This window comes from Phascolarctos cinereus, unplaced genomic scaffold, assembly GCF_003287225.1.
Source record: "Phascolarctos cinereus isolate Bilbo 61053 unplaced genomic scaffold, phaCin_HiC Scaffold_9;HRSCAF=440, whole genome shotgun sequence".
Classification (NCBI taxonomy): Eukaryota; Metazoa; Chordata; class Mammalia; order Diprotodontia; family Phascolarctidae; genus Phascolarctos; species Phascolarctos cinereus.
Window position 1 is genome coordinate 225,557,599 of NW_027556402.1, and position 121,896 is coordinate 225,679,494.

At 39.0% G+C, this 121,896-nt stretch overlaps 1 protein-coding gene across 1 annotated transcript; it reads right to left on the reverse strand.

Moving 5' to 3' along the window:
* Nucleotides 1-25,158: 25,158 nt before the first annotated feature.
* Nucleotides 25,159-121,693, reverse strand: KIF18A (kinesin family member 18A). The gene is made up of 18 exons (XM_020977974.2): nucleotides 121,603-121,693; nucleotides 109,511-109,589; nucleotides 106,651-107,021; nucleotides 104,054-104,211; nucleotides 101,518-101,622; nucleotides 100,734-100,844; nucleotides 95,595-95,792; nucleotides 94,280-94,456; nucleotides 90,833-90,907; nucleotides 90,509-90,621; nucleotides 81,541-81,703; nucleotides 75,018-75,182; nucleotides 69,344-69,465; nucleotides 67,221-67,456; nucleotides 34,794-35,253; nucleotides 33,386-33,493; nucleotides 29,511-29,620; nucleotides 25,159-25,806 (listed from the first exon to the last, which is right to left on the reverse strand). Exons 3-18 carry the CDS (start codon nucleotides 106,973-106,975, stop codon nucleotides 25,655-25,657), a joined length of 2,778 nt encoding a protein of 925 aa, XP_020833633.1. The 5' UTR covers nucleotides 106,976-107,021; nucleotides 109,511-109,589; nucleotides 121,603-121,693; the 3' UTR covers nucleotides 25,159-25,654.
* Between the last annotated feature and the right edge of the window lie 203 nt (nucleotides 121,694-121,896).

A 121,896-nucleotide genomic window follows, 5' to 3' on the forward strand; every position in this document is an offset into this window, starting at 1 on the left:
TTAGATTACCCATTGGTTTGACTAGATGGTTTTGAAGGCCCCTTCTTGGTGTATTTATACATTCATGTGAAAGTGCTTTCCAGGGTATTTACTCCAGTACTTCAAAAAAATCCCTGCCTTCATCCATGTGGCCAGTCCCAATATTCTAGTCAGATCACAGACTTCACATCTTAGTAAACAGTAATCATGTGTTAGTGTGGACTGAAAGAAAAAAAAAGCTCACCAATACTTTGGTGATGAACTCCACTTAGGTAGGTTGAACTATGGAAAACAAATGAAATCTATCAAATAAGCAAGGTCTGTGACCAAGTCTCTAATAAGATCTTCCTACTTCAAATCACTTCAATTCAATTTAACACATTTATTAAGTGCCCACTATATACTGTGGGAGGTGCTGGGTTACAAAGACAAAAAAACCCCCAACAACAACAGTATTTGTCCTGAAGATGCTCACATACAATTGGGGAATACAACATGTAAAGAGATGAGTAAATACAAGATAAATCAAATAGGGAGAGGGCACCAACATCAAAGAGTAATAAGGAAAGGCTGGGTAGGAATTGGTACCTTAGTTGAGCCTTGAAAGGAGCAATAGTTTCTAAGAGGAGGAAGAAAGGAGGAAAAGCATTCCAAATTTGGAGACCAATCTTTACAAAAACACAGAGGTGAGAGATGAAACACTGAATCTGGGGTAAAGTTAGCAGGCTGGTTTGGCTGGATTCTATAATCCACTCTATGAAGGGGAGGAATATATGCTAAGTTAGGGAATATAGGTTGGAGTCAGATTGTGAAGGGGAAAGGTGAGACCAAAGGTAGGAATGGAATGGGAAAGCAGGGTGGAGTGTAGAGACCAGAGGTCATGGTGATGCAGAAGGACAGATGGAAAGATCCAGGAGGAACTTCAGAGAACATGATTTTTGAGATAGAATAGTTATGGATAGAAGTGACTGATTGTGGAAGAGGTGCTTGCTAGTTAACGCTTAAGATGAACAAATGAGAAAACATTTATTATGCACTTACTGTGTGCAAAGCGCTATGCTACACTGGGGGTACAAATAGGAAAGTTTAAGACAGTCCCTGCTGTGAAGGAGCTCACATTCTAATAAGAAGTTTCAACTTCAAGTCAGATGGAAAGGGCCAGAAGGCAGCTGCAAAGTAGCTGGGAATGTATCATCTTTAATGCTATTTCTATTGATAAAATCACATCGGTTTCTAATGTTGAAACTTTTGACGGTGACTTTGATGGTGAGAACTTTCTTATCTGGGTTTTCAGTAGTTGTGGCTTTTAAGGAGGTGGCCATAAAGGCAGTTGCTAAGTCCCATCTCCACAAGGGTTGCTTCCCTGGGTGGTGGGAGCAGGGGCTAGGCTGGACACAGCGCTGGTGGTCTGAAGGGTGTGGCTGTTCTCAGGGCTCTTGGGCTAACACAACTATCAGTGGCACTTGGGCAGCAGTAGGTATTGGTGGGGGTATGTGCCCCTTGTCCAGGGATTGCTGTCCCTCATGGTAGCTTCGAGGGCCAAGCTAGAACCTGTGTCTACCTGTGTCACCTGGGATGGGGGTGGGGTTGGTGGGATGGGAAGAAGCTGCTGTTTTGAGGACTCAGGATCCTGGGGTAGATCCACCGGGGTCTAAAGTAAGTTCATCACCTCTTCATCCATAGTTGGATATCATGCCTCATCCCCAATCCTCTGGAATCATGGCTGGTCATTGCATTGATCAGTTTTTATGTTTTTCAAAGTCATTTGTCTTCACAAAGTTGTTCTTTCTCTATAGCTTTTTTCACCTTGGTATAAGAGGAGACAGTGCATTTCTTGTGACTGTTGCCCATGCCTGGGATGATCTTCCTCTTCACTTCTGTCCTTTAGAATCCTGACCAACTCCTGTTCAACTCAAGTACACCATCTGCATTGGGACCTTCTTGATCTCTCTGCTACCAGTGCCCCACAAAATTAAGTTGGATTTGTTTTGCAAACATTTTTTTATTTATTGATGTGTATGCAAGCTGTCCCTTCCACAATTTTCTTTCCTTCCTTCCTTCCTTCCTTCCTTCCTTCCTTCCTTCCTTCCTTCCTTCCTTCCTTCCTTCCTTCCTTTCTTCCTTCCTTCCTTCTTTCCTTCTTTCCTTTTCTTCCTTCTTTCCTTCCTTCCTTCCTTCCTTCCTTCCTTCCTTCCTTCCTTCCTTCCTTCCTTCCTTCCTTCCTTCCTTCCTTCCTTCCTTCCTTCCTTCCTTCCTTCTTTTGCCTGATATAACTGAAAGTGAGACTCTTAAGGATGAAAAGTAGTTGATGTTTATAGAGGTCTTTAAGGTTTACAAAGTCCTTTTATGGACACGATCTCATTGGATACTCAGAATACTTGTCAATTAGATGTTGGGGCTCAGAGAAGTGACTTACCCATTGTCAGCATCCTGGGGAGCAAGTGAGCAGGGGAGGGATAAGAAAGAGTTAAGGATGACTCCTGAGTTGTGGTGACCTCAACAGAAATAGGGAGGGTGGGGGAGGTTTACATTCCATCTTGGAAATGTTCAGGTGAGATGTCTATGAAGAGAAATAGCCAACAGAGAGCTGGTAACACCAGACTAGAATTGAAGAGAGATTAAGACTAGATACAGAATAATTACGGGAGTCATCTTCCTAGAAGTAATTATGGGAATTCATTAGATCCCCAAAAGATAAAAGAAAAGAGTAAAAAAGAGCCTTGGGGAACACCCATAATTAGGGGGTAAAAAAGGAAAGGAGGAATGAAGAAATGATGAGAGGGAGGAAGTAAGGAAAGAAGGAAGGGAGGGAGGGAGGAAGGAAGGAAGGGAGGAAGGAAGGATGAAAGGAAGGAAGGAAGAAAAGAAGAGAAGGAAGGAAAGAAAGAAGGGTGGAAGTAAGGGAGAGAGAGAGGAAGGAAAGAAGGAAGGAAGGGAGGGAGGAAGGAAGGAAGGAAGGAAGGGTGGAAGTAAGGGAGTGAGGGAGGAAGAAAGGGAGGAAGGAAGGAAGGATGGAAGGAAGGAAGAGAGGGAGGAAAGAAAGGAGGAAGGGAGGGAGGGAGGGCAAAAGTAAGGAAAGGAAGGAGGGAGGGAGGGAGGAAGGAAGAGAAGAAAGAAGGATGAAAGGGAAGGAAATAAGCATTGAGTGCCCAGTGTGTGCCAAGTGCTGTTCTAAGGGCTTTGAGAAACATTATCTCATTTGATGTTCACGACTTGGGAGGTAATTATTATTATTATCCCCATTTTACAGTTGAGGGAACTGAGGCAAATAGGGGTTGTGACTTGCCCAAGGTCACACAGCTAGGTAAATGACTAAGATCAGATTTGAACTCAGATCTTCTTGAGTTCAGGTCCAATGCATTCATTACATCATCAAAAAATCCCCTGGCTACCCTTGGGACAGGATGCAGAGACCAGTGCTTGAGCAGGACGTGGTGGATAACTTTTGGCTGACACAAGAACTTTATACTCCACATTAGTTCCTCATCCCACCCAGTCCCTGGGAAAGTGTCTCAAGCTAATTACAGAGACTCAAGTGACCCACACCAGCCCAGCCTGCAGGTATTGCATGCTCTGGGTGCGTTTGCCCTATGAGGTGCCAGGCAAATCCAGAGAGTAGTAGCCAGTGAGGTGACTCAAACACACCTGCGGAATACAGCTAACTTTGGGCTCTAGGCTAGAGAAGCAGATGTCAAGCGATCCTCGGTGGACTCTACCACAAGTATTGCTCAGACAGTAAAGGAGTGTGGAAGGGGAGATGAGAGGAAGGGAGTCATACCACTAGAAGTTCTCTGACTCTAGGTCTGCTCCAAGCCTGGAGCCACCTTCCCCTTTAAGAAGAAGAGGGGAGCCCTGGGGAGGAGCAGGTAAAGGGTGAGGCAAGGAAGACGGTAATCCAGTGAAGTAAGCAGAGAACACTTCCCAGACCTGAAGAACAGGGAAAACTAGATGGGTTCTGTTCCCCTTACAGCAGCCAGACTCACTTCCCATGGCTGTGTTCCACTCGTCCTCTCTATCCCCAACCCCCAGGAGAAGGTTGGTAGACAAAGGTTGAAACGTAGGTAGAGTATGGGATGGGGAACAGAATGACATGAATCTAGAAAGATAGGTTGGAGTTAAATTGTTGAACAGCTTTAGACTGTAAGCTCCTTGAAGGCAGGAACTGTCTTTCTTTTGTTAATTGTAGCCCCAGCATGGAGCACAGTGCCTGGCATCTCATACGCACTAGATAAATGTTCATTGGATTAGAGAGCCTCGAATGCCAAAATATTTATTTGATAGGCATTGAGGAGCTATGGAAGACTCTTGAGCAGAAGACTGATGTGACCAGGGCAGTGCATTAGGAAGATGATGTGGGCAGCTAGGAGAAGGAAAAACTGGGGAAGGCAGAGATCAAGGCCAGGAAGTTCATTATAATACTCTAGGGTAGAGGTGATGAGAGCCTCAATTAAAAGTGAAGGTAGTAGAGTGGGAAAGGAAAAGCCAGCTGGAGCTGGCAGATTGAGCCTGGTCCTCTCATTTGGTAGATGAGGTAAGTGAGGCCTGAGCAGGTTAAGTGATCTGCCCAGAGTCCCACAGATGCCAGGGTTAAGAGGGAGAGCACTCTGAGGTTCTCAGGCTGGGCGACTGGGAGGAGGATGGAGTCGTCAGGCTGAGTCAGTCAGCAAGCATTGATAAGCCCTTCCTGTGGCCTGTTCAAACTTCTTTACATGGCATGCAGGGCCTTCCTCAATAGGACACCAATTCAACTCATTAAATTTGTGTCTTATTACTTTGCTCTCTGCCCCCCGGAAGGTACCCGCTCCCTCTGAGTGTTGGCTCACTGTTCTCTGCCTGTAACGTCCTCCTTTGTCTTCCCACGAACTCTGACCCATCCTTTAAAGCTTAACCCAAATGCCGCCTCCCTGATCTGCCCCACCTCTGCTTGAACCACACACAGCACTTTATCTTACATCTGTCAAATATACTTATGTAATATTGTGTTACAGTTATCTGTGCTACACTCATCCCTCTGCTGGATTGTAAGCTCCATGAGGGCTAAAGCATGGGGAAGCAAGGTGATATAGTAGATAGAGAGCTGGGCCTGGAGTCAGGAAGACTTGAGTCCAAAATCCAGCCTCAGACATGTACTATCTGTGTGACCCTGGGTAAGTCACTTAATTTCTGTTGGCGTCAGTTTCCTTATTTGTAAATTAGAGATAGCACCAACTTCCCAGGGTTATTGTGAGGGTCAAATGAGATAATAATTGTAAAGTGCTTAGCACAGTAACTGCCATGTTGTAAGTGCTATTTGTTAAGTTTATTATTATAATTATCAGCACCAGCATCATTATTATTATCTCTCTCCTGGCACATAGCACAGTGTTATACACATAGTAGATCCTTTACAAATGTTTGTTGAATGAAGTTAAGGATTTGTGAAGGAAAATGAGTTCCATTTTTAACATGCTGAATTTGAGTTACTTTGCCTCACTGGACCTTAGTTTCCACATTTGCAAAATGGTCTGGGGGGGGTTGGGAAGAATTAGACTAGATGATATAAGTTCTTTGAGGACAAAGACTTTTATTTTTGGTCTATGCATCTCCAATATTTGGCATAGTGCCTAGCACACAGTAGGTGTTTAATAAATGCAGAATTGAGTTCTAGCTCAGTTCCAAGTGGAAACACTTGGGAAAAATTAATACATATATATGTGTATATGTATATGTATATGTATATGTATATGTATATGTATATGTATATGTATATGTATATGTATATGTATATATATGTATATGTATATGTATATGTATATCTATATCTATATCTATATCTATATCTATATCTATATCTTAGGATCAATCAGTAAACATTTGTTAAGAACCTACTATATGCTACCACTAGAATCTAAAGCCAAAAAAGTGGAATGGTCTCTACTCTTAAGGAGGCTATATCCAATTGGAGGAGAAAACAAATGCATACAAAAGTCTAGGTAGAAAACAGGGACACAGAATAATCATAAAGTGAGTAGGGAGGGAGGACTATCACCTGGAGGGGATCACGGAGGGTTTCATGTACAAAAGGTGATGACTGCGAAGGAAGTGAAGGCCAGGTGAGGAGGGAGGGAGGGCATTGCAGGCATCAATGTGTTGGTAACTGTCTAACAATGGGGCCTCTTAAAAAATGTACCCACAACACGCTTTTAAGCTGCATCTGCATTATTTACATTTCCTCTGTCACTTTCTTAAGTCTAGGCAATTAACAAAACAGTAAATGAAGCCCTGACTTGTGGAGGTTGCTGAGCTCCAAAGCATAAACGTTCATACTGAAATTTTGACAGTTGAGCTGCTTCCAGGACATTCCTCATTCTAGGCATGGAAGACAGCCACTGTAAAGTCCCAGAGGTGGGTGGTGGAGTGTGGGAATTGAGAGAAGGCTGGTTTGGTAGGACCTGAGAGTGTGGGGAGAGGAGGAATCCGCCCCCCCCCCCCCATTGGGCTTCATTGAGCAATGACTCCTATAATCATTTAGCAAAATTCTTGTCTCAGTTTCTCAGTTGTCCATCGCTCAAGGGCTTGAGTCTGTAGACAGTATCTTCTACATAAGGCTCCCCCGCCCCACAGCAGCTCCCACAGTGCTGAGCTATGAGCAGATGCTTAATAAATAATTGCTGACTTGATTTCTCCTGGGGAAGAGGGCAACACCTATTGGAACAGATATAACTGCATTGTCTGCCAAGTCATGCCAACCTCAGCACAGCCTTGGCTCTTGATAACTATGGAAATGAGGCTTCACAGATTGGCCCTGGGTTCAACTTCCATTAATCATTAAAGACAGGCTTAAAAACAATTACTGGGCTTTTGTTTTTGTTTCTAATGGGTAATGCCCACCCAGATGCCTAACAGAGAATCAAAGAAAACTCCCCTACCCATTTTTTTTTTCTATTGACAGCTGAACACAACATTTCATAGGGCAGCATGTTCTGGTGAGCAGAGAGCACGTGGCTTGGTATAGAGTCAGGTTTGTGTCCTAGTCTCAGCTCCACCCAACCCACAATCTCCTTTCTGTCTCAGAATTGCCATCTGCGAAATGACAGGATGGATACCCGCCTTTACCTCAGGATATATTGTTTACCTGTCAAGGGTTTTTATTTTAATTTTTTTTTTACGAGGGGCATTTTGAACATTTGATACATCCTTCCCAAATGATTTTTTTTTAATCTGGAAAACACAAAGACTTTTAGAAATATGTAGGTGTGGCTCGATTAATATTTTTTAAACCTCAGTCGAGGCAGGCTTGGTGTGGAGAAAAGAGCTCAGGACCAGAAATCAGGAGACTGCCTGCTCCCCACGGCTGCTATACTCTCCCTTCTTATTTTTTACTTCTTAGCATCCCTTATTTCCTTCAAGACTCAGCTATATAACACCCTTCTAATTTATCCTGTATATATCTTGTTTGGACATAGTTATTTGCCCATTAGGCTGTGAGAGGAGCAAAGACCGTTCTTTGTGTTTATTTGTTTTTTGCCTGTTTTTGTATCCTCAGTGCTTAGCACAGTGGCTCACATATAGTAAGTGCTTAATAAATGCTTCTTTATTTGATTCGACTTCTCGCTTTTTCTAGTTCCTACCCTCCTCCCATCCCAAATGATAATGCCTTCCCCTCCAAGATGACCTTATATCTGCTTTAGATGTGTGTTGTAAATACTGGTACATAACACCCCTTCGGGCCACTCCACCAGCCTATCCTAGAAACACACAGTATGGGTCCACATAAGGTGGCTGGCTACTTCTACCTTCAGGGTTCTATTAGATAACACCAAAAGACTGGGTTTCAAACACTGTAACTTCTGAGCCCTCCTAATCAGCCAGACTTGATCAGCTTTTCAGCAAAGGGTGTTTACCAAAGTGACTTACAAAAATGGTTGGTACCAATCATTTCAATGCTAAAGTCTGTGGGTGTACTCCTGCATAAATACATACAGAGTCCAGGGGAAGAACAGACTTAGATGTAGAGTCCTAGGTGGTGAGGTGTACCCTAGGGGCAGAACACCCATGTGGCCAAAGGGTAAAATCCCAAGTCTTGGTTACTGGAAGTCCTTTTTCTTTTTGTGTTGTTCTTAGAAAAATGTTTCTTTACATAGAGTGGAAATCTGCCTCTCTAACTTCTACCTTTTGTTTCTTGTTCCACCATCTCAGGTCAGGCATAAAATGTCTAATACAGGGGTGGGGAACCTTCGCCCTCGAAGCCACATGTGGCCTTCTAGGTCCTTGGGTGTGCCTTTTGACTGAGTCCATGTTTTCCAAAACAAATCCTTCTATTAAGGGGATTTCTTCCATCAAGTTTGCATTCAGTCAAAGGGCCACACTTGAGGACCGACAGGCCCACACGTGGCCTCGAGGGCATGGGTTCTCCACTCCTGGTCTAATACTTCTTCCATATGACACATTGTTGGAGACAACTATCTCATCTCCTTGATGTTCTCCTTTCTTGGAGAACATTCTGAGTTCCTTTAGTGGCTGATTGTCCATTTATAACATTGTTTCTGTGGAATTAGCTGCCCCACCCATGGCCATTTTGCCTAAGGCTGGGTTTTCATGAAACCACATAATGACCTTAGGTAGATTATCTGTGTATGAAGGACATGGTTTTTACCTCTAGTTAGCCCACATTACTTTTCTCCTTCTGCAGATTGTCTGAAGACAAGACTGAGGGGAGGGAATGTAGTGAGATGGGGAAAGGAAGGGAGGAAACTGATATAGCAGCAAATGTTATAAGGGAATCTTTTATTGTAATGGCATATGTCATAATGAGAGCTGTCTATAGGAGCAGAATTAGACTCATTCTGTGATCCCACATAGCAGAACCAGGAGCAGTAGATGGAAACTAGAAGAGGGCAAAGACATGAAGGAAAATCTTTCTGATAACTAAAGTTGTCCGGTTGGGGAAGGGACTGCTTTAAGCAGTAAGTTTCCCTATCAACGCTTCTGTTTGAAAGGTCCAGGCACCATGAAAGGCGATAAAAAGGACACAGGAAAAAGGAGAAGGATGGTGTCCAAGACATTTTGGCTCTATAAGATTTGCTGACTTCACAAGAGTATGGAATTGGAAGACATGAGACCTTGGCTCTGCCTCTGACCAGTTGCATGGTCTTAGGCAAATCTCTTCTACTTTCTAGGGCTCAGTTTCCTCATCTGAAAAATAAGGACATTGTATGGTCTCTAAGGTTTCTTCCAGTTCTAACAGTCCATGACTGACCAAATGACTAAAATTTCAAGCAGAAATCAAATGACCATCAGTTAGGAATGGGGTAGAAGGAATTCCTGAATTGGAAGGTAGCTGGAATAAATACTAGGTTGTCTCTAAAGTAATTTTGACACTAAGGTTCTGGAATCTGGGATATGAAGGTAGATTTTGAATAAGGATTGAACTCTAAAGGATTTACCGAGTTACATCCTTCTGTAAGCTAACTGCCCAATAGCTTTTTGCTTCATTGAGGTTTTGTAGCACCTTGAGTAGCAGGTTGAAGCAGAAAGAACACTAGCCTGTTGTATACCAGGTGAACATTATTAGTCCTCTTTGAGAATGAAGGATCACCACCAACGACGACGACGACGACGACAATGACTGTGCTTGGTGCTAGGGGCACAAAGTTCAAAATGAAACAGTCCCTGCCTTCAAGGAGCTTTTATTCTAACAGGGGAGACAATATCCATCGGGCTAGAGAGAGGAACTGGGCTTGTGATTTCATTACTATAGGGAACTATAGATGCCACTGTTAAGAGGGAGAGAACACTGAGGTTCTCAGGCATATATACATGTAGAAATATATCTATAATATATATAGAAATATATATACACACACATATATATGGATGCAAGTGTGTACCTTCTCTTCAATTTATAGTCATTCCCTGGAACACTGAGAGACTAAATGACTTGCCCAGGGACATATAGTCACTATGTGTCGGAGGAAGGACTTGAAGCCAGGACTTACTGGTTGTGGGACCAGTTCTGTATCTGCTACAATACCATGCTACCTTACACTTGCTTTGAGTGTTGGAATCAAATCAATACTACCATAGTCTCGGGAAAGGGGTTGACTTCCCAGATAGTGATCCCTCTCCCTTGGCAGCCATACCCATGTTTATGTTACTATTTCCATTAGAATGTAATCCCCTTAAGGGCAGGAATTGTCTTCCTTTTGAATCTGTATTCCCAGCACTTACTATGGTACTTGGCAGGAGTTTACAAAATGCATTTTATTCATTCATTCATTCGGCCTGGTTTGAATTCCCAACCTTTAGCTTCCTACTTATATGACCTGGGGCAACTCATTTAAATTACTCTGTGTCCAGGTTCTGTTCCATCAACATCTGTATCAGTGAATTGCATGAAGACATAAATTGCATGCTTATTAATTTGTGAAGGTTCTGAAACTGGGAGGTATAGCTACGACATTCAGGATTCCCAAAGATCTCTGCAGGTTTGGAATGATAGGCTGGGTGAGAAGGTGGAATTTAATAGGAATGGATATAAAGTCCTTTTCGTTCTTCATGTCTGACTCTTTGTGATCCCATTTGGGGTTTTCTTAGCAAGGATACTGGAATGATTTGCCATTTCCTTCTCCAGCTCATTTGACAGATGAGGAAACTGAAGCAAACAGGGTTAAGTGACTTACCCCAGAATCACACAACTGGTAAGTGTCTGAGGCTGGATCTGAACTCAGGTCCTCCTGACTTTAGGGCTGGCACTCAATACCCTGTGCCATCTGGTTATCCTGTGTTTGGATTTTAAAAAATGGATTGCAAAAGTTCAGGGCAAGGGAGGGACGGCTTGGCATGGAGGCACATGCCTAGAATCCCAGCTACTGAGGGTTGAGGCTGATGGATCTCCTGAGCTCAGGAGTTCTGAGCTACAATGGGCTATTGACATTTATGTTTGGGATCTATATACTAAGCCCCCAGGAGAGAGAGCTATGATGGCCACCTTTAAATGTCTGAAGATTTATCATATTGAAAAGGGACTGGACTCATTCTCTTTGGTCCGGAAGACAGATCTAAAAGCAGTGGGTGAAAATTATACACACACATACTGTTTTCAGCTCAAGAGAAGGGGGAAAAATAACTTTCTGGCAGTGCCATTCTAGTGGAGGATGAGAGGCCTCAGAGAGAAGTGACTTCCCCGTCTCTGGGGGTCTTCAAGTAGAGGATGGATGACCAAATGTTGGACATGTTGGGGTTCCTAGGGTAAGTACTGGGCTCTGAGGATCCTTCCAACTCTGAGGTTGTATCATTCTGTGAATAAAGATAGTGGATTACATTATGAACCTCATACTATAAATAAATCTATCCAAACGTTGAACTTACATGGAACGGATAAATGAGGGACACCCTGAAATAAAAGTGCTTGTTTGTATGACAGAGTAGACTAATGTGTGCTGCTACCAATTAAATCATGAACAACTGACTATCATTCTAGGTCATTATTGCATTATCTTGACATTATTGGAAACTGCAAAGTATAAAGTTCTACATTTTTTAATTAAACAAATTGAATGATTAGAAAACAATTCAGCATTTAAGGCAAAGATGAGAGCCTTGCCAAGAACAGCTTAGCCATATATCCTTCTGCCCACTCATGGAGAAAAAAAAAGGCATGTACCTCTCCAGTTCTATGACTCACTCATTACCTGTGAGATAGAGAACGTATGACCCAGACCACTCTAGGGGTGTCAGAGCATATTTTCCAAAGCTAATTGCTAGAAATAAGTCAACCTCCTTATTGTCAGCAATAATAAAAAAGAAATACATTGCAGTCTTGCCATTTGGAGAGCCTCTGAAATTCATTCTCCTGAGTTATGTTTCCTTGGCCGTACCTGGGCAATGCTACCCAACAACAGGACCTTGCTTCTGATATTTCAGTGATAGGGGTCATCTCTCATGTCCAATCAGTTGCCAATTCTAACCCCCATAACATTTCTCAAACTGCTCCCCGTCTCTTCATTTACTCAATTGCCTCGTTAATTCAAGCCCTCATTACCTCTTACCTGGACCACTATAATAGCCTCTTAATTGGTCTCCCTCTTCCATTCTCTCCAATCTATCCTCCATATAGCTAGCAAAATAATCGTCCTAAATGATAGGTCTGCCCACGTCTCTTCTGTGCTCATGAAGCTTCAGCAGCTAGCTCCCAATGGCCTTCAGGATAAACCATAAACTCCTTCATAGGGTATTGAAAGCCTTGTATTGAAAGACAATCTAAAGGCAGTTTAACTTTTCAACAATGCAATATACCTCATGAAGTTTTAGGTGGCATTTGCCAAAGCATAGGGTTTAGAATGAGGGAGGGGATAGTGCCCCAGTACTGTGTGCTAACAGGATCACATGTGGAGATTTGTGCTCAGCTTTGGGGATCACATTTTGAAAGAGACATTGAAAATCTGGAAGACATTCAGAGGAGGGTGAGCAGGAAGGATGATGAAGGGACTCAGCACCATGCCATGAGAGGGTCTGTGGCCAGAAGTAACTTTTTGGTTTGGGAAGTCACAGAGACGGTCTTACAAGAAACAATGGGAGTGTTGATTTAATCACTGTTCCCTGAGAAAAAGGTGAAAGGAAGGAGAGAGAGGGTAGGTCTGAGGTGGCAGGGCAGGTGAGGCAGAAAGATGGTGGGGCTTTAGCACAGTCTCATCTGGGGCTGGTTAGTTAATGGACTTCAAGGCTCAGCTCAGGAGTATCACCTGCTCCTTAAATCCGACCCTGATCCCCACCTCCCAGTTGTTAGTGCTTTCTCTCTTCTCATTTTTCCTTTTGTTATGGACTCCTTGTATCCCCTCTCCACCTTCCCCCAAATGCAAGCTTGAGCCAGTGACTGGATTTGTATCCTCTGTGCCTAGCACAGTGCCCAAGGACTCATCAGAGGCAATTAATACATTTATGTGGAACTGGACTGTTGAATTCCACACTTTCCACATGGCAGAGTAGGACATGCTACACAGAAAAGTAATTTTATTAAGCTGCATGAAGATATGTTGAGTTTCTAAAACCTCATGTAGCTAGGCCACTGAACCACATAAAAACTAAGTGGCTTCATTCAAAAGAACTATCATAGGAACATCCAATTTAGAGCTGGAAGACACCTTAGCAGCTGTCTAGTTTGCTCTCCCTCATTTTACATAATTACAATAATAATAATAGTTAGCATTTACATAGCACTTAAAAGCTTACAAATGCTTTATAATTATATTTTATCCTCACAATAACCCTGGGAGGTAGGTGCTATTATTAAATCCCTCATTTTTAAAGATGAAGAAACGAAGGCAGACAGGTTAAATGACTTGCCTAGGAAAGCCTCTGAGTCTGGATCTGAACTCAGGACTTCCTGACCTCAGATCCAGTACTCTAATCCATTGCACCATCTAGAGGTGGAAAGACTTGCCCAAAGTCCCACAGGTAGGATTTGAACTCAGGTTGTCTGAATTTAAATCCAGTGCTCTTTCTCCAGTCTCATTGAGAAGCAAGGTAATCCTGAGGGGCACGTCCATCTGTAGATAGGGGAGTGGGATCTTGTGTAAAGGTGGACAAATGTTAAAAGCCATTTATAATCACTCGAATATTTATCTTGCTTCTCTAAGACAGGGTCAGTTACACCTTTGCCATCTTTCTTTGTCTTCACAATTCACCAAAGCCAAATTCCTCTAAGTCAGTTAAGTACCTCCCCCATGTATTTCAGTGATTGGTTCATGACTCCATTGATTTACAGCTAAAAGGGACCTTAATGATTATTAGATCTAACCCCTCTCATTTTATAGATGGCAAATGAGGCAGAGGTTAAGTGACTGGTACAGAGCTACAGTTACAAATGATCCAGAGCGAGATTGGAATCTAGGTATCTACTATACTAGGTTTATCACAAGCACAGATGATTTCACATTTGCATTACTATTCCTCTTTTAATTATTATTCCTTTTTATGCTGCCATAAGACTGAAAGGTCCATAGAATAATACTAGAGGATTGCCAAGAGCTTACTCATATTATCTCCTTTTATCCTTCCCAAACAACCCTGGGAGGCAGATGTTATTATATATGCCCATTTATATATGAGAAAACTGAGGCTGAGTGATTTGTCCAGGGTCACACACGAATTTGAACTGAGGTTTTCCTGACTCCACAACCCAGAACTCTGGCTATGGAACTATCTAGAAGCCTGAATATACACCAACATATTTTAGGGAAGCAGAGAAAAAAATGGAAACAAAGTGGGTGTCTACCAATTGGGTAATGGTTGACGAATTGTAGTATCTGAATGTAATGGAAGATTATTACTCTGCAAAAAATGACAAGTATGAGGAATTAAGAGATGTCGGGGGAGAACTGCATGAACCGATACATCATGAAGGAGAACAGAACCAGGAGATACACAAGGGATTATATAATACAAATGACAACACAAAAATGCACCTGATCTCAGAAATGTATTGACCAATTCTGGTCCCAGAGGATGCATGATGAAACACATTACCCTTTGGATGGCAGAGCTACAGGAATGTCAGGTATGGTCACTGTGTTGGTTGGTTTTACTCAATGGTTTCTGCGTTATGAAGAAGGGTTGTATCAGGATGGAGGAATGGGAAGGCCATCAGGGAAATGTGATTGTGGTATAACAAGAAAAAAGAAATCACTGACTTTTTTTATCTTCATTTTCATTTTGGTTGGCTCTGGGCGGTCTGTTTTTCTGTATCTGATTAGCCCCTAGACAGAAATCTTCTCCTTGTAGAAACTGGCCCCATTTTAGACACTGGAGAGCCCTGAAACCTACATAAAACCATCAATGCGACTATTACGGTGATTAGGACAATGAAATGTCCAGCTTCCCTGATCTGACTTATTTTTGTTAAGAAATGATTCACATGGTGTACTGCAGCAATCATACTAAATGGGCCATTCTGTCACTTGATCTCTAAGGGTCTCAGTTTTCCTATCTGTAAAATGAGGCAGTTGGACTAGATGACCTCTGAGGCCTCTTCTAAATACGATTTTATGAGCTTAAGACAGGAACTATCTATGTTTAGTAATAGCATGCCATCAATGATTTTTTCACATCTCTTTTTAATGATGCTTCCTCTTAATTGAAAAATATTCAAAATCCAAGCCACCTGCATGGCTGAGTCATATATTATGTTGTGCAATATTATGTTACATGCCATCTGGTATGATGTAACACGAGAGGGCACAGAGTTCTGTGATTCCACTTCAACATGGGCTCCAGGTATAGGTCATCCCAAGATGTTATCATTCCAGGTTACCTCAGGAAAGGCAGCTCAGCAGTGACCGTTAGTATTGCCACCTCAAATGTAAACATTTATAAAAGTATACATTAGATTGAATGTGCTTTTCCCTTCCAAATGTTGAAAAATTATTGGCATTCATTTGAAGAACTTGTTAAACATCTCAAAATTCTCTACTAGTAAGTATTTGGAAAAAGCCTTAAGGCAACTTCTGTTTACAGACAAAGTCTGTACGATATCCAAATACCACTGTGATGTGTTTATAGTTTGCAAAAGAATTAAATATCAAGTCCTGCTGGTTGGGTGTGCATTTCTAAATGAGCATTAAATATATATGTGCATGTGCATATGTATGTGAATATATGTGTTTGTGTACATACACACACACACACTCATCTCCAAAAAATTTTCCTATCTGGTGGGTGCCAAGAGCACATTTCAGTTAATTTTCTAACTCACTTCTAGCTGATGAGGGACCTTCTACTGGTTGGTCCTAAGGTCATTGCTAGAAATTAGTTTATTTCTGCGAATGAATTTCACCTGGAAACATCTCAGCCGTGAAATTAACTAGCTCAGCTTGGGCTTTTGAATGGTGATGTTCAACTACTGACAGATGGAGAATTTCGAAGTGAGTTCCAGCTAGTTCTGACAGCCATCACTTCCCACCATCCCTTAGGGAAAAATTAACTTCCAATAGTGGTGGTGTAAGGATGGGAGGAGGAAAGCACTGATGAAACACACCCAATACCTACAGAAGATGTTTAATATCACGAACTTATATCACGAATATCAAGAACATAGGTTCTTTTTTTGGGGAGGATGAGTTGATCCAGAAAGTTGAGACAATTGCTATATAAATCCTTTGCAAATTGAGACCTTAGGGAACTAGAAAGAGGCCTTGTAGAGCATGCTATCACTTTCAAACTTAAAGAAGTATTTCTAGCAAAAGGACGACAAATGAAAACCCTCAGGTATAGAATCTGCTTCTCTGCTTCAGGCATTTAAAGGTTCCTTTGAAGAGGGACCCAGGGTGTCCATTTCCTGATCAGTAATCATTACCATTGAATTGATTGAAAGTGGTAAGGCGCATGAGAGACCCTGCAGCCCAGTCTCTTCCACTGACAGAGGAGGGAAAAGGTCCAGAGAGAAGTGACTTATCAAAGACCACGAAGTAAATGGCAGACATTTCTGGACTCCAATTTCAGGGCTCATTTGAGTTGAATGCATCAAATAGTCAGTAAGTACCTACTGTGTACAGACTGCTACATTGTGCCCTGGAGAGGATGCTGATTTTTAGAAAGCCGTGTTCCCCGCCCTCAAGGGGGGCAGTCTAGGAGACCTTAATCATGCTTACATCTGTGTAGCGTTGTAGAGTTTATAAAACACTTTTCTCACAGTAACCTTGTGAAGTAAGATCCTGGGATTAAAAGCCAGAAAGGTCCATAGAAAGCACCTGATCCAATTCTTTCATTTTACAGATGAGGAAACTGAGGCTGGGAACAGCTAAGTCACTAGCCCAACATCATATTGTGAGGTATCCGCCCCTGTACTAGAACTTAGACCTTCTGGCTGCCTGCTTCATAATTACATTTGTAAACCATGGAAAGGTGTGCTCAGTTAGCTGGTATGCCAGAAGAGGCTATCAGATGTACCCACATACATTTTAAATCACGTTCTGCATGAGAAGAGTCATGGGATTTGGAGTGGCGAGGTTCCTTTTCTCCTTATTCTAGAAAAGATGTGAACAGGCTAGAGGATTCTGTTGTTACTGCTTAGTCATGTCCAACTCTTTGTGAGTTGGGGTTTTCTTGGCAAAGATACTGGAGTGGTTTGCCATCTCCTTCTCCAGCTCATTTGAAACATGAGGAAACTGAGGCAAACAGGTTAAGTGACTTGTCAAGGGTCACACAGCTAGTAAGTGTCAGAAGGCACATTCGAATTCAGGTCTTTCCGATTCCAGATCTGGCATTCTATCCACTGCGCCACCTAGCTGCCCCAATGACTTGCCTTAGCTCATTACAGAGAAAATGGCAGTACCAGGATTTGAACCCAAGCCTTTTGACAGACATCCAGTGTTCTTTCCCCTATACCAAATCCAGGGGTGGGGAAACTGTGGACTTGAGGCTACATGTGACCTTCTAGGTCCTCGGGTGTGGCCTTTTGACAGAGTTCAAGTTTTACAGAACAAATCCTTTTATTAAAGGGATTTGTTCTGTGAAGTTTGGATTCAGTCAGAGGGCCCCACTTGAGGACCTAGAGGGCCACATGTGGCCTAGAGGCTGCAGGGTCCCCACCCCTAGTAGGCAATGAATACAAATAATGAATATAATTTACAACTTGCTGTATGGAGGAAGAAGATATTTGGAAACAAATGTGACATAAGGAAAGATAGAAGTAAATTAAGATATAATTTTAAAAATAAATTGAGGCAAGGCATTTTTTTTAAAAAGGACAACTAGTCATCCACTAAAAAAAAAAAAAAACGTAACATACAAGTTTAACTTCAGAAAATGTTTCCCCATTCCCTTTTCTCCCCTACTTGCGAGTAGGGATGGTTTGATTTTTTTTGTATTTATATTCCTAGTGCCTAGCACAATGCCTGGTATATAGAAGGCACTTAATAAATGCTTGCTGATTGATTCTTAATTCTAAGCTACAACTACATTGGCCTTCTGTCCGCTCCTCACACAATTCCCCTCTCCCTTCTGTCACACTGGGCATCTATGCCCCAAGTGTGGAACACACTCACTCCTCTACTACATGGAATCATTCACTTTCTTCCTTCAAAACACAACTCTGGCACCACCTTCTACTTGAAACCTTTTTTTTTTTTGAAAGCTTCTTTAATCCCTCCATTTGCGCCACCTCTTTAGGGGTGTACTGATAAAAGTTCAATACTTATTTCTTGGGGAAAACAAACTATATGCATAGCACACTTTTAGGTTGAATCTGCAGTATTAACATTTTTCTCCATCGCTTTCTTAAGTCCAGACAATTAACAAAATAATAAATCAAACCTGATGTGTAGTGTTTGCTGATTTCCAAGGTGTAAATGCTTATACTGGTACCTTCATAACTGGATACTCCCAGATGGTAAGACTCGGCACTAGCACACCCCTGACTCCCTCCCCTGCTACCTCAAATCACTGAATTACTTCTAAATTAATTCTATATATACTGATACATGTACTTGCTATTGTCCAAAATAGAATATAAGCTCTTCGAGAAAAAGAATTCCCTTTTTTGGTATTTGTATCCCTAATGCTTAGCACAGTGCTTGGTACACAGCTGGCATTTAATAAGCGTAAGAATGAGTGTATTCCTCTTTTCTTCCCCCTCTCCCTTTATTCCTTCATTTAAGATTACCTAAATTGGAAAAAAAAAACCAAACCAAAACCAAACCCCACAACATCCTATGCCATCTTACTGCACTTCCTCTATGATCCATAAAGACATTAGGATTATTATGGGACACTCATTTCTTCTTCCCTATTAGAGTATAAACATTTCCTTATCATATGGTTCCTTTCAGTTGGTCTAACATATTCACCTTCCTAGGTTTCTCTTGACTCTCATGTTTTTGCATTGCAGAGATTCTATTCAGCTCTGGTCTTTTTTTTTTTTTTAAGCTAGGAATGCTTGGAAGTTCCCTATTGCATTAAAGTTCCATTTCCCCCCATGGAGGATTATACTTAGTTTTGCCAGACAAGTTATCCTGGGCTGTAAACTTCTATCTTTTGCCTTGCAGATGATCATATTCCAAGTTCTCTTCTCCTTTAAAATGGCAGCTGCTAACTATTGATTTTTGTACATTACTTTTCTCACACGCTGTATTCCAGACAAACTAGATTACTTTTCTCCATATGTACATTCCATTTCCCATCTCTGTAGCTTTGCAGAAGAATGTCCTCGCTGATCACCCCCACTTTACAGAAGTGTTAGCTTCATTCAAAACTCAACTTACAGACTGTCTCCCACAGGAAATCTATTCTGATCCCAACAGGTGCTAGTGTATTCTCCCTTGTAAAGTTCTTTGTATTAACACAGAATAATAATATTTTGAATTTACTCTTCTATATATATGTGCCTTATTCATAACTTATCCTAAGTTCTCGTTTTGTTTTTGTATTACCAGGAAAATAACATTAAAAGTAACTAATATGATACTTTAAGACTTGCAAAGCATTTTACATATATATATCTTCCAATATTATCATAGTAGGTCCTTAATAAACATTTGAGTTGAATAAAGGATGAACAAAGGCTAAATTCTATTATTCTTATTATTTATTAAATTAGAACGTCTGTGGCTGCATTTGTAATTTCCAACCAATTTACAATGAGATTTGTTTGTATCAGATTTTGCTAACTTTTGTTGCTGAATGACTGTTATTTGCTGGTAATTGCCTCAAGTGGAGTATATTGAGAAAAATTATTGATGTTGGCCCTAAATACTTCTTGAACAAATACATATCCTTAGCTAAAGACATTCAACAATAATGGTTCTTAACAGTTTTTTTTTGTGTGTGTGTGTTATACATCCTTTTGGCAGTCTGGTGAAACCTATGGATCCTTTCTCAAAATAACTGAAGGAAATGCTAAATTAGGTTAATTTAAGGTTAGTTAAGTCAATAAATAATTTATTAAGACTACTTGCTATGTACCAGCTACTGAGTCAAGGACTGGGGATACAAGCAAAAAAAAAGTTTCTGTTCTTGAACTAATATTCTAATAGGAGGAAGACAATACATAAAAGGGGAAAGGCTGGGTGAGGGAAAGGAACCTGTTTAGGGGTGTGAGGGTGAAGCTGGGAGAAGGAAGGATGACTGATCTAGGGCTTTCCTCAAAATGGAGGTTCTGGGAAAAATTCATCTATGAGTTTCCAATAGTAAAAATAAAGATGTATTTTTTCTCCCCAGCAAAGTTCAACAACTCCCTGGAATCTACCTAAATTAAGAATCTTTGCTCCATTGGTATGATGTTGCTTGGAGCTCAAAATGAAAACAGATACGGAGTTACGTAACTAAAACTATGTTCTTCCACTGAAGTCCTACTCTAAAACCTCACTGGGGGCATGGAGTCGACCTGATGGTCTCACAAGCTATGCAGAAAAATTGCTGGTCTGTAGGGGTAGGGAGTCTCCTCATAGGCAGTTCCAATAAAATCAGAGGTCCAGATCAAATGTTCTTTGTATGAAACATTGTGTTTCATGGTTCAGTGTAGTTATCTCATAACTGCTAGCATGTAAGCTCCACGAGGGCAGGAACCATGCTGGGTTAGAACATGGAAGGTTTTCTGATGTCAGTTTGGATAGAAGGAGTTTGCGGTATAGAAATGGGGATCCAGTTTGGTACACATGATGAATGCAAAGTGGAATTATCAGGTGACAGGGAAACTAAAGTCAATCAGTGTTAATGTTTTTTCAGCAGATGTCAGAATGTATGACAAGAAGGGCCACTGAGTGCCATTAAAGGCCTACCCCTCCCCCCCACCCCTGGTTTAGTTTGGGACAGAATCTTTTGGCTATCTGTATGACTTTATGCATATGAACATCTGTTTCTAAGTAGGAAGGGTAAATAGGAGAACAGCAGATTTGTAGGGCTGAAAAGCTTTGGTGCTTTGGAGTACTCTCTAATGACAGAAAAAAGGTGCCATCTGCACATACCAAAAGCTAAGTTTCATCCAGTTGGGAATAGAAGGGGAAGCACTTATTAAGCACCTTGTATGTGCCAGGCACCATGCGAAGTCCTTTTACAGATATGATCATTTTTAGAAAAGTAATTTTTTATTTTTCTGAAAAGATAGGGAACTGGAGAAATTAGGGGTACAGGTGATACTTTCATCATGGCTGCTGACCTGAAGGTAGGACATGTGAAGGAGATGGCAATGGAGAACAGGGGCATGTATAGCTTTCTGGGCTATGATCTAAGTCAAGACATATGAACGACATAGGTTCTCACCAAGGGTTGGAATGCATTAGATGAGGGTTAAGTAGATTGCTCTTACGTACAGACATGCTGATCTGATTTCAAGATATTTAGAGTAAAAATCAGGAAGGGAGAAATAGGTCAATACAGTCACTAATGCAGATGCTATTCAAGGCAGCAGATTATAACAGGTAAAATAGCAGTGGGGGTACATAGTAATTTGGGTATGACTATGAAGGCAGCATGATACATGAACAGGAACACTGGACTTGGAGTCAGAAGACCAGGGATCAAGTTCCAGCTCCCTCCATTGGCTGTGTGACCTTTGGCAAGTAACTCAGCCTCTCTGGACCTTATTTCACAATCTTTAAAATAATAAGGTTGGACTAGATCTTCTACAAGTTGATAATTCCAAAACTGTGTCTTCCCAAGGCGCTGGAACAGTCCCTCCAAGCTCTTCACACACAGCAGGCATCCAATGGAATAAAAGTTGGTTGTATCTGAATTGTTAAAAGTTATATTGAGAGTCAACAGACAGACATAAACCAGGAGGGGAAGTGTGGTTGTAATTGCCCCTTTTGGTATTCCTGGCGCTTAGCATAGTGCTTGGAACATAGTAAGTAAGTGCTTAATAAATGTTTCTTGATGGTGAAATTGCTATGGGTGAAGAAAAAAATTTGTTTCCTGGTGGCCAATTTTTGGATTAACATCTTTCAACTAAATTAGGTGGGGTCCTGGAGGACAGAGGCTTGGTTTGTACCCAAAGCCATTCCAGTGTGGTAGGGCCTGCCAGAGCTTGGACTCAATCACAGCAGTCTCTGAGAAACTAGTTATTCAGTACAACGTGATGCCAGAGAGGGACTTTCGTAAAGGCTGACTTGCTAGTTTGAAAATTATGGGGATGTATTTAAATCAACTGCTATGGTTAACAGTCAAACTCAGATCATAAGAATCTGGTGGTAATAAATCTGATACATAATGTGCTAACTAACCTAAGAGGCCCCTCCAGGATCGCTGCCTTGTTGTGGTGGAGGGGCTTATGTAGCTCAATGAAATCATAAGCCATATGCTATATAGGGTTACCCAAGACAGACAGGTCACAGTGGAGATTTCTGATAAAAAGTGATCCAATGAAGAAGAAAATGGCAAACCACTCCAGTATCTTTGCCAAGAAAACCCCATGGAGAGTATTAAAATGATAGAAGAGATGATCCCAGAAGACAAGTCCCTCAGGTTAGAGGGTGTCCAATGCACTACTGGGGGGAAGAGCAGAGGAAAACTACGAGTAGTCCCAGTCCCAATGAAGGAGCTGGGCCAATGCTGAAAAGAAGCTCAGCTGTGGATGCCTTTGGTGACGAAAGCAAAGTCTGCATTGTAAAGATCAATAGGAAGCTGGAATGTAAACCAAGGTAAGCTGATGTGGTCAAACAGGAGATGGAAAGATTAAACACCAACATCCTGGGTGTCAGTTAACTTAAATGGACAGGAATGGGTGACTTTAATTCGGGTGATCACTATATCTACTACTGTGGGCAAGAATCCCTCAGAAGAAATGGAGTAGCCCTTACAGTCAATAAAAGGGGGAGAAAAGTAGGCCTGGAGTATAATCTCAAAAATGACAGAATGATACCTGTTCAACATCACAGTAATACAAGTCTATGTTCCATCCACTGATGCTGAAGGGGACAAAGTTGATCAGTTCTATGAAGACCTACAATATCTTCTAGAAATAACAACAACAACAACAACAAAAAGATGTCCCATTCATCAAAAGGGGTTGGAATACTAAAACAGGGAATCAAAAGATAATTGGAATAACAGGCAAGTTTGGCCTTGGAGTACAAAGTGAAGCAGGGCAGAGACTAACAGAGTTTTGTCAAGATAACTGGCAGGTCACAACAAACTCTTTTTCAACAACCCAAACAGTGACTCTACACATGGACATCACCAGATGGTCAATACTGAAATCAGATTGATTGTATATTTAGCAGCCAAAGACAGAGAAGCTCTATACAGTCAGTTAAAAGAAGACCTGGAGCTGACTGTGATTCAGATCTTGAATTTCTTATGCAAAATTCAGATTTAGATATACTCAACTGAATGCAGAATTCCAGAGAACAGCAAGGAGAAATAAGGCGGCTTTTTTAAATGAACAATGCAAAGAAATAAGGAAAAAAAAACCCAACCCAATAGAATGGGAAAGACAAGAGAGTTCTTCAAGAAAACCTGAGATATCAAGGGAACATTTCGTGCAAAAACAGGCATGATAAAAGACAAAAATGGTAAGGACTTAACAGAAGTAAAAAAATTAAGAAGAGGTGGCAAGAATATACAGAAGAAGTAAACAAGAAAGACCTTAACATCCCTGATAACCACGATGGTATGGTTACTGATCTAGAGCCATACATCTTGGAGAATGAAGTCAAGTGGGTCTTAGGAAACACTGCTAACAACAAGGCTAGTGGAGGTGAAGGAATTCCAGCTTAGTTATTTAAAATCCTACAAGATGATGCTGTTAAAGTACTGCACTCAATATAGCAGCAAATTTGGAAAATTCAACAGTGGCCACTGGATTGAAAAAGATCAATTTATGCCCCAATCCTAAAGAAGGGCAATGCTAAAGAACATTCAAATTACCAAAAAAATGTGTTCCTTTCACACGCCAGCAAGGTTATGCTTAAGATTCTGTAAGCTAGGCTTTAGCAATATGTGAATAAAGAATTACCAGAAAATTACCAGAATTACCAGCAGGCTGGTTTTTGAAGAGGCAGAGGTACTAGAGACTAAATTATCAACATTTGCTGGATTTCGGAGACAGCAACGGAGTTCCAGAAAAAAAAATCTACTTCTGCTTCACTGACTACACTAAAGCCTTTGACTGCGTGGATCACAACAAAATATGGCAAGTCCTCAAAGAGAAGAAGTAACAGATCATCTTAGTTGTCTCCTGAGGAACCTACACGTGGGCCCAGAAGCAACAGTTAGAATTGAACATGGAACGACTGACTGGTTTATGATTGGTAAAGGATAAGGCTGTATATTGTCACCCTATTTATTTAACTTATATGCGGAGTACATGATGTGAAATGCCAGGCTGGATGAATCAAAAGCTGAAATTAAGGTCACCAGGAGAAATTTCAACACTCTTAGGTATGCAGATGATACCACTCTGATGGCAGAAAATGAAGAAGAATTGAGAAGCTTCTTATGAGGGTGAAAGGGGAGAGTACAAAAGCTGGCTTGAATCAACATCAAAAAAACTTAACATCACAGTAACTGGTGCCATCACTTCCTTGAAAACAGAGGGAGAAGAAATGGAAACAGTATTAGATTTTATATTCTTGAGCTCTACGGTAATGGCAGATAGGACTGCAGCCACAAAATTAAAAGGCCTATAGTGAAAGGCATGGTTTTTCCAGCAGTAATGTATATGGCTGTAAGAAGTGGACTATAAGGAAAGCTGAGCATCAGAATCGATGTTCTGAATTGTGGTGCTGGAGACTTTTGAGCCTTTGGACAGCAAGGAGATCAGATCAGTCAACACTTAAAGAAATTAATGCAGGCTATTCACTGGAAGTCAAATACTGAAGCTGAAGCTTAGATACTTTGGCTGAATAATAAGAAGACAGGACGCATTGGTAAAGACCGTGATGTTGGGAAAGGTTAGAGAAGAAAGGGGATGGCAGAAGATGAGATAGATAGACAGTGTTATGGAAGCAACAAATGTGAGCTTGGACAGGCTTCGGGAGACAGCAGAGGACAGAAGGACCTGCTGTGCTGTGGTCCATGGGGTCATGAAGAGTTGGACACGACATGAACAAAAACAAGAACAAATCTAAGAGGCGTCAATAAAAATAGATGCAAATAATTTCAGTTTTCACTGTTATTAGAGACCTATGGCCCATGAATTACTTCAATTATGAGAAAGTTCCAAACAATCAGCCAAATGAAGGGTGTAGATGGCAAAACAGGAGCCCAAGATAAATGTCAACTACTGTTTTTACTATGGAACAAAACCCATGCCCAAACTCAGCTGTGAAATCCGCATTTTAAAAATACCAAACAGCAGAGAGAAGAATTAATGTAATGTTCTAAGCACAAAAATTATTTAGATAATCTATTTACAACTCTACAGGCTTACAAGCTATTAGTATATACAACATATTTAGGGAAAAAGAGACCATGGGTATAGAAGTTTTAATTTAAATGGTCCTACGATAAAAAAAAATTGCAAAAACAAAAACTATATTATAATGATATAGTGATAAGAAAGGGGCTATCAAAACATGTTAAAAGTATCAAAAATTTACATCTAGTTTTGCTGCTGAAATTTACATTTATTTAAAAGAACACAAGAAAGGGAAGGAAATTTTGTCCCTTCTATTCTAGGATGTTTTTATGGAATTGAGGAAACCTACAAAGTCTATTTTCAAAAACTCCTTCAAAAGTACCTGGAAGGACACACAAAAGGTATACTTCAGTCCTTCTTAGGAAAACATTTTAGAAAATTAGGCTTGATAAAAGTGGGTGACTTTGATTTTGAACTGAGTGTTACACTTCCTTCTGAAATACTTCTCCCAAATTTTCTCTGCACGCCTGGATTTAATTCATGGATACTTCTTTTATGTGCTGAAAAAGAAAGATAAATAGAGTAATGGTAAAAGTGCCATTCAAGAAATAATTTATTCAACTTTGGAATTATAAACCCAAAGAAGGAAAACACATCCTTAAAATTCAACCATGCAAAAAACAAAATAAATACCAATCTTTTTGGCAAAAGTAAGGTTGCCAAAATCTTATCTAGAGATGCTAAAGACAAATTTTTAGAAGTTACATGCATTGATTTCATTAAATCTTCATGGAGTAGCGTTTTCACACACTCCAGAATGCTAAATAACCTTTCCATGTTATTTCCTCTTATCTAATTAAAGATCCTATTTTCACTGTCATTCCCTCCTGCCTTTCTTAGCTCATCAACTTTTCCCTTCTCTTCTCTGTCTACCATATACACACACACACACACACACACACACACACACACACACACACACACACACACACACACACACACACACGTCCTCGGTTCTGAAAAAAAAATTAACATTTGATCTCACAGTTTCTTTCAATTTTATGGACTTAAAACAAAGACGTATTTTTTTTATTGAGTTGTTTTGTTTTTATCTTTAACCTTCATTTCCAAATGTATCCCTGTCCACTCCCTTTTCAGTGGGCCATCCTTTATAACAAAGATTTAAAAAGAAAAGCGGGAAAATAAACAGTCCCACAAAACTAACCAACAAACAAAAGAAATCTGACAGTATATACAATAGTCCACCCCCACAGTCTTCCATCTCTCTGCAAAGGCAAGAGGGAGGTGTATCTCACCTCTTTTTCAAGAACAAGCTTGGTCATTATCATTATAGAGCACTCAATTTCGTTTTGGTTTAGTTCTTTTCATTTATGTTACTACAGTCATTGGGTATAATACTATTTTCCTGTTCTTGCTTACTTTATCCCTGCATCAGCTCACATAAGCATGACTATGTTTCTCAGAATTAATACTCATTTCTTTAGATGCAGAAAAATCCCATTCCATTCATTCACCATGATTTGGTTAGTCACCCCCCAGGAGGGGAGCATCTCCTTGGTTTTTAGTTCTTTGCTACCCAAAAGTGCTGGTCGAGGATCACGCTGAAAAGTCTCATATAGAGGAAGCTTTTCTGGCTTTGATCTCCTCAGGGTATATGCCTAATAGTAGGATCTGAGGGTCACAGGATACAGTTTGGTCATCTTTCCAGCATGAGTAATTCCAAACTGTTTTCCAGAATCCACTCCCATAGATTTTGAAGTTTACTTGTACATCTTCCCACTTTAAAACATCATCTGCCTCTGCAAATTGCCCTTTCCCAAATTATTCATTATCATCAGCTATAAGTTTCCGTGGACCTTGGGTGGGGGGAACAGGGAGGAAATAGAAAGGGTTGATGAGGAAACGGATGGAAAAGGAAGAAGGACCAATGATAACTTCTCCAGAACTGGGGAAATGTGTATAAATTTAAAATATAAAAGGGAAAGAACCAAAGAAGGGAGACTGATCTAAGAAAGAGAAGAAATCCCTTTAAAAATAAGGCTATTCATTAGACTGGAGGTACTTTTTGCATTTATATCTAAAGTTTTCTTTATAAAGTGTAAATATCAAAATAATTTCTCTCCAGTTTTATGTGCCAAAATAGTTTTGAATACAGGTGACAACTTCCCCTTGAACCTGGCATGTTAAAGTCTGGACTATTTTTTATCATATTTTCTTTCCAAAGAGATCTAATTTTTTTTTGGGGGGGTTGTTTATACTTAGACTAATATGATGCAATCTGCTGCTTTTTTGCGAAATTATAATGAACTTGAGGATTCCTGAGAGTACACATCTACAGAATAAATAGCTATCACTAAATACAATGCAAGAAGTTAAATAATTTGAGGAAATTTTAGCTCTGAAGAATTTCCTTGCTTTCTTAAAGACATGGCTGTACCTCTCTTTTCACTTGATAATGCTCTATCACAGCATGCAAAGTGTAGTAACATTATTAAGAACTTTAAACTGAAAACACAACACTGATGAAAGATAGTGAAATTAAAGAGTTTTCATGTGCATCTCAAAAACAGCCGCCATTGAAACTTGCAGCAAAACACAACATTTCCTCCAAGGCATATGAATTTGCTTCTACTAATGCTGTTTGCAATGACACCACCCAAAAGGCTCAAAAAAGCCTGATTGCTATGCCAGTCTTCTGTCAATGAGCCTCTCTTTTGGAATCTTGCTGTCTAAAGAAAAACCAAGTTGACAGAGTCCATTTCAGCGTATGTACCAATGAATCCTGTCTACGTTGGTGAGATCTACCTGAACCCCTATGCCACCATAACCCTTGGAATCAATTCCTTTTAATGAGGAGGACTGGCAGGACACATAAGGGAGAGACTGATATTTTTATTTATTAAGTATCAATGAATCTTAAATGTTTTGTGATTCAATGAAATCATTTTCCTTCATGTAATCCTATGTATTTTATTTTATACATCTAAAAACATTCTAATCAGGGTTAACCATACTGCCCAAGGGATCCATGGCTTTGGAGGTTCATTCCCACGGCTCTAATTTGAAAATCTGAGTGCTAGAATTACATCTTCTTCATTTTTTCATCTCCTATCATACCTAACAAATTGCCATACGTACTTCAAGCAAGGAAAAACAACAAGATGGGAGAAAATAAAGTCCAGAGATAGGAAAATTTGGACCACAAAATCTTAAAAGATGAAAGGCATCAGGTGGGCCTTTTGTGATTTGCTATAGCTACAACTATTTTCAGATAGGCTGAAGGCTCACTCTCTACCTCGGGGCTTCAGGAAGATTCAGTGAACGCATTTTCATGAATGTTGGCAACAGAATGGCCAATAGGCTGGACAGTATGGGTGAAAAAAGCTGGGAAGACCGCTGCTCTGCACAATTGTTAGTGGGTGGCTGCTTGCCCAAATCACCCCGTATCATACTTTTCTGTGAACAGACTGTATCCCTAAAGAGAATACAAGTTTTATTTTTTTTCTTAAATTTTTTTAGGCAGTTGGGGTTAAGTGACTTGCCCAGGGTCACAAAGCTAGTAAGTGTCAAGTGTTTGGTCTGAGGCCGGATTTGAACTAAGGTCCTTCTGACTTCAGGGCCGGTGCTCTATCCACTGTGCCCACCTACCTGCCCCGAGAATACAAGTTTTCTGAAGCCAGGTCTTTGTACCCCGGGACCTCGCACCATGCTCTGAACTCAGTAGATTTTGGCTTATGAGAATCTCTTTTGACTTCTATTAGCTGCTTTTACAACACGGTGGGTCATAAAAGTGTGATGATGCTCAGTAGCCAGAGGCAGGGAGCCTGGGGATGGGCAGCACGTGAAGAAGCAGGTTCTTCAAATTGCTTGATGCATGAAGATTTTTGTTTTAATCAGTCTAATCCTGCACAGAACTCTTCCTGCAGAAACTCCTTCCATAATGCAGGACAGCAGCCAATCTGAGGGTCAGAGAGCTGGCTGGTGCTTGGCGCACTGGGTTAAGGAACAAAGGCAGCATGGGCCGGGGGCAGGCCTAGCACCCGGGTTCCCTCCGACTCCCAGCCCAGTCCTCTTGGCACTATGGTGCCCTTATATGACAGATCATATAAAACAGAAGCTTTAAATGGATATAACCTCTTAAAAAATTAATTCAAGAAACAGCCCATTGACTTGTACTATTATGTCTTGTTTTTCAATAACCATACTTCCAATTCTGGTTAAGAGCTGAGGAGCTACAACTTACCCTTCGCTGGTCTGTTTATCCTAGAATATTCATGACCTGAAAGATCCTTTCGAACACGCTTTGTAGCTACAGGTTCTTGCGTGGTCCTTAAGAAATTGCTGGGTGCAGGACTTGAAAAACATAGATAGAAAAAATGTTGCTATTTTTACAACATAATAAGTACATATAATTGACATACACCGAATGCTTTCTGGTTACAAAGGGCTTTAACTACACCCTCTTGTACCTCATGACAGGCCAGAGGGAGAGAGGTCCCAAGGACTTTCCCTGCTTCACAAGAGGAGGGTAAAGGGACCTTCCTCTCCCAGGGCTTCTGTAAGGAAGGCTGGGAGGGTCAGAAGAGAAGATGTATAGGAAACAATTCTGTAATCACAGGGATTTATTGTAAGCTTTATTTCAGAGAGGAAAGTATTAGGTAAACTGTCAATCGAAAGCGAGAGGTGAACAACCGTTACGTAGCATCTCAACAATCCAGAACCCCTCGAAGACGGAGGAAGGGAACAAAATAGACCCTTGTGACAAGGAGGGATGTTACAAAGCCCATGCAACTGAAGCTTACATACTTTGATTATCAGAAACAAGATCTAATGAGATCGTGTGCATAAAAGTGATTAGAAAACCATAAAGCCCTCTACAAATCGAAGGCAGACTTATTACTGAGAAGCTCCACAGGGCATTTACTTTTATTCTGAATTTTAACAAGCTTAGTTACATGGTTTCCTAGCCTAGATCACAAGTAGCAAATAACAGGACAAGAAAGAAAAAATACCGAAAAGCAGACACAAGAACTCCAAAGCGTAGTGTCTGGGGACACTCAGTGCAGGGGCAAAGAGCCACACGCACACCTCAATAAGCCCTGAGGGCACACACTGTACCACAGCATCACATAAATGGTGGATGTTTATAATGATGACCCTGAGTCATCAAGAAAAGATTTTGTGTTGAAGAAGGCAAGATACATTTTAGAAAAATTTCCATCCAAACTTGTGAAAAATAAAGATTTTAATAAGCTTCAAGTTCTTTTAGAAAGACACTTATGTGGAACAACTCATTCTTGAATAAAGCCAGACGAGGGATATCATTTTATCACACATCTCTTTAAATTAATACAATTGCTTCATTTAATCAAACCATTAGATTTCCTCCCCCAAGAAACAGAGCATCCAGTAAGCACAAGCCTGTCACTGGCTATCTTGAGAATGACTGTTTATTCTCACATCTCATTTCATGGTCATTTTGGATTGTGTCAAGAACACAAACATTATCTACAGCATCCTTCCTATGGGAAATTTGGGCTTTGAAAAAACACCATTTATTGAATAAAACTCCTATTTCCAGGAATCTAATCCCAGTGTAATCAACTAAGTGGAATATTTATTTGTGGGCCAAGTACACAGCTGACTTAATAAACTTTTTAGCTACACTTTACAAAAAAGTCTTAAGATTTAGTTAAACAATCCACTGATGAAACAAGCTCAATATTCATGTTACAAGAGGGCTTTGTGTCCTGGTTTTAAGATTATGGCTGTAAAGAGAAAGACATAAAATTTGTAAGGAGGAGTACAAAATCAAACTGACAAAATTAATGGCCACCAAGGAGGGATATGTGTTTTTCCCCTTCTTTTTCACTAAACTATTGCTAGATGCTTCTCTAAAATTGTCTCTGAAGGCTACCAGATATATCTCATATTCTCTTTAAAAAGTTTTTGTTTGACAGGTGATTCCTAAATCATAAACAAAGTGTTAATCTATATTATTTAAAACTATTTCTTAGTTAGAATAGCACAATCTCTCCAAATCAGTCCAACCTTAATGGAAGAATAAGGTTATTTCTAAATGTGATGAAAGATTCCAGCTTTGAAACAATCTGCTGAATATAAATTAAGTATAGTTAAGCTACACTGTGATCTGGATTATACTTGGTATGATATTCTCAGTCAGGTAATTCTGTGGTTATGCTCTATTAATTTATAAGACTCAAATTTTATTATTTCCAACTGAAGCTGCGAATCAACATGAGCGGTTTAGTCTTTTGTTGGAATTACTAGTACTTTTGGACTCTGTTCTAATACCTGGGTAGGCAGTAAAACGGATATACTATGAATACACACACACATACAGATTAAGCTTGTGGATAAGTGGAAAATACCAGGGTTTACTACTATCACGCTCATGTAGTTTTAATTAAGGGAAAGGAGGATCAAAAAAAAGTAATTATGTACATTTCTAGCATTAATCTCTCTTAACCTTAGTTAATGACAGGATCTAATTACTGGTTCCAGAGGGAACTCAACAGAAGCAATTCTTATGCTTGAAAAAAATCAACTTATTTTCTTTATCTGTCCTGTTATTGAATACCACAGTGTTAGCTGCTATTACAGAAGCATAGAACTGTGTTTATATGCCACTAAACATAATGATTCCTACAACTACGGCAATTTCAAAGTATCAAAAGTAACTGAGAGTGCAAACAGCTCTTACTTTCACATCCTGTCAGCCATGTGTGACCTTGCTCTTGACTTCTGTATAAAACAAAGCAGGCTACCAAAAATAGGCTGGGGATGGGGAAGTGGGGAATCAGTTAGCAATGAGAAAGAAAGAGATAAGAATATATCTATACTAGTGTACTTATTACCTTATTATTATCATCAAAGTCATCCAAGTTAAAAAGTAACACTTGTAGTTTAAAACAAAAACAAAAGGAACCATCTACAAAGCTGTACAATAAAAAAAGAAAAGTCTAGTATTTTAATTTGCAGTAAGTTTGATAATTGGCTTGACTGGGGAAAAAATGAGGCATGACTTTAATAATAATAGTATATGATATAGTACATGACATATAGCACTTTGTAAATACCTTAAAATGTCAGATCAACATATATGATCTCACTTGATTCTCACAACACCTTGCAAAACAGGTGGTGTAAGCACCACCCCCATTACATGAAAGCTAAGGCTCAGAGAGGGAGTGACTCATCAGAGGTCCACCAGTGAGCTTGTGATTGGCCAACCAAGACGAGTATAACCCCAGGACCTGACTCCAAATACAGGGTACTTTTTACTAAAACACATGGCAATTATACACCAATGAAAAAAAGAATAATGTCTCATTTATAGTACTTCAAGGTTTAAGAAGTACTTTCTTCACAACATCCTTGTGAAGTAGGCAGTAGAAACAAGAAGGCTAGACAATCTATTTTTCACATTTAAATAGGGTGTTAGCAGAGAGGGCCCTGTCTATTCCTCTCCTAAAGGTCTGATCACTTATGGTAGTAGAAGTCTGGGATCATTCACTTTTTCATCCATTTGAAAACTCAACGTGGCATAAATTCATCAGATGAACATAACATTTTCAGAGTTTAAAGAATTTTCAGCAGTTTTTAAATGTAAAAATAAAAACACAACAAACTCAGATTGGAGGTTTTACTAAATCTGACCTTTCTGGATTGTTAAATTAATACTAATACACCCTATGGATTCAGAATATTTCACAAACATTCTCAAAGGGTCTGCTGTGCTACAGACACTGGATGCCTCATCCTTGTGAATAACAATTTGGATTTCTGGCCCTTTGTTTTACATTGTGCTTTCCCTCACCACAACCTCATGGTCAGGGCAGAACAAGCACTATTATCCCCACTGCACAAACGGAGGAGCTGAGAGCCAGGGAGGATCCCCCAGAACCTAAGTAGGAAAGCCAGGATTTGAACCCAAGTTTGCTGTTTCTTTTATCATCATGGCTGTTATTGACAAACTATACGTTTAAATAGCTACAGAAAAATGAGAGCATCAGGATATAAAATGTAAGGAGAGATATGAAGTGATGGACAGGTCTACCACCGACCCAGCAATGGGTCCACTTTCTTGAATCTTACCTTGTTAATTTCCGTTTCCTCTTGGCGGCAGCAGTCATTGCCATGTAGGATGGGGTTTCATTTGTTATGTGGACAGATGTCTTAGTCAACAATGAAGGGAGGCTAAGCCTACAGTTCATAAGAGTGGAAAATTTTAAAAAAAAGACTCTTATTTATTTGTTTATTTTTAGTTAAAAAAACTAGATAGTTTTTCATGATGGCAATAAATACAGACCAACATTTTCACTGCATCAAAAATATTAGAGGCATTTCAGGCATCATATCTAGTCCAATCCCTTATTGTATTTATGAGGAACCTGAGACCCAGAGAGGTAAAAGTATTTAAGGAGGCTGCAGTCACAAGCTCCCCTGATGAATGGCTACGGTGACAAGTAGACAGTCTTCTACTAGGCCTTTACTTCACTTACCACTTGTGAAGAAGCTACTCTATGCAAGGCATTGTGCTCCAATCTGTCCAGCCTGGTAGGACCTATTAGAATTTGTGCTTTGCTAGGATAGACAGAGAATCACTTCCACACCACAATGAAGCACTGGAATGAGACTTTAGTAAAGATTTCCTAAACCTACATATTAATAATTAAAAAATGTGTAGCCATATCTCTAGATACACATCTCTCTGCCTTTCTCCCCATTTATCCATCTAAATACAGAAACTGTTGCTATCATAAAACTGTCATGTCACCAGTAGCAAGAAAAGGCATGGATACCTCTCCTCGCATAAACACGTACAGAAGATGATGGATGAAGCGTGACCCGACAAGTAAGGTATGAAAGCACATGCTGGCTTGGAGGAAATGCAGTGAAAACTGGTTTAGGCTCAGGAATATTTTACATTATCTAAGGGTCGCTGGAGTACCAAGAGTTGTCAGACACCATGAGAAATTGTGGCATTTCCTTCAAAGGAAATCTAAAAGTATAACATATACAATAATCCTTTTCAGATGGTTTGGGTAGTCTAGCTTTAAAACTAATAGACAAAGTAGTTCATTCAATTTAATCATTCTGTTAAAATATATTTGCTAGAGGTACCAAATATGAGGCTTGAAGTATGAAATATGAAGAAAGTTTTTAAGATGAAATGGCAGAAAAATGAAGAGTATGTATTTTGCCTAAAACTGGTCTTAATACATTTCATATGGTGTTAGTGCTGAGAGAGTCCTTACAGAAATAATGAGGAAAAGTGAAGCTCAGAGAGATTAGGGGATGTACCGGAGGTCACATAGCTAGCTAGCGACAGAGACCAGGTGTAGGAACTCATGTCTGCTGAGTTCCAGGTACTGGCTTTTTCCATGAATAAATCCACACTAAATCTTAAGCAGGAAAAGGAAAGGAATAATTAAATCTGTCTGAAGAATTCTGAGTAAACACATTTGGGAAATTCCACTAATAGAAATCCCTTAAGCCGTACCTTGGTAAAATGGTATCATTTCCATTTGGTTCTAATTCCTTTTTGGAGAATACGCCATTTGTGTCTTTGGTGTCTCCATGTATAATAAACGTGGACTCTAAATTCTCTTTGACACACTCTATCCTTCTGTCAAGAGGTATACAACTTTTTGAAAAGGGAGCATGAAAGAGATTACTGTTTGTATTCAAACTGTTGATTTCCTGAAAACTGGTTCCATATGATGACTGTGAACTGGGATTGTGAATGGATTTTCTACAATTTTCTGGTGTATATACAATTGCTTGGAGTTCCTGTGTGAAAGAATCATTGAGCTGAGTTTTACTGGACGGTTTAGGTCCTCCGGAATGTTCGGTCATCAAGGGAGACTGGATTAATTTCCTCCGAGTTCTTTTTTGTGAAGGAGTTTTCTGCTGATTAATTACTGCCTGCAGATTTTCACTGGAATCATCTAAAGGTGTACCTGTTCAGCAAATTAAAACAAAACGCAATAGCTTTATCTGAACTTTCCTCCTACTAATAACATCACTACAATCCCCTAAAAGGGGGAACTAACTTCTATTAATTAATACACATATATCATATATATGTATATAGATATAGATATATCTATATATAGATATATGTAGATATATCTATACTCACACCCACACCCACCCACCCACAAATATATACATACACACACAAACACATACACACATACACATATACAGTATAAAAAATACAGAAAACAATAAGGCTATAGGGCAATAAAGGTGAACCAAAATTTAAAACTAAGAATCAATTTTCAAAAATTGTAATAGAAGCCCCGGAAGCTAATCACGTACAATCTGTCCACAGACAAATAATTAATATTGGGACTACATTACAGATATTATCAACCTGGGGCCCTGCTATGTAAAAAACCAAGAATAACCTTTGGCTTTACAAAGATCTCAAGGAATTGCCTCATTTTTATATCCAATTTAGGAGTAAGCTTTAAAAGCCAAACACAATAATTTGTAGATGTAACAATCAGCAACTTTTAAACTACAGCAAAGTCTACTTTGGAATTACTGAGGAAAAGGCTAGTTTGATTTATGAAAAAGCAATAGTACTTCGTATGGTCAGGAAGGTTTTGGTTAACCAAACATTTGTGGATCATAGTGGAGAAATGCGCTAAATTCTTTTGTCTGATAAGGGTATGCAAGTTGTTATATCACAGTGTCATGGATTTAGAGGTGGACCCTGACCATCCATGATCTTGTTTTAAGATGTATTTTAATAGTCATAGTTAAATCATTTTTGGTAACTACATATATTTTATTTTCTGCTCTTAAAAAACATTGTTCTAAGAAGGTGTCTGTCGGATTCACCAGCCTGTGAAAGGGTCCAGGACACAAAAAGGTTAAGAAAAAATACCTGACCTAGTCCAACTCCTTCATTTGACAGATGAGGAGCCAGGGAGGTTTGGAGGGGAAGGGGCTTGTGTAAAGTCACACAGATAATGAACGGTCAAGCTGGGACTTGGACCCAGGTCTTCTGATTCTGAATCCAACACTAATTCCACTGTATTTAGATTGTCAAACTTAGGATACAACAACATACATTTAGTATTAAAATACACTAAAAATATTTTCATCTATGATTCAGAGGATGTCAAATCATTCTGATGGTTATTGTGGTGACCATACAGAAGGACTGGCTAAAAGAGCTGTGATTAATAGGACCCCATGCACAGAAAGCTTGGTATTTTTTAAAATAACTTTTTAGTAACTACAGTGAGCCTAACCAGGATGGATCTTTCAAGGTCTTTGGAATGCCCCCCTCCTTCCTTTCTACTTCTGGAAACTCTTGTCTCTGTGAGTTCCTAGAGGACAAGACTGTCCAATCTTGATTCTGTGCTCCAGAACACAGCAGCTCCTTAACAGATATCTGCTGAACTGAATTCCAAACTGTTTCCTCCAACAATGATCACTAAGTAAATCACTGACTTTTCTCTGTTCTGTTTCTGAACCTAGAGATATCTATTGCTTTGTCCTAATTCATTTACCAATACCATCAAAGTGCTCCCTCCCCCTTCAATAAAAAACAAAACTAAAAAAATCCCAGAACCAAAAAACTGAACAGCCAAAAAACCAACCAACCAAACTAAAAATAAACCTCATATTTTGTTGAGGCTCCCGGGTTTGGTCAGAAAGATCACTTCTTTCCATCTGGGCCCAGAACTGCCTGAGATCTTCTTTTTTTAGCTCTTGCCCTGGAAAGAGGTCTTCAGTGACTACATTTAAAATTTTCTCATCTCTTAAAAGTTTTTAAATTTAAAATCGTATTTTCCTGACTGGATAGTTGCCCTATAACTGACTTTAGCCATGCCCCTCTATTCTTCAAGATTCTGACCCTAGACTCTAGAACAGTGTCTCCAAACTTTTGTGACTACATACCATTACCATTAAAAGTATTTTGGAACATGTAACTCCATGTGTCTATTTATTTATAAACCATAAACAATACTACTATAATTAAAACAAATTAAGGAGGATACGATAAAGATAAAATAATAATTGAAACTAGAATCAGTAGGCACCTTTGTAGTTGCTGCTTTGAAAGGATATTACATAGATATAAGCTGTTAGCTTATAACTGAATTATAAATGCCCCGAGGGACCTCAAACCTGGTACAGAAGTAAGAAGGTTTGTGAATTTATACAGTGAAGGGAGTGGGCAAATTTTGAGGAACAAAGGTAGATCTAGTTATGTTGGCAACAAGCCCCATGACTGGCTGGCTATCACAGGGAGAGGGGGATGTAGTCCACCCTCCCATCCCATGATAGATGGATTGATCACATGCCACTTGGGACCAGGTTGCTCTGAATTGGAGACCACTAGTTCAGATCCCTAAGGGCAATTGGAAAATGGATGGACCTTTGATGATTTGAACATGCCAATAACTGGTGCCTTCACTGTTCATCTTTTTAATGTATGATAAAATCTAAATTAGCCAGAAAAATTTCTCATCTCTCAAATACTATTAGTGAAGTTCTATAATTTCACCCTTCAAATGCCATAAAATCTTTTGCACCTGTTCTCTTCATTCTGATAGCTATTGCCCTAATTTGGCCCCTCAATACATCTTCCCTGGGAGACAGCAATTAGTCAATCAAGCAATCAACATTTATTAATCTTGACTATGCATGAGGTGGGCAACTGGTTGGTGCAGTGCACAGAGTGCAGGGCTTGGAGTCAGGAAGAGTTCAAATCTGGCCTTAGACCCTTACTAGCTATCTGACCCTGGGCAAGTCATTTAACCCAGTCTGCCTCATTTTTCTCATCTGTAAAATAAGCTGGAGAATGGAATGGCAAACCACTCCACTACCTCTGCCAAGAAAACCCAAATGGGGTCATGAAGAGTTGGACATGACTGAAAACTGAACAACAACATGAAGCAGGTGCCATGCTAGGCCCTGGGGATATAAAAACAAAAAAAATGTCCCTGCTCTCAAGGCGTTTACTTTCTAAGCTCTAAGGGGGTGGACCATGTGCACTTAGAAGTCTGTGTACAGAACACCTACAAAACCAAGGTCGCCTGGTTGTGGGAGGCGCCAGGAAGAGCCAAGTGCAGAGGCAGCCAGGGCCACTGAGCTGGGTCAGGAAGGAGCTGTGAGCAGGGCATGAATTCCATGCATGGGGACAGCGGGGCAGACCAAGCCCTGTACAGAGAGGGAAGGAGGGTCTTGTGTGAGGAATGGCAAGATGGCTAACTTGGCTGGACTATGGCGCGCATGGAGGGGGATGATGTGCAATAAGGCTGAAATGGCAAGATGGGGTCAGGTTATGAAAAGACTTATTTTATTTTTAAATTTTAAGAAATTATTTTCTAGCCATTTACTTAGACAATGCTCTATTTAGGGAACACTTGGCATTCACACATTTTCTTTTCTACTTTTTAAAAATGAATTCTTATAGTTATGTTTATTTTTCATATCCCCTATATTTCTCAATGTATTCCTCCTCTTATCCCCTCCTAGAGAACAATCCTTCATAACAAGGGATAAAAAAGGGGACAAAAGTTCAGCAAAAATAAACAACATATTGAAACAAACTTCACATTTATATGTATTGTTACACAACCACAGGCCTCCATCCACTTGGGCAAAGAAGCAGAGGGAGGTGCCTTGTGGGAAACAAACAAACAAACAAAAAACTTTAAATACCAAACACGGTTTAAAGGAGGTCACAGAAGTAATATCATATGCTACCTGTTAATAGGAAGTCATAGTAGATTATTAGGGGTGTGGGGAACACTGGCAAGTGTGAAATGGTCAGACATAAGCTTTATAAAAATCAGTTCGGTAGATGACTACACAGGGGAGAGTCTTGAGGCAGAAAGACCAACTGGGAGTTTACTGCTAATAGTTCAAGTAAGAGGTGATGACGGCCTGACCTAGGGTGGTGGCTGTGCAAGAGGGGAGAAGGGGATAGATGGGAGAGGTGTTGAGGAGGTAGAAATCACAAGATTGGATATTTGGAGTGATGGAGAGTGAGGTAAAGATGATACCAAGGTTAAGAACCCAAGTGACTGGAAGGAGGGTGGTATAGAAATAGGGGCATTTAAAAGAGGAATAGGTTTGAGGGGAAAGACAATGAGCTGTTTTAGTTATGTTGAGGTCAAGATGCTTATGGAACAAACATCTTAAACCCATGGGAGCTGATGAGGCCATCAAGATAACAGAGTATGTAAAAAGAAAAGAAAAGAGGGCCTGAGAACTAGCGTTGGGTAGATTCACAATTCAAAGGAATTTCGTGGATGAACCACCAAAAGGAAATGAGAAGGAGCTGTCAGATAGGCAGAGGCAAAACTAAGAGAGAGCTTGGCTCTTAAAAACAAGAAACCAGAGAAGAAAGTAACCAGGAAGAGATGATGTTGCAAGTCAGGTCAAATACTACATGTAAGATAAAAAGGAAGAGGTTGGAGAAAAGGCCATTACAATTGGCAATACAGTAATTTAGATTTTAGTTGAGTGATGATGTTAGAGTTCAGAACACAGAAGATTTAGGAGAAATTAGGAGGAGAGGAAATGGAATCAATGAGTAAAGATGATGGCAGGGATTAGTAAGTAAGATTTAAGTATGGGGGAGACTTAGATGCAGAGAAAGGAGTAATAAATAGAGAGACTGAAAATGAGAGGGAACAGATGATGATGGGGTCAGCCTACTGCAGTCTACTACAAAAGATGGGACGTCTTAGGACCAAGGGTTCTATAGAGAAGTTGGTCATTTTGAGTGCAATAAAGGAGAAGATAGTAGGGAAAGATGGCCTAGATTTTCTTGACAAAGACTTGAGGTCCTCAGCTGGAGGTGGGATTGGGAGGCTGTCCAAGGCTTGATCTAACCTCCTAACAGCTCGCCCAGAGTACAGCCTGTCCCCTTTGCCCCCTCAATCCATACTATACTCTGTGGATAGATGTAAGCATAATACAGCATAATTCTGTGTCACTTCAATCCAATTACAAGAAGTTTCAACGGCTTTCCTCTACCTACTAAATTTCATAGATGATTAAGCAGGATTTGACCCCAGTGTGCCTTTCATTCTTGGTCTTCCATTGTTCCCTTCCTGAAGACGAGACACCAGCTAAAGCAGTCCACTTGCTGTACTGTTTCTGCATGCATTGTCCTAATGCTTGTGACCTATCTGCCCAGCTATTCTTCAACGCCTTGTTTTTACTGTCATTTCCCTCCTGAAGCTCTCTTTTTCTCCTCTGAATGACCATGGCATTTGGAACCTTTCATGTTATACCTTATATTTTTTATATATAAAATCTTATCTCCCCATTAGACTGTAAGTCCCAGGAGGAACTTAATTCTTTCTTTCATTTTTTTTTTGGTCTCATCTACACAGCTTAGCACAGTACTTTAAACATAGTAGATAGCTATCAAATACCTGTTGAAAGAATGAAACTGGGTATTTGGTTAAATAAAAAAAAAATTCTCCTTCAACCATTACTTTTAAAGAAAAATTTCTAAAACTTTTTAGAACACTTTTCTGTTTTACTAAGTCAAATGAATCAAGATTATTCCTCCACTGTGACTCAGTATTTTAAACATAAATTTTCATAATCTGGTACTATAGACATGGATAATGCTAGAGATAGCCCATGGCCATTCTTAGAAGTTTTTCTTTTCCACTTTTCCTTCTTTAAAGGCTGAACAAAGAACAAAATGAAGCTCTGGCTAATCCAATCAGTTAACTGAAGATCTGTTGAATGGGCATAAGACACTTTTCTACAACACCAACTGTACTTTTTCACTACTTGGCTTAGGAGAAATGTTTCCAGCCCTCCAAGCAATGCACTTGTATTATTCCATGGTTGGTATTTCTTCTGGGCACTGAAAATTACATAAATCCTACCTCCTCAGTTTACAGTTGAGGAAAGAGACCCAGAAGGAAAGCGACACTTTGAAAGTCACAGAGTTGGTTTTCACTTGGGGTTTGTGGCTACTTAGAATGTTTTTGGAGTTTTGAAATTATACTGGGGACTTGAAAATTCTTAATGTAGGTGAAATGTGACAAGAGAAGAGCAAATTAGAAAAAAAAATTAACAACGTACAAATAAAAACCTGGAGTCCCTCTCCAAATTTAACTCCATTTTAGTTATTCATTAGCTGTTAAAAAAAAAAAGCCTTGAAGCTTCACATTCATGTTATCAGTCCATAAATACCTACCAATGACTGTGAAGGTGCTAGTGCGTCTTTTCCTTCTTTTAAACACTTTTTCTATATTAGGTGATGTCTTTGCTGGAGTGAACGAGCAAAAGACAAATAAGAGAATTCAATTCAACACACTACTTACTCCATTTCAAACCAGCACAACCAAAGTTGCCAGAAACCTTTAAATATTTAGAGGTTGAAATGATTAGTTTTGAAAAGAATAACAGTGGAGTTGGTTTGAATGATTTTTGAATGCCAATGCTTGCTATAAGAAAATTTATCAAGAGAAGAAAGGCTTTGACTTAAACCTCCCTCACTTACTTGTTAAGAAGTCTCATTCCAAAAAAAAGCACCTAAATTTATAAGTCTCGAAAAATATTATTAATGAAATGTTTGACATTTACATACCATGTTAACACATTTTGGTTTTGGACAGGTCAAACTTACAATAGAGAAGTATTTTAAGATACTCTATATAATTTGTAGTAATCAGGACCTTTTTATGATCTGATAATCATCAGATGATAAACAAGCGTTAACTCAGAAGTATAGGAAAGAGGAAGGAGTGGTTAGTGGTATTGAATTCTGCAGCAAAGACGCAAAGGAAAATAAAAAAAGGCAGCTGGAGTCAGTTGGAGTCACTGCTGTGCTCTAAAAGAACAGTCTTAGTACAACAGTGGGACAGAAATTGTAATAGCAAGGCATGGAGCAGAGAGTGTAGGCTTGGCACAGCAGAGCTGGTGAAAAGAGAAAGGACAATGTCTCAAAGGGATAGAAGGAGCAAGGTGAGGAATGTTGGAACTGGGGTAACCTGGGTAAGTTTGTAGGTGGATGAAAAGAAGCAAATGATAAGGAAAAGATTAAAGATGAATGAGAAAGAGGCTAGTTGCTAGAACTAGGTTCTGGAGGAGGTGGGAACCCATTCTGGAGGAATGGGAACGAGGGCAAAGATGTAGGGATTAGCTTCTTAGAAAGGGTGGGTCCAGGGGTGTGTTAGGGGGCCAGTTCCTACCAGCAGAAGAGATGATTTGTTGAATTTTCACTGTGAGTATTCACAACTTGGAAATTCCCAAATGCTACAAATCAGGGCTTGATTTATTGCTTTGCTGATAGTCTAGACTTAAGAAAGTGATGGGATAAATGTTAATAATACACATTAAACTTAAAAGCGTGTCTTGTTTACAAACTTTTTTTGGAAGAGCTGGTTGTTAAACATTTACCAGCACATCCTGGGAGAGCCTACCCTCTCCTCTGACAGGAAATGATGGCAGAAAATAGCAACTATTATGAGAATTCTGAGGAGTAAAGGAAGGGAATTGAGAGAGATACTGTTGAACGGTATTGATCTTTTCAGTGTAACACTGTTCGTTTGGGGAGGAAAGTGATTTATTTTACATTGTGGTTTCTAGGAAGGTGTGGTGGCAAAAAATAGGGTTTAAAAAAAGGCTACACAGTGGGGGAAAAAAAGGAAAAGAAAAAAATAAGCACTTGACTGAGCGAAGGAGGGGATAGACACTAATATATATTTTGATTTTGTTTAAATGAGCAGAAATTCACAGAATAAAAAAGATGCTATGATCTTCAGTTAAGCATGAAAATACATTCCCAAATTTTATTCACCACTTAGAGTAATTTAAGTTTCTGAAGATAATTAAAAATTGACTATCTGAAAAAAAATAACATGCGTTATCTCTAGTATTTGCTTTATAGGCGTTGATTGGATTTTCTTTTTCTCTGTTGGCTTGGAGGTATTTAATTTGAAAATCTGATGACCTGGAACACTTTAAGTCAACAATTCGGCAAAAACAAAACCACCTAGGATATTCACAATCAAGACTAATAACAGAGGATTGCTATACGTTCACAACTATAACAATTGCCTGAAACAACCCTCTGTTTCACTATATTAAAGTCATCCTTCACACTGAAGTTAAAAAACAATCTAAGAACTAATTGAAAGATAAAACATTATGTATTTCAATAAACTGAAACTTTCAGCCAAGTTAGAAAGCACAGTTACCACAAACTACCAGTAATCCACAAGCATATGCTTTATTCTTAAGTTTGTCGACAATGTGTTATACAATGGCTAAGTGCACAATTAACGTCTAGGAAATGAAATTTAAAAACAGAAAAAAGAGATCTCTGATCCCTTTGCTACCAGAGAATTTCACTTTTCTGAGAACTAGATAAATGAGATCCAGATCTTAAAATAATTTTCCACTCCCTTTTACATGACATTTGTCAAATTTTCCATTACCAGATATTTTTATACTAAGGCTGCCGTGTAAAGACAGTGACTTTTCTCCACTGTGCTGCTACCACCAATTTGGTAGCTATTAATAGCTGGAAGATTAACTTCTTTTCCCATGAGAGGCAGCAGGGGTATAGAGGATAGAAAACTATATAGAGGATAGAGAACTGAATTGGGAGTCAGGAGACTTGGCTTCTATTTCTGTCTCCACCAATGACTTGCTGAGTGACCTTGGGCAACTCACTTAAAAAGCCCAGGCCTTAATGCCCCATGGTAAAAAGGGCTAATATCCTATCGCCTATCATTTAGAGATGTTGAAAGGGAATCTTCTAGGATTGGACATTGATAAAATACTCTGAGCTCAGACAGATGCCATACAGATATAAGTAATATTATTCCACCTGCAGAGGGAAAAGCATCCCTTATTTTCTAATAATTCTACCGGGTGGTTAAAAAATACTTTTAATTTTTACCAATGTCTTGTTTTCTTTATTAGGTTTCAATCTATAAAGTGCCCCATTACTGTGGTCTCTGAAAAAATGTATACCATGTCATGGTTTACAAATGGAGCTTACCAAGCTGTGTGACCTATAATCATGGGACCAGTTTGGGCTTTGGTTTCTTCAGCTTTAAAGAGGACACAGAATGGTTCTTTAGTGCTCAGAAGAGTCAACAGTCCTAGTTAATCTCCACGTTCTGAAAACCTCTGCCCTGGGCTCAGCTGTATGGACTAGGGGTGGTTGCATAAGCACTAATGTCAAACTAGACCAGGCTTCACTTTCACAACCCATCCATCTCCTCACCCCAGCCATAAGGACATTTGCCTGTTGCTTCATGTATATTTTCTTACTTTCTACTTTTTGCTCTGGGAAAAGTAATCAAGATAATGGCACCAATAGTATCATGTGTGTAAATTATTTTCCTCCACAATAGCAATGGACTCACCATTCTGTCTAGTAGACAGAATTTAACATGCTTTAATGGTTATGAAATCAATGGTTTCAATTGTAAATATGTTAGAATGTGGAACTGTAGAGAGAGCTGGTTTAGTAACTCAGTCGTTCCTTGTATATGCCAGTAGAAAGAAAACGAAAGTATTAAAAAAACAACAGAAGAGAACAAATGTAAACAGGTGAGGTCTGGGCTAGTTTGGGCATAACTGTCAGGGTGCTGAGGGATCGATTTAGTCTGAAAGAGGAAAAGATACCAAAATGCTCCGGGAAAAAGTCACAGATGTTAGATACTGCTACAGAAAAAAAAAGGAGAAAATATTAGTAACTATGGAGAAATACACCTACTTCTCAATTTCTACATGACCTTTAAGAGGATAATACACACAAGTATTAAGGGCATCTTTGTTGAAGGTTATAAGAACAGGTTTTCACAAACATGATAATGTTTTACACACACACACACACACACGTATATATATGTATATGTAACAGCAGATCAGATTTTTATGGTTACATACTTTAATACAAAGGGCAATATAAGATGCCGCCATATTTGTTTGACAACTATAAAAAAGGCATTTGATTTTGGAGAGCAAAATGCTACCTTAAAGGCTTTCCTCCAACAAAATGATTCCTATGCATGTATCTCCAAATGTTGGTTCACTGCTTTGCATGTGGGAGGTGGTTATTAAATGTTTGTTAAATTGAAAGCTTCCCTGACAGGCCTTATGAGAATCAACTTTGAAGACCCACTGAGTAATGATATCCAGGAAGGCACAAAACAGGGGGATGCATGCTCACCAAAGGTGTCTGCAACTGCCATGGATTTGCCATCATGAATTACCCCTTAATGGCTAAATTTAATGACCTTCTCTCAATCCACATCCTACTTGTCCTCTCAGCAGTTTTCACACTGTTATCCCCTTCTTCTCCTTGATACTGCCTTCTCTCTAAGTTTTTGTAACACTGCTCTCTCCTGGTTCTCCTCCTACCTCCCTGATTGCTCCTTCTCTGTCTACTTTGCTCAAGGATCTTCATCCAGGGTCATGCTTGATATTGTTCTGTTTAACACTTTTATCAGTGACTTGGATAAAAGCATAGCTACTATATTCACCAAATTCACAAGTGACACAAAACTAGGATGATTGGCTAACATGCTGGTTGCCAGGATCCAAAAAGATATTAATAGGAGATATAGTACACTGAGCCAATTATTATAGGATGAACTTTGATAGGGATAAGTGTGAAAGTATTATGGAAGCTGAAAAAAAAAAGCCAAAAAAAACAGCTTCCCAAGTACAAGGTGGAGGAGACATGGCTAGCCAGTAGGTCATCTGAAATCCCTCCCTAACCCTCAATCCTCCCCAAACCCAACAGATTTGGGAGTTTTAGTGGATTGCAAATTTAGTGAGTCACCAGTGTGAGATGTAGCCAGATGCACTGTAGCCAAGGCATCATTAAAAGAAGCAGAGTGCTAGAACTGGGGAGGTGATACTCCCATTGTATAGAACACATGTGGAGTCCTTCATTCAATTTCTGGTGCCACATTTTAGGAAGGATATTGATAATTGGAGTGTCTAGTGAAGGGTAATAAAAATGGTAAAGAGTCTGAAGATCATGGAGCATGAGGATTAGTTGAAAGAGCTGGTGTATTTAACCTTAGAGACAAGAAAACAGAAGGGGGGACACAACTTTTTTTTTTATACTACATCTAAAGAATTAATCATTTGGAGGGGGAATAAGACTTGTTCTTTTTGACTACAGAGATCAGAACTAGGAGAAATCATTCGAATTTGCAAAGAGGCCCCTCCTCATCCTTAGAGACAGTACCAAATGTAGTACCTTTCACATAAGCAGGCAAGTCACTATTTATAGAATTGACTTAGTTTAGCTCTATAACCCAGCATTCAGTTGATCTGAATTGACTAGAAGGTAGGAAGAGGACATGGATTTATTAAAACTAGAGGAATTTTTTATACATCTAAGTTACTGGAAAATGTATTTATATTCTACAATTTGTTTCCCATTTTGTAGCAAATAGCTATGATTTCATTAGTAGCTTTTGTTTCCCTAACGTCATTTTGACTATTCCTTCTTATGCTTTTTTTCTGCATGGAGATGCAGGTTGTTTCAACTGTTAGAAATGTAAGCTCTTTGATGGCCGGCATCCCTAGCATCACTCACAGTGCCTGGCACACAGTGGACAGTTAATAAATGCTGGCTGATACAATGAGGTAGCACCTGAGCTAGGCAACGAAAGAAGAAGAGGCAAAAAAGTAGAGATGGATTTTGGGCATTAGTGCATAAAAATGTATGGAAGCAAGAAAAAGCAGAATAAGAATTAGTAATCACAAATAATCTGGTTTGTTTGGGATGTGAAGTCAATTAGGGTCTTTAATACAAAGATAAAGATAAAACTATTAATTTGTTTGATAATGGAGGTTTTTGTTTTTTTTTTTGAGCAGGAAGTAGCAAGATAAAACCCATTCCTGACATAAAATACTTGAAGGAAGAAATTGTGTGTGGGTGATGGGGGAAGGGGGGCCTGGGGAGGTAGTAGATCAGTTAGGAACCTATTATAATCTTCCGGATAAAAGTTAACAGAAACCTAAACTAGGGAGCAATGGAAGGTGAAAGAACAGGATGGCTATTATAGAAAAGAAATTATGGAGATAGACTTCCTAAGATCTGGTAACTAAAGGGATGTCGGGAGTAAGGGCCTCAAAACAGTCAAAGGTACAAGAGAGATTTTGAGTCTTAGGCCCAGGTCAAATGGCAATACCAAAAATGGAAATGAGGAAGTCCGGAGGCACAGGTTTGGGGAATGTTGACAAGTGATCAGAGAGAAAGAAGAACGAGGAGACAGAGAAACATGGAATCCGAGAATATCAAGAATGGGAGAGTGGAGTGGAGGTATAATGGAGGTATTTTTTGTCTAAATTGAAAAGTTTAAAACTGTCTTAAAATTAAAGATATGCTTTGTTGGCTTATTCATAAATAAGTTGACAGCCTCTTGTGTGTAAGGCTTGATGGCACAGAATAATGGAGCACCATAATACCACACAATGAATATTGCACCCTGAAATTGTCATCATGAAGAATTATGGTTAACATCTTTATAGACTCACAGGTATCTTAAAGATTCAATCAAGTAGCATTTCAGGTTCTAATGCTTAGAAAACAAAAGGGTCAACACTACGAGAAGTAATAATTTAGCAAGTGCTATACCAACCATAGGACTCTATAGATTGGCTTCATCAAAAAGCACTTAATTTTTTTGAGATGAAGGGGAGGGCTGAGAATACAGTAAGAGTGAGGAGGATGATGAACCATCAGCATCACAAAGTACTTATAGACTACCAGTGAAATTCGGGTTTAAAAGCTGTCAGGTATACACCCGCTGAAAGGTTTTGAAGGGCTTCTTTCCCTAACCAAACAATACGCTTTGTTCAAAGAATCCAATTCTGATTTGCATAACACTTATCCACTAACATTTCAGGAAACATCTTAAAATATTTATGTGATACTTTAAGGGAACTTATATGCAACTGAAAATGTGCCTTTCACGGAAAAGTGGTTAGTGTTCTATTAATCTATTCCTTTATTATCACCAGAGGTTCCCGCTTCAGAAAAAAATTGGGCTTACTCTAAGACACTGGTGGTTCTACAATGCCCTCAGAGAGGCTTTAGAAAGTCTAAGAAAAAACATTTTGGTGAGATATCCAAGATTCTGAAGTTTCTTAAATGACTTTTAAATATTGCATCCACTTGCAAAATAAATTGTAAAGGTATACACTGAAACCATGAAGACAGTAGGAAGGAAGTATTTCCAGAGTAAATAAATTGCCGAAATTATGCAATATTACATATGACGCAAGCATAGTAACATTTCTTTAATTGTCTAGCACAAAAGTATGTCATTACCATAAACAAAAAGTGAGGGGAAAACTATCCTGTCAAAATAAGACTCACAGCATAGAATTAAGTATTATATATATTTTTCTAGATAAGATGACTTTTTTTTTTTAGAAAAAGAAGTAGGCGTAAAGGAACTACAAAAGCCATGCACCTCCCTCCCCCCCCAAATAAAACACTAAAGAAGCTCTTGGTCCTGATGTATTGAGAGGAGAATCTATCAAACTTTAAAGAACAATTAATATTATTACTATGTAAATTATTCTCTGAAATTCAGAAAAAAGCCTACCAAATTTATGAGAAAAACAAGAGTCCCAATACTTAAACTAGGAAAGACAAGGCACAAGCAGAGAATTATATACCAATACCATTATAAATTTAAAAAAATATTGTCAGAGTAAAACAACTCATTCAAGAAATCACTCATTATGATCAAGTTAGTTATACTGAGGGTGCAAAGATGGTTCAACGTTAGAAAAACAATAAACATCATCATATTAAAAACCAAGATCTTCAAATCCACATGATTATCTCAAATAGGCACAGGAAAAGGCTTTGACAAAGTACAACATTCATTTATGCTTAATTGCACAATTTGTGCTAAAAACCCTACAGTATAGGCATGGAAGGACTTATTTTTAATATAAAAAGTATCTATCTAAAACCAAAAGCAAGCACCATATTCGATGGTGATAAACTAGAAACTTCACCAATTAAATATAGAAGGAAAGAAAAAATGCCCACTCTCTTTACTATCATTTGAAAAAGTTCTGGAAAATGCTAAGTAACAAGATAGGAGGAAGTGAAGGCATAAAGATGAGCTAAAATGATCCCTAGTTGCTCATGACACAATGGTTTGCTTACTTAGAAAATCCTAGGGAATCAGTAAAAACAAAACAAAAACCAACTCTAATTCAGATAATTAATAGCTTCAGCAAAGTGGTAGACTACAAAATAAACTTCAAAAGACAAGAGAATTTCTATTCAGTGCTTATGACCGGGCCAAACCAATAAAAGTTAATTTGCATTTTTAATGCTTTACTAGTCAACCTGTCAAAGGGATAGCTCAATAAAATAATAACAAAATTCATTCAAAAGATTAAAAGATCTAGAATATCAAGAGAAATAACGAAAAGAGGAAGGGATGAAGAGGGAATAGCATTTCCAGATCTCAAACTGGATTATAAAGGAGCAATAATCAAAACCATTTAGAATTGGTTAAAATATAGAAGTAGATCAATGGAACAAACTAGATAAAGAAAAAAAAAGAACTCAGTAATCCAGTGTTTGATAAATTAGAAAAATACATTACTTCAGAAAGAGCTACCTATATGAAAATACAAAAAAAACATTCTGGACAAAATTAGGCACAGACCAACATGTTACATTATATTCTATATATATTTTAAATGGCTATTTGGGATACTAATATCAAAGATTTTTAAAGAAATTTAGAAGAGAAGCAGATCATATACCTATCACAACTACAGTTAGGAGATGTATTCTTAACTAAGCAAAGGATAGAGGCAATTACACAGAAGATAAAATGGATAAATTTGATCACAGGACAAGGAAAAGCTCCTGCATAAACACAATTAGTCCCCCAGCATTTATGATGGGCCTATTATGTGCCAGGCATTGTGCTAAGCACAAGGGAAACAAAGAACGGCAAGTAATAGTCTCTGCTCTCAAGGAAAGCACTCAAAGTCTAATGGGGGAGACCTACATGCAAATAACTATGTATAAACAAGATGTGTGTGTGTGGTTGTGTGTGTGTGTGTGTGTGTGTGTAAATATGTATACATATATGTATGTATGATAATTGGAGGTAATCAAGGGAGGGAAGGCACTAGCATTAAAGGGGATACAGAAGGACTTTTTGTGAGAGCAGAGAATTAGAAATAAAGCAGATGCCCACTGATTGGGGATATTTGTCCAACTATGAACAAGATGATATACTAGAGGAAAGACTAAACTACCCCCATATTGGTATTCTTACTATAAATGAAACTTTTAAAAAATACAACATTATGGTCAAATATAAAATGGCCCACAAGTTGTGGCAGAAGTCAATAAAACAGTTAGTAGAGCTGCTTTTGTCTTGCATTTCAAAGCAATAAGGAACATCATTTCATAGAATAATAGCTAATAATAACTCGCACTTAGAGTGCATTAAGTTTTGCAAAACACATTAAACATGTTATCTAATTTGATTCTAACAATAACCTAGTGAGGTAGGTGCTAATATCCCCATTTTAGAGATGAAGAAACTGGGACTGAAAGATGTCAAGGGACTTGCCCAGGGTCATACAGTTATAAACTTCAGTGGCTCTTTATAATTTCCAGGATTAAACACAAAATTCTCTCTTTGGTATTCAAAGCCCTTCACAACCTGTCTCCTTCCTCCCTTTCCAGTGACCCTGGCCTGGCTGACCTACAAACAAGACACCCACCTCTCGGCTCCAGGCATTCTCTCTGGTCGCTCCCATTGCTGGCATGCTCTCCTTAGTCCCTCTCTGACTACTGACCTCCCTGGCTTCCTTTAAGTCCCAGCTAAAACCTCATCTTCTACAGGAAGCCTTTCCTGATTCCCCTTAATGCTATTGCCTGCCCTTCTCTGATTATCCTCAATTTATCCTAGACACAGCTTGTTTGTATGTAGCTATTTGCATGTTGTCTCATGCATTAGACTGTGAGCTCCTTGAGAGCAGGGCACACACTCTGTATTTACTTGTTAGAAATGTCAGCTTCTTAAATAAGGAGTATTCTGTTTAGTAATACCCCTCAGGAAAGGTCTAGCCACCTAAATGTCATAACCTTTCTGGGACCAAGGCAATATCAACAGATGATAGCTCTTGTTCTCAGGTGGTCAATAGCATCAATACTATGTTAATGAAAGGAAGACCTGGGATAGTTTCTATGGGTCTAATTGAATTAATTTGAATAGATACTTAAAAAATTCTTTCAGAGAGATATGAATTATGCAAAATGATTTTTAGAACTAACTAAGGAAATCTGAAAAGGAGGAAACACTCTCTCCCTTCTCCCTCATCCCCCCTCCCCCCATTCTGGAAGCACTGCAGATAAACCAATGAACAAGCATATACTGAGTTCCTACTATGTGTTGGGTACTACGCTAAGCACAGGGATACAAACATCAAGGCCACTCATTGAAAAGGAGATTCATAAAGCATCTATTATTTTGAAAGGTACATGGAATAGTGTGAAAGAGCTCTGGATTTGGAGTTCGCTCCCAGCTTTACAAATTTCTTATTTGAGTGACCCTGGATAAAGCATGCTCTGGGCCTCAGTTTGCTTATTTGTAAAAGAGGAGGGTGGGTGAGATGATTCCTGTTTCCTTTCCAGCTCTAAGCTACACAGATGCCTAAGTCATGTTTACGGCATTGTGATAGGTCAGTGGTGGTGGTGATGGAGGCGGGTTGGTTTAGGAAAAAAATACAAAGATTAATAAGACAGTTTCTGTTGTCAAGGAACTAACAATTTTGTCCAGTCATTCCTTGATTTTTTTTAGCACTCAGAAAATACGCTAGCTGTAGAACCAGAAACAGGACATTTATGTCTTGGAAGAAACAATGTGCTTGAGTTTTAGAAAGAGATTCTCTCTCATAGCTTGAGAAAGTGCCTAACAAAAATTAGAAAATTCATTTGGATTAGATTCTCTATACTCAAAGGAAAATATACCTATTTTCTGACATCATATCGTAGGAGAAGAACAAAATGATTGAGACTAAGCTGAATTAAAGAACATTATTCACTTTTTAAAAGTATAGCTTATTATCAAACACAATTAGTTAATGATTTTTAAAAAATACAGGGTCAGTATGCTTTCTAAGATGAGGGGTATTAATGTTTATTTTTGAGCTGCAGGAAAAAAAAATTTCCTTCTATTAGGTGAATGCATTATATAATGTATTCATGAGTAAGTTAAAAATCTTCCTCTCTTTAAAGAAAAAATGACAACAAAAACCAGGCAGGCCTTTTGAGGTCATTTTGTGGTATGCCATATCAACTGTCCTGAATGTCTTTACCCAGAGGAACTAATTTATCAAAAAATGACACTTAGAAACTTGAAGAGATTTACAGAGCTGGAAATTACCATGGAAAGCAGAATGGAGTATTTAACAAACATGAGTCACAGAGTCTGCAAAATAGGATCTATGACAGGGAGACATTGATGAATGGGATTAAAGCTAATTGAGGTTTGGGAAAGAATGATGGCAGGGATTTTTCTTCTTCTTGCCTGACTGTTAATATGAGCATGAGCAGATATTTCAGGAAATTTTGTTAAATTAAAATTAGTCAGCAAAGTTCTCCTTAAGTAAAACCATGTAATAATATATGCATTTGAATAAACATTTCAAGGCTAAAAATGATTGATACAATTACTGTACTAATCATAAATATGGATTCCTAATAGCTTTCTGGCTCATGGAATTCACACTTGCAAATGATATAATATAGAGTGACATAATACAATACAATTGAATTTTAACTTTTAACATTCAATAAGGACCACTGAAGAGAAATCAGAGGTTATCCATTCCAATACACTTCAATCCAATTCCTTCCCCTCCCTCTGGCAGATGCGAAAACTGAGAGGCAGAGAGGTTAAGTTAAGGGACCTGTCTGAGGTCATATAAGTAGGAATCAGGTCCTTTGACTCCAGACCCTGTACACTTTCCCCCCTGCATCAATCTATGTACCTCCAATGCAAGGCTTGGCAAATTATAGGCCCCATGCTAAGAATGGTATTATTCTTAAAAAATATTAAAACTCAATTAAAAGGTACAAAAAAAGTTCTTAGCTCGTGGGCTGAGCCACATTAAAAAAAAAAAAGCGATGGGTCAAATTTGGACCACAGGCCACAGCTTGCCAACGCATGCTCTAAAGTTTAAAGTCACATTTTCTTAAGCAACTTGATAGCATTCTTATAATAATTTCCGTGGGAGAATGCAATGAAAAGTTCTGCATTCACTAGACATAGTACTCATGTTAACATGGAAGACATCAATCATATGTAAACACTGTAAAGAGAATCCTGAAGATTTCTCATGTATTAACACATTATCTTAGTCATATAAATTAATCCATCACTTTCAGTAATAAATCAGACATAGCCTTTTGATACTGGGCTCTGTGGAAAATAGCAAATGGTATCTCTAATTCAATCTGAATTTTCCTACTAAGCTCAATGCAGACAGAAAATGACTGTGCTAAGAACCATCCTATTCACCTAAATACTTCATCTCTCCCTCGTCCTGGTCCCGTGCCGTGTACTTGACATTTTGTCAAACCAGCAGGCTCACTGCCAGGAACTTGGATTCCACCTCATGTCCCTCTGCTTTTTCATGGGCTGCCCCTTGTGCCTGGAACCCGCTCCTTCCTTATCTTTTGGAATCCTTGGTTTCCATGAAGGTTCGGCTCAGGTATCAGCTCCTATGGAGCGCCTTTCCTGTTTTCCTCAAACTATCTTGCATTTGTGTGAAACAGCATGGCACAGCACATAAAAGATGCAGCCTTGGAGCCAGGAGGACCTCGTGCAAGTCCCACTTTGGATTCTTGTATAACTATATAACTGTGGGCAAAGCACTGAGCCTCCAAGACTACAAGTTGTAGAGAAGGTGCTGACCAGCTTTGACAGAATTTCTTCACCAGGAGTTCCTTATTCCCATAAAGTCGCAGGGCTAGTCCAGATGCCCTTACTTAAATGTCGAGCTGATTCACAGCCCTGTAGTCTACAGTCCATGGCCATCCCAGCCTGCACATGCCTGATCTCGTCTCAAGACCATGTCTCATCTTGGAAGCAAAGCAGGGTCAGGCCTGGTTAGTACCTGGATGAGAGATCGCCTGGAAATACCAGGTGTGTAGGCTTAACAATTAGGGCAGCTGGATGGCTCAGTGGATAGAGTGCTGCGTCTGGAGTCAGGAAGACCCGAGTTCAAATCTGGCCTCACATACTCACATGCCCTGTGTGATCCACTGGAGAAGGAAATGACAGACCACTCCGGTGTCCTTGTCAAGAAGACAATATGGTCCCCAGTGTCAAAGATGCTAACAGGCCTGAACAATAACAAGAAATCTACAAGTTCCTTAAAGGTGAGGAGATTTTTGCTTCTGTATTCCAAGTGTTTTTTCACAGAGATGTACAGGTAGTGGGTGTTTAGTAAATGCTTTTTGTCTTGAATAAACAGGTTAAATGCTGGCAAATGTAAATAGGGACCAAAAGTTCTATTTGATGAACTTAAGGTTAAAAGTAAAATTTTCTTAGTAAGATTTAAGCATTGAAGGCCCATCTCTATGGATATATATACATACATCTCTCTCTCTCTCTCTCTCTCTCTCTCTCTCTCTCTCTCTCTCTCTCTCTCTCTCTCCCTCTCTCTCTCTCTCTCTATTTTTTGGCAAGGCAATGGAGTTAAGTGACTCGCCCAAGGTCACATAGCTACTAAGTATCAAGTGTCTGAGGCTGGATTTGAACCAAGGGCTAGTGTTCTATTCACTGCACCACCTAGCTCTCTGTGAAACAAGGTTGCCTAACTTCCATTTTAACTCAAATAGCTCTGTGAGCTCACTGATTGCACATTCCCAACAAAGTAGAATACAGCCACTCATGGATTCTCATCCTGTGTGACTCGTGCGTGTTCTTCCGAGAATTCAACACCGGACACCCACCAAATACACTGCAGACCTTCCTTACTTTCTTGTGACATTGTTAGTGGAGTACTTGGACTGCCCACCTGATATATCTGACAGCCACAATATGTCTCATCAGTTTTCCCTTCCTAGCATATACTTTCTTGATAAAATCTCTTATAAGTTGCAGCCTGATTACATCCACTATACATCTCTCAACTAATCTCTGTGTAATCATTTCTTTTTAATTTGTTGGAGATCATTTCATGTCTCCTAGCCAAACATGACCATTGGTAGAATGATGAAATTAAAAAGATGCACCTTTGTTTCTGGGAGAAGTTTGGGATTATTAAAGTAACTCTGTAGTTCCTGAAGGAAATTTAGCCTGCTCTTTTCCTTCTGTTCAATTCTATACTGACCAATAAGTATTATAAGGTCATACATTCTAATGTCATAATCAGGGCAATAGACAATTCTGTACTCATTTAGTCTTTCCTACTGTGTGGATGGTCCAACATAACTCTTGCCATGGATGAAGAGAAACGATTTTAGGTCATTTATCTTAAATAGCCCCAGCTTGTAGAGAGCTTTAGGGGAAAAAGAACTCACATTTGTACATTATATTTATGTCTGCAACTTAGGACACTAGTTCTGTCAACTACATCATTGTGTTTTATTATTAAGACCTTTGAAATGGGGTATATAGTAAAAAGGAAGATGGCAGTGGGAGATCAATATTAGCATTTAAAAGTGCAGAAAGAAATACTAATGGTCATCCTGACTCAGATATTTTAAGTCCTAAAGGTGCTCAAATGCATCAGAGGATATAGGTTCAAGTCTAAGTCTGTCACTCACTAGCTAGGTGACCTTGGCAAAGTTATTTTTCTCTGGGTTTCAGTTTCTTCTTATGTAAAATGAGAGATTGAAACAGATCATCTCTAATTTCTTTCCTATCTCTAACATTCCTTGAAATAGTACATGAGATCAAATTGGAACTCTTTCCAAACAAGCACACGGAAATCCATAATCCCTTCCCGTCCAAAAACCATCATACCCAAACAGAATGAAAGTGAATGTTCCTTCCCTGGTCAGAAAGATATACTCAGAAAAGTATATATGTAATCACCTCCCAAATTCAAATTCTATCACATTTGAATATATTCAAGAGACCACATTAAATGTCCACTTCACTGTCAAGTTTAAAGACAAAAAACTTCTGGATATATCACTGAAAATAGTACTGTTCTAATAACATAATCAGCTTCTAAAAAGCAGGTTTAGTTGGTCAAGTTCAAAGGCTATACCAATCAACTGCAGCTTTTCTAGAAATCTTTTAACAAGGCTCAAGGCTAACAGTTTCAATGAAAGCAATCAGTTCAATACTATTGTAGTATGTACTGTAATCTTGTAAAAGCATTTACTCTGAAACGCTGAATACCAAAGAATATTCTTATCAGTCTTTCCAGGAGGGAACCCATAACCATTAGTCCAGAAAACCTGGAATAATAATTCAGGAAAAAAAGGATGTTAAGAACATTTCAGAGTGAAATAGAAGAAATTCAGCATATTTAAAGGGAAACTATGATTAACAGAAATTCTTGTGTAACTCTAACTCATATTGTGTAGAACGTCAGTATTTTTTCCACAGGATATTTTGGGCAGAAATGTTGTAGATTAATTTATAGTTTCAGGATTTCTCTTTTAATGTTTAGGAATATCATAAATAACTATGCTTAATTATAACATTACTGAATATTCCTCTCTGTGTGATTTTAGTGGCTTGGTACTTCAAGGGATCTATCACCTCATTACCTTGGGTAACTGTCTGATGGTATGGATAACTCATTTATGCTTTCTCATTCTGTGGGACTCTTTACATTGCTTGACACTGTGTGGCTACTAATGGGGTATACAATCTGTTCAAAGGTTATCCTTACCTCTTGTTAAATGACCAGTTCATCTCCTTTTCCAGTCCTGAGTTTTTCTGACGCTATCCTTTACATTTCTACCAAATATTCAGTATATATTTCTATCTCCCTCCTTTCCTTCATCCCCCCCCTTTTTTCCTTCCTTCTCTTGTTCTCTCCCTCCCTCTCCTCCTATTTTTTAATATACCAAACATGTACAGAAGCTGTGATTTCCTCAGCCCAGGGAACTCTCTCCACCAACAGGTCTACTAGATTTAATGATAAAAACAAGGGAATGAATTAATGACCATAGAAATGAAATAATTGTCGGGGCAGCTAGGTGGAGCAGTAGATAGAGCACTGGCCCTGAAGTCAGGAGGACCTGAATCCAAATCCGGCCTCAGACCAAACACTTAACACTTACTAGCTGGTGTGACCCTGGGCAAGTCACTTAACCCCAAATTGCCTAAAAATTAAAAAAAAAAAAGAAATTAAACAATTGTCCAAGATCATAAAGACACTAAACATCAGGAGCAGGATTTGAACTCAAATTTTCTAGTACTGTACCTGCTAAGCCATAATACTTGTTTATATGAAGACAGAAAATTCACTACAGTGTATGGTACATTTTAAATAATCCTTCAAAAGTCCTTCAGACTTTGCAGGGTAACAGTGGAAGGAAGGGCGTCCTTATTTCTTCTTACTAAAGAAGACCACCAGTTATCTCAACCCTGGGGATGTGGACAATTCATTTCCTCAATCAGGACCTTAAGTTTCCTCTTCTATAAAATGAAACATTTGGACTACAAGACATTTAAGATTCTTTCAGATCTAGATTATGCACTCTTAGACTGCTTTGCCTGGATAATTCTTTACTGGTAATGACGTATGGATCATTTACCCTCAACATGCTCCTGTCCATTACTATCTAGGTGAAGCACAACCTTAATTCTTCAGAAGACAGCTATATTCCAAGTCAGGATGTACTACGTATTCGCCAGAGGAAGAGTGATGTTCAAATACGGTCTTCTTTCACGGACAAGCTTATAATTGTTAAATGAACTATGCAATTTCCCAAATGCCATCTAGATGGCTCTCTTATTGTTCAGTTCTAGCCCTATCAACTGCCATTGGGTGGTGTCTGTCTAAGACGTATGCCCCGATGGACCAGCCCGATGGCCTGTGCACATAACTACACCTCATACCTGGGCCAATGGGCTTCCTGATCCACTGGCAGGACACTGCCTCTTAGGAAAAACATTTATATCAGAAGTGTGGTGAAAACCCCAACAACATGGACTGGAGCATCTCCCAAAAGAGGGTGGAAAGAGGGTGGTATTCTCTATATGTGGTTAAGTGGTTGAGACGCCGCTCTTTGTGAATGACACCCCTTGCTGATTTCATTAAGCCCTAGTACACTGCAGAGCCTCCTGAATGAGAATTCAACTTACTCAAAGGACTTTGGTTTAACCATATAAATGGAAATGGTTTGGTAAGAAAGACAAAGGAAAGCAGTTATTCCAGAACAATATAATCAAAATTTAAAATTACTTCTACTCCAGCAAACTTTATTATAATTATATCAATTTTTGTAGGCATTAGTTCCCAGACCACCAGTCATAAAAACAAACAAAAAAACCCCTAAAACATGAGCACGAACAAACTAAAGTCAATGGCATATGACAAAATGGATTGTTTCCTGTCTTTACTTTAAGCTGGTGGGATGTGGGATGTGAGATGTGAGTGTGTGTGTGTGTGTGTGTGTGTGTGTGTGTGTGTATGATATGTCTGGGTATAAGTATGGTGATTTAGGAAAGGGGAATTGATTCTTTTATAAAGACATTTTGGAGGAATGTATAATCTTGCCCTAGCTAAGATCTTCAGTAAAACTGAGATCTTTTGGATGTTTATAGAGATTCTCTCACACCTTTTGTGCATTTTTTCCCATACTGCATAATCTATTCAAGATGTTAAAAAGGAAATTGGGTTTTACACCAAGATTGAAAATATACTGACCACCTGTTACACAGTGGTCATTACTGCTTATTTAAAAATCCATATTTCACATAAAACATGATTGCATAAACTATACTTGTTGACAATATAGCAAGAAGGTTTTTTTGGCCCCAAATTCTTTTTCATAGTAATTCTAAACCGTAAGAACACTACCTTGAAGATGTAAAATATTTCATACATAAGTATTGCCTCTTGGGAATGTGCCAGAAGTTTGTTTTGGGGGATTTAAAACATTTTGTTTAAATGTTTTTGGAAATAATTTAAGCAGCTAAAATTTAGTCATTTCTATTTGAATTATATGTACAATGGACACCGTTAATAAAGAGTCAAGGGAATGAACAGGAAAGGAGTGTACTCAGTCAGTTACTTAAGAGATATCACTTGCTCATGAGTCTCTGGATATGGAAGCATTTCAAAGAAAATAAATAATGTAAAATATTTTAACTTATAAGCCTATTTCCAAAGAAACAAAGCAATTCTTACAAATGCTGAATAAATATATTACCCAAATTGGCCAAAATATTATTCTGCTATAGAGATATATAATGGGTTAGTATAACTAAAGGCCTTGGGGTTAGGTTGCTGTTCTATCACTCCCTAGCAATTCGACACTTTTAAATACCTACCACATGTAAGACCCTGTGCTAGGGACTGGGGATACAGGACAAAAAGAAAACTCTCCTTGAAAACAGCCAGTAGTCCAGTTTGTCTGGCTAGTATGTAGAGTATGAAATGGGGAACAATACAATAAAAAGCTGGAAAGATAGGATGGATGTGCAGTAAGAAGAGAAAAGTAAGAGGAAGTCAGAGAAACATGGGAAGATTTGTATGAACAGATGCAGAAAAAAATAAATGGCACCAAGAGAACAAAATATACAATGACTAAAATAACGTCAATGGAAAAACCACCAAAAGGTGCTCAAACTCCTTTGTAACTGAAGTCCAAGTAACCGAAAAACCAAAGAACATCCTGAAGAAGAGATCATGTAACATATCCTCCCTCCTTACAGCAGAGACAGGGGACTACCAGAACTGAATAGTAACATATCTAGATTTATGTATCATATGTATTGTACATACCACCAAATGTTTTTTGCTTAGCTGTTTTCTTTTTCATAAGTAAGGATCTGATTAGGACAGGGATAGTAGTAAAATGACTATGATATAAAGGCATAACTAAAGTAATTTTTTTTCAAAGAAGGAAGTTTGGAGCCAGAATGTTGAACGCCTTAATCACCAGGCTAAGAAGTATGCATTTGTATATTAGAAGCATTAGGAGCCACTGATGACTCAAAAACAGAGCAGTAGCATGCTCACACATGTGGCTTTGGACGAGCATTCTGGCATCTGTCTGTAGGATGGCTTTCAGGAGAGAGAAACTGGATGTAGGAAGACCAGTCAGGAGGCTATAATAACAGTACAAGTAGCAGGTGTCTGATGTAGGGTGCTGGTCCTGTAAGCAGAATGATACAATATCTAGCAATGTATTCCTTTTCTTCAAATTCCATCACAAATATTTAGGCCAATAGTTTCAACCCTGTGGGCCATGGAACTCATTTTTGTTGCAAGTCCTCAAATCCAGAAACATACTTTCTATGGATTAACTAAGACTTATACATATATGTATTACTATTTCAGATGTACCTAGATATTGTTGTAGCTAATTAAATACAATTCATGTACACACACTGCTAAATTCATAGCAGTCTTTTGTTATTATGTATTACAAACACTATTGTATAGATCTCTGTGAAAATTTTTAAATCCTCATATAAAAAAAAAAGCAAGAAAGAAACCAGGAACCACCAAATTACTAAGTTTCATGTGATAAAGGGAATTTACCTATATTAAAATAGACAAATAGGTCTTAAACCTTTTGTAAAGACTTTGAAAAAGTCAGAGAACCAATATGAACCACAGTATGACAGTATGTCACTTTCCATTTGTCCAATACACACACATTTTACAAAGTTGAGGGATAAAAGCATAAATGATTGATATAATACATTAGTGATGAAGGACTTACTCAAAGCTCATATCTAGTCAAAGTGAATGGGCCACTAGTGTTTTACCACATGTGTTCTGTACCCAAACAACAGAAAAATCCTTTAGTTCTGTTCACTGACCAAGCACTCCCAGGATGCAGTGGATATCCAGCCTGGTTTAGAAAACCTAAGGATAATCAATCCATAAGCAAAGGACTGACAATTATATTGTAACAGAGGTTCTTATGAAGAAAATTCATTTACTTAAACATTTATTAAGTACCCTATCGTGTGAGGAACAAAGCATTAGGCAATACAGAAAAAACAATGTTAAAGAAGTCTTCCAGGACTTCTGTGAGTAAAATACCAGGTACCTGATAATCATCACAACAAAATGCACCTACTTTCTTTCAGTCTACCATCTAACTAAGTTGGAAATAAAATTCAATTTAATTAATGATGTGCAAGGCCCATGCTAGGTGACTGAGATGTAAGGAAGAAAAAATAAATACAGTCCCCAAGAAGCTTATGGGCATAAGGGAAGGGACCAGAGATTTTAAGAAGCTTTGAAAAAACTCATTTTCATTTAGACAGCTTGAGAAATCATCTAGAACAGGGGTTCTGAACTTTTTTGGTGTCATGGACTCACGGCAGCCTGGTGAAACCTATGGACATCTCAGAATTTTTTTAAATAGATAAAATATATAAGATTTCAAAGGAAATCAATCACAGAGAAATATCGCTATCAAAATATAATAACACAAAACAGTTCACAGATCCCAGATTAAGAACTCATGATCTAGAATATTATTTAAAGCAATCATCACATCATATGCTACTGAAATGGAAATCAATTAGTAAATCAGTGTTTTTATTAAGCCCATTTTATGTCAGGCACTGAGCTCTGGACTGGAATACAAAGACAAAAATGAAACAGCCCTGGCCCACAAGGAGCCCACATTCTACCACAGGAGACAGTAGGTACACAAAGGTAGACAGAAAATAATTACAAGATGGTGGTAGAGGCGGGGATTGGTAGCTAGGGCTATTAGGAAAGGCCTAACATAGGCGAGGACACCTAAGAGGTAGGGCAAGAAAGGAATGCATTTCAAGCATGGATGGACGATGGCTTGTACCAATGTTCAGAGATGGCAGGTGTAATGATGTGTGTGAGGAAGAAGAAGAAAACTAGTTTAGAGAGAGGGGAGGGCACAAAAATAGTTTATACACATTAAATCTGGAAAGGTGTGTAGGAGTCAGGCTGTGAAAGGCTTTAAGGATCAAGTAGAAAAGCTTGACTTTGATCTTCGAGTTTACAGGGAACTGTGGCAGTTTACTGAGCTGGAAAGTGATGTAGTCAAACCCTCACTCCATGAGCTCTGAAGGATGGAGGTAGGAGAGAGTTAATGAAGGAAACCAACCAGAAACCCACTGCCATGGCCTGGCTGAGAAGGAAAGAGAGCCCAGACTGGGGATGGATGTGAGACACAGGACACTTGGCAACTGACTGCTGAGGTAGAGGCAAAAATAGCCTGAAAATACTTTTACCCCTAGCAGAGGTTTTTCCCTTGGGTTCTGTGATCTTTCAAAAAAAAGTTATTTTGATAATGGTATTTCAGTATGATCGGTTTCCTTTGCAGTCCTATGCAGGTGATTTATTTTCTGAGAAGGGTCCAGAAGTGACACCAGAGTACCAAAGGAGTCCAAGGAATAAAAAGGGTCCATGAGCTCCTCTACAGTGATCATTAATCAATACCACAACTAGAAATGCGCCACAGATTAACTGTAGCTCTACTATGAGATGGTTGGGGGGCAGGGAGGTGGGTGGCTTCACGGTTCCCCATTTGGAGTAAGGAACGTGATCCTGGAGATGAATGGCGTTCAATGGTGCTTGAAAGCTAATAATGGTCTTTACATGCCTATTTTACAGTTAAAGAAAGAGAGGCAGGGAGAATCCAGGGACTTGCTGAAGCAAGGTCCCAGAGCTAGGAAAAATTGGCATAAGGCAAGACAATGCCTCTGAATCCAGGACCCTTTCTACTACATCAAACCACTTATGTAACCTGAAGTGCATATAAAGAAATAATATCTGATTAGGAAGTTTGGGCCAAGTGGAAGAAAAGGCAAAGGAAATACTCAGGGATGTGAATATTCATGCTATTTTCAAAACAGTCAAATAATCCAAATATTGTGAATAACAAATCCTGTTAATGATTTTGCTCCTTGAAAAAGCTATTAAAAATCAACCTGAACAACCTTGTTAGAGATATACTGAACCCAAGGATCGAGGTGAATGATTACCCTCATTGTCAAAATAAGAACTGGCAGCAACTAGATTTGTTCAATAGTGAACATATATTATTCATTGGTTAAAAATGATTTTGCCAGATAGTTTCAGAATACCTAAAATAGAAGAAAAAGTCAATAAGTATATTGTGGGACTTCGGTGGCTCCTTTTAGAAACCACAAACTCGCATCTCATCCAGAAAGCCAGAGAATGTCATGTCAACATGGAGTTCCTACAAATTACAATCTAAGTGACTTAGAATACACACATGCACATTTATGTAAATATGTATGTAAACACATACAGATATATTTGCATTACTAGTTGATTCAAAGTACTGTAAGCTTGTTAAATTTAAAAATAAATGCTTATTCCACATGATGTGACTGTGTTAAAAGCTATTCACAAACCTGTCCCCAGGGAATAGTGTGGCTATATGGCTACTGTTTAGATCAACAATGGAGAATTCTATTGTTAACATTAGGAACTTAGGTAATAAACTAGGTTAAAAGGAGTCAAATAGGTTCTGAAAATCTAGAAAGAAATGATGGATAGAGATACTCCTGGTAGGGATTCAGGAAATACCTATGGATTAATAAATTTAATTGATAGGGGATAATGTAATGAGCAATAATATATAACAACATAACAGGGATAAATGTAAAGTCTTATATGAGTCAAAAAAATCGATAGCACAAGTATAACATGGGAAAGATTTGGTAATATTTCATGTGAACAAGATGGGAGTTTTAGTGAATTGCAAACATGAGTTAGAAGTGCCATGAAGCAGCAGCATAAGCTAATATGATCTTAAGTGATATTAACAGAAGTTTTGTAAATAGCCAAAAAGAGACAGTTCTATATTCTGTCCCAGGACAAAATGCATTTGAAACAGTGTCTCAAATTCAGGATTTTAGGGAAGTCACAACATCTCTGGGCTTCCTTTTTTTAAAATAATAAAATAAGAAAGAAGGTTAGCATAGATGACTTAGAACATCTTGAGTGATATTATGATGCTCAACAGAAATTTTTATTTTTTTAAGTAGCAGGAAAACAATTACTATCCATTTAATGAGTTTAGGACTGAAAGTTAAGTTAGACAGGAATAGGGATAGAGTTTAGACCTGTGATTTTCCTGTTACAGAGAACTTACAGGATGAGCAAACTCCTTTAACAGGGAAGGTCAGCATTTTCTCTAACCTCTGTAAAGAGAATGACCTAGAGTACTGAGAAGTCAAGTGACCAGTTCAGGGTCAGTAGCCAGCCTGCATCAGGCCCTGAGGCCAGCTGTCTATTGTAAGGGATCATAAACATTTATGTCATACTATCTCACCGTCAGAATATGGTGCTAAAGAAAAAAGTGTTTTGTTCACTCTGATATGTTCCTTGGATATACTCCTTACAAGAAAAGATCAGAATGACAAAATCTTTAGAGTTGGAAGGGATCCAAGAAGTCATCTCATACATTTGTATATCAATTTACAAATAAGGAAATTAAGGCCCAGGGATGTTATGTGATTTGCTCTAAATAGTCAGTAGCAATACTCAGATGTGAACTCAACGTTTTGACTTGAAATCCAGTATATGCTTAGAAATTGACTTTCAATAACATGGTAGAATGATAGTCTATGAGCTTCCATTATATTATAGCCAAGAGAAGCAAATCAGAATACGTACTTTACTTATCTGACAGATGATCATTAGTAAAAATCTGTAAAGATTACAAAGTTAGAAGTAGGCTCTCTCCGAAAGCCTGATGAGCAGATGAAAGAGATGCTACAACATCCAGACACGAAAGCTGGGGCACTTCACTCATAAGGAAAGGTTCACATATTCTTATGTGGTCTACTTTCATTTGAAACATAATTTGAACAAATTTCATCATATGATTACCAGGCTAGAGAAAAGCAACATAGCAGAACGTGAGCAGAGAAGTATCTTACGAGAAGCAGACACAGTAACTGCTACAAGGAGTGACAGGAATCACAAAATACACGATAAATAATTTCATTTGTAGGAAATTGAAAAGCTTTGTACTAATGGAATCAATGTAGCTATTGTAAAGAGGAAAAATATCAATTGGAATAATTTTTACATAAATTATTTGATAATGACTTCATAGCCATTCCATGAATGGAATTAATATAAACATAAGACTAAAAGCCACTCCCCAGTTTGTAAGTATCTCAGGAGCTCTCAAAAGAACTATGGATCATTCAACAACCATATGAAAGATTGCCCCAAATCACTAAAAACAAGAGAAATGTAAATTAAAACAACTTAAGAAGCTTTATGTCCTGCCCAGCAGACTGGCCAAGAAAATACAAGAAGAGAATAGCCAGTGATGGAGGGACTGTGGAACTATAGACATACTAAGGGCATGGTTGGTGAAATCAGTCTGGAAAACTACTTTGAATCATGCTTAAAAATAGTGACGATGTCCATACCTATTAACCTAGAGATCTTCCAGCTAGGCACATGTCCCATGTTAGAGAGAGAGAAAATTCATATCTGCATCAAGAGAAAATTCATATCTGCGTCAAAATATTCATAGCAGCCCATTTTGTGGTGGCAAAGAAGTACAAGAAAAACAGCTATTCACAGACTGGAGAATGGTACGTGAATTTGCCAAAGGGGATATTACTGCAACATAACAAATTGCAAATATGAATTCTGAGAAGTATGGGAATACTAATTTGCACAGATTCAGAGGAAATTAAGCAGAGTTAGAGAAATAACATACACAATTACTACAATGACATAAATGGAAAGAAGAAAAAAAAAACCCTGAATGTCCCAAGTTCTCAATATCTCAATGTTCTCCTTTGAGAAGAGTTAAGAAAATTCATATCCCTTTATTCTTTTCAGTAGTTGAAAAAATATCACAGTTATTGTTAAAAATAGTTAACAGGATGGTTAGTTTTATGCAAATGTTTTTTATCCTCCCCTTTTTAAAAACTCTTTGTTACAGAGGATGGCTCAGGGAAATTCAGAAATGCTGGTAACAGAAAAACAAAGGTATCAATAATTAATCATCATGAATTAAGCAACTCCTACGTGCTAGAAACTGTGTTAGGCACCGGTATTACAAAACAAGGAATGAAACAATGCCTGTTCTCAAGGACCTTATGCTAGGATTGGAAAATTAACACACGGCAAAACAAAACGGAAGTGACAACAAGGAGAAAACGATTAAAAGACGATTAGAGGCTGACATAACAATTCCCCCAAAGCACAACAGTATAGGGCCACTGATAGAGGGGAAATAGCATGATCGTTCTTTGTGAGCAGGTGTTGGGGCCATCACTGGATTACAATGAAATTGGGAGAATTCTTGATGATGCATTTGAGTCATCGTGAAAGGGCTGAGTTGCCTTTGGTATATATGAAACACATCACACACACACACACACACACACACACACACATACACACACACACGTGTGTATATATACATACATATGTACACACACATACACATACATATGTAAACATTATACATACATATATATACACTAATATTCACAAAATGATCTAAACACATTTAAAAGGTGTTTAAAGGAAAAAACCTTTTAATTTCAAAAATTCACTGATGCGGAATACTTCTAACCTGCAGGAATGTTGAGCATAGGCAGTACGTCAACAAAATGTAAGTTTTTTTCCCCTTTAGCCTTATGGAACAATTGTAGTCCATTGGAAATTTAACAACATATAGGTAAAGTTAAATATCAACGATGATATTATTCTTAATAGAAAAACCAAGTCTACTTACAGCTTGGAATGGATTCGATTGGTTCTAGTTCTGGAAAGGCCATTAGAGATGTGATCTCTGGCAGGTCAGCTTGTTTTGGGTCTTCAAGAGTTTGGTCTGCCCAAACTACTGTTTTCTTTCTCTCCACTAAATGTTCAATTTCTTTAAAGTCGGATTCAAAACCAGAACTTGCCAGCCCAGCTTCTTTTAATGCCCCGTGCTGTTTTCTTAGGACTGGGAGCAATGCATTCAGCAGACTACAGCAAGCAAGGGAAAATACACCTTATAATTAAATCCTAAGAAACAGGCCAATCACAGTCATCACCAATTTCACCTAAAGTATGAGGGACACTTGTTAAAACAGAAAACCATTTTGATATTTTATTTTAGAACAAGTTACAAAGGCAATCAAATAGTTCAGCATTTTCATTACTAAAACAACTCAATAATGTAACAAATCATAATAACAAGTATGTAAAATAATGAGGGGTCTTACAAGGTTGTAAAATTTCTTCCTATTCCAAAAAAGCTGCGTAACTGGCTAAGAAATTTTATCTCTCTGAGGCACCCTTTCACCATTTATGATGGAGAGGCAACAATGATTCTTGTACTGTCCATCTCACAGGGTTACATGAGATAACAGATGTGGAAGGATTTAGAAATGATAAATCAGTATGTACATGTTAAGTATTATTAATGTTCTTACAATTTGCAACAGTGGATTCAAATGATTTTATGACAAATGAAAATACACAGACCCTTAGATACATGAAATTTGAAAGAACTGAATTACACATTCCTTTATATAGATGAGTTAAATGGAATATTTAAGGTCTATATAAAGGATAAGAACAAGTCTCATGCCTCGAACTTGTTTCTTATTGTCTTGGTAATATTATTGTCTTGGACAATTGAAAAAATCTCAAGTTTAGTTTGTTGATTCAAATAATTTTTAAAGCATTTGTAGCATTTTATATCTAGTAAAAATAAAAAAAAGATAAAATTATATGTAAATATTTTCAAAAATCAAATCAAGTCAAGATTCTTTGGGTAGCTATTATGCGTAAGAACTGTACTAAGTGTTGTAGGGATATAAAAGGGTTTAAGACAGGGCTACTACCCTTTAAGCAATTTAGGCTGTCATTGGGGAAGCAAGACAAAAATGCCAAAGTTAAATGTGGAAAAAACAATTCAATCATGACACGTCCAGAGCCGAATGGCCTTATATAGCCAGTAGCTGCCAAGGAGTTTATTGGGGGAGATCACGGCTTGCTGTGATGCTCAGCTGAGGTTTTGGGAAAGATGAAGGTAGGATTCATGGTGCATCATGACTGCTTAGTCGGAGGAGAAAACATAAGGAGGGTGGGCAATCCAGAAGAGAGCAGTGTGAGCAAAAGGAGGCAGGATGGCACCAAGGGTTTGAGGAGGCAACTAGTAACCTGCTGATCTCAGGAATGAAAACAACTCCAAGGGGAAAAGCAACAGTGGAAACATCCAGGGAGGCAAAGGAAGACATGGCATTAATGGGCCATTCTTTTGAACAGAACAGGAAATACTCTTAAAAAAAGTAAACCTGCTAATGAAAATCGCAATGTTATGTGCAAGTGGCTGGATAAGTAAATAGCTCCTCAGCCAGCAGAAAGCAAAAAAATGGAAGAAGCGATCTCCCAGGAGAGCTGGAGAGGTGTGCAAAAAGAAAAATAAATAAAAAGGTATTCTGAATGGTAATCACTAAGTTACTATGTCAGGTTAGTTTTGGAATAATGAGTTTCATGATTCTAAACAAAGTTAGAAAGGAAAAATATTACCTTTCAAAATGTTATAGTATTAATTTCTAATGGGTTTTCTAATGGCAGACAGTTATTATATAACATGAATATGCTATTTGAAGACAAGCTTTTCAGTTAATTAGAATACCCACAGCAAAGGCAGGTAATACTGACTTGGGTACTAACCAGCTGTGTGCCCTGGGTCACATAAATTGTACCTCTCTGTGCCTCAGCCTCCTCCTCTCCACAGTGAGGGGGCTGAGGAGGCTGATTGTTAAAACGCCTTCCGACTCCCACCCTCTGTAAACTAGGAATAAAGTGAGAACGTTAAACAACACGGCAGGAGTTTCATAGAATAAAACTATAACGACTTACTTTTCTGTCTGTTTATGCTGTTGCTCTTGAAGAGAGGCAAGATTCATCACGTGTCTGATTTGCGTTTTTAAATCTTTTATCTCCAGCTTCAGGTGGTAGTTGTGGATATCTTTACTGAGCTCCTTGAAAAAATGAAATGTACAAAAATACATGAAAAGTGTACAAAGGAGCTTCACATCAAATTTTAAGATGATCAGCTAAAAGCTTTATTATTTATTATTCAACAAGAATCTTTTAATTAGTATTAGTAAACATATTGTTAATTGACTGTCATGCAAACTATCCATCCCATGAAATGGTTCCTCCATCAGAACTCACTCAATTCATGGGTGGTCTTTCTCCGGGAGTCTGCCCAATCTGTGAGTAGCCATGAAGTGGGTGGCTTTCCATTTGCTTGTTATCCCATGCTTTTGCTACTCATCAGTCCACTTCCTTCTCTGATCACATAATTTATTCACACACACAGACACCACCTGTTTGCTTCCTGATTTATCCTGCTAAGGGGGTAGGGTGGCCCTGTCCTTGTAACTGTAGGCCCAAGCACCCCTGCCTGTACCTGGGGCACTAGCCCCAGGGAACCCAACATCCTCAGATGCTGCTTCCTGTTCTCTGCTATAGCTATACATCTTATATGTGGAAAGAAAGGAAACCAAAATAAAATTAGAATGAAAACAAGACAGAAACTAAAGTTGTTTCTGTCTTGTTTTTTATTCTAATTTTGTTTTGTTTTGTTTAGAAAACTTTTGGGAGGAGTGCAACTGACATTTCCTCTCCAAAATGCAAGGGAGTAAAAGTTCTGCTGCAATTTTCCAAGGGAAAAAAATAGGTTAAGATAGGTAAAAATGACACGGCAAAGAGTTAAAAAATTAATAGTAATAAAAATACTATTTGATATACAAAGTCAGGATGAACCTCCTAGTTTATATATTCTAGTTATAAATACTGCCTTCACCCACCATGAGTATTCCCCTATACCACTAAGATAATATAATCAATACCTTATCCAAATAATTAGAATTCTCCCATAAAATATACCAATTTCAAGGAAATAAAAGAAAAACAAATCAACAGTATGATTAAGTTACAACTATGGCACTTACAGGATATGGGTTCTCAAAGACCATGCCAGTGGAATACAGGCCTGGGAAAGGTCTACCAAACTGGAGAGACCTAAAGCATTTGCTGTCCAAAGACAAGAGTATAGTTGATGATAAGACATTCCTCACCATCAAGTTGATGACAAATATTTTTGGCCCAAGTGTGGAGGTACTGTGATTCGTGTCAGCAAAGGGAATATCCAAATAAATGATACTGAAGGATTCTGCAGAACAACTTGCTTGACTAGGATGCTGTCACTCAGATGGTGGAGGTGGTAGTTCACTTAATAACAATGTGGAATTTTGAAGGTAGGGATGAATTTAAAGTGATAGATTATGAATTCTGTTTCAAACACTTAGAACTTAAGATGCTGCTGAAACATCAGGGTAGAGATGTCCAGCAGGCAATTAGTGATGTGAATCTGGACTGAGATTAAGGCTGGATATGTAGAGAAGATGGCTGATGGGATCACTAAGAGAGAATACAGAGTGAGAAGGAAAGAAGGCCCAGGGGAAAGCTCTGAAAGACTTACGAAGTGGGAGAAGGGCTAAAAAGGTCTATTAAGATTTAGCAGTTAAGAAATCCTTAGTAAATTTACAAAACAGTTTCAGTAGAATGATGGGACTGGAAGCCTGATTCTAAGAGACTGAGAAGAGAATGAATCATTAGGAAAAGAAGGCATGGAGAATAAAAGGCATTTTCTAGGAGCATGAGTGTGGAATCCAGGGGAGAGATGGGATGGTAGCTTGTTAGGATGGCAAAACCAAGAAAAGGTTTTCTAAGGAGAGATTAGACATAAGCATGTTTGTAGGAAATGGTATTTTAACTGTGAAACTGGGAGAGAATCAATCCTTTTACCTTCCCATGAGTCTAGGTACCTGGTCTGCACTGATGGCTCTGAGAACCTGCCTATTGGCCCCATCATTCCAGAATTAGTGACCCTACTTTCCCAATGAATTTTAGACATGCTCTAAAGTATTTTTTTCAGTATCTATTCTTTTTTGTTGCTGTTGTTTAGTCATTTTCAGTTGTATTTGCCTCTTCATGACTCTTTTTGGGATTTTCTTAGCAAGTGGTTTGCCATTTCCTTCTCTAGCTCATTTTATAGAAGAGAAGACTGAGGCAAACAGGGGTAACTGACTTGCCCAGGGTCCCACAGCTAGTGTCTGAAGCTGGATTTGAATTCAGGTCTTCCTAACTCCAGGCCTGGCACTCTATCTGCTGTGTCTGTCACCTAGTCTCCCTCTATTCTTGCCCTCTTCCATTCCTCACCCCTGACCCCCAATCTCTATTTAGGATAATGGCTCTTGTCAAGTCAAGGGACAGCCTATGGACCACTACAGTAGTAGGAGCTAGCAACTGATTTTTTGCTAAGGTACTAATTAAACTCTAAAGAATGATTCCAACTGAGGCTGAAACAACTGAAGCTGAACTTAAGTTCTTACTGTTGTGACCCTGGGCTCTGACAGATGGGACACATCTCACCTTGATTTCAGGTCTGCTAAAGTCATTGTAGGCCATTTCCTTCATGCAAACCCATCTTCCCAAGACACAGCATCTTTCCTTGACAAAGCCTCTTCCCCTCCCACCCAATAGCCCCTTTACAACTCTAGCTATGAAAACAATCAAATCAACAACACTATTGCTAGAAAGGAAAGGTCAACCATTTCTTCTGTGTCACCAGTTACCATTCCCTTTGACTTCCTTGTCCCAAATACTTTTCTGTGGCGACCACTCACCTATACGTGTTTTTTTTTCCCTATCAAGAATATAAGCTTTTGACTAAGGGCAGTTATACATTTCCCTCTACCTCCTCACAAAATGAGATAAAAGAAAAACTCTGGTCCTCACCAAAGATACACCAAGGTAAAACATTGTTGCCAATATCTTCTGACAAATAGCTTCCAAGGGAACAACACTAATTCACATGAATGGACTGGAAGGTAGGATTTCTGGCACCATGAATGTAGAGATCTGTTTCACAGTTCTGAAAGCATTCTCCTTGAGGATCCCAACAAGTTACCCCTTGGGAACCAAGATAATCAGCTAGGCCAGATCACCAATGTTTGGGCTTTATTGGTTCCTTGTCCTCAAGAAGGAAAACATTAGCAGGCTGTGATTATCACAGAATTTCAGAGTTGAAAGGGCCATTGAAGAAGGCTATCTAGTCCAACCCAAACTTGAAGAATCCCTTCTACAACCCACCTGACAAATGGTTATCCAAGTAAGCCTGGACAACTTCCAAGGTAGCTTTGTTCCCTTTTGGATATTCCCCATTATTAGGAAGGCTTTCTTATATCATCAAGCCTATATTTGCATTTTTGTATCTTTCCACCACTGCTCTGAGCTCTACCCTCCGGACCAAACAGAACAAATCCAATCTCTCTTTCATACTATGGCTGCTTACTATTTTCCTACACACTTCCCTGATTCCTAACTCAATGTTTTAATAGAAGTGGTTCCACTGTACATAACTGGGTGAAGCTGTGGTTCTTCCATGAGAGGTCGATGTCTTGTTTCCCCCTATCAAACAATAAACTACCATCTGAAGCTGTGTGAATGGTTCACTACTGACAATCAAAAGCTTACTGGACAAGGCACTGTGTGCTAGACGGAGTTAAAAGGTGGTGTACGGTGAAAGTCTAGCAAGTAGTGTAGAATGAGTGCTTGGATAAGTTCAAAGGAGACCATGATCCCAGAGGTCTATGGGTAGCTTGAAAAAGGCTCTCTCCTTTGAGAAATATAAGACTTAAGCTAAACCTTGAAAGAGTAGTAATTAGATAACTGAAGGAAACAGAGGAGGCAATTCCAAGCAGGAAGCAAAAGTTGGAACTTTAGCTGGTTTAAGACAAAGAATAGACTAGTAGGCTTTTTCAGCTGATGCTGTTCAGAAAAGAATGGTTCAATTACAAAATGATTAGCCATAGGTTTTCCTTCTCTAAGGTTTCCATATATGAAATCCGAGCTGATGCACAGAAAGCTTTGTAGGAAAAACCCTAGTTCATGAAACCAATTATACTGAATAGATATTCTATTTTATTTTCCAGGAGCTGGTTCAGTATGTCTTCACAAAATCTGTTTCAAATCTGATTCTTTTTTTTTTTTTGCCACTTCAGGCAATCACTTGAGAGACATTTCTTATTTCACTACACTTAAAATGAATTCTTCTTTCCCTGATTTTCTTTCTTTTCTTAATTCTTAATTACGAAGTTGACTGGAACTCTTTGACATGATGGGCATAAAAGTAAAAGATTGATAACAACAGATTACATAGCATGGGATCACCCTAGAAATAACCTGCAAGCAAGGACATGTTGTCCTGTCCTGGTTCCCATGATTTCTCTTCATATACTCCATATACAAGCCACCTCAGCTACCAGCAACTCTCATTCCCTCTCAACGTGCCTTGTTTTCTGCCTCGGTGCATCTGTCCTTTCTTTTCCCTGCACTTGGAGGGAAATCCTGCCTTACTTACAATTTTTCGGATTCTTTCTTTCTTTCTTTCAGGTGTTAAGTCCTCCATAAGAGACTTCCTTCAAGCTCTTGGTACTCCAACCTTCCTCAAATGGGGTCACAGAGAGTCTGCCTGAACTTTCCTTTGCTTACTTTACTGTCAACCTCGTATTATCTTAGAACATACTGCATTTCTGTCTCATTTGCCACTTAGAACAAATGTTTTTAATCAGGGGGTAGGTCATATTTATACCTTGGTGTCCCCAGGGCCTACCACACTGGTACTTAATAACTGACTGCTGAGCTGAGTTAACATCAGTAAAGTAAGAGTGGGGGACAGGAAGACGGTCAATATGTTCCTGACGTTAATGCCTTAAGTCAGCTCTAGAATAGCCTAGCCATACCATCTTCAACTAAGTGTGTGGTTCTGAAAGGACCTTTCACTGAAGGTAAAAAAAAAAAATATGACACCAGAACATCATCTTTGTTCATTCCTGAATATATTGAAAGGTACCAATGATCTTCTGGTCCAAGCTCCTCATGTTATGGAGGAACAAGGTGATGCCCTAGGAAGCCAAGTGACTTTAAGGGTCATCCCAGTCATGAGCACCAGAGAAAGGAGCTGAACTTTGGCTTGCCAACATTAAAGCTGGGGCTCTTTTCTGGGAATCCTGTTATAATGTGTAATCGTTTGGATATCCTAAGAAGCCAAAGACTTTGAAAGACATTTCTTATACATTAAACAGAAAGAGCAAGAATAAATATTTTATCACTTTAAAAATTAGTATGGAGAGCTGGATTAAAATTAACAAGAAGATTAATCCTAAAATCAAGTTTGAAATAGATCACTTCCAGTCTAATACAGGAATTAACCTATATAAGGCTCTCATTACTGAAGTGTAATAAGAATTACACAGATAACTGCAATCTTCTGAACTACAGAAAAGGCAAAGCACCAGATTATGAGTCAGCCAGAAGGTCTAGTCTGTACTGAAGGCAAATGAACTTAATAGTTTCAAGGCTTGGGAAAATCACTGAGTGAAAGATATTTGCTTAAAAATGGCAACAATTCCTAGAACTCAGCTTTGTAGAAGTGAACTTGAATGTAAGAAACACTCTGTACCTTTGAAACAGGGCCACTTTTGCTCAGGAGACACATCTCGTTCTCAACCTGATGAAGCCAATTCGTATTTTCATGAAATCGCTTCATTTCTTCTTCTCTTTTCTTCCCTAGGTGAAAGCGACGAGTCTGAAGCATTGCAAGCCTATGATCCCGTTTGCAAGTGGCCTGAAATACAACATATTTAATAGGAAATGATGGCAAAAGACGCTGAATTCTATATCAAATGAAAGATTTCTTCGTATTCCATAATCAAAAAGTCAAGGCTATTTTAATGCTCTTTGATCTATATAAGGTTAGTAAAGTAACATACTTTGTGGGTATGCCACTTCAGTCAATTAAGTTAGGTTATGCTTTCATATTTAGAGCTATTTTTCTCTTGAAATCTTTACAGTTGCTGGCAGGAAAACAGGAAATTGAGTCACTTTTATAAAATTTCACATAAAGAGTTTATGGCTTTAAGAAACATGATGGCTAAATTAAAGATGGAAATTATTGCTACTAAAATACATTTAATAGGCTGAAAAATGAAAGCATCTTTCAGGTTCTCTCTGTGGTGCTTAAATCACCTCATATGATACTGAGACAAACATAAATCCTACCCTGAATCAACGAATACAACTTTAAAGTTGAAAAGAACCTTAGAAGTCATCTGGAGTACCTCCCTCCTCCCCACTATGTCTGATAAATAAATGTTTATCAGTCATTCAGACTGTCTGAATTACTTCTAGTGACAGAGAGCTCACCATTCCCAATGATAAGCTAATTAACACATGGGGGACAGGCAAGATTTTTAACCTTCAAATATTAATATATGAAGGAACCTAGAGATTATCATTATTTAGCTCACCTCGTCACTTTTATAGATGAGACATTTGAAGGCTACACCTATTGACCTAATATTACAGAATCTCAGAGTTGGAAGGGATCTCAGAGAGCCTCTAGTCCAAGTTGTTCCTGAACAAGAACCTACTCTACAATCTCCATTACATGTGGCTATCCAGCTTTTTCTCAAAGACTTCCAAGAGGGGGATCCCACTTCTTCCTTTTGTAGCCAATACCACTTTTACATAGTTCAAATTGTTAGGAAGGTTTTCTTGCACAAATGCTAAATGTGTCTCTGTCACTTTTATCTGTTGTTCCCAATTCTGCCCCTTTGGCACCAAGCAGTACAAAGGTTCTCCCTCTTTCATGTGATGGGGCTTCAAATACTTGAAGATATCTCTTAAGACCCCACTAAGAACCCCCCCCCAACTCAATATGTACCCACAGCTTCTTCAAATACCATGCATGAGGCTGAACTCAAGGCCCTTGACCCCCTTGTCAGGTCTCTTAGGTGCTCTCACACAAAAGAAAGCAACAAAGAAGGAGCTAGAACCCAAGTCTTTTCTTCTTGAAGCTAAATATTGCTACTTCAAACTGTCTGAGTTGGACACATCTCTGACTCCATGATGGTAAAATAGATCACTGACTCCAGTAAAAGGGGAGCTCTTTTCCGGGCAGGGACAGTCTTGTTTCTCTCTTTGTATCACAGTGTCTGGCACATGACAGACACTTAATGAATGCTTATTGATTCAGTGCTTCATTCTGTGGTCACTCCACTCTGAACAACCCTCCAGTTGTTCAAAGTTTCTTCTTAAACTCACTGCCCAGAGCAGAATACAATACTTCACGTGAGATCTGATTATGTCCAAATAGAGTGGGACTACCATCTCTCTTCTTCTGAACACTATATTTCTATTAGTTTAGCCCAATTCAACAATGTATTGTTAACTCTGTACAAAGCTGTGCTGTACTGGTGGAAGCAACACAAAACTAAAATGAGATACAATGCCCCTGTTCTTCAATGGGCTCATAATCAAGAAAGACAGCATTAACGTTTTTGGGCTGCCACATTACAGGGCTCACTCATTTGGACAAGGCAGTCCACTAAGATGCCAGCATGTACTGTTCTTAGATACAGTTCTTCTATCCTGTAACAGATGATTTTTGGAAATGTGCAAGAATTTACAGTGATCTCTAGAAAATCCATTTTATTAGATTTTGCTTATCATTCTATCTCATTGCAATCTTTTTGGGTCCTGATTTTGTCACCTACCATATTAGTTATTCTCTCCTAGCTTTAGGTCACCTTCAAGTTTCATGGCATTTTCTTCAGTCTGTATTTATCTTCTTTTTTGGCCTTGCCTATGATGAGCTGACAAAGCCACAAGGATGGACACCCCCCCCTCCCCAAATTCTTGACTTTGGCCATTTCTACTTGCTGGTTCCATGCCTGGGACACTTTCCCTTCTTCATCTCTACCTCCTAACTTTCCTGGCTTCCTTCTAGTCTCAACTATAGTCCCACTTTCTACAAGAAACCTTTTCCATTCCTCCTTAATCTCAGAGGCTTCCCCTTTGAGACAACCTTCAATTTATTGTGTATGTTTCTTGTTCGTACAAAGTTGTTTGCATGTTGTCTTCTTCATTAGACTGTGAAATTCTAGAGACCAGGGACAGGTTTTTGGGCATCCCTAGCACTTAGCACAGTATCTGGCATGTACTAGATGCTTAATAAATGCTAGCTGACAGCCTGACTACAGAGATCCTATAAAGGATTAAAAAAAAAAGTAGGTTTGACTCTATTTAAGCACTAGCTTCTGATTCATGCCTGCACCTAGTTCTTGACTCTGATTTATAATATTTGACCCAGACCCCAAAACAGATCAGACTTGCCCTTTGGTTTTGTCATTAGAGGATCTTATTAGAAGAACCTAATGGTACTCTGGGAATGACATGTCTGCCTTCTTTTGGTCAGCCTGACTGAGCATCAGATCTCATAGGTGAGTCTGAGGTGACAACTAACTATAGATGGGAATAAATTTTCAAGACTTGGTTCAAGAAGCAGCTACTGAAAAACAAGCAGCAACTAAACTTGCAGTTAGGTGGTTAGATATGAAAACTTAGAAGAAAATAAAAAAGGCCAAGGAAGAAACCAAGACCCCTATTCCCTTGGGCATGCAAAGGAAGGAGGGTCAGATTAGAGAAAAACAACAGAAAGAATTCTAGAACACTAGCATTTAGAGTTGAAAAGGTTCTTAGTCCAACTGCCTGATTTTAGAGTTGATGAATCTGAGATGTAGAAAATTGGGGGATTGCCAAAATCCTGTATGTGGTGAGTGAGTAGCAGGACTGGATTCAAATACAGGTTGTCTACTCCAAACTCAGTGCTATTTCTAGTGGAGGCAGAGAGAGACATTCAGTTGTCATAGTCAGTCTCCTAGGCATCATTATGAACCCTGTAGAGTCTGATTTTCCCAAAGGGACAAAACAGAGAGAGAGAAGATTCATCCAAGGTCACGGAGGTGAGGCAGGGTCAGACAAGATGGGAGTATTAAAGAGAGGGACTGAAGCATAGTGGATGGTATTGAATATGGAATTAGGCATAACAGCACTTAGCCCAGATTAACTACATTTTGGGGAACTGAAAGAATTTACATGTGTAATTGCTAAACTACTGCCAGTAATATTTAAAAGATCAGGGGAAAAAAGAAGCATTGCAATACCGGAGAAGGGCAAAAGTCCAAATTTCAAAGGAGGAAGGAGAACAGATTCTGTAAAATACAGGTCAGTGAACTTAACTTCAATTATTGGGAAAACTCTAGAATGAGTCACCAAGGACAGGGTTAACAAACCACCAGAGGAGAGAGCAATGATTACAAAGGTCTGGCATGGTGGCTTCCTCAAGAACAGCCAGGATAACCTTATTTCACTTTTTGATAGGATTACTAAACTAGTAGATGAGGGGAATGTTACGGATATCTGGATTTAAGCAAAGCAGCCGAAAAATAACTCCTTACTATTATTTTAGAAAAGACGGAGAAATGTGGACTAGTTGATAAAACAAACAGATGGGCTTATAACTAGTTGAAAGGCCAGGCTCAAAGAGTAGTAATTAATGAATCAATGCCAGTGGAGTGCTCCAGCAATATGTGCTTGATACCATGCTGTTTAAGATTTTTATCAGGGACTTGAACAAAAGGATAGATGATATACTTATCAAATTTGAAAATGGCACCAATTTGGGAGGGAGAGTTAGCACCCTAGGAAAGAGTCAATTCCCCAAAAGATTAACAGAGTAGAAAATAGGTGTCAAACATGCAGTCCATAGGGTACATGAGGCCAGCAACACTCCCAAGTACAGCTCAAATTTACTTAAGCTATAACTGGGAAATATTTAACAAAATAAGTAAAAAAATAACAATAAAATGCAGATAATGTAAACATGTTGTTTTCTATGTTCTCCACGGGCACAACTACTTTTGACACTTGAGAACTTAGTCTGATGTAGGTGACAAATCCTGAAATAAGCAAAATGCTCACTATTATTCTCTCAGTAAGAAAACCTGCAAAGATTAAATTGTAAATGCTTTGGGTTCTATGATAAATTCCTAAAAAAGAGTAACTTATATTGGAATTTCCCTTTAATAATGTATCTCAGGGTCCATGCTCCATTAGGATGTAAGTTGCTTGAGGGTAGAGATGTTTTATTTCCTTCTTTGTATCTCCATGCCTAGCAAAGTGCCTGGCACACAATAGGTGTTTAATAAAGCTTTTTCATTGGTCATAACTGAATATCACTGATTTAGGCTTTTTTTGGTACCTTTGCAGAGAATACAGAATAGATCCCAAATTTTGGGTTATGATATAAGCAGTATTATAATAAAGTTCCAGTATTTATGGCCTGACATTTCCAAGTTAAGGTAACTTCCAAATTTTCGTTTCTCTTTTCTTAAGTGATGAAAATGAATGACTTTCTCTACTCTCCACTCAGCCTTTTGAGGACTGGGTAGGGTGAGACAAGGGGAAAAGTTAAATTCCCCAAAGTCAAGAAGGGGAGTGATGAAGATGATTCCGGGAGCCAGTTTCCTTTGTGAAAGTTCAGAACTTATTGGATGATAAAGTAGAATGTTGACTAACTGGACAAATATAGGATGAACGGAATCAGATGGCTGGTTTTATTGAATTTCTAAAAGTGACACTCTTATTAAAAATATAAGTATTAATGATTACTCTATAGTATACTCTAACTAAATCACGTGATTCCCTTATGCAAAAATCTATTGGGTAATAATAAATTGCTTCTACTAGTGACTCTCGGCCCAGCAATCCCTTCTGCTAACTCTCTTGGGTCACAGTATTCAGCTCTCTATAGTCTAGCCCAACACTAACTCCCCAAATTTCTTAGTGATTCTCCACAAGAACAGTCCATCGCAGCCAAACTGATTCAGTCTATAGAAAGTTACTCACATCTTCCCATTGCTTCACTTCTGCAAACAACATTGAAAACCTCTTCTTTCAAGGAATAGCTCAAATATTACCTCTTGAATGCTTAAATACTTTTTGTCTCCTCAAAGGCAGGGGCAGTAACATAGGTTTCTACACTTCCTCTAACGTGTAACAGTGTTTTTGTAAAGAGGAAATAAAATATCTGCGGACAGTGATTAAAGAAGGTAACTATAAGATGAATTACGCAGGGGTAAGGATAAGCCTCCTACGATCCCCTTTCTTGCCTTTGGGAGAAAAATAACCTACAAGGGTGGTCATTCGTGACTGACATGTAGTTAATAACCATTCTACACTAGGTTAAGGAAGAGATGGGACTTACTATTATATTATGCATTCAAAATTACTACACAGTAGACACTACAAAACATATTATAAAAATATAAGTATTTTAAACAGATCAAAGGCCTATTTAAGATTTCCAGTTCACCACTGATATGAAAGACCTATACAACACGAAATTGAATATTAGTTGTTTCAAACCTACGTCAGTTGGAAAACATAAACGTTGTCAAAAATATGGGAAAACAGGTTCAAAATGTTTAAGCTGAGAATTTGCTAGCAATTTAAAACAAAAGACATTGTTTCATTGTCTTTAAGCCTAGCTTTTTTTGGTTTTTTACCATTTTAAAGACCCTTTAATACAAAATGTGTAACAAGTATACTGAGTGGGTACATCCGGTCAGGGACTGAGGGCAGGAGACAAAGAACGTAGTAGGGAAAACAAAAACCTGATTTCACTGCTGCAGGAAACTCTCCTCACCAGGGCAGAGTGGTAGTGGTTTGTCACTTACTCTCCTGACTGGGGCACTGGGCAGTGAAATGACTGCCCGTGGGTTCTCAGCCAGTAGGCACCAAAGACAGGCCTTGAATTCAGACACTCTGTTAATTTGAAGTCTTGACTTTTTCCTATGCTACACCTCCTTATCTTTAGGACATGTTACTAAAATGTGACTATTACTCACAAAATAGATGCTCTCATGACTTCCATTTTGCTTTCTGCAAATTCAGATTGCTTCCTAATTTCACAGCCTGCAATATCAGATTTATTTTAAAGGATCTCATTTTTTTAAAAATGAGGATCTTTTCCAATTGGTGCAGGCAACACAGAGAAACTTTTGGTGCATCAAAATGATGCTGCCCTTAGCACTAGTGCAGCTAAGCCAGTCTTAGAACAGAAGTATAAAAGGCCCAACTACCTTTTCGACTTTCTCTTCAGAGCACATCATTTCTATTTGCTTGTGGTACTGCTGCTGGTAGAATGTTTTTAGTTCATTTTCCTTAATCAGCATCTCCAAATTCAGATACTCTTGTCTGATTTCTTCACGGTTCCGGAACAAACAATTTAATATCCCTCGAAACCTACCAAAAATAACATATCATATAATATGTTAAAGCTCAAGAATAGTGCACATGGAGAACAGCGCACACAAAAATGAAACTACACAACCCAGTGAATTGTACCCGTTAGACTATGGCCCTGACTCCTAATACTTTTGCTTTTAGAACACAAATGTGCTCCAAGGAAGGCAAAACTGGTAAGATTTTCACTGGACTAAATTTCAAGACAATGCAAGCAAAATTGTCGTTCTCAAAGTTATAGCAATAATACAGTCCCAGCTATTAGGAAGACAGAGGTTCTTTCTTAAGGCAACATCTTTTAACTATTATTTTGAAGGACGTTATACAACATGATAGACTGGGAACATCGCACATTTGTGCTTTTAAAGAAAAAAAAAAGAGATGGGACATCTTCCTTGACACCCCTCTACCAACTCCAATCTTCAATCAGATATGTAGCAGTTACACAATACATATATATTTTAATGTGCCTCTAATACAGAAATAAGAAGTAAGCAGTAGTAAGAACACCTAATAACACCATCTTCTCCAGCCTGCACCATCATAAGGCAGTCTATCTTTTGCTTTAGCCTTTGTAATGCAGCAAGGAAGGACGCTAGTTGGTGGGGTTGGTGGGGTATCCTCAACAATCTGGCTTCCCAGAGATTCAAGTCCATTTCCTCAGGGGCCCAGTAACCTCACACAGCCCATCAATTCCAAGCTAGCCCTCTTTCAGACACACAAACAGGACTTAGTTGATGTAAACCTCCCACTGACTCCCAAGTTCCATTGAAGCAGGTTAGGACTCCTAGAGAAACCCTGAAATGAACCTGCATTTTCATATCCTTCCAGGGTCAGCAAAGAACAAGCCTCAAAAATGTTCTGATTGTTTAAAAATAAAATCTGTGCTTTAGGTCGCAAAAGAGTCAGGTCCCAGCTGCAGTAATAATGTAAACAGTCACGCACAGGCACAATCATTTAAGAGGAAAATTTTAAAGTGAAAGGCCTTTAAAAAAAAAGACTTTGGACTTGAGGGTGTGTACTTTAAAGCAAGTGTCCTTTGATCAGATTCAGAGACATATTTGTATGGTTCAGGGGTACAAACAATGTGGCCTTGAGTCAACAGTTCTCAATGAAAATCTGCTGGGAATGAATATAAACCACAGCATGCTGACTTCACTGCAGTTTTGTCAAACTGATCATAAGTAATTAATGGAGCAAGACAGAGAAACTGAAGCTTCGTTACATGATGTCACAGCAAGGGTAATGCCAGTAAATGAAATGGATGAGTTTTCTTTAGGTTTCACCCACAGGACAGTAGCTTATTTTCCATACAACATTTTATTGGAGAACAAGGAACCTGGCTAGAACGCTGGTCGATCTTGCAAGTTTGTGGTCAACTCTTGAGTTGGGTTTGTGTGTGAGAGAAGGGGAAGACAAAAGAGAAGGAAATCAGCAACAGAAACACCTTTTTTCCCCCCAGAACCTCTTTTAAAAGTGACAATAAAATGACATTTGTTATTTCTTCAAGGACTGTAACTATGAAGTCTAACTTGGATACAACAGCGGAGGTGACCCCGGCAGTGGAAGGTTAAGTTCTAGATCACGGTTTCTTAAACGTTTCCCACTCTTGTCCCCCTTTTGTGTTTTGGCAATATTCATCTTATTGTGTGGCTTAAGGCATGCACAATGCAAAGTGCACATGCCTTGCATTCATAACCAAAGCTGCAGTGAAGTTGTGAGATGCAACACGGGCAAGAGCTGCTATGAACACCTCGGATTCATTATGTGTTTGACTTTTAGTTAGCTTTTGGTTGTTGTTTTACTGTTGCCAAATTTTTCATGGACCCCCCCCCCCGCCCACAGTTTAAGAAGTGCTGCTCTAGATGGTCCTACCAAGCCAGCACAGCTCAGAGAGCAGAATGGTTCATCGACCTGCAGCTCAAAGAACAGCCCAGCACCACTCAAGAAGGGGCAGCACTAGAGGCCTGGCCACAGCAGTTCACGCCATCCTTCCACTAAGTCAGTCGGGGAAGGGGCCACAATCAGTACCTTTGGAAGGAGGGAAGGGAACAAAATTTATCAAGCATCTACTCTGTGCCAGGCGCTGTGCTAAGCATTTTACAGATATTATTTCATTTGAAACTCACAACAACCTTAGGAGGTAAGTGCTATAATCACCCCCATTTTACAAATGAGTAAAGTGAGGCAAGCAAGCCCTCACACCAGAGGTGCTAGTCATTCCCAAGTACCTCATATATTTCCATTTCAACATTAGTAAGCTAATATAAGGGGTAGCTAGGTGGCTCAGTGGACAGAGTGCTGGGCCTGGAGTCTGGAAGACCTGAGTTGAAATCTGGCCTTAGAAACTTACTAGCTGTGTAATCCTGGGCAAGTCACCTAATCTCCGTTTGCCTAATCCACTGGAGAAAGAAATGGAAAATCACCCTAAGGCAGCAAGGAGTTACAGTGGATATAGTGCCAGGCCTGGAGTCAGGAAGACTTATCTTCCCAAGTTCAAATCTGGCCTCAGACACTTTCTAGCTGTGTGACCCTGGGCAAGTCACTTAACCCTATTTGCCTCCATTTTCTCATCTATAAAATGAGCTGGAGAAGGAAATTGCAAACCACATTATTATCTTTGCCAAAAAATACTCCAAATGGGGTCAGGAAGAGTCAGACATGCCAGAAAAACAATTGAGCAACAATAATAACAACAAAAGTTAATATAAATATTTAAGATAATTCAAAGGAATGCCTTTCACATGAGGAAAGGTAAGGGTGGGACAGAAGACATGGGTAATGACTATTGAGGGCTCTAGAGGAAAGAATGAAAGACTTGATTTCTACCCCTGGCTTTAGAGCAGCAGTCGAGTAAGCATAGAATATTATGCCAAAGACCTTAGAGAAGAGTAGAGTTTGGGAGGCCAATAGAAAGGGGATGGATGATATTACAGCATCAGGAGTGGAAGAGACTTGGGAGGTGAGATAAAAGCATTACAAGAAGCTAGGTGGATAGGTGTAGACATGATAGGTGGCCATCTTCTACAGGACAGAGCTGAGCTTCTCAGCACTAACTTGTAGTAAGTCAGGTTAAGGAGAAGCTGAGACTCTGGAGGAGCAAGATTTGGAGAGGGTGAAAAAGAGGGTTATGGATTCAAAGGGCACAGACCATGGCATTAAAAGGCATAAGCTGTGAGAAAAAAGGAAAAGAATGTGATTCCCTATTCATTGCTCCCATTTGGGATACAGAAGACTTATAACTGCACTCTGTTGTAGCTTCTAGAGGACTATAGAAGGCAGAAGACAAAAGGAGGAATAATAAAATAATGTTTTTAGAAAAGTAACATAAAATGTCAGGGAAATGAAAGAGGAGATGAGTGGAGGTGAAGGAAGAGTTAGGAACTAAGTGGACTAAGAAAAACAGGGGTAAAATGTGAGAGGGATGGAGAGGGAGAAGGAGAGAGGGAGAGGGAGAAGGAAAGAAAGAGATGGAGAGGGGGAGAGAGAAAGAGAGAAACAACAAAAGTAAACTCAAGGAACTTAACTGGGAAGAGTACTGGGGAAGTAGGATAGAAACATTAGTAAAAGCAAAAGTAACCCACAGAGACTAAAATATTTAAGAAAGGATAAAAATTTTGAGTGTATATGTGCATTTGCATGTACTAACTAGAAGGAAACATATTTAACAAAAAAGAAATACCCATTATGTGAATGGGTTAAATTTTCCAATAAAGAGAGAAGAGAAAAATGGACTTTAAAAAACCCACAACAAAGGGTTATATTAAAACACACACACACACACACACACATACACACATACACACACACACACACACAGTGAAAAGGGAAGGATAGGACAAGTTGCCAAATCTTGTCCCTTTTAGCACTATAGTTCATGCTCTCATCACCTTTCACATGGAGAACTTTAAATTGCAGAGACTTTTGGGATGCCCTGTAGTTGTGTTCCTTGCACTTGACAGAGTGCCTGGTGCACAGTAAGAGCTGAATCAAGGATTTCTCCACCTCTCTTATCTCCTCCCATTATCTTCTATTTATTAAGTGTAGACAAGTTTGAGGACAAGGAATGGTTTTTGTCTACTTTTTAATTGATTAAATTAGGTGACTAAGATATGCAAGAGATGAAATCAAGATCTCCAATGAATGGATTATGCAAATGACGTCAAGAGGGACACATGCACCAAGGAGTCTCCAGACAATGGGAAAACAAAGGCACAACCCTGTATGGACCAAATGGCACAGAGGCAAGTGGCTTAATGTTAAAGATAATGACAACAACCAGACAACACCCTGAAGCTCATGGGAAATGGAAAAGCAGAGCCTTGCGAAAATGTATCTCTTTGAATAAGCTGATACCTACCATTGCTATAGGGGTTACTGTCTGTGTTATTTCATTTGATACTTACAACAACCCTGGCAGTTGGTACTATTACTACTATTCCTGTTTTACAGATCGAAAGTTGAAGAGGTTGAGTGACTGTGTGACTTGTCACATAGCTGGTACATACCTGAGGTGGGACTGGAACTACCACCCAGTTGCCTTAAGAATTTGTGTGAACACAATAGAAAAAGAAGACTAATGCAATCATCATGCATTTAAAAAGATTAGAAGATAAACAACTCTAAGATTACAAGCTACAACAGCAGATTAGAAGAGAAACAGAGGAAATTTAAAGCAAAAAGTTTATAGGAATAAACCAAAATTTAAAGGTGGATTTTTGAAAAGATTGATGCTAAAGATTAATGATCAAGAAAAAGGAAGAAAAGGTTTTAATTACCAAAACAAGGTAAATTAACAACAGAGAAGAAAGAAAAAAGAACAGACATGACCATCTGAAGAATTACACATCACTAAAACTGAGAATCTAAAGGAAGTTCACAAGTATCTAAGAAATTTAAAATCAAACAAAAAATTCCAAGAAAGATTTTTAAACAAGTAAATTTCAGAAGGGCATTGCATAAGTCATAACATGCCAAAAAAAATAACCCTAGTCATATGTATATAAAAGTGAATTCTATCAAACACATAGTGCTAGTATGTATACTATAAAAGCTAGTCTCAAAGACAGAATGAGTTGGCATGCAGCCAACTCCTTTTTTGGGGTCATATATGGCCATGACATCAAAACTAGAGAGAGACAAAACAGTAAGAGAACTATAAACAGATCTCACTGATGAACACTGATAATTATTCCAAAAGATGCAGGGAAAAAAACTCTTTGAAAACATAATTCAAAACAGCTACAAAATGAACAAAATATCTGGGAGCTAATCATGTGTGTGTGTGTATGTGTGTGTGTGATGGATTCATTAGCAGTCCAGTAAAGCCTACGGAAGGGCAAATGGGTGGCACTGCAGATAGAGTGCCAGGTCTGGAGTCAGGAAGACATGAATTCAAATCCAGCTTCACATAGCTATGTGACCCTGGGCAAGTTTCCTTATCTGTAAAATGAGCAGGAGAAGGCAATGGCAAACCACTCCTGTATCTTTGCCAAGAAAACCCCAAATGAGGTCATGAAGAGTTGGACATGAGTGAAGTGACGACAACAACAACCCACCAAGACCCCCATAAGACTTACAATACAATAACAAAACACTCTTAGGAAACAACAACAGAAACAAAGGAAGACAAAGAACAGCAGAGGCATGAGCTGTTCCAAATCAGCCCATGCCAATACGACCTGGATCATTTTGTAGATTTAGTGCCATCCCAAGCTACTACGGTGATGCATTTAGCACTAAACAAGATAATAACAAAACTCATTTGGAAGAAAAAGGTCTAGAATCCCAAGGCAAAAAGTGAGAAAATTTCTACTAAAGAGAGCATGGCTCACCAGGGCTGAAATTACATTGTAAAGCAGGAGAAATCAGACCGTTTGCTACTGGTTAAAAAACTGTTCAATGGAACACCCGATCTGGCAGCAAAAAGTCAAAAAACCAGTGGCACAGGGTTCAGTTCACCCAGCAACACAAATTACCGGGAGAAAAAAATCTGTGTTTGACAAGAACTTTGATAAAATGAGAGGACATTTGAGCAACAATCAGGATTAGACCAATATATTACACAAGAGACTAAAATGGATTACAAGAAGATGACATCAGGTATATTTTACTACTATTGAGAGGAGGAAATTTCTTAACTAAACAAGAGATAAAAGAGTATATTATAACATGTACAATAGTTAAAAAGATTTTGTGTAAATAAAATCAATGTAGACAGAATTAAAAACGAAACTAAACACCAGACTGGGAAAATTATCTGCATCAAATATTGGTATAGTCAACATTCAGGGAATTAACACAAATATTTAAGACTCAGAGTCATTTCCCAATACATAAGTGGTCAAAGGATATGAACAGTTTGCAAAATAAGAATTGCCAGTTATAAATGGTCACAGGAAAATAAGCTTCTGAATCAATAACAAGAGAAACGTAAATGGTAAAACAACTCAGAGGTTTTAGCTTACATTATGAAAACTGGCAAAGACTGGAAAAGAGGGGTGGAACAGGCAATGCTGGTTGGTGGTGTGGGAAGACAGCACATTGATGAACTGTTGGGAGAACTGTGAAATGGGACAAACATTCTGGATTTCAATATGGAATTAAGCAAAGAAGAAAACTGTATAACAAAAAGATAGCCTGTTAAATTTAAAAAAAAAAGGGCAGAGTAAAATAAAAGAAATAATTCAACAAGGAATCACAACAGTGTAGATGTGGAAAATCAAAAAATATTTAACAATATAAGAAATTACAGGATTATGTTATATCTAATAATTTTTTGCATGACAAAAGCAAGGCACCCAGATTGGAAAAGGGAAGAAACTGTTTTGGGGAAAATAAGTCTTTGATGTAAATATTTCTAATACAAGAATTAACATTCAAAACTGAGAAGGAACTGACAAATTTATGAGGATCAATTCCCCAAAAGAAATAGTCCAAGGATATGAACGAGTAGTTCACTAAATTATAAATGCAAATGATCAAGAGCCACTAAAAAACTGTTCAAATTCTATTAGAGAATGTCCATAAAGAACTCGGGTTTATATATCTATTAAAGTGGCAAAGACAGTTAAAGATGAGAAAAATCAGCAGTAATGGGGCTGCAGGAAAAACAGGCACATTATGACACCCCTGGAAGAGCTCTGAATTGGTGCAATTTCTTTGGAAAGCAGTATGCCACTTAAGAAGAGCTATACAATTTTTCATCTCTTTTGATCCAGTAATTTCAATGCTAGGAATACACTTTTAGGATGTTACTAACAGAAAAAAAAAAGAGACCCAGTAGTACAAAAATATCCCTAACAGGATGTCTAATAGTAATAACTTGGACAGGCCTGATGTGCCCAACAACGGGAAAAAGAAGGAACAATTTGTGATATTAGAATATTATTGTTCTATAAATACAGCGGCTCAGTGAAGAAAGCAAAACTCACTACTTTATAACAACCACAAAATCCAGGGCGAAAAACATGGGAAAAAATTTCAGAAGAAACAAAAAAGAATTATTTTGCTACTAACTTGTTAAAGTTAAAATGCACATTAACAAACTTTCAGTAGGTAGTAAATAACTGAAACATGTAATTTCATGTATAATCTTTTAAAAATCATTTTCTGTAATTGTGAAAGTTATTCTGAGTATCATAAATACTCAGATCAAATATGAAGGACCTATGAAGAAAGATGCTACCCACCTCCAGAGAAAGAACTGATAAATAGTATGGTTTTTACACACATTTATAAATCTGTGTCAAATGATGGCCTTATCTAATGTGGAGTGGGGAGAGAGACAGTAAAAAGGATAGTTTAAAAAATTAATTAAAAAATAAAAAAAATTCTGTGTATTTGAATCTGTTTGGTAATGGTTTTAGAAACAAAGTTTATTAAAAAAATGATTTATATTTTATCTTTGTTAGTTTCTTCTATTATTTCCACACAACAGCAGCTGATATTTATAAAATAATGTAAGGATTACAAAGCACCCAGCATTTAAGTCCCAAGCAACCCTACACAGTGGAGAGTTCAAGTATTATTTCCTGCATTTGACAGATGAGAAAACTACTGTTCAGACCAGTGCCTGGCACACAGCAGGCACTTAATAACCACTTGTTGACTGACTTGCCCAAGGTCATAGAGGTATAAAGTGTTGGAAACAGGATTCAAAGCCTGTCACTCTTTACTTTAAAGGCAGTTCTTTCCACTCCATCACACTCACAAGTCCCATTATCTTTAAAGATTTCTACCATTGCTCATCAATGAAAAATCAATTACCTGTACATGTCTAAGGCTATATTTAAACTTAGGTCCTAGCTACGGAGAAAATTATGGTACCCAATTAAAGAAAAGGCAAAAAGAGCAAATTCCATGGTCCATAAGAAAGATAATTAGTTCAATAAAGCATACTAACAGCTAAATAAGAGAAACAGTTAATTAAATTTTATAAATTTTTGTAAATTTTATAAAATTACAAAATTTTATAAACCTTCAGTTTATAAAAACAGTACAGAAAAGGCAAATAAGCATGTGTTGCTAGTAGAAAAGCTAAGGACAACTGAGAAATTTTAAAATAAAGCAGGTTATTTTGGCTCCTGGAATAGTTTCAATTATACTGAACTGATAGCTTATGGATTATTCTTCTATTAGCAGATAATTTCTATAATATGAACAGATGATATGGGTATTGGAAAGCATACTGCCACAAAAAATTAAATAAAGTATAAAGAAACAAAAAAATGATTAATGAATTCTCAACAAAATCTACAAAATGAAGCCTTGCACCTCTAAAATTCAATGCTTCAACAAGCCTACCTTTGTATTTCTGTTTCCTCCTGGTTGGAAAGCTCGAGGCTTCCTGTACTATTTTCATGAGTGATGATTTTCTGTTCTTCATAGGCTTTCAGTTTTTCTTTTAACATCATAATCTAAATAAGAGAGAAAACTTCAGCTGAAATACAAAAGCAGCTGTTTGTTACTGTTCAAAACACTGTAATATTTCAACTGTGACAAATCATAGCAGAATCTATAAGCAAGATGTGAGTGAATGAACCAGAGAAAGAACTAGTTAAAAGGAAGAGACAGTTATCAGTATAACAAATCGTTGAGTAATAAGGGTAATACGTGGCTGACACATACCTCTTTCTTTTGCTCATTACAAATCTTGACATATTGTGTTATGTGATTATCCAGACTAACAACATTACTCTTCAACTGTTAAAAGATGAAATGGATAATATTAACAAGAGTTATGCAGACCTCATCAAGACTCTGCCATCATCATGCCTTATTCAGTCCAAGAAAAGGGACAATTAAGCTAAAACTTTTAAATAGGCTTTTTAAGAAATCTGCTGTTAAAGCCTTCTCACAAAGGAAAGCCAATGGGAAAGGAATACAAATAGGACCTAAAGATTTATTCATATCATTTGAGAAACTCATAGATGCATATTTGATTTTGAGAAGATAGGAGTGTAGATAGCAAAGGAGAAAGCAAAGGCTGATCTTCAGATGACATCTTTTGCCAGGGCTGTATTGAGGCCCTCATATCCGTGTCTGCTAGGATTTGTTTTCCGCCAGAATAGCCTCTGACAATCTGGACACATCTATTCAGTGCAAAGTGGTCTAAAGTTTTAGTTCCTCAGCCAATAAAGACATACTCAAAAAGCAAGCTGGAAAAATATTGCTGCTAATTCTTGGAGCAGGGCTTTAGTGGATGAGTCTGCTAATTACCCCTAAAAACATTTTATATGAAAGTGTTTCCAACCCCAAATACTTGACATTGTTTCTTTACTTCTCAGGTGACATACATTCTGTCTTCCAAGAAGCTCAGAACCAATTTTAAAATAAATCTTGACCATCTTCCTTAGTGCTAATGATTCTAATTCTATGATTCTGTGATAGTTATAGTCATGTCACAAGCCATACTTGGGTAATGTGCTAGACGTGTGAATTCTCTTCTACCTGTTCACACAGAATCACATTAGTGAAGAACTGGAAGCTCAGAGCTCTTCAAGTATCTGAAAACAGTTCTCCTGTCCCCACAGGTTTCTTTTCTCTAGGTTAAACAGCCTCAGTCCCTTCAACTGATTCTCACAGGGGATGATCTCACAGGCCTTTACTTTCACCACCCTCACTGCCCTCTTTTGAACACCTTGCAGCTTACTTATGCCCTCTTTCAGAGCTGAACACAAGACCCCAGGTGTGGTCTGACAAGGCAGTTACAACATGGCTAGGAGCAATGGTACACCTATGACTATAGCCTAGGGCCCACTGTACAGACAATAGGGCTAAAGGACAGGATTTGAATGAGGCCTGGTGGCCTTCTAGACCAGCCCACAGCCCATTGTAGGACACAGCCCATTGTAGGACAGCGTGCCTGGGTAGCCTGAAGATGACTTATACTGAGCTTGTAGACCATTAAAAAGTAGTCTGTTCACCATTCCTTTCCGATCTTGCACTGATAAAGCCTATTTTTAAAAACTCACAGGTAAGGCTTTCCATCTCTCCTGAGTCTGTTGTTCAGCTATTTCAGCTGTGTCTGACCCTTTGTAACCCCGTTTGGGGATTTCTTGACAAAGATACTGGAGTGATTTGCCATTTCCTTCTCCAGCTCATTTTATAGATGAGGAAACTGAGGCAAGCAGGGTTAAGTGACTTGCCCATGGTCACATAGCTCGTTAGTATCTGAGGCCAGATTTGAAGTCAGGTCTTCCAGATTCCAGGCCTGGCACTCTCTCCACTGTGCCACCTAGCTGACCTTTTCCTTTTTCAGTTAGATACTACTGGATTGCTCTCAACGATCTCTCTTGTCGTGATCTTTTTGGAATCAGCCACCCACTACCGGCTCTGCCTCTCAGCTCTTAGCTACCTGCAATGCTGATGAGAATGCTTCTCATGTCCCTACCCACTGGTACACCGATAAGGATGTGAAAGGGTCAAGCAGAGTTGCTAGAGACCTCTTCCCAAGGTGATACTGAAACCTTAGCTATTGCTCTGAAGGAATGGACACTGAATCATCTCACACTTCGGTCAGCATCTAACCCACAACTTTCCACAACAGCATGAATAACTCTGTCAAATCATTTGCCAAAATATATATATATATGTATATATATATACACATATATACACAAACATCAACTAATTTATGTATTCCTGACAAAAAAGAAAACGAGGTTTGATTTATGATTTGTTCTTGATGAAGTCCTCCCTTTTCTTTCTGAAATCACTACTTCCTTGCTAGCTCACGAGTCCTTCTAGAACACTTGGTATGTACTAGAAATGAAATCAGTGAGTGGCCTACAGACAAAAGGTTCCATTTCCACTCATTTTGTATCTTAATGTTTTCCAAGGATTCTACCTACTTGGATTTCCTGCTCTTTGGTCCTGTGTGCGTGTCTCTAACATCATTACGAGAGAGTTAGCTTTTAGATGTGGAAAAGTAGTTTTTTTGTGTTTACAGATACCGTGTAACCCAGTGGCAAGAACAGTGAACTGAGAACAACCTTGGTTCACCACTGGCTGTGTGACTTAATATCTATGTGTCTTTAGGAAGTCATGTTCTCCTCAATGGACTTCAGGTTTCTGTTTAAATTGAGAGGATGAGACTAGAAGACTTCAAAGGTCTTTTTCAATTCTGGATCCTATGATCTTAATAAATCATCCAAATATCTCTGGGGATAGATACACAGTAAGAATTATATTCATAATTATAGCTGTGGAATCAAGTTGCCTTATAGTCTATTTAGAAGCTTACTGCTTTAGGCTTGTGAGTTCATCAATGACGGCAGCCCTTCCACCAGCAGATATTGGCAGGTTTCCAAGTTCACAGGGTTAGAGATGGGAAGAACCTTAGTGGCTAACTAGTTTAACATCTTCATTTAAAAGATGAAGAAACTGAGGTGTAGGAAGTTTAAGTGACCTGCCCAAGGTCAAACAAGTAGGAAATGACAGAGGTGGGATATGGACTTGGTCATCTGACTCCAGGGCCAGGCTCGTCCTACTGCTAAAAAGATGGGGAGATAACCCTGAGTTCTCCATATCTGGCAGGTTCAACCAGGCTGGAAAGGCTTTTAAAATAAGTCTGGTAACAAAGTCCTGGCTGTCAGAAAACCGTCAGCAGCAGGAGAGGAGACTCCAGGTAGTGAACTTTATTTGAAAAATGGTGGCCCATGAAACAGATGAAAACTCCCCATGGCTTTCCATCTTATGGGGACATCCTCCCCTTCTGCTGTGGTAATAGTGAAGTCTCAGAAGACAGACAAAGAGGGCTAAGACTCAACTAATAATATGACAGTTTAAAAATGTTTAAATAGATTTGTATAGCCAAAAGTTTAAGAAAAATAACTTGCTAGTAATGCTACTCAAAATAGCCTAAGTTAATATTTCTTTAAGTATCCTAATGGATAAATGAAACCAAGCAGTGACTCAAGAACCTTTTATGCCCAACTCAGCAGTGAGGCAAAACAAAGAAGGTCTCCCCAAGCAGGTCTCGGCCCGCTGATACTCCCTCTGACTAAGGTTCTGCATAGAACAACAAGCACATTAATAAGCCTTTCACAAGTGTAGTGGTGTAAATTCACTTACAGAAGATTTAATGTCTTTTGCACGGTTGGCATACTTGAGAGTGTTATACGTGTCATCATAGAACACAGAAGAAGGACTAACAGCAGCTATCATGATAGTCTGACAGTTTCCTCCGAGGGAATCCTTTAACAAGCGAGTTAGCTTGCTATTTCTGTAAGGAATATGCTGATTTTTTCTCTGAAAGAACAAAAATGTGTCATTTTCCACATTCAAATGTAATCCACTTGCCAAGTCATTTTGAGACTCTCAGCCCTGCTCAACCTTGCCCACACTTATCATACCAGAACAAAGTAAGGGTGGTCAATGAAGTCCAGGGGGAAAGGAACTCAGATAGGGATGAGGCAAAACACCAACTCATGCATATGTGTGCCTAACAAAGTTCTTTATGGACATTTTTCCTTCTCTTTATCAAGGATTCTTATGCCTTTCCTTTCAGGGAACAAAGGAAAACCAAATAAAATGTCAAAATAAACTAAATCTGCCCCCTTTCACTAGAGGCCCATACAAACCAATAAAAGCTTTGAAAGTTCACTCATCTGTTTGTTACCTCACATAGCTATCACACTGCAAAGGTTATAAAACTACTGTAAGTATAAACATATGGGCAGCTGACTTGTGGTCACATGAAGGTTATCACAAAGAAAAAAAGTATTAAAATAAGATTGAATAACGAAAATTTTAACTCAAACTGAAAACACAGAATATGCCAGTTGGAAGGCACTTCCAAAGCCATCTAGTCCAATCTATAATATCTTAGGTTATTCACTTTTCCTTCTTGGGAAAACTTATTTGTAATTTTAAGATGAATAAAAAAGTTCTAGTCTAAGAATAAATTAAAACCTTAAAATAACTTTAAAACAAGTATGGAGCATGCCAAGTATATACTAGACATATAAATGCCAACAGTAAGTGTGTGATAAATGTAACATATCTTACAATGAGAGACAAAATGTTAACAAATATTAATCTCCTTCAAGGTTTTATTGCTTCAAAATTACCCAGTTCTGGCCTTTTCCATAAAAGCTAAAGATTTTATACATTTTAGCTAGATTTCTTCCAGGATGAAGAATATTCTATAAGGCCTATATACTGATTTTATTACCTTTAATTAAATCAATACTTATTATAAGAGGGAAAATTGAAAATGTGTATAATGATAGATTATACTCTGAGGGAACAGAACCATATGTAAAAATCTGTTTATCCTCTTGAAAGTTTGTTGGGAATGAAGTAGTGTACTTTACAGTTAATGGGGCCATTGTTTTATCATGAAATTATAAATTCTTTGTGCAAGACATATATCCACAGTACCAACCTTCCCATCTGCTAAGGCATTGATGACATTTCCAAGGGCTAAAAGTGATTGGTTGATGTTTGCGCCTTCCCTAAAACGGCTTCCTCTGGCATTTGTGGCACTGGCACGTTCAGATCCCGCCAGGTCAATGAGACACATTTTGGCAACACGAACATTTTGATTTATACTTGCTGTTCTGTCTTGTTGTCGTAAGTAAATCTTTTGTAAAATACAGGGGGAAAAAAATCACACCAAGTTAAAAGTGAAATGAAACGGATAAAAAGCAATACATCAGTCAATTAACATCAAGTACCTACTTTGTGATAATCACTTGCTAAGCACTAAGGATATAAAGAGAAGCAAAAGACAGTTTCTGCCCTTGAGGAGCTTACAATCTAACGCAGGAGATAACATATAAACAACTATGTACAAACAGGATACATGCAGGACAAACTGGAAATAATCCACAGATGGAAGGTACTAAGAGTAAGGGGGAATGGGAAAGGTGTCCTGTAGAAGGTGGGATTTCCACTGAGTCTTAACGGGAGCCAAGGAAGCCAGGAGGCAGAGATGAGGAGTACGCACATTCCAGGCATGGGGGACAGCCAGGGAAAATGTCTGGAGTTAGGAGATGGAGTGTAGGGTTTGAGGGAACAGCAAGGAGGCCAGTATCACTGGGTCACAGATACAGGAGAGGGTATAAGTTTCAACTAAAATAAGACTTACCAGCTTTAAGCAAACGAAAATGCAATGCATTTTTTCCCAGCATTATCAAAATTAATAAAAGTAGAAAAAAAACTCACTAGTAATAGTGTGATAGTAACTTTATGTATATGCACCACATATAAAATAACCATAGACCTCAAATAAGGGCAAAATAACTGCTATTCAGGTTGCTGGGACTTCCTGGACTAGAATTCAACAAACATTTATTAAGTACTTACTAAGTGTACGGCACTGTGCTAGAGTAACTGGGGGTGCAAAGATAAGAGCAAGTCTCTGCCCTAAAAAAGCACTCATTGTACTTAGGGGCTGAGGGTGAGAAGGGGATATAACACACTAGATAAGTAAAGACAATTTGAAGAGAAAGTGCTCTCACAAGTAGGGGATCTTGGGAAAGCTTTACAGCAACCTTGATGTGAGGTGAGCCTGGAGGTGACTACAAGGCTTCTGAGAAGAAGAGATGAAGAGGGGATCCTTTGTAGACAATGCAGGTAGCCCAAAGTGCGATGGCCGCATGTCAAGGAACTAGAGAGTGGTTCAGTTTAGCTGGAAGGTACAGTATATGAAAGAAGCTTTAAAGGTAGGCTGGTGCCAGAAGCCAGATGACCTTCCATGCTAAGTCAAAATGACAGGGAAACCCAAAGGATTTTTAGGAGAAAAGTGACATCTGTGTCATAAACTGAGCCTTAGAAAAGTGGTACTTGCTGCTGTGTAGAATACAGAATGGACAGGAAAGATGCTAGAAAAAGAGCTGGGACAAGAGGTGAGAGCTGTCATTTGAGAGGGCACCAGTACAAGATGTTATGACCAATTTGTAAGACTTGGCAGTGGTAGAACAAGGGGGAAACAGACTGGAGGAGGAAGGTTCACCATATTTGCATGAGTTAATTACAGTTGAGATTATAAAAAGAAAAAAAAGTGAGGCCAGACTAGGGATAATAGATTGAGAAAACACTAAGTGATCAGAGTCTGAAGATCATCATGGTGGGACTAAGAATCCGATACACATCACAGACTTTTAGAGAAAAGTTTTCAAAGTGTTCAGAGGAAGAGTAGGCAGAGTCCCATGGATTAGAATTCTGCTGAGGCCCTGGAGAGCCGAAAAGGATGCCATTCTGAAGACAAAAAGGAAAATAATTCCAAGGATGAAGAAAATGGAAGCTGTTTAACAAGGCTACCACGGTTCACAGGAAACTCACCAACAAATGTAAGAGTTTTAAAAAGGCACGTAGAGAAAATGCAATCAAAGGTGGGTAACAGAGGATTAATGGTATGGTCCTACATTAATCATGTCAGTCATACAAAAGCTCAAAAAGAGTAAGGCTATTAAGAAAACTGAAAGATAACAAAAAGGGTTAAAGCTTTATTAAGGAAAATAGGAAGTTCAAGGAAGGGCTAGTACTGCCCTGGGAGGATGTGCTGATGATAGCTCATAGTGATGGATAAAAGACAAAACTGCTCAACGCTTATATTTTCTTTCTTTTTCTCTGCTAAGAATAAATTTCTGGACTGGAAAGGATAAAACACAAATAGCTAAAGTGAAGTTGACAGCCAAAATCAATCAATTAACCATTGAGTAGCAAGGGGTTAGTAAGAGAACTAGGTATCCTTTGCTGAGTTCAAGTTCACCAGGACCAGATGAAGTACCTTTTAGGGTACTGAAAACCGGTGAATACGATCACCATCAGTCATCTCTGAAAGATCATGGAAAACAGGAGAGGTAAATGGCCCTATTTCCAAAAAAAGAGAAGCACACAGAGGCGGCAAACAATAATCCAGTTAATTTTACTTTGATTCCTGGAAAAATTCTTGAGGAACTTTACTAAGGAACTTGTTAGTGAACATTTAGAAAAGGGAAGGGCAAGGAAAAAGCTGGTGTGGTTTTATCACCAACAGCTCATGCCAGACTAAACTAATTTCTTTTTATTAGGCTGCTTGATTAAGGGACCATAAGAGACACATTTTACCTAGAGTCTCATATAGCACTTGGCAAAGCCTCTCTTGGTGAAAAGATGGAGAGGTATCTGCCATATGATAATATGAGGTGTTAGGAATTGGTTGGATGGCGAGATCCAAAGAATAGTCATTGATGGGTCCTGTGCCCATTGATATTTTTATCAATGATTAGAAAAAGATAGAGATGAGAAATTTGATAAATTGGCAGATGACACAAGACCAAGTGGGAATAGCTAACACACTGGATGACACTGCATTTTTAAAAATATCTTAGGCTATGACACTAGGCTGAACTGAATAAAATTAAATTTAAGAGGTATAAATGTGAAGTGTTATACTTAAGTTAAATGATCAAGCTGCATGGCTAAGATGCAGTTAGTGCTGAAAAGATATGGATTTTTAATGACCTGAGAGTTCTATAAGTCAAAATTATGATATGGCAGTCAGTCAGTGAGCACTCACTTGGTACAGTGCTAAGCTCTGTGGATGCAAAGAAAGGCAAAAACCACCCTCTTCCTTCAAGGTGCAGACATTCCAATGGGAAGACAACTTGTACAGAACCAGGCAATTGAAAAACTAATGTGATCTTGGTCTGTGCTAAGAGATATCAAGGGGCTGGGAAAAAGGTTTACTATCGTTAAGTTATGGGAACAACCAGATCACATTTGATGATGATGATGATGATGATGATGATGATGATGACAACGACGTGAATCCTAGCTACTGCATTTAAAGCTGGAGTGTTTGAAGGGAAATCAGAAGGGTGAAAAACAATGAGTTCATGATATATAAGATTCTGTGAAGGAACTGAGATGTTTAGCTATTTACGAGCAGTGAAATGACAGCTGTATTCAAGAATTTGAAAGAGTATGATTTGGAGAAAGACTGGATTTGTTCTATTTGGTCCTAGAGGACAGAACTTGGAACATTACTGAGAGGAAGCTACAGAGACACCAATTTAGTTGTAATGTCAGGACAAATTTCTTAACACTTAGACCTACCAACAGTGAAATGGGCTGCCTCAGCAGGCAGTGGTTCGTTTCTCATTGGAGGGCTTCAAGAAAACACTGGACAGCCATTTGTTAGGTATGTGGTAGAAAGTACGGGTCAGACTAGACAGCAACTAAGCTCCCTACTAACTTTGAAAATCCAAGACTCTGGGGCAGAGACATATGAAAAGCTAGGAGATGATAACTGGGAAAGGAAATCTCAGGGTTCACAACCAAAGAATCTAAGACAATATTATTCAGCCAGTGACTAACAAAGAATCCCTTCTGAGCCATACCTGAAAAGAGTTCATCCAACAACTGTGTGAAGAACAACAAAGAGGAAGAAAACCCACTTCACTTCTGACAGGACTAAGTATCAGGAAGTATTTCCTGAAATCAAGACTAAATGGAGAGCTAACGTGAGGCCCTAAGAACAGGGACTGTCTAGCTCAGGGGTGGGGAACCTGTAGCCTCAAGGCCACAGGTTCCCCACCCTGGCTTAGCTTGTGTATCTGTATGTATCTCGTGTTTAGACAAGCCTTTGCACCTGTGCTCATAAGCGAAAGAAATCTGGTAGCAAATCTAAAAGTTAATACAATACGATACAAAACAAATCTAAAAGTTAATCTCAATGCAATACAATAAAAGGCACACCAATGAGGACAAAATAATCTCTCCTTATTAAACTTTATGTTAAGTTTTCATAGGAATGTATATGCAGGGCAGATATATACAATGGGAGTCTTAGCATTATGAGCATACATTTTTTTCTTCTTTGTTAAGCCAAATAGGAAGGAATGAAAGTGGAAGTGATGAAATGGTTATTTCAAATTCTGTAGGCTAAAGTTTTTTTTAATAGTTTAATTACCCTAAGTGGGGAGTTAATTACTAACAAATATTTTTCTTTTCATATATGATACAGAATATTTGCTACAATTTCATTAGATATTAACATATCTTTTAGAAATGCATTATAAGTACCAGTTTTTACTGAAGTTTTATTTCTGAAAAGTGATATCTACTAAATTGTATTTTAATAGTGCTAGAGAATCTTGCCATTTAAAGGAATCATATGGGCAATATATTATCAAGTAAAGCAAATAATCTCCCTATAATTATAGAGAGGATTCCTTCAAATAGTAACACCAAAAGTTTATTACAGAGCTCAAATATCTTTCACCAATTAAATATCTTAAAGAAAAACAAACACTGAGACTGGAGTGTGACAAAGGCAGAAATTAGAACTTTTATGTCATATCATATGAATGCTAATCATTGTTTATGGTAACACCTACTAAGTGTTACAGAACACATTAAATTATAAGTGGAAAAGGATTCAGACGAATGGATTCCCTTTGCGCATAAAGAATATATTCTACTAATCCATTAGCTTGAAAATTTAGCTACTTATGTTTTAAAGAATTTCAGAGCAGCATTTTAAACACCGTGATACTTGGAACACCAGTACTGAGATGTCCTCGCCTCACTTTACCTGGAAAACAGCATGCGAACGAGAGGACGTAGCATTCACATCAGTAGGATGTTGGGTCCTGTTCTTGTTTCCATCATCCAACAATTGTAAAATTTCCTCAGAGGTTTTAGGCTACAGAGTTTTGGAAAAGAACCACTCAAATTAATTTTTTATTACTGAATCTTAAAATAAATGCTGTGACCTTGGGAAAGTGACTTATTGTCTTTGTTTAGATTTCCTCATCTATAAAACGAATCAGCAGCACTTTTTGTTTTCTAAGGTTTTGTAAAAAAAAAAAATTTAAATGAAGTTGCTTTCTGTAAATGTGCCTTAGGGTCTGTGGGAGGACACAGAGAAGAAAATCTGTGGCCCCTAGTGTTGAAGATACTTTACTATAATCTTAAAACTGATAGGGATCCTGGGGCTAATTTTATCCATTACACTCATTTCTTACATGAGAAAACCGAGCTTGAGTGGTCAGGTAACTTGTCCAAGGTCACAAGGCAACTTGTTTATAGATTACAACCTGCTCCCTTTTCAAAGAATTTATAAATCTCATTTTGGAAAAAGAACAAGAAATTATATTATTGTGTGCATATTTAAATTTAACTTGCATTTTATTTGTGGCAACATAAAATAAATCAAAGTGTACATCACTAATTAGAATTTTATATTTCATTTTTGAAATTAATTTCCTTTTTTCTTGGGAAAATAGATGGAAAACAAAAAGGAACTGGTGGATGGTGCTTTAAAAATTACACTTACTATCATTCTAACTAAAACAAAACCAGTTTACTCTATATACCTCATGTAATGTTAATCCCTGAACTACCACCCCTCTTTGGGCATCTTCACGGACAGCCAGTGGCCCTGAATTTGTTAGAAGATCGCGAATCTGTTCATTGTATACCTTAAAACACAAACAGAAATAATTGTTTAGTATTGATTAAAACATGTTGTCAGCTCATGACTTTTCAAGCTAGAAATATCAATACCCTTTTAAGACATTTTTGTACCTAAGCATAGAACTTGATCTTTAAGCATAAAAAGATTGCCCAAAAGATTTTTTACTTTAAACAGGGCCCATTTACTTGCTCCCATCCTCCACTACTGGTGATAAAAAATCTGATTTCCATCATCTTACCTTCATGGTCTTACACTGACACCTTTCCCTTATGAGGATGACATTAAGCCACTGGTTTACATTTAAAATTAAAGCTAAAGTCATCACAGACTAATTCATATCCCAACAGTTTGTGACATATCACCACTGCCTGCAGGAATGAAGTGGGGGGGAGGCAGCTTTGGAGCTGTGACACATTTGGGTGGGGTTGTTTTTCTTTTTTCTATTTGTATCCCCAGTGCTTAGCACAATGCCTGGCACGTAGTAGGCACTGAATAAATGTTTATTGACTACTTATTGTTTATTATCGTTTGTTGTGCCATGCAAAGGAGGGCATCTGGAGACTTAAGTGGTTTAGAGTACAATAAAATCATGAATTTGAGGGTATAAAAATCAGGAGTCAATCTATAATCCAACATTTTGAAATGATTTTTTTCTTTCTTGAATTTAGTATTAACATTAATTTCAAGAGAAAACACATAATCTTCAACTTTCAAATTTGGAAACAATCTTAGACAAGTTAAATAATTATAGAATTTGAGGGTTGGAAGAGACTTAAAGTGGCTCAGGGAGTCTGACTTTCTGATTTTATAAGTAAGCAAAATGAGAGTTTGCTCAAGGTGATAGAGCTAGTTAAGATAACAGCTGGTGCTAACACGCAAGCCTGGATTCTTGTCCACTAAAACAAATGCATTTCTGTACTTTGGGACTTTGAAGTTTTTTTGTTTTTAAAACTAATTTTGGAAAACTTATTAATAGGCTAAGATCCTAAGATTTAGAGGTGGAATCTCAAGAGTCAGTATAGTTCTTTATATGAGGACATATAGTCAGTCCCAGGGAGAAGTAACTTTTTCAAGATTACCCCAGGACCCAGTGGAACAACTCACCTTTGTACCCATGATGATAAACTCCAAATGAGGCATTCTTTCCAATGATAACATTTCTACCTAAATAGGTTACCTTGATTTCAAGAAACTATTAATTCAATAATTTTACTAATTATACAAACTGTGATTGAAAAATGGAAAATTTACAGATGAAAAACTCATATCATTACAACAATATCTCACTTGATAAAAAAATTGATTTCTGCAATCTCAAAAATGGCTCACATCGCCAATGATTCATAGGTTCTTATAATGAATAACCCAAATAATGACTATTTCACTAAGTCCCTGATACAATGTGGAAAGATCAGAGCTCTTCACAAATCTGACATTTCAAACCTCCTTACCTCAAATATCCCAATCAGATACACAAATATCCCACCAGAAACACAGAAACCAAAACTGAAAAACTCATTAAGGAGAAAAGGCCTCACACAAACGGTCCAACAAGGCAGAACAGGAAAGGGTGCTATGTATATGATACCTTCCCATTCCTTCCAGAAACTCAAGGTTGAGAAGAAATCTCAGATAACAGCTGTTTTGACCTGAATGTGGCTAACATTGCCTCTGTGATACCACTGCAAAGTCATGTACACTGAGCTTGAGGCCCTTCAGCAGAGAGAACCTACCACCTCCTAAGACAGATCATTCCACTTTTGGAGAGCTGTACTTTTTATGAATATTTTCATTTGGTCAACCCTAAATCTACACCTTTGCAACTTCACCTATTCTCCGCTCATGATTCTAACCCTTTCGGATCAAGCGATGAGCCAAATCCTTCTCTCATAATACTTAAGGAAAGGTATAACAGCTTCTCATTTCACTCTTCCCCCCTCAGTTTTCTCTTTTCCTGCTTAGTAAGATCACTTCTTTTTGCTATCTCCTTCTGGAATGCTTGCACATTGTTTTAATGTCTAGAGTCTACAGACTGGGAATGAGATTTTGAGCAAAATACAGGATATCTCTGCTCTCTTTTCAAGGGAGCGTACATTCTAGAGACATCTTTCCTCCTGCAAAATAGGGAAATCTTTGCATATCAACTACGCTGTATTCATAGATAGTGAAGCAATCAAAATCAAATCAAGTTAATCAGCAATCAAATTTAAAAGCTACTGAAAAAGGAAAGTTTGATAGAGAGAGGAGTGTGGATGAAGCACCTGTAGAATGAGCAGCACGCTGCAAATGTTCTTAAAAAAAATGAGTCATGAAGCTTTATTAGGCTCACTTTACCAAAATTCTACTATATAAAAAAAGGAGACCTCCACAGAACTTTTTCTAGACAATTTACAAGCATACTGAATTATTCTAAAAAGTAATGATTTTCTACTTACCTCTAAGTAAGAAACTGTAATGCTACATAATTTCTCATCTTTAATCTGATCCATGGACTTATAAAGGCCTAACATTGTCAGATACATCACTCCAGGCTCTTCAGGTGATCCTAGCATTGTATGTGTCTTCCCAGCTCCAGTTGCACCATATGCAAGCACTAAATTTTCAGAAAAAGGTTTTTGGAATAAAAGATCATCATTATGATAAATCACAAGTCCTAGGAAGGACAATTTAAAGTCTTGTTTTTTCTGGAGGGGAAAGTTAAAGGGCAGGAAGGAGAGGGTACAGATCACTGACATAAAATTAAATGTATTATCTGGTGATGAATTTGGCTGGTTGTGAAAACACATACAGAGGAGGAAAAAAAAATCAGTTTTGAATAAATTCCGGTGGAAAGTATTTATTAAAAAAAAAAACACAAAACAACAAAACCCAAACCTACCCATTCTTTAAATCAGGGCTTCTTAAACTTTTTCCACTCCCAACCCCTTCAGTGCTACCCACAGTTTAAGAAGTGAATTTAAAGCATGAAAAGCAGATTAGGAAAAAGGACTCTAAGGACAAATTTTAGGAAAGCTGGAAGAAAATGCTGAAGAAGATGCTGTCTCAAAATATTCAATATTAAATTAATATTATAATATATAATTACAATGTATTTCATATTATATTATAATTGATAAAATTATAATTATGCTGTATTGTAATACATAATTATAAAAATATAATTATAATAGGATCTAGATTTGTCCTCTGGGGAAATAGAAATTAAGAGAATTTCTAGAAGCAGCATTTAACTGTTGAAAGAAGAAAAGTGTATCTCCTCTAAAGAAAGGAGTATGGAATTTCTGGATGATTAAAGATTAAGAGAACAATGAAATATATTATTAACAGAGACAAAACACCCTTAATGGAACCTCTCCACTGCGGCTTTTGCCCCTAGAATGACATGGTGAGGTTGTTGATGTTAAACAGAGAAAGGTCCAGGATGTTAGATTTCTATGGGGCCTTAGATCTAGATGTGGAGATGTAAGAGGTGGCAAAAACGTGAAATTGTGAAGACAGAGGGTATGAAGGGGAAAACACAAGTGCTTAGACAAGTCAATTGTCATCATGAGGCCACTGGGCTCAGCATTCAGAGTCCTAGGGTATTCTTCAGTTGCTGAGTTGGAGACTGAAAGATGGAAAGGCAGCACATTGCCATCACATCCTTAAACTCATGAGTCTCCGGTGAAATACCATGAGCACAGGGCACAGCCAAGAGGTGTGAGCAGCCTCCAGCCTTCCCAAGAGCATAGCAGGTGTCAGTGTTGAACACTGAAACCCACCAGAGAAGAAACGGGAATATACTAAGTATATTAGTCCAATTAGTCGTCCAATGCAGGAGGAGTTTTCCTTTCTAAGTTTTCCCTGAAAAGTTTGGTTCTGTCTTCCAGGAAGCTTGTTCTCTGTCTACCACCTTAAGATATATGTGGTTACATTCACTACTATATGGGCAATAAAGAACGGGTCTATTCACGTCTTTTTTTTGCTTGACATTTATACTGTCTTTATCTTAATTAAATGCCTTTTCGGGACGGATGGCCCAAAACCACCATAATGAACCTTGGAAAGATACTAAGTCACTCCCGAAACAGAACTCTCAGATAGGATGTAGACTCTGTTGTTGCTGTAATAACACAGTCCTTAAAACAAAACAAAACTAACCGAGGTTAGGTGTGCCCTGAAGAAGTCCTAGGGGCGACACTCATTATAAATAATGAAAAAATGAAAAATGAGATAGATTTAAAATACTACATGGCAGCTAGTTTTGCTCTACAAGAGGTAGTCATCATGGAATTTTCTTATTCCAGACAACCACAAGGGCTTTACTTAGGTGAACAAGCAATTGAGGTTTTACTGAATGTATCATCAATACAAAGAGTTGCAAAAACATGGTGCCTGCTCTCAAGGTTACATTCTAATAGGGAGAAGACATACTCAAAACTATGTACAAGACATAGAGAGTGTAAGAGAAGGTAATCTTAGAGGAAACAGACTAGCAGTTAAGGAGTGGGGTGGGAAGCCCTTCGGTGGAGGATGGACTTTGAGCTGAGTCTTGAAGGAAGCCAGGAGTTAGAGTTGAGAGACAACTCCACTTACGGGCGACAGCCAAGTCACAAATGCAGACTTTGGAGATGGAGTGTCCTGTGTGAGACTGGAATGGTTAGCTGAAACACAGTATCAACCCAAGTGACTTCTCTGAAAGCATCAAATGCAGACTAACACCTTGTCTAAAGGCATTTTTATATACAAAGACAGGGCTAGGAAATGAAAATTGGAGGAAACTATTTATTAAGTATAAGCTATGATAATGTAAATAAGTTTCACATTCAGATGTTAAACTAAATATATCATAAATTACCAACATTTCAGCAAGCTACTCTCATTTCAGAAAAATAGTCTAAAATCTATAGATAAAACCAACTATGTTACTTTAGCTTCAACTTTAGTATATATGCATTTTTCTACTCATTATATTTGGGAGAAAGGCTAACAGATAACTGAAAACAAACAGGTGAGACTGACAGAAAAAATGAAGTCAAAATTGTTAGATTACCTGTGCAATTGTACCCATTTAAAAAGCTATTCAGCACAGGCTTGGTGGTATGTTCAAAAACTTGAGCCTGAGTGGAGCTTTCATCAAAAACGGCATCAAAGACAAACTTAAGGTCCTTTCTTTTTCTTTTTGTAACATCTCGATTCATAGTTTTCTTCCCATGAAAGAAACTGTCTTCTTCCTCTTTTGGATCAAAGACCAGTAAGTGCTCATCCACAACATGGACCACCTTATAAAAGCCAATAGCCTTTTCTTTCTGATTTTCAGGACGCACACGAACAACCACTTTCATGTGATTACACACATCTTCTTGGGAGACTGACATTTTTACTTTATCTTGTTTCTTTTGCTTCAGTGAATGCCTGATTTCTCTGAAATTTAACAACAACACATGGAGATTCTGATCAGTAACAAGATATTTTATTTCTTTACTTGTTGATACAAACATTTAAGTACATACTTTATGCACAGAGCTATAGTAGTAATGGGTGAGATAAAAAGATCAAATTTATCACATACACCATGCAATAAAAGTATGGCTAATATACAGAATCATTTTTCTTCAACTGGAATTCCACAATGATCATTTCTTTTGGATGTTAATTTCATTGTGGTATAATCATATAAAGTCATTTAAGACTTTTGTTTTCCAACACCACTTACTATATAAAATAATTGGGCTTTCTCTGATCAACTAATGGGTCAACATTCAAGCAATGGCTTGTATTTGTATTTTACAATTCAAAAAAAAGCAAGTTCAAAAAGGGCAAGTCTATGATTTTTCCAGTTGTATTAATATATGCAATTTTACTTAATAACCACTTCCACCCTGTAGTACTTAAGATGTGGTAGTTATAATGATTAGGTAAATCCCTTATTAGCTTAGTTTCAGTTTGAACTTCTATGTAGGGGTTCTTAACCTGGGGTCTGTGAACTTTTTATTTGTTTTTAATATTCTGATAACTGTATTTCAATATAATCAATTTCCTTTATAATCCTATTCCTTTGTATTCCATGCATTTAGAGACATTTTGACTACCAAAGGGGTCCTTGACACAGTATGGGCTAAGAACCTCAGGTTTAAAACCAGAGTCTAGTAAATCGTGGTCAAGCCAGTAATAAAAGTCCTTGTTACTTCTTTTCACCAAGACAATAGCAGGACTTGAATTTGAGATGAAGGTATGGATAGGACCTTTCAGTCAGGACTGATTTGAAGAAAGCAAAGGAAGTGCCTTGATGTCTTGACCTTTTGTAGGGAAAAAGGAACTCAGTAGGTGACCTCCAGACATCAGAGAAGGGTGATGGCCAAACTGTCCCTACCTGGCTCTCAGATACAAATAGTTCCAAAGAATCAGGACTAAGCTGGTCAGATTTTGGAAAAAACACCAGAACCCTGAAGTCACAGAATATGAACTATCATAGAGCAGCTCTTCATTTCCTACGGAGTTCTGACACACAAATTTATTTTAAGTACTGTATAAATACCTCACTGTTCAGTGATCAACAATGCCATTAGGTTGATCAGTTTCAGAATGGTTTGATGAAGTCGTCCTGAACTTCGCATCGAAGCTCCTAAGACTGATCTCCAGCTCTGACAACTTGCAAACTGCCTGACCTAGAGCAATTAACCTTTGTGGGCCTCAGTCTACTCCTCTGGCAACAGAGGCCGTAGTAGAATAAAACTTCACTTAACCTTAGATTGAAGTGATTTCTCTCTTTTGAGCCATGAGCCTCATATACTTCTGTTATAGGCACTTAGATGAAGTTTATTTATTTGTAGACATGTGAAAACAGGTGCCATTTTACAGATCTCTGCATCTCTGCCAATGCCTAGCACATCACATTCACGTAAGTGCTCAATGAATATTTGTCAAATCAAATGATGTAGAAAACGGCTGAGAATTTAGGAAGTTAAAAAAAAAAGGCCTCTGAATAGACCATGCAGGATGTTTAATGACCTTGCAATAAAACATGTTTTTTACCAAAAAAGAAAAACCTTGTGTCTCTCACTCAGAGGGACTATTATTAACTAAGATAATAATAAATTGAATAAGCTAAGGTTTTTGGAGCTCCATCCCGTAAAAGATTATTGTGCCCTTCATAAAAAGGTCGCAATCAATGGCTGTAAGCGTCTAGGAACCAGAAACTATGGGTAAAAAAAAAAAAAGCCAAAGGTAGCTGGTGAAAGCCACATGGAATACATAACCAGAGGCAACAAGGAAAAATGGGAGCATAGTGAGAATACAGGCCAGCCTGTTCATATGTTCACAGGGCTTGGTGACTGCAAACTGCAGGCCTGAGAAAGGCCAAGGACCCAGGGACCTTCTCTCATGCAGTCACGTTCCTCCCTGTTGTTATCTCCCTGTTATCCTGGGCTGCTGGGCTCAGACACGTGAGGGTTCTGCCTGTATGTCCTTGGGAGAGAGAAGACCCTACCCTAGGTAGGGCAGGATCCCCTGGGATGTTTTGTGGATGTGGGGCCTGGGCTGGATGGATCCCCAAGGACAAAACGAGGAAGTTCCTCAAAAACAAGCTCCTAGACTTGACTATCTCAGAGGGTATCAGTACCCTTCAGCTTTTAGCTTTGAAATATAAATGTGTGTATGAGAGAGTGGTACCCTCACTGGAGGGGAGGAAGGGAAAGAAGTGGTTATTGTCATTCCAAGAGCCAGATTTCGGGTAGTTTGGATTTCTTCAGCTTTTGTAAATGCCCTCTCCTTCCCCAGAATAGAGACACATTTGCTTCCTTTGTTTCTAACATCTTCCAAATCCCACCTAGGGATCTGAGTTTCAATTCTCATCCGGGAGACTAAGATCAGCTTGTAAATAATAAACATCAAAAGGAAAGCTTCCTACTTACCAAGTAATCTCTGCTTAATGTCCTTTTTTCCAACTAGGATTCATTCAACCCTACTGTATGTTCATTACGGTGTTAGGTGCTGGGGAGGTAGGGTGGGAGGTGGTTCAGCAGGAAGGGAAGAATAGAAAAAAACATTAATAACATCATTTCTGCTCCCAAAGGGGCTGATAATTTTAACAGGGGATCAAAGAATGCACAAATGAAACAGTTCAATAGAAAGAATACAAAGACATCCACAACTAAACTCCAGCGTATGTGGTACAGATAGGCTAGAGACTGGGGTGATTCTGATGAGTAGTAGAAGATAGGTTTGGACATATAAAGCTGGCCCAGATTTGAGACTTTATCCTGGAACCAAATGCAGTCAAAGGTTTTTGAGAAAGGGACCGGTGGGACGAGATGATATTTCTAAGTTCTTAGGCTGGAAAGCTGGAATACATGAAATAAGGAGGAATTCCTGGGTTGATTTAGGCCAGGCCTTACAACATACAAATTGATCCTGAATCATGTCTACTGCGAAAAGGTGAATAAAAGTCCTAATACTGTTCTTTATCTGTCAAGAACACAGGTGGATTCACAAAATTTCACTCAAATGAAGTGTCCCTAACAGTGGCAGGTTCTGAATTACTGGTCTATTGTTGAAAGATCAATCTTCATATTTTCTTAGACAAAAGGTAGCTTTGGGAGGAAGAAGAGCACTAGTATTTATTCTAGCACCTACTGTGCTAAGTATTTTATAATGTTATCTCATTTGATCTTTCCAGCAACCCTGGGAAGTCCATGCTATGAAACTGTGGCAAGCAGAGGTTAAGTGACTACCCCAGGGTTATACAGCACGTATGTGCCCAAGTCTGGATTTGAACTCAGGTCTTCTTGCCTCCAGATTATGCTACCCAGCTACTGTGCTAGTTAAATATGCATTCCTTAGTGCTTAGCAAATTACATTATTACTCGTAAGAAATTAAGAAATGTTTGTTCACAACATCAATACAGATTTGGAGTGGAAGGGTCCTTAGAGGCCACTGAGTCCAATCCTTTCATTTTAGAGATGAGGAAACTGAGGCACATTCAGGTTAAGTGACTCGCCCAGGGTAAAAGAGCAAGTAAGTCTCTGAAGTAGGTCTTCCTACCAAGCCCAGTGCTTTATCCAGCACACCATCTATCTGCCCATCTTTCTCAGAGATGGAAGGGTATTCAGAGGCCATCAAATCTACAACATCCCCCTCCAAAATACTCTTCCTATTAAATCTCATCTTAACAGAATCTGCCCTGAGGCCTGACTTGTCCAAAACTTTCCGTGTCTTGTCAGCTGACATGCTAGTTGTCTTACAGTTCTGTGCCACCTGCGAGTTGGACAGGTAAGTCATCAACAAAAAAAGTTGGCAGCCCAGAGTTACACACAGACACATCAGCTACACCTCCATTTCTGAGCTGACTGTTCTTGGGAGTCCAGCCATCGAACCAGCTATACATTCACCTAATTATAGTGTCACATACCTGATAGCTCTCCATCTTGTCCATAAGAACAGTAGGAGAAATTTTGTCAAATACTTGGCTGAAATTTAAGTAATGGATATCTGTAATATTTTTCTCACCAACTGGTTTAGTAATCTTGTCTAAAAAAAAAAGAAAGTCTATACGGCCTGTCCTCCATCAAAATCACAGAATCCTCCCTTGTAACAAAGAAAAACTGACCAACATAGTGAGTATCTTACAACATTCAGTTACAGCCTGAACATGTACAGGGTTTGTTGCATTGGTAACAAAACTACCCACCCCTGCCTCACTTAAATACAACGAACTTGCAGTCAAGACATCACTCTCCTGATGTCTTTGGTACTGGCTGAGAATGAAGGATGAACAACAACGCTGATGCTTATGATCACTGCTTCCTTTTTTAAATGTTTACATATCACACTTTTAATTTTACTTTCTAAAATTTTGTCAAAAAAAACAAAGTCAAGGTAACCAGCCAACAGAGTTCAATCCTCTCTCTTCCTTTTCTTGAAACAAGGTTAACCTTTGCCCATGTTCTTTCAATCATGAAGAGTGACTCAGGAATCATATATATCTAGAAGCTCTGAGAGGTAGTTCTTCCTCGTGTGGCAACTCAAAACTCATTAAAGACCATCTAAAGGACATCAGATATTCTCTTACAATCTCCCTATTGACTTTCGGAATTCAATGTTCGATTAGCCATTTTTGTGGAGTATTTTTCTAACCAAGTCAAGTCAACAAGCATTCATTAAGACCTACCATGTGCCCAAAAGATAATTTTCTTTTGTAAAGAAAACAAAATCAAAAGAGGAACTGAGTAGTTCAAATCTTGCCACTGTCTATTAACATTCTACTAACTACCTTGAGCACCACTCCTATACTTTCTTTTACGGTACTGTTGCAATATACCATATAGTTTAATTTTGTTCTTTTTCTTAGCATTCCTCCTAGTTTCAGTTTATTTGCGCTTTAGCCCTTCTGCTGTTATTCTTACTAGATCATGCTCCAACTTTTTATCAAAAATTTACTAAGCACTTACTATAAGAAAGCTACTGTCTTGGTCACCAGTGATACGAAGAGAAGAACACAGTAAGTCCTTACAGCTGAAGGATTTTGGACTGCAAAGACACAACACAGAGTAAATGCAAAGGAACTCAACCACCCCTGCCCTGGTGGAGGGAGATAATTAAGGAGGCAGAGGAGGGAGAAGAGATCAGGAAAGATAGGAAATAGCACTTGGAAGACTCTGGGAACTCCAAAAGGTGACGATAAGGAGGTAGAGAGAACCTATGTAAAAAAGGATGAAGGCAGTAAATGGAATACTATGTATGGCAAACAGCATACAGATCAGTTTTTATGCACATGTGTGCATGGAGGAGATTAGGTAATAGGAAATATGTTTAGAAAGGGCTTTAATGCCAAACAAAGGAATTTGATGACACTAGGGAGCCACTGAAAGTTCTTGGGTAGGGGAGTAACATGGTCAGACCTGTGCTTTAGAAATATCAATTTGTCGGGCAGCTAGGTGGTACAGTGAATAGAGTTCCAGCCTTGGAGCCAGGAGGACCTGAGTTCAAATCTGACCTCAGACACTTGACACTTTCTAGCTGTGTGACCCTGGGGAAGTCACTTAACCCCAATTGTCTCAGCAAAAGAAAGAAAGAAAGAGAGAAGGAAATATCAATTTGTCAGGACAAGGCTGATTGGTTGTGCAGAGATGGAAGAAGGAAGAGGGACAGCTAAGTGAGTGATGAGTTCAGTGATGCCTAGGTTTCAAACCTAGGTGAGAATAGTGGTTCCCTCAACAGAAACAGAGAAGTGAGGAGAAAGGGTGGATCTTTAACAGCAAAGAACTGTTTTAGATACATGGAGGCTGAGGTACCAGTGGGACAGCCAGCAGCCAGTTTGTGAGGAAGGACTAGAATTCAGGGGAGAGAGAGGAGGACTGGATATGTAGATTTGGGAATCATTTGCTCAGAGATGATAATGGAACTCACTGTGAATAGAAAGAGGGAAGTTGGGAGAAGGGAAAATTTAGCGGGAAAGATAAAATCCTATTTGGATATGTTGAGGTTGAGGCATCAACAGGATGTCCAGAACCTACAGGTAAGGGGAGATGTTTGGGCTGGAAATGGAGATTTGGGAATGATTCACAAAGAAGAAGTAAAGCAATGGTAAAAGATCTCCAAAGGAGAGAGTGTAGAAAAAGAGAAGAGGACAAGTATGGACAGACCCTCTGCACGTGCTCACACGTGGTAGTGGGGGAGAGGGGGGAGAAGTGCTAAGGAAAAGAATGAGAAGGATCAGTCAGAACCAGGAGAAAATGAATGAGAGAGAAGCTTGGAGAGGAGAGAGAATATCAGTGAGGCATTTATGGGTCAACAGTGTCAACTGCTGCAAAGAGACTGCCTAAGAATGGAGGAATTAGAAAAGATTATTTGTTATTTGTGGCCTCAGAGAAAACAATTTCAGGGGAATGGGAAGGTCAGAAGCCAGATCAAACAGGGTTCAGTGAGGGGATGGTGAACAAGTAGTGATGATAAGTACATATTATTCTTCCTAAAAATCTAGATCTGAAGGGGGAAGAGGATGAGAACTACAGCTAGAGAAGTCAAAAGAAACTGTTTTATTTTGCAAAGGATGGGGGGGGTTGTCTGAATATCTGCAGACAAATGGGGAGGTGAAAGAGGCTGAAGAAGAAATATAGCAGGGCTGATCAATAAAGCACTAAGGACAAGAGAGGATGGGACCAAGAGCAGTCTGGGAGCTTAGCTCTGGCAAGGAAGACCACCCCTTCCACTAAGACAGAGATGTGCAAGAGTAGATCAGAGACTATGGAAAAGTTTGGAGATTTTCAGGACAGGAGAATGGAAAGCTCAGCCAATCAACAAGCATTTTATTGAGCACCTGTTTCAGAACTTTAGTGCTAGAGGTACAAAGACAAAAATGAAGCCATTCCTGACTTTCATGATTCTCTCGCAGGTGACACCACATACAGGCCACACGCTACCCTGGAGGGGATGGCATTAGCATTCAGGGACCAGGAAGGGAATCCTGCGGAAGATAGCTCTTGTGTTAAGTGCTGAAGAAAGCCATTGACTCCAAGAGTCAGAGGCGATGAGGGACAGCATTCCAGGCTTGGAGAATGCCCGGTGCCGAGGAACAGAGAACTGGATGTGGATGGAGCTTTGTAACATGTGTGAGGCACAGCAAGAAGCCCAGTATGGCTGCAGCCCCAAGAGCAGGGAGGGGAACAGTGTGAAAGCAGACTGGAGAGGTGGATGGATGGGGCTAGTAGGGCATGAAGACCTTGAAATACCAAAAGAATATACCATATTTGATACACGGGAGTTTATTGAGTAGGGGTGAGGGACATGGTCAGAGCTATATTTTAGGAAAATCACTGCGGTGCCTGTGTGGAAGACAGGCAAGAGGGAGAGGCTAGAAGACCAATCAGGAAGCTGCTGCAATTTTTCATGGGAACGATAAGAAGGGCCTGAACTAAGAGGTGGCTATGTGAGGAGAGAAAAAGGAGAGGCTCTGGCCCAAAGTAATTAGATATTTATGTTGAACGACCTATTGTAAAGTGATGATAATGACACGTGAGTGCCTGGAAGAATGGTGGTATCCTCAGCAACAAGATGGAGGCTGGAAGTGGGATAAGTTTGTTGTCAGGAAGAAAGGAAGACAATGAATTCTGCTTTGGGCCTATTGAGTTTGAGTCACCTATAGATATCTAATCCTAAATATCCAATAGGCAGTTGGTAATGTGGGACTGGAAATCAGGGCTGGATAGAGAGATCTGGGAGTTGTCTCCATAATGACGGAAAATGAAACCATGGGAACCCAAATGAACCCAAGCAAGAGATCACAGAGAACAGAGAAGAGGGCCTAGGACAGAACTCCTAGTACTGCCATGATTAGAGGGTTTAACAGGAATGATAAAAGAGCAAAGGAGACTGATGGAAAACTCCCATAAAATGCCTGTCCCAGGATAAACCAATCACCAGAAATCTCAACATGCTACACTCAGTACCCTCCACCTCCTTTCCCTAGCATAGGATGGCTTAAGGGTAGAGTACTCAACTCCACCCAAAGCTTTCCTTTCTAAGAGGCAAAGCTAGACTTTGCAATTCATTCTATCTTCTAGATGCAGCTTTGCTTGGCACAGTGCTGGGCATCCTCCCCTGCCTTCTCTCTCCTTTTCAGCTTCCTTTTGTGTGATTTCTCCCATTAGATCATAAGCTCCTTGACGGCAGGGACTATCTTTTTCTTATTTATATCCCCAGCATTTAGTACAGTGCTTGGTCTAAACCAGGTGTTTAATAAATGCTTATTGAATTGAAATGAAGGAGAATTAGGACTAAGAGCAGTGTCATGAAAACCCAGAGAACTCCTAGAGCACAGGGTAAGCAGCAGTATCAAACGTTGAAGAAGGGTCAAAAAGGATGAGGATTCTGAAAAAAGTTATTTGATTTGACAATCAGGAGACTATTAGCAGCTTTGGAGAGGGAAGTTTCAACTGAATAATGAGGATGAAAGTCAGACCAAGAGGGTTAAGAAGAGAGCATGAGGAAGAAATGTAGAGACTCCATACAGATGGTTTTTTGGGGGGAGTATGGCTGAAAAAGAGAGATGGAGGATGACGGTCAGCAAGGACTACTGGGTTTTTTAAGGATGGATGTGTCTGTATGCAGAAGGGAAGGAGCCTACAAGGACAGATGAAGACAAGAGTGAGAGAGAGGACAACTGGGTAGAGAATGTTACTGTTAGAGAAAAGAGGAAGGGATCAAGGGGCCATGTAGAGAGCCCAGCTTTGGTGAGAAGGGCTACCTCATCAAAGCCTGCTGGAAATAAGGAAACGGGGGGAAAGCAGAGGGAGTCACTTTTCTGTTGAAAGGGACTGTAGGTTGAGGGTAGAAATGGAGATAAGAGGAGAAAGAATGTTTGGGAACAGCTGCTGTGGGTTGTATGCTTTGTGATTTTATGATCCTATAGTGTGATTCCTATTTTTTTTTCTAGAAAACACTTATTCTAATCGTTATAGAGAAAAATGGGTGTTATCTTTCATCTTTATAAACTAATTGGTTCCAGATTTTTTTTTTAAGGAACAGTATCTATGATCAGAAGAGTATGGCCTAAGTGTGTGAGAGAACCATGCTTCTTAACAGTGGTTATAAGCATACTCTTTACAATTACCATGATTCTGAACAGGGCATTAAGACAAGACTAATGTTTTACAGTACAGAAAATATTACATCATATGGGCCAGCATCCATCTCTCAATATTTTTCTAAGCCTTTGGCCAATTTTTGTTTTACTGACAGCAAATCGGCTCTTAATAGACAGATTTACCTTCTCAGCTCTACTTCTGACATCAATAAAATAAGAAACATAGGGTGTGGGAGGTGAGTTGCGGGGAAACACACTGGACTGAGGTAGCAGTCAAAGCACACCACCCGTGGCCAAGCAGTTGCCTCTTTCAATACAGGGAAAAGCTTGTGATTGCCTTGATTTTTAGCCTCTTTCACTCTCTGTGACCATCCTTGCCTCCTATGATCCTCAGGAAAGACCAGGTAGGTGCAGTTGGAGTAGAAGACAGTGATGTCGGCCATCAGTACTGCCTCAGTTATAAACATATGGCAGGGGGAGAGCAGACAGAAGCTTTTTTGTGAGCAAAATGAAGGCGCGTGTCTGCTCCAGATGGGAGCAGTGGGGCCAAAGGGCACTGGATTTGGAGTTAGAAGCCCTCGTTTGGAACTTACTGTGTGATTTTGGGCAAGTCAAGTCTCCCCTTTGGGCCCTGGTTTCCTCATCTGTAAAATGAGGCTATCAGGCTATCTCAATTATTGTTGTTCAGTCATTTCAGTGATGTCCAGCTGTTTGTGACTCCATTTGGGGTTTTCTTGGCAAAGATACTGAAGTGGGTTGCCATTTCCTTCTCCAGCTCATTTCATAGATGAGGACATTGAGACAAACACAGGGTCACACAGCTCGTAAGTACCTGAGACTGGATTTGAACTCAGATCTTCCTGACTCCCCAGCTTGGCGCACTATCACCGTGCCACCGAGCTGCCTAAATTACTTCCCAGCTCTAAATCCTATGATTTTCTATGATGTAAGGTTAGTTATCTGGCAGTCAATTAGGTATTAAGTTTTTTTTTAAAGACTATATTCATTGAAATATTGTTCAATGATAAATCTAATGGCCTCTCCTCAGTTGTCATTCTGTTACAATTGTGTAGCTTTTGAAGGTAGCACACTAGATAGAACTCTGTGACTAGAGACAGTAAGACCTGAGTTCAAATCTAGCCTCAGATATTAGCTGTATAACCCTGGCCTACCCTTCCTCAACTGCAAAATAGGGAACACACTAGCACTTACTTTCCAGGGTTGTCATTAGTCATTAGTGCTTAATAAATGCTTATTCTCTCCTCTACCCAATCACCACTGGCCTTCCCTACTTTTGTGATTGCATCTTCTCAATCTCCTCTGATGGAACATCATCCTGTACCCACCCCATTAACTGTCAACGTTCCCTAAGGCTCTGCCCAGGGCCTTCTTCTTTATCCCTTTCTCTGTCTAACATGAGCACCTCTAACTGCCTGTAGGACATCACCACCTCAGACTCAATAGGTCTAAAATGGAGCTGTAACTTCCCTCAAAACTCCTCCAAACTTCTTCCTTGTTGAGGGCATCATCATTCTTCTAAGCAGGAGATGTGCCCCCCGGAGTCACCTTTGACTCTTCCCTCATAGCTTTGCCCAGTCCTATTCATTCTACCTCTACATCTCTGCCACCTGTTCCATTTTCTCTATCCGTTTGGCCTCTCCTCCAATTCAGGCCTCATAACCACCCACCTAGAACTCTACAATGCCTTCTTATTTGGTGCCCTTGCTTGCAGTCATCCCCCTTTCAATCCATCCTCCATTACAGAGTTGCTAAACTGCTATTTCTAAAATACCTATCTGGTCATGTCATGTCATCACTCACCAAACTTCAGTGGCTCCCTATCGTCTTCAGGATAAAATACGAAATCCCCAGGCTGCCACAGTCCTCTCCAACATGGATTCCACTTCCCTCTCAAGTATTATTCTTATTAACCCCTTCCTGTACTTCCTCTGCCAGTCAAACTGACCTCTTAGCTGCTCCCCATCCATCACATCCCATCTCCCAACCCTCTGCCTTCCTCCCAAGTACAGCTCAGATCTCACCTCATTATTTTCTTTTTTATGTTTCTATTCAAAGAATTTCCACTAGTTCTTGTCTGAGTAACAAATACAATTCAATTCTATGAGAAACATGACACGGTTATTTTTGGCAAAGCCCTGGAGATACAAGGACAAAAATGAATGTCTCTGCTCTTAAGGAGCTTTGATGCAGGGAAGAGAGGGCATATACACAAATAAGGGATGGCAACACGAGTTAAGGAGGCACAACTTCCACACCAGCAGAAGCCAGTCGATTGCACTGAATGTGACAAAAATGAGACAAAGCAGACAAAAGGAACCTGTTGGCCCACGGCAAGCTTACGACCCCAGGGCCAGACCACTTGTCAAAGAAGTCATGTCATCTCCTTGGGAACTCTGTGTGTCTAAGCAGGGGTCCAGCTTGTGCAATGTATGAATGAAAGGAAGACATACTAAGCCTTCTAACTGGAGGACAATCAAGCCTACTCTTCCCAAGGAGTAGGCTTCAAAACACCTAGCAACATGGAGTGGCAGAAAGGACACTGGCCTGGGAGAGGGTCCCAGCTCTTTTCTCTGCCTTCAGTCTCTTTCTACTTTGATCCATCTATTTGGCTGTCAGAATCATCTTCCTAAAGTACAGGTCTGATCACAGCACTTTTCTGCTTAAAAAGTTGGCCACTCGTTCCGACTAGAAGCACAAGTTCCTTACCCAGTCACGTAAGGCTGTCTACAGTCTTGAGCCAGCCTATCTTTCCCAGGTAAACTGGACTATCACAGATGGTAAATTTATCATTCCATCTCCCCCGTGATAACACCTGTGGCTTCCTATTACCATATCACTATCATAGGGATAATAGGACAACAGAGAAATGAGTCCCCAACTTGGGGAATGTATCTGCTCCTCATTTGTGTCCCTCCAAATTGAGAATCCTTAGCTTTCATTCAGGCTCAGTTCTGATGTCACCTCTTCAAGGCAGACAAGTAGGGTATAGCAGGAGAGTAGAAAGAGAATTCAATCTGGAGATGAATAGTTGGGCTCAAATCTGAGCTCTGCTTCTTGCTGTGTGACCTTGGGGAAGTCATGTCATCCATCACAGATTCCAATTCCTCATCCAGAAAAGGAGGGGGTTGGGAACTAGATGACTTTCGAAATCTCTTCCAGGTCAAAAGTTATGATGATAATAATAATAATAATAATAATATTAGCTAACATTTATGCATCACTTATTACATGCCAGGCACTGTGCTAAATACTTTACATCATTATCTCATTGGAGACTTATAACAACTTATTCCCACTGTGCAGATGAGGAGACTGAGGCAGACAGAATTTAAGAAACTTGCTCTGTGACATAGCTAGTGAATGTCAGAGGCTGGATTTAACCCAGGTCTTTCTTACTCCAGGCCTGGCGCTCCATTCAGCAAACCAATTATGATCTTGATTCTTCCCTCATCCTCTGAGCATAGGGTTCTCTCTCTCCATATTCCAAAAAAACAGAAAACAAACAACCCCCCCCAAAAACAAAGAACCAAGTCAACGCCAAACCCAAACGCTGTGTCTGAATGCCTCTTTTGCCACTATTAGCATGGCCTTATAGACAGAGTGCAGCATATGGACTCAGCAGAGGAGTGTTCACCTTAGCCTACAAACTTGCTGGCCAAGCAATTGTGGGTAAATCACCTCTTGAGTGAAATAGGGATGGTAACCCTTTTACCTGGAAAGGCTGCCATGAGCCCGGTACTATCTATGGAAGTACAAGCTACCACGGTATCATCACAGCCCAACTCACACGATCTCTTTAAGTGAACGTCAGGCTCCTCATCTGTAACATGGGAATGATGACACAGACCGACTCAAAACTACCAGAGTTTAAAATTACCCTAAGACTTTTGGGACACCCTGCTTAACGCTGACATTATATACCTCATTTGGTTGACATGACGAAAGGGCTTTGTAAAATGTAAGCTACACTTTTTCAAAGGCTTAAAAATCCATTTTTAATAATAACATTGCAAGGCATTCCCATCTCGTTTCTCAGATAAACTCCAGAGAGGATCAAACATCACATACATCAGTGAAAGTTGCTCCAGGAAGACAAGCAAGGTTAAGAGTTGCAGGCAAGAGTGCACAGGCCCACAGTAAGCCTTTGCTCGCACCTGCTCCTGCCCCCAAACTTGCACTTGGATCAACAAGAAATGTTGTGAATACTAACACACCAGCACCTGAGACAGAAAACTCCTCTATTCTGGGATGCCCCACATCCAACAAGAGAAATTAAAAAAAAACACACTCACAAATAGATAATGGAAACTGACTTATCATCTATGTGAGTGAGCCTTCCTTTCCTCATCTGTCAGATGGGCGTATGAATGCCTATTAACACTAACTTTACAAAGCTGCTGCGACGGTTCAATTAGGATAATGGAGATAAAGTGCTTTGGCAATATTTAAACAGATAACTGTAAACTATAATCATATTATTACACTCTCTAGAAAAATGTAAGCTTCTTGAGGGAACGGTCTGTTTCCTTTCTATATCTACAGAACATTTCACATATTAAGCACTTAATAAGCACTGGCTGAATAAGGCATATTAGAATGTATATATTAGTGCCCGTTCTTATTAGCTATTATTATTATTATCGTAATGTTAGAATGTAAGCTCCTTGAGGGTAGAGAATGCCTTGCTTACTTGCATTTGAAACCTCAGTGATTAGGCACTTTGCACTGCGCCTGTCATGCAGTACACACTTAATAAGTGCCTATTATTGCAAATATTATAGAATATAGGCAGACGCACAATGCTTTATTCTGTACAATATGCACTCTCAGTTAAAACTTCCGGCTGGCTGTTCCATGGCATTGGCGCCAGCTCTCTTAGCACCAATGGGGAAAGAGAACAAGCATTTATTTAGCACCTACTATAAGCAGGGAACTGTGCAGAGCGCTTTAAAATTTGATCTCACCAGATCCTCAAATGGTCTTCCCTTCTCACTACCTTCCTCCAATAAGGACTCATTTCTCTGCAGCCCCTCCTCAGATCCTCAAACCCACCAGTGAGGGAGGGGCTGTTACCGCCTCCATTTGGGATATGAACAAACCAGGGTTGAGAGCAGAACTTGAACTCGGATCCCCAAGCGAAGCCTTTACCAGGTAACTGACTACAAGGTGTGTTTGTGGGGGGCTTTCCTGAGACACCCCCATCTCGGGTATTGGCACTTTTCCCTGCCTGAGGGCGTATGTTTTGAATCCGAGGGCCCCGCCCCCAGCCCCACTAGAGTGAAGGCGGCCTGGGGTCCTCGCCCGCGGCCGGAAGGTTCTGCGCGCTCCCTCCGCAGGATCAGTCGTGGCACCGGGAGGGAAGCGGCCCAGCCCTGGCCTCTCCGCTCCCCGCCCTCACTCACCCCACTGCCGCCCGTGCTCCCCGAAGCCGCGCCCGACTCCGTCGCTTCAGTCGCCGCGCCGGCTGCCGACATGGGCCCGCTCCGCACTCCAGATTCAAACGCACGCCTGTCTCTTCCCCGGAGCCCGTCATTGGCTGCCGTCCTCATGACGTCACCACGCCCGCCGAGCGAAGCCGAGCGCGCCCGCACTCGAGGTGGAATGGCCCGTGCGGGAGCCCGTCGGCCCCTCGCGTCGCCGTGGCAACGGCGGCGGTTGGGCAGGCCTGGTGGTGGCCGTTGGAGGAGCAGCAGCTA

Excerpts from the sequence above, each read along its gene's own strand:
- KIF18A (XM_020977974.2), bottom strand. The coding sequence starts at position 106,975 with ATGTCAGTCTCCCAAGAAGATGTGTGTAATCACATGAAAGTGGTTGTT. Across the intron at positions 81,704-90,508 it reads GAGGAAACAGAAATACAAAG|GTTTCGAGGGATATTAAATT; the intron begins GTAGGCTTGTTG and ends TATTTTTGGTAG. Across the intron at positions 33,494-34,793 it reads AATGATACCATTTTACCAAG|GCTTAGCCTCCCTTCATTGT; the intron begins GTACGGCTTAAG and ends TATGAACTGTAG.